This window comes from Xiphophorus maculatus, chromosome 18, assembly GCF_002775205.1.
Source record: "Xiphophorus maculatus strain JP 163 A chromosome 18, X_maculatus-5.0-male, whole genome shotgun sequence".
In the NCBI taxonomy this organism is placed as follows: Eukaryota; Metazoa; Chordata; class Actinopteri; order Cyprinodontiformes; family Poeciliidae; genus Xiphophorus; species Xiphophorus maculatus.
Window position 1 is genome coordinate 20121810 of NC_036460.1, and position 121896 is coordinate 20243705.

General features: G+C 37.9%; 8 protein-coding genes across 8 annotated transcripts; 5 read left to right on the forward strand and 3 right to left on the reverse strand.

The window, feature by feature from the left end:
• Nucleotides 1-3104: 3104 nt before the first annotated feature.
• On the forward strand, nt 3105-9327 carry aipl1 (aryl hydrocarbon receptor interacting protein like 1). The gene is made up of 6 exons (XM_005801060.3): nt 3105-3307; nt 4379-4558; nt 6551-6739; nt 6981-7157; nt 7262-7403; nt 8848-9327. Exons 1-6 carry the CDS (start codon nt 3203-3205, stop codon nt 9045-9047), a joined length of 993 nt encoding a protein of 330 aa, XP_005801117.2. The 5' UTR covers nt 3105-3202; the 3' UTR covers nt 9048-9327.
• Nucleotides 9328-11309: 1982 nt separating this feature from the next.
• tusc5 (tumor suppressor candidate 5) lies at nt 11310-27740 on the forward strand. Its single transcript, XM_005801037.2, has 3 exons — nt 11310-12320; nt 25040-25172; nt 25922-27740. The coding sequence occupies exons 1-3, from the start codon at nt 11910-11912 to the stop codon at nt 25930-25932; spliced, it is 555 nt and encodes a 184-aa protein (XP_005801094.1). The 5' UTR covers nt 11310-11909; the 3' UTR covers nt 25933-27740.
• A 2672-nt stretch (nt 27741-30412) lies between these two features.
• On the reverse strand, nt 30413-44687 carry gosr1 (golgi SNAP receptor complex member 1). The gene is made up of 9 exons (XM_005801038.2): nt 44642-44687; nt 43993-44104; nt 42968-43055; nt 42726-42833; nt 41887-41978; nt 37623-37697; nt 33625-33654; nt 31133-31215; nt 30413-30940 (listed from the first exon to the last, which is right to left on the reverse strand). Exons 1-9 carry the CDS (start codon nt 44673-44675, stop codon nt 30816-30818), a joined length of 747 nt encoding a protein of 248 aa, XP_005801095.1. The 5' UTR covers nt 44676-44687; the 3' UTR covers nt 30413-30815.
• Nucleotides 44688-46061: 1374 nt separating this feature from the next.
• On the reverse strand, nt 46062-79657 carry cpd (carboxypeptidase D). Its single transcript, XM_023351521.1, has 21 exons — nt 78824-79657; nt 77005-77252; nt 72049-72191; nt 71769-71938; nt 70006-70406; nt 69699-69890; nt 67988-68155; nt 67725-67834; nt 67131-67233; nt 66083-66225; nt 65828-65994; nt 65442-65744; nt 54965-55160; nt 54498-54633; nt 54207-54353; nt 53933-54031; nt 53773-53837; nt 53097-53228; nt 52085-52270; nt 49672-49783; nt 46062-48592 (listed from the first exon to the last, which is right to left on the reverse strand). Exons 1-21 carry the CDS (start codon nt 79462-79464, stop codon nt 48366-48368), a joined length of 4089 nt encoding a protein of 1362 aa, XP_023207289.1. The 5' UTR covers nt 79465-79657; the 3' UTR covers nt 46062-48365.
• c18h22orf31 (chromosome 18 C22orf31 homolog) lies at nt 49792-51072 on the forward strand. The gene is made up of 2 exons (XM_023351523.1): nt 49792-50199; nt 50490-51072. The coding sequence occupies exons 1-2, from the start codon at nt 50164-50166 to the stop codon at nt 51000-51002; spliced, it is 549 nt and encodes a 182-aa protein (XP_023207291.1). The 5' UTR covers nt 49792-50163; the 3' UTR covers nt 51003-51072.
• Nucleotides 79658-91483: 11826 nt separating the features above from the next.
• On the reverse strand, nt 91484-94293 carry LOC102220652 (beta-crystallin A1-1). Its single transcript, XM_005815415.2, has 6 exons — nt 94126-94293; nt 93707-93773; nt 93473-93591; nt 93225-93366; nt 92865-93007; nt 91484-92025 (listed from the first exon to the last, which is right to left on the reverse strand). Exons 2-6 carry the CDS (start codon nt 93743-93745, stop codon nt 91878-91880), a joined length of 591 nt encoding a protein of 196 aa, XP_005815472.1. The 5' UTR covers nt 93746-93773; nt 94126-94293; the 3' UTR covers nt 91484-91877.
• Nucleotides 94294-95828: 1535 nt separating this feature from the next.
• Nucleotides 95829-100812, forward strand: LOC102220912 (beta-crystallin B1-like). Its single transcript, XM_005815416.3, has 6 exons — nt 95829-96189; nt 97388-97461; nt 97534-97652; nt 98527-98659; nt 98929-99071; nt 99963-100812. The coding sequence occupies exons 1-6, from the start codon at nt 96063-96065 to the stop codon at nt 100129-100131; spliced, it is 765 nt and encodes a 254-aa protein (XP_005815473.2). The 5' UTR covers nt 95829-96062; the 3' UTR covers nt 100132-100812.
• A 3113-nt stretch (nt 100813-103925) lies between these two features.
• On the forward strand, nt 103926-121645 carry unc119 (unc-119 lipid binding chaperone). Its single transcript, XM_023350947.1, has 5 exons — nt 103926-104382; nt 118767-118880; nt 118968-119058; nt 120196-120368; nt 120506-121645. The coding sequence occupies exons 1-5, from the start codon at nt 104259-104261 to the stop codon at nt 120616-120618; spliced, it is 615 nt and encodes a 204-aa protein (XP_023206715.1). The 5' UTR covers nt 103926-104258; the 3' UTR covers nt 120619-121645.
• Nucleotides 121646-121896: the final 251 nt, after the last annotated feature.

Here is a 121896-nt window from a genome sequence, read left to right on the forward strand (position 1 = left end):
TAATAAACATGAACTATTCGGAATGAGAGAGCAGCTAAGATGACATGCATAGACTTAGTGTTTTACAAAACTTTCTTCCTTTTCCAGGCAAATATAAAACACTAAATTAAAGGTTTTTGAGTTAAGATTGTTAGATGCCATGGATTTCAAACCCTCAAGTTCATAATTAAGCATCTATAATAAAAAGATCATAAATTTCATTCAGTTTTTGTTGTTTCTTTTTTTGCAGGGTGTTATACATCAGTGTATAATTTTATATGATGTCCAAAATCCCTGCCTTGAATTAAAGAATTAAATCAAAAGTTCTAAAAAGATCGCATAAGACTCTATATAGGAAAAGTATTTTTTATATTTCCCATTCTGATTATTGTTCATCTCAGAGGGCACTATTTTTTTGTTTTTAGAAATTGTATTGCATTTTCATTTACACAATACAAGTTAAATTGAAAACCCTAACAGTGCTAGATATTATAAATATGTATCTTTTCAGCTCAGTGTACTGATTCAACAAACTCGTCTGCTATTTAGGTTTATATACTTGATCAGCTCTAAAGACAGAAACATTTTCTCTACCTCAATGCTTGCTTTGTTTGCTCACAGAAATAAAAAAGGTTTACACATCTATAAACATTATTCTATGTGCGTATAAGCCGTGCGTCATGGAAGAAGTTCTCTGCAGTGTGCTATGTATATGAATGAATTGCTTTGCTTTAACATGGTGACTGGCTCCTCCCCAGGAAACCCATGACTGTGCCTTCCACAAATAGAATATTACTCACTTAAAGTGGAACCAGTACGTCAACCATTCCTTTATGAAAAATAGAAGACATGCATATATATATATATATATATATATATATATATATATCGATGGTCACCAGATTGCACATTCAGGTAAGCAAAATTAGTTTAAGCTGAACCTATTCTCAGAAATTATTGTGTCTTTTTGTGTGTGTGGATGAGGCTTGGCCAACTGGACCATTTAATTTCCCACGGTACATTGTAAATGCACACAGAAATGAGCTATGCACACACTCACGCACACACACCCCTACAGTCACACACACACAAAGCACCTAGACTTGCATAGGCAGTAAAGCAATAAGGAAGCATGTAGGCGGTGTGACGCAAGAAATGTGAGTCATCAGGCACAAACCAGTTACAACATACATCAGCGTCACAAGTGTGACCTTTCCAACAGGTCGGACAGATTGCCGCTCCACTCAGGTATTGGTTGGGGTCACTTAGTTTCTGGGACAATCATCCTTTTCAAATCACTCTCTCAGGTTTATAAATAAAGGTAGAGGTCCAGACGTGCAGGCTGATAAGCTACTTTTCATTGTTCTTTGGAGATATGATGATGATGCAAAAGGCTGTAACTATAGCAACTCAAACATGTCATCTGAGAAAAGGACCCTGCTGCATGCTGCTGTTGCAATTATTTTACAGTCTCAACATCCAAAGATTTAGATGTCAAAATACTCAAAATGAAAGATTACATGTTTCAAATTATAACGCTACAGATCTCATTAGGGATTTTTAATGTGACAGGTGAAATGTTCAGCTTTATCAACTCATCTATATTTGAAGAAGAGAAACCTCAACCTAAGACATCTCAAAGGACCATTTGCAAGTGTTTTAAATCAATAGGATTACAAAGGGCCTGTTATATTACCAGTCACGGCCACGAGAGGGTGCTAAATCTGCTTCTGCTGTGGAGAGGTTCAAAGAAACGCATGGCAAACTGCTGTCTGGCCCTGTTTATTAGATGAGTGGAATATAAAGGAAGGCAAAACTTTGTTATGCTGCAGCATATTTTAGGGATTAAGAGGTCCTATTTGATAGACTGTAAAACTTCATAATTCATGATGAAATGTTGATTCTTCCATGTTCTTGCACAGACGGAACGTACAACTGTGAAAGATACACAATTCGGAGTGCAGATATGGTGCTATTGTAGGTTTCTCTTTTGGTGCAAATAGTAAAGAATAAGTTACTAACAATGAGTAATTTTTGTGAATACTTCCAAAAGAAAAAAAACTGTTTGTAAATTTGTCAACAAACTGTTGTGTAGTACTGCCGTGTGCACAAACACACACAAACACATACATTAACCAGATGGAAGACAGATGTTTGATAGAAAAGGTCACAGAGTCCATGCAGTAATTGTCTCCTCCGCCATCTTTCAGTATTCCCTGCATTGTTTTACCACATCCACTTAAATCCAGGAAATTTCCTCTGGAATGAAAACCATGTCCGACTCTCACAGACCTATTTGTGTTTCTTGCCCTGCTTTCTCTCTTGAACTCACACACATGCTGCCATGCTGGTACACTGGAACAGATTTTAACTCCTAACACATGCACCCCAACACACCCCCACACCTCCCCACACACACAATTTGTTGTTTTGCAATGGTGTATTTATTTCTCTTCTCTCTTTTCCATATTCTTTAAAATATCTAGAATATTCTCGTTTTGGGTTTTTTGTTGTGTGATTACATGGAAATATATGAGTTTAATGGAACCAAATTAAATCAGCAGTTTAATTGAACAGTTGCTTTTTTAGTATATACTTCTGTACATCTTCTTGAATTGTTTTTTTTTAGAAATTGTTTGAAAAGTACAAAGTAACAATACAAACATCTCAGTGTAGTGAGAAGTGGGGCAGACTTTCCTCAGTGCGGTGTCAGAGATGGGCAAATGGCTATGAATGAAACGGCTATGTGTTGTTGCTTAAAGCGTAAATAAATCATTTGCTTTATCAGAGATAAAATCAAAGGCATTTATATGTCTATTTAAAGTAAAATAATCCTATTTAGTAGTGTGTTCTTTTTTAGCTCTGACTGTGAAGTGGAAGAAATTAGGACAAACTGTAAATATTTAAATAATTTTAAAGTAATGCATCTCAGTTGGATTAAGATATGGACTTTGAGGATCCCGATCCATCTCAGTGTCGTTTGGCTTTCTAGATTTTTCCTTAACATTCAGAGAAGCCAATCTGAAGCAGTAAGTAAGCAGAGGCCTGTAGGAACAATTGATGATGAGAAGTTTCTAATCCTATTATCTTTGTCTAAACTAATCCATTAGAGGCAATACCTCCAAGACATAGAAGTGCATTTGCAGGTTTTAAATAATACATACAATATATGTCCTCAGTAATTTAACGTGCTTAAATCAGGGGGATAAAAAAAACAAAAAACATGTCAGATATGCGAGATACAATGCTGACTGGATCAGAGGGAATTAAGAAGACTATTTTGCACGGAGGAACGGGAGATCTCCCCAAATTCATTACTGGAACGAAGGTAGTGTTTGTCTTGAGAACTTTATTGACACTTTCTGAACAATCTGATGCAATTGTATTGTATTTAGTTTTTCTTATCGCTATGAGGATTTTCAATTTTGGTCACAGACAGTGAAAATGTATCATATTGTTACCTTACATAATTTTTTTAGAAGACAAAAAAGAAAAGATACCACTACTCTTTTTCACAAAAGATGATTTAGGAAAAAAAAAAAGCTTTTGGCAGAAAATGACTTAGGCCATTATTTTAAGAAGGTGACCACATTATTAGAAAATTTATGTTGACAACCAAGTGAAATGTAACATCACATTTTTGATCCGCTAGGAGGTAAGATAGCAGATTTATCTTAACCTGATTGCAAACATGGTGAAACCAAATTAAGCTAATTGTAACCTTAAAAATATACTTAGGGAACCAAATGTAACAAGATAACTCTAAACTTTTTAGTAAGTTAATTTTATCAGGGGTGATAATATCTCAATTACCTGAGCAGTTTTTAAATTAAATGATATGGAGGACAATTCAGTCTAATACAATTCAGGACAGAATAATGTTTCTAAATCAAAATTAATTCTAGTTTTCTACATTAACAACTGATAAAACAACAGAAAATCTTAAGTTGTAAAAATAAACCTGTTTGCTGGATTATTTTTTTTTACAACAAAAAGCTTGTTTTAGACTAATGTAACACATCTTTCTTTTTTTTCTCCTTTTATGTTACATAAGTGTGTTGTTTTACATTTTTCTTAATATTTTCATTTGCTGACTCTTTATGTCTAATATATAATATAAAAATACCTCAAAGACGTATAAAGCTGGTGACTGTTGCTGCAGCAAATAAAAAAGCAACAAATCCATCACTAAGTTGAGCGTAAAAATAGCTTTTGACCTTTTTTCTTTACTCGGCATCCGAGACGTGTGAGTGACCTAATGTCAGGCATTGAGCAGTCACTGCTCACATTTTAAAGTCACGCAGTTTTTTTTAAGGTTTTTGCATTTTCCTTCATCTTCCCTGCAGGTTCGACTAATGAGCATTTCCCCTGAATTTGTTGCTGCTTCCTGTGGTTCTAGGTGACGTTCCACTTCCGCACACAGCTGTGTGATGATGAACGTACGGTGTTAGACGACAGCAAGAAGGTGGGGACGCCTATGGAGATAGTGATTGGCAACATGTTTAAGCTCGACATTTGGGAGACCCTGCTGTCTTCCATGAGGATCGGTGAAGTGTCAGAGTTTTGGTGTGACACCATTGTAAGTGAAGAAAAAAAGTCAAGGATGTTTGTTTTTTTATTTTTAATATTCAAGTTTGACAAATTGATTCTAAAATGCTTGATGTCATAATTTAGATATTAAAGTTTTATCTACCATTTTCAATTACAGGCAAAACAAAAATAATAATAATCAGACGATTATGATGTATGTCTCTCTTACAACATGGCCTAAAGAGACAGAATATAATGCGTCATCCGGAAAACACAAGCTGACTGACTTCACTGCATTATACTATAAATTAGGTCTAACTCTAATGAAGAACTGAACTTTTCTCTTTATGTGACTGTACTTAAATTGTATCTTTTTTGTCCTCATTCAATCGAGTTTCAAATTATTCTTGTAATTAATTGGCACAATATAAATAATCTATGCAGAACTGGAACAAATTGTGCTTCAAACTCAAAACATAAAACTGGTATTTACGTGAGAGGACAAGATTCAGAGAGTTTTTCTGTATTTACTGATTACATTTTTTTTAATTTATCCCTAAATCATGTTTTATCCTTAATAGTGAGCCACTACTGAATGCTGCCCCTTCCCTTTACCACAACTTTAAAAATGATCTGAAGTTCTGTTAGAAATTTGCGCTTCGGTGAACCACTCCAAAATGATCAGCTCCCTCCCTCCTCCCAGTTCTTCTTCTGGTGTGTTTTTTGTATGTGTGCTGCGCTCTGTTCGAGACAGATGGGTTCTGGCATCCTGTCATTAATCCACAACGATCTCACTCTCTAATCGGCTCCGACTCCTGCTGAATCAGCACTACTGACCCTCCTTCACTCTGATTAGATTTGATGGAGCTTAAAGCATCTTTTTAACTTTAAATAACATGGCTGCTCCATGCATACTGCTGGATATGCTGTGCACTGTCATACCCATCTAACCAAGGGCTGTGTTAACACTGTGAAGTACAGAAGCAAACTTTAAACAAGATTGGATTTAATTCTTGTTTAATATTATTACACATTATATTATTATTTCTTCTTCCTCTTTAATTCCTGTTTTGGAATGAAATATGGCATTGGTTTCACAGCCTCTCTTTCTGCTTGAGTTCTTATTTACTCTTGGTTTCATTTCATTTAAAAAAAATTGTCAAATAGAATGACCACTGCTTGCAGCTTGGTAGTACATACTAGTATTTGTCTGCGAGTCTTGAATGGATTGCTGCCTGTTGCTGGTGCGCCTTTTCCTATCACACTTCTACCTTCCACTACATTTTCCATTAATATGCTCGGGTGCAGAACTCTGTGAACATCCACCTTCTTCAGCAATGACATTTTGTGGCTTACCCTCCTAGTGAAATGTGTTGATGTCTGTCCTCTGGACATTTGTCCAGTTAGCAGTCTTCCCCATGATTGTGTAGCCTGCTGACCCAGAGTAAGAGACTGTTCAAAGGCTCAGGAAACCTTTGCAGGTGTTTTGATTAACTGGTTGTGACATCACGGGTTTTCATTAATGATCTTCTTTACAGTATTCTAATTATCTGAGACACTTGGGGGTTTTATTTTCTGTAAGCCAGGATCATCAAAATTACAGGAAACAATTACATCATTATACTGTATATCTGAGGATTATATATAATGTAAGGATTTCACTTTCTGAGATGGATGGCAAGAAATATTTAACTTTTTTTACAATATTCAATTTTTTTACTCCCACTTCGTTCACTAAACAGTATCGGCCATGTCACCTTCATTTAATCCCTCCAAATCATATAATAACTAGGAAATATAGTGAATTTTGTGATCTTTCCCTCTTGAATTTACAAAAGCTTTTTTTGTTTGTTTTGATCGTGATGCACGGCCAAAAACATAAGCAAAACTTTAATCCCAAAATGTTTTTGCAGACATATTTTCAGAAGCAAACTGTTAGCCAGTAAAATAGAAAGCTATTATGCGGTCGATGTTGTTGAGCTAATGCTGATAATCTGGAAACCCTCACAGGGTCCATCTTGTAATCGTCTCTCCTCTCTAGCACACAGGTGTTTATCCACTGGTATCCAAAAGTATGCGACGCATTGCAGAGGGCAAAGACCCAGTAGAGTGGCAGGTCCACACGTGTGGTATGGCCAACATGTTTGCATACCACAGCCTGGGCTACGACGACCTGGATGAGCTGATGAAGGAACCAAAGCCACTCTACTTTGTCCTGGAGCTGCTGAGGGTAAGAAAAGAATGATTGCTATGCTGTATCCATTACCTAACAAAATAAAAAAAGATGCATTTTATTGCATGAAATCAGAAATGAAACTTCCTGTGTGTGTACAGTACAGACCAAATGTTTGGACACAACTGTGTGTCCAAACATTTGGTCTGTGGAAACCAAAGGTTTGGACACACTTTCTCATTGAATTCAATGAGAAAGTGTGTCTAAACTTTTGGTCTGAACTGTATGTGACGGGCAGGTGCAGCAGCCCAGTGAGTACAACAGGGAGTCATGGGCTCTGAGCAATGAGGAGAGGCTGAAGGTTGTTCCTGTGCTGCACGGCCAAGGAAACAAGCTGTACAAACAGGGACGCTACCAAGAGGCCACGCAGAAATACAAAGAAGCTATCATCTGCATCAAGAATGTGCAGACCAAGGTATCCACCCCTAATAAATATCAAGTCTGTTTCATTACTTTCATAAACCAGCAATGAGTTGTGTTTTGCCCATCTTTCCACTGCGATCATATTTTTCTCTTCAGGAAAAAGCATGGGATGTTCCATGGCTGAAGCTTGAGAAGATGGCAAACACTTTAACGCTCAACTACTGCCAGTGTCTGCTCCGATTGGAGGAGTACTACGAGGTCATCGAGCACACCACGGATATCATCAACCAGCATCCAGGTTTGAAATGACAAAAGTTTCCCATGAAGCAGTGAGAGGTGTAACGTTTTTACGACTAGACTTGCAAAATCAAGCCCGTTTATGAAAGTTTACTCCCACTGCTGCATTGTGGGAAAGCTTTTATAGAAGTTTGTACATGGACACGGCTCTGTGCAGAAATACGTGAACCTCTGTAACATTTTGTCACAACAGGTTCACAAACTTTAGTGTATTTTATTGGTATTTTATGTGAAAAATTGAAATCAACAGTTAAATTATGTGATTTAGGGAGAATAATGAATGATTTTCAAAAGATTTTTTTACAACAAGAAAAAAAATCTTAAAAACATGATCTGCATTTGTACTTTGTATCATTTAATACAAGAAAATAAAATCTAGCTCAACCAATTTCCTTCATAGAACCACAACATTGTAAACAGAGTCCACCTGTGTGTAATGTAATCTCTGTATGAAGCCATTTGTTCTGCAAAGTTGTCAGAAATTTGAAAGAGAACATTACTGAGCAAACAGCATCATTATAACCAAGGAAGTTGTGCAGATGTTCAAAGCAACTTTAGGTTATAGGCACCAAACTCCAAAGTTGAAACATAGTCATGGGGTCACAGCTTTGAGGAAACTGTAAATACAGAAAACTATCATTCATTATATGTCTAACTTTACCTTATTAAGAACAAAAAAGGGAAAACCTGTTTTCCACTGTCACACTTCACCATTCCAAACTTTAAAAAAAAAATCAAATAAAAACACAGAGCTTTGTACAATCGACCATCTGAAAAGATTATGCCAGAGCTACAAACGTATCAAGACCTGGTGGCCCATCTACACTGAAGAATCAGGCAAGCTGGTCATTAATCAAAGAAACATCCAAAAGGTATTGACTCAGAGAGACCACACTTTCAGATCTTTATTTACCAAAGGTGCTGAAAACACCAAACATTCCTTCCACTTCCCAATAATGCGTTACTTCCCATGTCACTCCAATGCTATTGTCAGGATCTGTGTTTTTCTGTGTTTATTTAGAGTTTTCTGTGTCCTTGCGTCTCTTCGTTGTCCTGTCCTCCCCTTGATTGTTCCCAGGTGTGTCTCGTTCTGTGATTACCCTCCCGTGTATTTAACTCCACCTGTGTTCCTTGTTCCTCGTCGGGTCCACGTCAATGTTACGTCAATTTGTCGTTGTCGTTGTTCAGTCTAGTCGTGGTCAGTGTTTCCTTGTGCCTGCTGCTTGTTACTGGACTTATTTACCATTAAAATCATCATTTTCATCTTACCTGGGTCCGCTGCCTCTGCCTCACCACTCCACCACACCGCTTCATGACAGCTATCACAAATATTCCCAATAGAATATATTGAACTCAAGAGGTATGAAAACGTTGTCAAAGGAAAAGGTTTTATTCCAGCTTTTTACTTATGTACCAAATTCTACCTGTGCCTGATTGCCCTGCAGGCGTTGCAAAGGCATTCTACCTGCGAGGGAAAGCTCACAAGGAAGTATGGAACGAGGCAGAGGCCCGGCAGGACTTCAGCAGGGTGCTGGACCTCGACCCTGGCATGAAAAAGGCAGTGAAGAAAGAGCTGGCAGTGCTCAACATGCGCATGGAGGAGAAGAACCAGGAGGACAGGAACAAGTACAAAGGCATGTTTTGACCCAGAAACTAAAAATGTAACTGTTTTCATAAAAAAGTAAACACTGACCTCAACACCACAGGAGCTCTGTAGGTCTGCAAGTAGCAACTATGTAAGAAAAATAAAAGCTGGTTTTATGTTTGTGTCCAGGAAGATTTAGACATATATACCAAATGCTACAGTTAAAATGTCTCAAGCCCTTTATGTAAGATGAGTAACACAATTTGTCTTAGAAAGTGCATATTTCTGAAATTGTTGTGCAATACCATAAAAACTCAATAAATTATACCATACTTTGAAATCTGAGATGTTTTATTGCTTTGTAAAAATAAAAAAAAGTGTTTATAAACAAATTCAAATTTAAGAGAAGCTTTAAAAATTTAGATGTAACAGCTGAGGTTTCACAAAAAATATAAAATCCTACACAAAGATCAAACTGGCCACAAACAAGATCTGGAAATGAACTCCTGGCTTCTGTGGGTCAGATGCATTTTAAATGACAACATAAATTATGTCTTAAAACATAGATTTGGATTATTTAGATTCATCTTTCAACTTAAACTGAGAGTGATCTTCTCAATTTATATTTGAGTGAATAATGTTTTACTTAGGGTTGTGAAAACATAAAAATATCACATTAGTGATATGAGGTAAATTAAATAACCAAATAGGTTCCTTTACAAAGAGAGTAATGTAACAGCCTGCAAAAGAGGTCTCTCAACCATGGACAGCGACTTCTACAAGCCTTAAATCTACCAGTAAATAAAGAAATCTAAACAAATATTTGTCTTGGAGTTGCACATACGTTGCCTCACCACAGGAGGGCGCTATGGCTGCAAATAAATCCATGTCCACCTGAACTTGGGATGAGAGATTTCCCCGATAGTCAGCAGCTTTTACGTCGTATAAAGGAACGGTGGCTGGTTGAGCTTTAACAACGAGCTGTTTGATCCTATTTTCATATCTACATCACAGTTTCTCCAGAGAAACGATGCTATCGCACGGATGGCAAGAACAATGGAAAATAGTTGTATAATTCCTGTGGTAAAACGTGTTCGTTTAACATTCGACAATAAACTGAAAGCCGAGTTTCATTTAGGGAATCCCCTTTCATCTAAAGGGAGGAGTGCGGCATTCACCCTGAGAAATAAAGCTGGTGATAATGCAGCATCGTGCATCAAAACGAGGGAAATCTGTTGGTGCAGACATTAAAAAAGAGTGAATCACCACCACGCACCACGTCAATACAAACACACGGGGGTGTTCCTTGACGGATATGAACAAAAGGAAGAATAAAAACAATGCTTCAACATAACATACGGGTTAAGGTTCAATTAATCTAAACTAAATATTCTTTTCATCTTCAGCAGCATATGTTGTAGAAATATTGCCCCGAGAAATTACGCACATTTCTCGGGGCTGTTTATAAAGTCCGCTTAGAAGAAGCTGATTGATGATACGGGAGTGTAGCCTATCTATTGGAGAGCTGGCTGGAACACTGAGCTGCAGGAGAAAACTGCATAGCAGCACAATCCTGCTGCTGGCCTCCCTCCATAAACCAGTGGTGCTGATGCTGGGAGGGAGAGAAGAAAGGGAGGAGGAAGAAGTGGAGGAGAGGAGGGGATGGACAGCCCCCCCTGCGTCTCCCTTCTTTCTACAGAAGACAAGTTGGCAAGAAAGTACGAGGTCCACACCGGAAAACAGACAATAATAGGTCCAAAATTAAAGCAACAGCATGAGCCTGAAATGCTTCATTCCTTTTCTTCATTTTTAAGAGTGAACTAAGAGGATCTTAAAGGAATATTAAAATTTCTATCTATCTATCTATCTATCTATCTATCTATCTATCTATCTATCTATCTATCTATCTATCTATGTAAAAATCGATCTAAGTAAACGTATTAATAACTTAGTCACTACACTATAGTCGTCTAAACTAAAATTTCATTTGAAAAAAATGCATTTATTTATGTATGCTTGTGTACATGTATTATCTAGTTAGTTGGTTAGCTATACTTCTTTTATCATATATGCTTTTAAAAACACTTTATCTGCTTTATACTTTACAGTAAGCTCAAATTCAGATTCAATGGCAAACTAAAAATATGCAAGTGTCAATTATGTGCATTTTATTTTTAGTCAAAATATTTTTGAGATGTCCTTTTTCGTGCATAAATAAACAAACAAACAAATAAATAAATAAATAAATACATCTTTTATTTTGAACTCATGTTCCGGAAGTCTTCAGAATAAATGTGGAGAGCTGACAAGGTCCCAAGTAGAGTATAGTGCCTCTGCAGCGTTGAGAGACGGCGGGGAGAGAGCAGGGATAGGGACTCTCTGGATCTGGTTTGAGATAAACATCTGTTTTTCTTTGGTGGGGTAAAAAGAAAAAGAAAAAGACGAGAAAAGACAGAAAGAAAAAGACTTAGACGCGCTTTTAAAAAATAAACAAATACTCCTAAGGCATCGTAGTGGGACTGGATCAAAGTGGGATAGGTGGATGTATCAGAGAGAAGAAGCGAGAAAGGAGGGGCTTTAAGATCCGAAGCTCTTTGGAAATAACTTCAACAGCGAATGGTAATGAAGGAGAAGGACGCTGGTTTAGGAGGATGAATCATTTGCGTTCATCTGATTGATTTTATTTGTTGTGGGTGTCTCTGTCACACCTGAGCTCATAAAGCCCACCTCGTTTCAGATATACTAACTGATAAATCCATTCATCGCAGGAGGAGTTCCTTGTTTAAAGTTAAATCTAGCCTCCAGGAATAGGTATAACGCCTGATTTCTGTTAAGAAACGTGGAAGCGCTCTGTCTCACAACAAGCTTCCAGTCTGCTTATCACATTTTCTGACATTCCTTGACAAAAACCGAGAGTGAATCATGGCCATCAACACCGACACCGACTTCCTGAAGTCCACCTTGGGCAGTGAGGGCGGAGGAGGCGCCCCGCCCGCGGACTTACAGGAGACGGAGAAACTCCTGACGGTGACCACCGAGCCCGGGGGTACCGGGATGAAAATGTCCACCTCCTTCACAGCCAACGTGGCCGGGGACAAGGCCCTGGAGGCCGATCAGAACGGCCACAGCGTCGCCATAAGGTCGGGCTCCATCGGGCAGCTGTCCGCCGCCGGGCCCCTCTCCCCGTCCAGGGCCAGCCTGAGCCGCTCCTCCACCGGGAACGCCACCGTGCCGGAGACCCCCAAGCCCAAGGATTACCTCATCCTGGTCATCCTGTCCTGCTTCTGCCCCGTTTGGCCCGTCAGCATCGTCGCCTTGGTGTACTCTGTTATGGTGAGTTGGACTTTTTTTACGGCCAAAGACTGCCACAGAAAGTAAGCTGAACCTTACTGATCATGGAGTGGCTGACAAATGCTTGGCATTGTTAAGTTTTCATTCAGAAAGTCTTGGAGTTACTTTTCAGATTTAAGCTTTTTTATGTGAAAAAAAAATTATTTTAAAAAAAGTTAGAAAAGCTGAGAAAAGTGAGACTGTAATGTTTTCTTTAACACTTTCACATGCATTACGAACAGCATGTTCAAAATCAGAACATGAAGAAACATTTATTTAGTGCTTTTAATAAACTTGCAGAAATTAAGAAAGAAAAACTGTTCAGTAGTCTTAGCAAACTGAAACACTTAGTGTATCTGATAAAATGCCATCAGTTTCCACTGAATGATTAACTAACATCTGGTTGTTTGATCACCATTTCTAAAAAAGCTGCTTCGCTTCTGGGTTGCATGAACGGCTGGCTCAAGATAATTGAACAACATTTTAAAAATGTATCTGTTTTATCTCAGAAACAACATCTTTGATGTCAGCCCACAAGTTTATTTAAGGGTTATGGTTTAAAGGTCAGTCTGCCCACCCCATAACATTGGTCTAAGACGTAGTCTGTAAACGAGGTGCTTGTGGTTTATTGGTGGAAACACCTGTCTCAATGAAAGTTTCCATTCAGCATAATCACATTTAAACACCAAATGTGTTGAAATTGGTGTTTTAAACACATTAAAACACCAATTTCAACACATTTGGTGTTTAAGTTGGTGCTGAAGATGCAGATGTTCTAGGTGTTCCTGGGACTCGTGAGTCGATGAGACAGGACTCCCAAACTCTGAAACAATCTTCATTTTTTTCTAAATATAACACTTTGAACGTTTAAGTCCCTTCTTATTATTAAGACTTCTTCTTCTTATGTTTCCTTTACTCTTTTTAGCTATTCATTACATTTTGTCAACTTTCTGTATTGTAGGTGTGTGTGTCTTATTGGTCATGTTTTGATTAGTTGATTGATTGATTGATTGATTGATTGATTGATTGATTGATTGATTGATTGATTGATTGAATGAATGAATGAATCTGGCTGAAATAAATAGGTCAGACACTGATGTGCCACCATCTTTCTCATTTCTGTGGCTTCAGTGCAGTGTTTGACGTTCCAACTCTGTGTCCATAAAAGAACAATTGCAACCTCTTCAGCAAACGTACTTTTAGCAATGGGGCTTTGCCATCCTGACTTTTTATTTAATCATCTGACATGCATTTTTATGTTTTATTTATTTATTTATTTAGATTCATCTTTTGTGTTGTGTTCTTTTATATTTAGCAGTGTAGTTGAGTATCCAGTTGTTTTTTGCACATTTTAATTATGTTTTCCAATCTACCAATGAACTTTCTAAACAAAATACTCAGGTTTTCTTTTTCTGAACAGCAGTGACGTGCGGTGAGGTTCAAAGCCGGTGAGGCACTGACTGAATCATAATCATATTTACAAATGTAGACCACCTGCATGCTATTGTTTACATGAGGAAATTCCATGCATGTGGACAAAGCTGGAGGGCTAAAATACTGTTTTTTTTACATGTCATGCACAGCCGCGCTGCCGCCGTAGAATAATTCCATTAACTCAATCAAACTTGGACATTTAGACATTATTAATTTCATGCTGTGCTCCACAACAAAGGGAAAAGCCATGGACCTTACCGAGCTCCACCCACAGCCAACCTAGAAAATCCCACGTGGCCGCAAGTCTCACAAACAAAGCCTCGCGCCGCGTTGTTTCTATGTAAACATGGCGTCTTCCACTTCGACTGATTCTCTGCAGTGTATTTCTGACTCTATTAGTGCATCATTTCTACCGGATTTTCACAATATATCAGCTACTACAATGGAGAGAGGTACTAACAAGTTCATGTCATCTTTTTTGGATGAGATCAAGGTGTTAGAGCCACGCGACGCCTCCAACATTGTGCACGTCACAGCAAAATGTTTTTGCTCGATGAGGAAAACGGCAGATCCACACACCCTCTACATCAATATAGCTGTGGACAAGATCACTGACGCCTATTGTTCTTGCAAGGCTGGGTAATTCGGGCATTCATCGTTGTGTAGGTTACTTTTGAAATCAGTGGGTGATTCCTGTGGTTTGTTGGCAAATGTTCGAGTGTGCCTAGGCCTGATCCACTGTACTTGGTGCTAGAGTGGCTAACACGAGTAACAGTTTAGTCCAAAACCTTTTCTGCTAAAATAAAATCTTGTCAGATACAGACACATTGCATATTGATATGTTTAGCTAATATAAGACTGTGTAGCAGACAGGCTTCACGGTGTAGAAGTTGTATCAGTTCTGCCATTATGCTGTTCTTAGCTAACGGGAAGCGTGTGTTTGTGAGACGACCACGCACGTGACCACGTAGAATGGGCAACAACCAATGAAAAGCGGCCCCTGTGGTAAGGTCCATTAAAGTACAACTCAAAACCACCTCTTTCTCGCTCTCTGTATCAGCGCAGCTACGCACAGACTCGTTGCCATAGCAACTGACAACGCAAAAAAAACAACTTTTTTTGTGGGAACAGATATTTCCCACACAAAGAGCAGAACATTCAGTCTGTTGCAGTAGTATGGTTTTAATCTTTATGTTTATTTTGCGATTATTAATAAGTGATTGTTGTGGTAAAAGGAGAAAACTATAAATATATCGCTGCACTGTATGGCTAGCTCGCTGTTACTGTCTCTTACTCTGCAGTTGTGGAGTCACAATGTCTGGGATCATGAGCGCCCCCTGCCATGAGGCAGGAGAACTGCCTGCCTCACCTCGAATCTGTTCTCTGCCGTTTCTGATCGCTCCTCAGCACACGAAACACGTTACACACACAGCTGGTGACAAAAAACACTGTACGTTATATACATAAGCTAAAATCTGGAATTATATTAAATGTTTTTTAACCATTTTATTGGCGACATACAGACAGGAGGAACATGCTCTCATTGAATGGCAGCCAGTGCAGTTAGCGAGAGGTTGATTAATCCCAGGTGAGGCTCAGATCGCTGCTGCCTCACCGGCTTCGCTTCCGAGTATTTGAATGGGAAATTGGGAAAATTCTGCGATTTTGAATAAAAAATAATCAGAACTGGTTAAGCTAAATGAAAATAGGTACTTTGCAGTACAAACCACAAGGTGAAAATGGCAATATAAATTATCTTATCATTATATATTATTTTTCCATGATGGCAGGTGAGGCTCTGCCATCATGGCAGGTGTTCATAAAACAAGTAGTGGAAGTAGTGAAGGAGTGTTAATACCTCAGTGCTTGTTCCAATTATTACAGTAAAGATCATACAAATCTCAACAGCATGAGTTCAGCATCACCTTAAGTTACCAGTTTAGTTTATTATAATCAGTATATTCCCCTTTTCTCTAGATGTTTTCACTTGAAATCTCTGCATAATGCAGTCAGTCTTATTTTTTAGAATTACTTTTTATTTAGTAATTGCAGAAGTACCTTTCATGAGGGTCATTTAGGTACACTTCCTTAGCCATCTCCATTTCGTAAGCTATTGATGGAAAACTGACAAGCTCAATTAGATGTAAATTTCAGGTTTGCAGGTAAAAAATACATCTTGGAACTGATATCAGTTCATATGACCTACTGATGGATGGATGGATGGATGGATGGATGGATGGATGGATGGATGGATGGATGGATGGATGGATGGGTGGGTGGATGGATGGATGGATGGATGGATGGATGGATGGATGGATGGATGGATGGATGGATGCCTTTAGATAGGTACATTTTTCTGTCCTTTTATATTTAACACAGCAATTACAGATGCTAATGAATTTAGTAAATCTAGACATATAATCAACTCTTAGATTTTTTCATGGTTTACTTGAAATCATGGAATAAATTGTTATGTATCAGAGGATTTAGCTATCCAAGCCATTAGCTTTTGCTTCCATGGGAGTCAATAGTCACTCAACATGAAAAGGGAAAACTGAACCAAACACCAATTCCAGTTTTCCTTTTCATTCAAGCTTTCTGGATTCCCACAAACATACATTTCACACAGCCCTCCGTAGTAATTCTGTCATGTCGATATTTGAAGCCGCCGAATAATATCTTTCTTTTTACTTCTCTTACTGTGGTAAAGCCAAATTCAGATGCATGGAAGAACAGAGCAAAATCAATGGAGGAAACCCATTAGTTCCTTAATGTCACTCATGTGGCCACTACACACTAAAGTAATATTAGGCAGTATACATTGTATTTCCCCAAGCCGCCATCACAGACCTACTGACATTCACAAGTCGGCTTCATGGGGAAAGTACTGAGAAGGAGAAGCTTTGACAGAGGGCAAGAAGAAGGAAAAGTGAAGGAGGTAGAAACTGGAGATGGTCGCTAACTCAATAGATGGTGAGAGAAGGCAATTTAGTTTCTCTGCAGAGGGCAGATTGCTGCAGTTAGCCAGCTCTGTGGCTGCCATCAGCATCCTCTCTCTTTTCTGGGGGAATGAGAAAGGAGATACAGGCTTCCCAAGGAAGATCAAAACATCAAGGGCAGATGGGTGTGAGAGAGACAGCAAATGGCCATAAAGTAGTTCCTATCACTTGATTAGAAAAAAAAACTGACTGAGAAATTGCACTGATGTCAGATATAAGTGCAAGTGAGTCAGAGCAGGATAACAGAGCATCCATTGTGATCAAATGAACAGTAATGTGGCCGATACCACAAGATAAAGCCTTATAATGTAAGTTCACCGCTTTGTTTTAAAATTCCCATGGCTGAAGGGTAACAGATACCTCTGACAGAGAAACATTCTAATAGTAGCAATGATCGGAAGTCAAAGGAACGTGTCTGGACTCTGAAAAAGTCAAAAACAGAATAACAAATGAAGAACCAGGTGCATTTAAAGAGCTGACTTGATTTGAAATGCTCTGCTAGTGCAATGAGCAGCTTTGGATCCTGCTTAAAGTCATGCTAAGAGGTTTTCTGTTGCATTAAAGGTAGATAATTACAGATGAAATTAGATTCTTATGTACGCTTTTTAAAAGGACACAAATCCCTTTGTTTATTCCACAAATTGACGTTAACACACACTAAACTTTTCCTTTTTAGGTCAGCTAGGTATATCAAAATCAATTCTAATTATTTAGCATTATTGTTTGCTGAATCCCATAATAGTGAGAGACTTAAAAAATGTTTTCCAACTTTCTTAAACGTTTACACCCACACATTAGAGTCCTGTCATTTCCTTCAAATAAAAACCAATAGAGCCAAAAGAATTCCTGAAATAAAAATTATAATGAGGATAAAAAAAACACTATTGTTTAGAATAATTGGAACATTAATTAATTAATTAATTAATTAATTAATTAATTAACATTTGACAAAACATAGTGTTTGTTACTTGTTTCATTATTGGTTATTGCTTGTTTTTATCAAGTAAAGCATTTTGATCTGCTTTACTTGTTGCTGATTCATGTGCTCTACAAATACATTTGGCCTGGCAGAGGAAAATATTACATTTGTTTAAAACTTAAGTAAGTTTTTTTTAATGAATTTTAATTCATCGTGTTATTTTTTTTATAATATCCACCCAGTTGTATCAAACTAGTCTTCTGCAAAGCTCATCAATCTTGCAGGTTTTCACCAGTATAATGGTCTTATCAGCATTAACGTGAGCTGGTAAGGGAGGGACTTTTCTTTCATTGCCAGGTTTATTGTATTGACTCACAGACTCATTAACAGCTTATTAATTTTAATGGCGGAATATGAGTAAGCATAATCAAAGTACTTACTAAATAGGGAGTAAGTTTAAACATTTAGTTTCAAGGAAACCAACAAAAACAAACATGGTTGAATTTCAGTGTTTTTCAGAAATTAATCTGAAAGAAATTGAAAGGAAAGAAATGTAAATGCTGGTTTCTTTTAAAGCAGGGGTGTCAAACTCCAGTCCTCGAGGGCCGCTGTCCTGCAGTTTTTAAATGTGCCACAGGTACAAAACACTGGAATGAAATGGCTTAATAACCTCCTTCTTGTGTAGATCAGTTCTCCAGAGCCTTAATGACTTAATTATTCTATTCAGCTGTGGTGCAGCAGATTCTCATCTAAAAGTTGCAGGACACCGGCCCTTGAGGACTGGAGTTTGACATTTGTGTTTTAAAGTGACATTCTAGATTCCTGAAAGATGCTCTGGTGCAGAAAGCTAAGCCTGGGAGACGTGCAGCCAATTACAGGGATATGAGAGGCAGAGGTGATAGGTTTTCTTTTTTCTTTTACAGCCAAGACTAAGCCATCCCGATAATGTAAATGTCTAAACTACAGCAGGATTACTGCATGCTCTGCAGATCTGCCTGTGAAATATGGACTTGCATATGTTGCGCCAGAGGAATGAGTGTGTTTGTGCACAATGCATGTGTGGGTAGGTAAATGACTTCTTATTAGCAGTCGCAAAATGGCAGCTTTGCAAAGCAGCATGTGGTGCAGTTTTTGAGCTCCACAAAGTGAAAAGCCAAATGTAGAAACAAGTTTCATTATTTTTGTTTTAAGCTTTTATGTATGACGATGTACTCATTCTGTCACAAATAAAAAACAAGATATTTGCATCTACTGTAAATAAAACGTGTAACATTTTTTACTGGTTCAGGTCAGGTTGCGTGATTGTGCACACTCTTAACCTCAAACTATCAGTGGGCTCAAAGTAAAGCCACATCTGCTAGATTTAAATGTCTGTACTTTGTGGTGGAACATTTCGTTACAACGTATTAATAAAATAATCTAAATGCTTATGAACTCTCATCAAATGAACCTTTCTGAGCTACACACATAAGGCTAGTTGGTGTTTCCTTCCTTCTTTTCTTCCTTCCTTTTAAACTAAACGTAAAGGGACAATAAATTCCTCTAAAATCCTCTGGAATATTTATGCACTAAACGGAAAACTAGAATAATGTAACATGTAAACACTTCTGGAGAATAAGTGACATAAATGTGAAGTGATGTGAAAAGTTCAAAGATTACAGAAGTTTAAATAAACCCTACTTTATATAAGCTTTTTGTTTACACTGCCTTAGTTTATATTGGTTCATCTGATCTGAAGGTTTTAATGTGTTTTTCAGTACATGTTTCACACAGGAAGCATATCAGCGGCGCTAGCCTCCAATCTCCATGTCCCATGTACATAAGAATTTGTTTCTACATAAATCACCACCCATTTCAAAAGTGATAACAGTTTAAAGATTAATAAAATTGTTTGAATAAACGTAAGTTACATTTCTGGGGTTGGGGTAGTTTAAATACAGCAGGAGTCTGCTGGTCTTGGCTTCAGCCTTAGAAGTAAGTCCATCTGGATATATATTAAATAAGGATGCCAACAGAGAAATCTCCTGCCTCTCAAAATCCCAAACTTTTTTTCTAAAAAAGTTGCATGTTAACCTCAGAAGCTAAACCACAGGAGCAAAGTAAATGTACAAGCTTTTTTCAGCAGCTACAAGGCGTCTTACAGCTGCAGCACTAAGAGCAGTGCCTTTACGGATCTGACACATTTGATCATCCGACCGTGTTAAGAAGTTTAAAACTTTAATGGTGAGTCTGGTGTAAAAAGGCAGAAGTGAAAAGAAAAAAAACCTCATGTTAGCAGCTCAGAGATCCTCAAGGCCCAAATAACCAGATAAAAATGTTTTAAACAAAAAAGATTGAAACATTTCTGCTCTACAGGCTCAATTTCTCTATAAGAACTATCCTTACATTGCAATTCACCATAAACAAAAAAAAACATTATATACCCAATGCAAAATTTATGTCCTATTGTAAAAATATGCAAATAAATCATGTTTTATACTAAATAATGATTCCACATGGAGATTTATTGTGTGACATTGTCATATAATCAAAAATGGTTTCTTTTGTACGGTGCTCCTTCTCACCAGGCTGCTGGTAGTTCTTCATTATTCATGATGAGAAACAGAAAAAACCGAGCACTTACTGCCTCACCAGCCTCCACCTTCCTCCGCTTGAACACATGAGAGACTATAGAGTGTGCTGAGTGTGAACACACAGGGAGAAATCAAGGCATTGTAAGGGCAGGATTTCACATTGTGAAAACCAATATCACCAGTTGTACCTTTATTCTAATCAATAAAGATATTAATCACGTAGGAAAACATAGATCCTAAATAAGAATGCTTAGACAAAAGCCTTTCCTTGTTTTTTTCTTTCTGCATTTTGTCATGGCTGAGAGGAAGTGTTACTGTCTCCATAAATCTTCCTTATTTCATTGACGTGTTTTCTCTAAGCAGGATAAATAAGCAGTTTTTTCTGAAAGAGTCTTGCATTGATTCAGGGTGCTGATGCTGCTCTCCTTTGTGATGCGAGTCCAGATCAATACCGGTTCTGCCGGGAGTTTGTACCGTAGCTTCACATCACAGTCATAGAGGTGAGACACGAGTGTGTCTCTGCATTCAAAGGATGAAAAAAAAAGGAAAACACACACACTGATCTATAAAGTATATACAGTCCTGTTCAAATTCCATACTGTAAGAAATGGGTGTAATACATCATTTTCAGGGGTTTTTTTTCACGTTTCATGCGGTATTATTTACATTTCAAATGAAAAACAAAAACACATTTTGGGGAAAATTTATCAAATAAAACAGTAGCTATTTTTATTTTTGGCCTGTTAACATCTTGACACTTTTTTATCCTGTCAGGTGGACAAAATAGGACACAATGTGACAGCTTGTCCATCACAGGGTGCCAAAATGTGAACATATCACATGAAAGTGAACATCATGGTAACATCGTAGGAGCTCAAGTGGAGGACATGCTAAACAACTACCAACATACAGAGGTCAAATAGAATAGAATAGAATAGAATAGAATAGAATAGAATAGAATAGAATAGAATAGAATAGAATAGAATAGAATAGAAAGTCCTCTATTGTCACAAGTCACAGGCAACCAAATAATGTAGATTCACACAATGGTATAATATAAAATATATAAAAACTGAATAAAGAATAAAAATACTGTAGTTAGTGCAAATTTTCAACATGAATACTGTGCAGTTATTCAAAATAGCTGCTCCGATCCAAAGGAATGTGACAGTGGACAGGTTGATTTAAAAGTGTTCAAATTGTGTGTGTATTTGATTATTAAAAGATAGGCTATTAAAAGACAATCCATTCTGAGAGCCGACTGCAAGATGCTAAAAGAAGTTACCAAAAAGCCTAAAATATCATCACAGGACCTACAGCAGGTTCTTGGATGTGTGTTGCATCTACAATCAGAAAGAGGAACCCTTTGGTCTCTAAGAAAACTTGAAGGTCAATTTGTCAATGTTAATGCAGAAAAAGACTAGGAATTTTGACCTAATGTTCTTTACATAGATGACTAAAACTGAATAATTTGGACACCAGAACAGAGAATGTGTTTGGCATAAACCAAATATATCACTGCAGGGTGACGCAGGGAAGGTTTCCATGATTTTGAAACCTCAGAGCCTGCATCAGAGGCTGTATGTTGGAAATGTTGACCCAGCTTTAAAAAAATAAATAAAACTGAAGCAGAACTGAAATCTGCGACATGACAATGACCTAAAACATTCTATTAAATCCACTAAGAACTGTATGAGAATTAAGAAGTAGAAAGCTTTGGGAGTGTTTCCTCCAATTGCTAGTTGCACTTTAATGTGACCATTGCATTTTTTTTGTACCCTTCTCCTGACTGCTTCTTCTGAGCAACGAGGTCATTTTAATTATTTGTTACAACTCAGCAAACTGTGGCTTTAGATAAAAGATGCGAACATTTGACGAAAATCTCACTGGGACAACTGATATTTATTTCAGCATCATCGGACTCACTATTGTTGATAGCAAGAAGAAAACTGAAGGCTTTAATAGAATTGAAAGGTGTTCAAATAAAGCATGTGCAAAACAATGGCAAATTTACAAATTTTAATTGAAAATAGCTGAAGGCATAAACACCGGTCAGCATTTCCAGTGCAGTGATTTATGGTGGCTTGCCAGCATCGTCAGACTGGTGGAAACCCCCACCTCCAGAGACCTGCAGGAGCTGCTTCATCAAGCCCTTTTATCTCTCTGTCCTTCTGCAGTGTAATCCTATCTAACACTGAGCCAATCCCAGCTCTGTAGACTCAAGTGTCAATTAACTGGAGAGAGACAACACTCACACTGCTGAGTGTCATTAAGAAAGGAAAGCAAAAAAAAAGTTTCTTCTTCAAATGAAAGAGGCAAAGACGAAACATGCATTACTGTTCAACCAGTGTTTTAATAGCACTTTATCTTTGAAATTGACTTACAAAAAAAAAAAAAATGCATAATTTAATAAAGATGAGGGGGAGGAACAGCTCTGTTTCCTGATGTGTTGCAAAGACAAGCCTGCATGAACAGCTCCTAAGATTTGATCAGAGAAGTCTTCTCGTGAAAGCTCTGAAATGTGACATTTCATGTTTAATTTAACCTCATGACTTTGCTCTGGTGTCTGGTGCTTCAAGTGTCTAAATGTTAAAATGACACTTTTCTGTTGTTATTAACCCCAAAAGTTGTTGCCCACTAGAGTCCATTTTAATGCGCATTACCTAAATTGGCTTTTAGTTGTTGTTGAAGGAAAGAGACGTAAAAGGACTGGATTGTGCAAAGTGAAATGGTTCATGATGCGGGATGAACCATTCCACGTCATGATTGCTACCTTGTGAAATGTTATAAAAGTGTATGATCTGTCCTGACTGTAGAAAGTATTAACAGCAGTGATGCTAATTAATGAAACATACATGATTTTGTGCAAAAATGACACCAGATTCAAGATTCAGATTGCAAAAAAAAGAATTGATTTACTCCACAGCGACGGTGGTAAGAGTTCGCCCTGCAATCAGTGAGTTGCCGGTTTGATTCCCTCTCTCTCTCGTTGTGTCTTTCTGTCTGACTGCCCCAGGGCAGCTGTGGCTACAATCCTGTAGCTTGCCACCATCAGCATGTGAATGGAAATGACTGATTTCATTGTAAATTGATACATAAGTTTTATTTCATAAGGCTTTTTATACATCTTCACTGGGGCTGCCAGTAAATCTGCAGTGACAGTATTTTTTATGATTTTCTTTCATTTCTTCTATCATTATGATTTTCTTTTTATTTTCAATGGTTTTTTTTTTTTTTTTTTACTATTTTCATAATTTCAGAATATTTCAAACAGAAAAAGTCAATTTTATGTGAATTTAATGTTGATTTAATAGTAAGTTACAGGGTTTCCTATCAATAGATGAAAAACATTACCAAAAACACTTGTGACTGAATATGTGCATACATTTACGAGTGACATGAGCATAAATGAGATTACTAGTAATGCATTTCTGGTATTTGAAATGAACATGGTATTCCTGAGTCTCAAGCACAAGAAACTAGCAGACGATACAATAAGAAGAAAAGAAAGGCAGAGAAATTACGCATGCAAGCTTTTCTGTTTTAAGACTCCCAAATGAAACTGCAGAGCGAGGACTTGAGGTTTCCCATTCATCATGTCTCACAAGCACACACATAAATCACCCTGTCTCTATGTCTGTGGTGAAAATAAAGCGATATACATACAGCATAAAAATGAATTACAGCACCTTCGCAGTGTTGTGCTCTCTTCTGTTCCGATTGGCTCTGCGAGGCACAATCCTCCATCAATCCCGAAATGCCAATCTGAAAAAGACCATTTCACCAGTGACAGCTGGGAATAATTTTTTATTGGCATTGTGCCCTAAAGGGCTGTAGAGGAATTAAGCAGCTCAACAGTGTTGCACTGTAGGACCGCCATTTTCTCTTGTTCTCTAAAGATGGAAATCAACTTGATTAATACTTTAATGTGAAACTATTGAAGAGAAGGTGTAGTTAAGCTGGAACATTCCCTGGATTTTACATAGTTTCTTGTAAACTCTATGTGATTTAGCTTATCGAAAGATTCCAACATGTAAACAAAATGTGTGCAGCATCTAGGAAATGCATGAATAATCCTTCCATGTAGGGGTGCACTGATTGCAGTTTTCTGGCCGATCAGAGATCATCGATCTTTAAAAAGCCTGACCTGTTGATTCCAGTTTTGGCCGATACCGATTTTTTTCACCTGAAATGTTGCTAAATATAGCGAGTAATTCATCAATTGGTAATAGTGGGGTGACTGTTTACTGTGAAGGTGTAGACATGACCTTGTGGGTGGGTCTGTCAGTCAAACTTTGCTCTTAGCAAAGCAACAGAGAACAGTGGCTGATTTTTATTCCTTTGGTAGATAAAAAAGATCAGTCTCACATGTAAGTATTGGCCGATCACCGATCACCTTGGCCGATTTATTGATGCACTCCCACTACCAAGACAGATGGTAATGACATCATCATGCAGTGCAGACGTGTTTTTAAATAGAGTCAGACTTGATATGCAGATGGTTGGAACTGAACACAAGGAGATCCTAGAAGAAAACTTGTGCCAGAACAACAGTGGTACAGATTAGATTTGGATATTCGTGTGTTAAAATGACTCAAAGTTAAGCCTCAAATATACACACAGAAACTCTTTATCCAATCCATTCAGTCTTTTTTTAGTTCTTTATGTTTTGTTTTGTTTTCATATTTCATTTGTTCTTAAACTTTCGTGTCAACAACCAGATTAATAAATCAAGGATATTGTTGGATTGTTTAAAACTCAGTTCTGCTCTTAAGTTTTTTCTTTTGTGTGTTCCAGTCCAGAAACAGTCTTCAGAACGGGGATGTGGACGGGGCCAGGAGGCTGGGTCGACTGGCTCGCCTGCTGAGCATCGTCTCCATTTTCCTGGGACTGCTCATCATCGTCGTCTACACCACAGTTCACTTTTCAGGTACACAAACATCGCTGACCAGATATTTCAGAGTTTAACAACACTCCAACACAGTCTAATCATTGCATGAGATTCACTTAATACAATTTAAAGACACCAATAAGTAACACTTTTTCTATGTAGACGAGCCCATTAAATTAATCTCTAGTTCCCACGATGAGAAAGTATACAATATTTTGTCCATGGGACCGATGTGTGTTTTTAGCGATAACTCTAGAAAAACTAGATCTGAAACATTATATTATTTCCACAAATGAAAGATAGTATTTGCTGTCTTTTTTTTAACTTGGATGCCTCACACTGAGTCCATTACACATTTAAAATGTTGTTGTTCTTTTGTAGAAAGTGACAAGGACAATAAAGATTTGATGTATATGTTTTAACATGTTTCTACACAAGATAATTCCCACAAATTATCACATGTGAAATAATATGGGACAGCATTTCAGATGTGGAAGAATGACTCTTCATATGTTAAAATTGTTTTTTTCTGTAATATTAAGGCAAAAAAAAAAAAAAGTTAACAAAAAGGCAACTAAAAAGTCAAAGAAAAAGAACATAAGAGAGCCTTTTAGTAGCCCGCTTTAAAAGATCACAAGACTGTGTGGCTCAAATGTTGCATCAAATAAAAAAAATAAAGGTAGAGCCTCAGCAGAATACTGTATCTCCTGCTACCCTGTAGCACATTTGCCAAGTATGAACTGACTTAACACTCCTTTCTCTTTTTCCCCTCTTCCTTTCTTTTCCAGCTCTTAACTAACAACCATGAGGAGTTCGGAGAAAATAAAAATACAACGTCAAAGCCAAACCACAGATATGGAGTATGATTCCCTACTCTATGCCATGAAGTTACAGCATCAAGATTAACTTCAGTTAGCAAAAAATGTAGACAAGTCAAGAATGACTGTCGTGCAACAAGTAAACCAATAAAAGTATATATATCACTGAAAGATGCATGCACTAGATCCCAGTATCATTTGCCTGACAGAATATTCTGCTTTTGAATTGTTCGAGTTTGAAAAGGAGAGGAAGGGGTGAATGCAGATTTGTGTGATTATTAAAGGAGGATGATTTCTCCTGTTTGAACAATGGACTTCTGAACATGAAGAGGATGATTTGTAAATGTAAAGCGGATGAATGATGGACTTGTCTCTGTCTGCGAGGGGGCTCCTTTAAAATACAGTCTCTGAACTTCGGACGGCTCATTTAATCTTCATATATCCTAAATGAACGTCTTGCACTCAAAGTATACACAGGAAAAAATATATATTTGAGGTAAGGGAATCTATAAATGATTAGATAGTTTTGATTTTATAAAATGTTTGTTTCCCAAGTGTTGCTGTGTTTGTTGACGCCGTCTGGATGGCTGCTTCGTCAGCAATTGGGGGAAAAAAAAAAAAAATCGATGTAAATTTAAGGGTTTGTGAAAGAAAAACTCTTTCTTTTGTCTTGAATCATTTTGTTTTGCAACTTAAGAAAAACGAGACCAACTGCATGCCTGAATGTAGACATCCCAGTACTCTGCCTTCTTTTAGACTGTTATTGTTTGTTTCCCATCCTTAAGGAACGGACAGGTTTGCACACTGAACCGGTATTTGTGCATTTTGTTCTTATGGACAGTTAAAAGCACGTCCTGCACCATATATGAAGCCTTTATTACAAACACTGTTCTCCCTCAGTTTCATCTGACCTTTCATCTTTGGAGAGTCTTTTTTACATTTACAGACTTTTAACACATTTTACATTGCTATACTTTGACTGTTAAGATCCATTCTTTTACTGGATGCTTTGCCATTCTTCTTGTATGGCTATGTAATGTATTTATATGGAAAACTATATATGCAATACCTTTGCATGTAAAAGGCCAAGCACCCACTTATTTTTGTAAAAGAGCAAGTCTACGAGTTTGCCTAAAAATAAATAGCATTTAAAAAGACTTATTTAAAATCATGGCACGACACGTTGTCTGGATTTGTCACTTTAAGAGAAAACTCATTACTGTGTTTAGAGTCATGTTGTAGATGTTGTATTGACATATGAAAAGGCTTATGCTCCAAAGCTCAGATAAAAATCAGTGAATCATGATGCGCTATATAATAGAGTTGTTTTTCTGTAGCTGTTAAAGTGTCTTTTTTTACCCCATTAAAACTAAAATGCATTTAACTGGATGCCATTTGCTGAATTCTAATGGTCATTTAAGGGCTTTTTACAATTGAAACAACACAGCTAATACAATCCAAAGTCCTCGAGTGAACATCAGCAATGTAAGTTGCAGACTTGAGTCATAGCTGTGCAGAAAAAAAAATTATTAACAATAATAATAATAATAATACTCCATCTGAACATCCAGAAGCAGCAAAAATCCAAAGACTCCCCATGTTTATTGACCGCAGCTCCAGATTAACTTGAATTTTCTTCTTCTGTGGTGCTGGTGTTTAGGAGCCAGCTGTCCACCTTTCACCTCTATTATTACTGTTTGTTTGTTTTTTATATTATACTGTATGTGATGGCTCTCATCTCTCTGGTGTACCTTTTGCATGTGAGGAATAAATGCTACCATGCATGGTCTGAGTTTTGTGTTTTGATGATAACTTCCAGATGTAAAGGATGCCTGGACTGCCTGTAAGTTTAAATGTTAAATGTTATATGCATACAGCTCCCTTGTGCAGTTACTGGAACCCCTGGTGGAGATTACAAAAAAAGCTGTAAAATAAATATATTTCTTGTTGCAGTACCATAACATCACACTTGTTAGTTCAGAAAATCCCAACTTTAATTTGCAAACATTTAATTATTGAGAAAATAATGTTTTTTACGACCTCACCACCAGTGGCTCACTTGCTGACTCCTGGACGTTTCCTTAATAATAAAGGATTGAGACAACACAACCAGAGCATTCTTTTACGTTTAATCGGATCACTAGAATGTGTAGGAACTCATATTTTAATAGGATTTTATGTAACAGACCAACACAAAGTAGTGCATAATTGTGAAGTGGAATAAAAAAATAGCGCATATTTTTAAACCTTTCCTGAAAATGGACCACAACTTTGTGTGAACATTTTTCTGCAGTTCCAGCTTTAATCCTTTTAGGGGTTTGTTTCTACCAGCTGTGAATATTCTTGCCAATTTTTACCTTCTGTGGACTTAGACTTTGGTATGGACTTTGACTGGACCATTTTAGCACCTCAACGTGCCTTGATCTAAATCATTTCATTGTATGTTTAATTTCCTTGTCCTGTTGAAAGGTGGACCTCTGTTCCACTCTCAGATTATCTTCAGCCTCTCTCAGATTTTTCTGTCCCTGTCCCACAACATTATTCTCCTACCACTATGTGCTGCAGGAGTGTCAGAAAATTGAAAAATATAGATGTGAATGTTTTAAATTTATGGAAAATTGAAATTCAACTTTATCATTTAATAGGATCAAAGCATTATGAATATCCAACAAAACCTTGAAGCCATAAAAGCATTTTTTCACCTGGCTGCCCGATCCATTGTTACAAAACACATCCCTACTTTTAATATTTTCATGGTTACTTTTCAGAGACTCAGAAAGATGCAAGAGGGTTTTTTTAAATGTTAAATCCAATATATTTCCATTGCAGAATATTTTTGGCTGCAGTCCCATTCCTATGGATTGGAGTACAGCGCAAAGCTGCTGCATTTATTGCATATAACAATGAACATGAAGCAGTTTCTGAAAAACAATATTTATCATGGCTACAAAAGATTCAGATGGCAGAAGAAAGTGAAGTAGAGAAAAATATAATTCATGGCTGTCCCATGATGGACAAAAGTGGCCTGATTGTCCACCTGTCTATAAAAAGTCTGCCTTGCTCCACAGATACTGACCAATGAATAACATCGTGGATAAGTGATGAAAGCCATAAAATCAGAAATGGTTCAGGCAAATATCTTCTCTGGAGCTGGTGGGGCAGAACACATGCAGGAGCCTGGATCATGCGCATGGGTCTGGGACATTCAAATATTTAAGAGCTGCACCTCCACCGTCATCTTACATCCATGTATAAATGTCAAAGCCGGCTTTAGTACACGGTTTGCCTCTTAAGAGCCCTGTCCCGAATAACTGGCCGTCACAGCGTGAATGACATCTAAAGAGTGAAAACCTTTCATAACACCTCACCTAGTCTATGTTCAAAGAATCTGATGGAGATGAATAGAAACTGTAATTTGTCAACTGAAGTGACTCGTTTTATGCCACAAAAATAACTAGCTGGGTTTATATATATATCTGCTTAACTTTCCTGGATCATGTTACATCCCCAAACTTTATGGTATCTTATTAGTGTTTTATCTAATATACCAACACAAATTCAAGCTATTTGTGAAGTAACAACTTAAAAATAAACGTGTTTAACAGATAAGAATCTGAAAAGTGCAGCGTATGCTTACATTCAGCACTCTTTAATCTACATGTCTACATATAGAGCCCTCTTCTGCTTAAAATTACAGCTGCAACTCTTCGGACATGCAATAGAGAATGTCAGTGAGAGAAGCTTGCTTTTAATAAGGAGGGGAAAAAACCAACATAACCAGAAATAAGACCAGGTAGTATGCCATGGTTTCTGAATTGTAACCATGTTCCAGAATAAACTGTGCAGAAAGTTACGCAGTGATTCAAATCAAATTTCCTTTTCAGCAACATTATCATTAATAAAATCAGCTACATTCTAGAAAAGCATTGAGTATTTGCTATATTATTATAAAGCTAAATTTGGCCTAATATTGCCAATCAGCATCATACCTAGATTTATATATGAATTACCAATTTAATTAACTTAGCATCTGCTTGACAGAAAAAAATATATATTTCGTAAAGAACTGCCAATAAATTTAGGCAGGAAAAGAGTAAGAATCTGTGCTAACTTCATAGGATTACATGTTTTTAAAGCTCAAATAGAAAGTTTTGTAAATTTTTCTACACAGTTGCACAGTCCTTTGGTTCAAAGAATGATACTTTTTAATGACTAAAAATCTTTTTTTGTTGTATAGTCTATAGTATGACATTCTTAATTGTTTTTATACTTTTATCTTTGTGTGAACAAAGAGTCCTGCCTTGTATTGAATATGTTTGTACGTCCTGGTACTAAACCTTTATCAGAAACGGCTCATCTTAAAAAACAAAATAAAGATTTACTCACTCCACATTTTTTAAAACACATACTGATATGAATAATTTATTAATTCACATTTTACAGCTTACAATGAATTATGACTCCCCCAAAATCATTAAAAATAACCGAAAAAGAAATATCCTTCAACCTCCTTATTAAAACAAGATAGCTTTAGTCTCTGATCTTATTAGAAAAAAAGCACAAAGCTTGTCCACAAACAAAAATTAACTGGTCTCACTTGTACTTTTGGTCTCCATTTCCTTGTGGGTATAAGAAAAAGAAGCGACCACCAGCCCTAAATCTGTCTCGTTAAATGCTGGCTCAGTGGGAACTTGTTGGCCAAATTTGGTCCTGTCCTAGAACAGGACCAGCTAAATGTCTCTCTGCTCTGGAACCTCCGTGGTCCTTCGATCACCGGGCGTTGTCTCTGGGGAGGAGCTGAGGATTCATATGCTACAAAGAGCAGAGGAGTCCTGCCTTGTTAGAAATTGTCTGACCGGGGAGGTTAATGGAAAGCATAGAGCAGGAGGAGAATGGTGCAGACGCCGATCACAGTGCCGAGGATGAGGGAGTCCCTTCTCTTTCGCAGATTGATTCGCTGGATGAGACTGTTGATAGTTGGGAAACGATCTGAGAGTCAAAACGTCAAAGAAAATATCAAATAAAAACCCACTGCACTACCAGTGCGTAATGTCTCTTAATACATTTAATCAATTCTACTTTTCTGTTAAAACAACAAACAAAAAAACAGGTTGTTAAATAGTAGCAGAAACGCTGTGTTCCTGCCCCCACAGGGAGACCCGTGTGGAGTGTAAAGGATACTGGCCAGAGTGTTCACCCTGCTGTGTATGGATTTCAGCATGCCCCTCTGTGAGGTCATGTTCTCCTTGGTCGCCATTGCAATGCTGAAGAAAGAGACAAGATAAATGAGCAAGAGGCAATACTGCAACATTTTAATAAAGTGCTATTTTACTGCAAACAACCCAAAATTGAATTCCAGTGTGAATTTCTTCCTTTAGAGATGTAAAAAAAAAAATTCTTATCCTTGATATAAGGAAATCTCTGACCTACCAACAGAGATTTTAGATTATTCTGATGTTCTTTTAAGAAATATAGAATCTAATATCTGCATAATACCAAAACCCTTCATGCACTTCTCCTTTAGCTTTTCTGTTCTGTTCTGTAAATGCTGCTCCCTCTTGCAGCTTAATGAACATAAATGACAATTCGAAAAGGATCAGAAGTCTTATTTATAAAACATTTTGTAAAAGAGACAGTGAAAGTGTACATTGGCGTACACCAAAAAATCCAGATTTCTAAAACAATTAACACCAAAAAGCAATTTTCCCATTCAACCATAATTGCTCAAAATAAAGTACTTCATGAATATTGAGGTATATTTAAATGATTCAGCCGATCAACGATATTTAATGGTCATCAACAAAATGAGTGTAGGTATAGGTCAGAGACTGCGTGAGGGAAAGAACATTCTCCCATCAAGTTTTTTTTTTTTTTAAACACAACCTTTACATGGAAAGTGACATATACAAGTTTCAGACTGTGTCTTGTCCACACACCATGCATAGAAAGGAGACAACAGATCTTTTAGTTTCCACCACACCGGTAAATGGTGAAGGCCAATCAAGCAGTAATTCTCCTCTCTTGCTCTCAAATCTGGACTTCAGCAAGTTTCAAAGGACGAAAGTGCGACTGAGCAAAAGTTTCAGCCAGAGTCTTTGACATCTGATAGACACACACCAATCAATAGAAGACACTGAGCCAGTCTTTGAATCCTTAACTAACGCATTAGAGTTTGGTGGACCAGCCTTGACAAATCTTACTTACAGATATATTTATCAGCTATTATTAATTACTTTGGACATGACGAATGTTTAACATGAATATTTCAGTATTTTCAGGATAAAAATCTACCTCTCCCAACGCAGGAAGACGGATTCATAGAAGATGAGCCCAATGACATCACTGCAGTTGTTTACCTGAAATATTTGTTGTAACCGAGTGATATAAAAAACACAGTCAGCATAAATTTTCAGCGTGTAGAAGGAGATATGAGTAGGAGTACGGGTGGGCGAGGTCCCGGCCCCTCCTGTGACTGCAGACTGCTGAAGGTATGGTCCGCAGCGTTGGCCTAGAGGTGTGTTTTAGGGATCATGTTCCCCTAAGTCAGGAGGAAACGCTTTGCTGACTCCAGCAACCTCGACCAGCCCTGATCACTGTGTAAACAACCTCATGAGAATAGAGACTGAGGATAAAGAGACACTGTATGCAAAGAGTGGAGATCTCTGCCTCAGGTTTACTTTAGGCTAAATCCAAAGAAGACTGATTGTTGCCCTGCTAAAAACAAAATAAAACTTGGTGCTTTTTTCTTTTAACTATACTGTTCTCTAATGTATGCCAGAGTTATTCCAGCCACTAAAAAGTTGTTTATACCCAAAGATGAATCATCAAAATACCAGAGGAAACATGGGTTTAATTTCTGCAGAGCTAATAAGAATTTTGCTCCACTGATTATCAAGAAGGTTTTGAATAAATCTGGACAAGCCATTTCTTAATTTAAAATACAAACACATTCTCTTTCAAAATTGATACTCCTTCCTTTGTTGTATTATGTTTTGATAGCTGCCAACCTCAATTCTTATCAGAATCAAATGAAAATCATTAAGTTAAATCTGTTAGGGATATGAGAAAAAATTGGGCTCAACTATAAATCAGCAAACACAATTTGTCAATTCTACTGAATAAAACAAACATTACTTACCAAATGTATCACTGGTAAGTATAGTGTGAGCTGTTTTAGCAATGCTAGCCACCCTGATCACTAACACAAGATGCTTACGCCAGTTTAAAATGTCTACTCAAATCATTTTGTCTTTATTTTTAAAGTAGTAAATCTGTTTTACACTATGACATTGCCTCAGCTTGAAATACAAAGCTGAGTCTTTGTATTTTGCCATTCCTTCAACAGTATGAATCACAAAAACTAGATTTTGAATGTTGTTTTCTCATAGTTCAAAAACAGAAATTCATCATTAGTATTAAATATATTTTTATACTACAGATCATTCTGGTTGGGCAATTACTCACTTCCACCAACCAAAAATATCCTTAGACTGCCATTTTTCTTTCTCTGGACTGTAATTTCTGTCATATAGCCAAGACTTTTTGCAAACAATCAGGCTAACCCTAGCAGCAAAATATTTTAACCATGCAACATTAGTCAAAGCTTATGGAAGATGGGAGAAGTTTTTATTGCAAAATACGAGTTCACACACAAGACAGATACTAAGGTTTACCTTATTGTGTCATCCATCAGCCGGTCTGAGCTGTAGTTTGGAGGCAGAGCAGAGAGAACGACAATGATTAGATATCATTTTTCTGAAGTAAAAATTATAAATTGGCTATACACTTCATAGCATTTCGTTGTAAGTTGAAGTAACTTTGTGTTTGTGGTCAGAAACTTTGAAGACAAACTCATTATTACTGGATTTTTACCATGTTGTGATATAAACACAGCCGTTATTGGGCATGATTTCAGTGTCTCACTGCTTCCTATGTAATACAGATCTGAGTGAAGATGAAGAGAAAACGAAAGCAGTCGGCAAATGCGATGACCCAAGATTGATTATGTTTTCCTTATGGATATGAAATAGATGAAAATACTTATGTTTTGTCCCCTTAACCATCTCTTTTGCCATTGTGCTCATTAAAATGGGATTTTCTGCGGTTTTAGCTTTAAGTGGGCTCCATCCGTTTTTACTTCACTAGTTGTATTTTGCTGCAGTCATTAAACTGCTCATTAGTTTCAAGCTAATTGCCTTTCCCAGCATGATGAATGAACCCATCACAACCACATGCTTTCCTGACTTTTTCTGCACACAAGGACCGAACTCATTGAAAGATTTTTTTTTTTTTTTTTTTTAAAGAAGCATTATGGTCAGAGATTTTTTTTGTTTTAAGTTCTGAAACCAACACAGTTCACTGATTGTGAGACAGAAAAATGTCACTGCTTGGGACAAGAACAAGAAATGCTTATGTGGCACATTTGTCATCAACGCTATGTTGAGCGGTTGGGCTTAAGCCCGCCTGTGATTGTGTGCACACAGGCCCAAAACCCTCCAACAGGATGGAAGAAACAATGGAAACAGGATTTTACAGATTGGCGACCAGAACATCTCAAACTCACTTGTACCAATTAGAAAATAACTTTCAGCTAATAACAAACCAATTATTATGAACATTTTTCCAACATCTTCCTGGGAAATGCAACTCAGCTGATCATAATGGACTGTTTGCTTTCAGTGCATTAACAAAGGATGCCTTTTAGAGTGTTTACATCCTTTTTCAAAACTGAAATGTGTTGGTTTTATGCCAATACACGTGGAGCACTGACTCCACCAAACGCTGTGCAAAGTCTGTTTGGAAGTGAAGTCAGAGTGTTGGGATTGTGATGCGACACACTTCACTGATGGGCTTTTTTCCATAATTTCAGGATTATCATCACCAGCCACTGTTTACATCCATATTTACAGCGTCTGGCTTCTTTAGGGGTAGAATCATAATAAATGTCTCAAGTCCATGACATAAAGGTCGAATATAATGAGACAAGACTGGTCAGACTGGAGACAAGGGCAGAAGAAGCAACAGGGTCAAGAAAAACCCTGATAGAGAAGATTTTTACACCTTCACTGTTTGGTCCCCGACAGTCATGGAAAAAAAAAATATATATATATAGATTGAACTTATATTGTGTATATATATATATAAGATTTTGATGTGTTTTTAATTTTTAACAAATTTTGGTAACCTTTGCAGTACGGAATAATGACATGTTAAGAATCTGTGGTGTTTTAAACACCTCTAGTGTATAAAATTTACATCTAATCTGCTGTCCTAAAGAGCAGATTGGATATGAATTCCTAAAGGTAACAAAGGGTTTCTGATCCAATTGCATCCACAATACATAACGTTAGACCAAAACAGTTGAACTCATCAATCTCTTGTTTAGCAACCATCTGTGCTGTGCCGTCAGAAAGTCTTCAGACATCAGCTCAGATTGTTTCCCTTCAGTCCCTGTTGAATGTTTACAGCCCTAAACCAATCATGTGTAATTTCACCCTCTTCTTCAATCTCCCTTTCATCCTTCCCATACAATATGGGTGGTGGCTTAAATGTATAATTTCATGATCAATATCTTGATGTGTCTGATGGGTTAACAAGAAAGGCTAAGTGCCTTCCTTGTGAAAAGGGAGAGTGTTTAGCACAAAATAGGCTTAATGTTATAATATCTTTCATGTTTTTTCAGACTGCTAATTAAACCACAATGTTCACTTTTAGGTTTTAGATGTCAATTTAAATTATACTAAAAATTTTGCCAATTATTTTATCCATAATATGAAACAACCCAAACAGATCAAGTCCAAAATAAGCAAACCCAGCATGGTAGTCTTAATGCATGCAAGTAGCATGCATGCTAACCCTAACCCTTAAATCAAAATTTTATGATATTATATTTAGCTGAGATGTACTGCTACTTTCAATTATCTTCTTTTAAGTCTACATATTACTATCTTCTTCTTGGGCTTAATAGTCTAAAAAACAGAAACTAGTAACTAAGATTAATAATTGTGTTTAATACAGATTTACTACCATCCTGTGGCTGTTAAAACAAAGTTGAGCAAATCTTTTACTCAATATTCCTCATCACTCCCACACATCAAGCTAAGTAATCTTCTCAAGTGCAGATAATATAGTATTTGTGCTTCCCAATATTTCAGATGTACTTATGGGTTTTTAAGGGTGTAGAAATTTGGAGGAGTGTGTTTATTTAAATCAAGTAAACTCTTTTTCAAATCATATTTGCACCAAAAGCAAGTCTGTCTAACAAAATTAAGACCTTGATGGGATGTTTCTTCAGTTTTAGTTTTTAAGACCTGGAAACAAAAACTTTGAAAAAGAACAGCCTTTAATTTCATCGTTTTGTATAAGCTCCAATTGACTAGAAGTCTGATCAGAAACCATTGGTGGTTTATTTGCTTTCTGTTTGAACTTGTGTGCACGGCGATGTGTTCCCTACTGATATTTCATTTTCCTTTCCACACAGGGCGCATCTAACACCTCTCAGATGCAGAGAGAGAGATTTCACAAAGCACACGCTGTTGACAGTTCTCCATGCTCTGCCAAATAACAGCAAGAAAACACTTGATGACGATTATGATTTGACCTTCTGCGTCATAAGAAACGAAGCTTCGCAGTTTCAGGATGCAATGTGAATGAAAAACTGATATCAACGATAGGTTTTATCATAAAAGTGATGTGTTGCTTCTGTATAATTACATTGCAAGTGTTATAATACTGAACTTGAAACAATTTGAAGCATTTATTTAAATGAATGTGGATATATTTTTAGGCAACACTTCAAACTGAGAGATATAAGGGAAAAACAGAAAGAAATGATCCAAGACATCAAGAGAACCATGGTCTTTCGTAAGTCTGGTTCATTTTTGGAAACAATTTTCAGATGCCCAAAGTTTCCACGCCATCTGGTCATTCAAATTACATGCGAATTTAAACAAAATGGGAATGTCCAACCAGTACTGTTCAGGAAGGAGACAGGTTCTGTGTCCCAGTTATGAATGAGCTTTATATATATATATATATATATATATATATATATATATATATATAATGTGTGTGAATCAAAGGAAGACAAAAGGAGTGAAGAGGCTGACTGCAGCAGTAAAAGTGTTATTTTCAACAGATGTCTTTATTTTCAGACACAGCACTGCAAAGTGGTGTGTGTGTGTGTGTGTGTGTGTGTGTGTGTGTGTGTGTGTGTGTGTGTGTGTGTGTGTGTGTGTGTGTGTGTGTGTGTGTGTGTGTGTGTGTGTGTGTGTGTGTGTGTGTGTGTGTGTGTGCGTGTGTGTAAGCAAAATGGACTCAGTAACAGTAGTTCTGTCAAGACGACCGGGCCAAAACTCCTGCTTGATATTGCAAGATGTTTGTGGATGGACACACAGAAAGTTTGACCAAAGTCATGTAGTTGAAAAGGTGATTCTATAAAATACTCAGAAAATGCACTTAACTTAAGTTTCAGGAAAGTATAAAACAAAGAAAATCTCTGAAGAAATTATTGCTCATTATTTTGGCATTATCAAATAGAAACAAATCCAACAGGAAGGGGAAAAGGGCTGTGTGTTTGTATAGTTAATTTTATCTACTGGTAAAGCGCCACAAAAACATTTAAATTCGAGCTGCATTGAGTAATCAGCCAGGTAAACTGCTGTGGACTTACTTTCTAAGATGCTCATGCTCCTTTAGAAACAGCTCTGTTCTTCTGTTGTTGACTCCTGAACCACTCTTATATGTTCTGAAATGACAAAAGGCAAAAATTAATACATCATCTAATTAAACCATGTTTTTGAATGTGGTGTGTCACAATATTTATCTATTCAACACTTGTGCAAGTATTGTTTACGATATTGAAAACCCAGGATTTAACAAATATCAACAAACCACTGTTATTTTAAAAGGAAAATCGCCCAGAGAGGGAAAGATCACCCAAATTTACTAGTGAAGCTTTTTCTTATTGTTCCGATATTTTGAGGTGAACTGACTGAATACATCAGAAATGAATCTGAACCACGGACATGAGGTGCTGACATAACTAGAGAACAGAAGGGTTACAGTCTAGAGCAACTGAAAGTTTTGATACAAGGAAAAATTAAACAGGCAAATAAAATTAGGCCAAATGGAATAAAAACTTGAAAGCAGGGTAAGTTGTCAAATTAACAAAAAAGCCGAAACAAGAAGCTGCTCCTGACTCTTTTACTACGAGACCAAACTCTATTCATAAACTCATCACTCTCATTCACTTCTGCTTGATGCAGCTCCAGTCAACAGCATGTGAACGGCTGAAAAACACACACTGTCCTGGGTTTCTGTCCATTTAACACAGCCCCACCTTCCTGTTGGGCGAGAACCGATAAAGAGCACAGAGGGATGGAGGGAGAACTGTGCGCACATATATAACATTAACATCCTACCCCACCCATCTTACAGGAAGCAAACCAAGAATAAATGAGTTTTCTCCATCTCAAGCACAGTGTTGAAAGCCAGTGGCAAAGAACAGATATGTAGTGTATGGAGTGTTGCCTTGGGCTCCAGCTGGCTCCCCCGTCAGCAGGGCTGATGTATTCGTAGGGTTGGAACTGCCAGTACTGACAGCCCGCTGCATCACTCCAGCAAGGCTTTTTAAAAGGGCACCAATGTAAATCACAGACGAGCTGTCATTTTCGCTGCTGACATTTAGAATGAAAGGAGCAGCAGAGGAAACGTTGCTGCTGCACACACAGTAGCTACAGCTATTATGAATGGCACAATGTGAGTATAGGTTTGTATGTCTACATCCGAGGAAATACTTTGCATTGAACACAAAAGGAATATGTTCATAGTTGCTTGGGAGAACTGCACTATGCCTAATTTATCTTTTAATCAGTATTCATGCTGGTATTTCTGCAGCATAAACAACCCTCATTGTGGGCAAACCTAAATCACCACCAAGATCTTTACTGCCCCCTACATGATGCAAAGTTCAGGTGCAGCAGGTTTTCCTTTTTTTGTTTTTTACAGAAAGATTTAACCACAGTATAGCTTACAAACGTAGCCTGGGCATGAAAAATAATTAATATAATGCATAAAATAGTATTTATCAAACTTTTCATGCTGAGACCTCCTTTAAAGGAATAAAATCGTTGACTCCGTAAAGACTTAAAACATTTGTCAAATTAAATTTAAATTTGAGGAAAAACTAAATGTACATTATTTGTTTACATTTCCTCTGATAGTCAGTAAAATAGCAAGACAGTTTTCTTATAACTGTGTTTTCTCCTAACAAGCAAATAGTCCATTTTCACATAAATATCTGATTAGCAACACAATCCCTCAGAAACAAATACAGTAATTTATCCTCTTTCAGACTTAAAAGGCTTAGAGGCAAGTTTGATTGGAAGAACAGCATTTGATTCTTTCCCACACCACTACAAAATCTTAATACACAACACTGCTGGAGAAAATGTCTCTGAGAAACACACAGCCTTTTTGGGCTTCAATTTTCAACATCCATTTTCTACATCTCAAAACACATTTTTAATATTAATATTCAGGAAGAACATCCTTTGGGACTAGAGTAGGATGCACTTAAAAAGACGGATTTGTATTATTTAAAAATGTTATGACATTAAGGCAATGCAAAGAAATTCCTTTTTCAGCATATTTTCAGAAAAAGAGCTCTACGTGATTAAAAAGAAAATATAAACATGATGAAAATGATGACAGGTTGAAAAACACTACAGTTCATGATGTTCCAGTAGCTTTTATTCAAAGGCAGCCATAAAGAAATGGGTTTTTGTAGCATTTATAGGTTTATTTCAGGTCTTCTCAGGTTTCTGTTTGCTGCTTGAGTCGGGCTTAAACAATCCAATAAATCAGACATCCCAGAGAAGAAAATTAAAGTCCAAACCAAGCCCTCATCTTCTTCTGAACAATTTGTGTGTCGGTAAGAATGAGTTCCGGATTCATTCATCTCCACTGCATAAGAATGTTTGGTATTTGTAGGTGTTTAAAGGAACTCAGTGTTTCAGCAGTTTTGCAGTTTTCTGGAGGTTTGTTCAAGATTAGTGGTGAATAGAAGCTGAATGCTGCTTCTCCACATTATATTCTGGTTCTGGAGATGCAGAACAGATCCAGGAGACCTGAGAGGTCAGGAAGGTTGATACAACAACAGGTTGCTAATGTATTGTGGTGTTAAGCCATTCAGTGATTTATAAACTTACAGAAATGTTTTAAAGTTTATCTCTGAGCTACAGGGAGTCGTTTAAGACTTTAGAACCAGGGAGATGTGCTCTCTCTTCCTAGTTTTAGCGAGAACATGAGCAGCAGCAGCGTTCTGTTTCAGCTCCAGTTGTCTGACTTTTTAGGCAGACCAGTGAAATTATTATTTATTATTGTAGTAATTAATGAAACGAAAGATAAACACTATAAACCAGCGGTTGGGAAATTGGTTGCTTGATAAAAACAGAATACAACATATTTATCTGAATAACTAAAGCCCCAAATATTTTTGAAAAGAATATGTTTTAACTGCTATGTATGTTTTAGTATATATAAGCATTTTGAGAGCTAACTGCCTCAGCATTTAATTTAGGAACTCTATAACAGTCTTTAGTCCTGCTGAAAATCTATTATTTGCTATTAATATCATGCAGAAAAGTTAATCTGGCTACAAGGGCATAGTCACCAGAAACAAAAAGTATGACACTTTAGATGGTAAAAAGAGAAGTGAGACAAGCTCTTCTGAGGAGTTTAATATGTTAAAACGACTTTAAATATGGAATAAAGTGACCTAATGGCTTATGGTGGATGTGTGCCTGAATGAGGCTTCCGCAGATGTCTTCATCTTAGATAGAGTGGGATAATTAGGAATTCTGCAGTGCTCACTATAAGCTTACTGCAGCATCTCACAAATCAATACACTATTACAAATAAAGGCTGTAAGATTCATGGTCTGAAGGGGGTTCCAGCTCGTTTTAATACACTCACTCAGAAATGAGTCAATCTGAAGAAAAGGTGCACCTTCTCAACGTAAAGCCAAGGAGGCTATGAATCTTCAAAGGCTTCAATACCAAACATTTTCCAAGAGCAAGTCAGGTCGGAGTCTTGGCTCATCTTCCTGTCCAGTAAACAAACTCAACAACATCTGAGCTCTGTGAAAAAGAGTTTACTTGCTCACACTCAGGACAAGAGAGACAGATGGATCTGAATATTAATAATAAAATAGCTATTTGTAATTTATCTACAATCAAATGTAACTTGCTCTCATAAAACTGTAAAATTACTTGCAAGGACCTATGACTGTGATTCATCTTTCATTGAACCTTGCGTTCGCAATCCATAAATTTATTACTGTTTCCATCCTAATCCCATCTTTATATTGTTGAGTGTTGGAACATATCTCAAGCAGTCACACAATGGACAGATCACCAGTCCATCACTGGGTAACATAGTCACACAGGACTAACAACTTGGCACATAGTTACTCATACCAGACGGCAATTTAGTGTCACCAATTAACCTGACAGTTATCGTTTTGGTCCGTGAGAGGAAACTGGAGTACCCAGAGAGAATCCATCCATGCGCAGGGAGAACATGCAAATTTCACACAGTTGCTGCAAGGCAGCAGTGGGTATAATGTTCAGGTCTAAATGTTAAGTGTGATATCTGAATGCTAGTGCTCACAATAAGGGCTTATGATAATTGGAATAACAAACCAGTATACAAATGAAAATGATTTGTAAATGACAAACTGAAATAAACATATGTGCATCTTGTTATAGTCTGACCTATGAGATGTAAACGGTGAGTGAAACTGCTCATTCATCCATTCCTTCTGTTTGTACAAAACTGAGTGTACTCAGCATCCAAGTTGAATCTAGTTGCCATTATAATTTTGCACCTCCCAAGTCAAATGTAGGTGAATGAACAGAGGATTGAGTACTCACTCAATGTCTTTCCTGACAGATCCTAAAAGATCTTCCCTTTCCCGGATGGCCAGAAAGTTGCCTTTGGTTTTGTGAAATTCGTGAGTGTAGTCCTGAACAGAAACAAGTAAAAGTAAAATATTTGTGTCAAAAATAAATAAATAAAAATATAACAGAATATTTCAATTAAAACTAAAATTATTCAGCCCTCATTTCAAATTAGGTTTCCTAATAGGATAGAGAAGCTGGTGAAATTACAGATTATAAAGAGTCTAAAGAGTCTTTCATTGTTAAGTACATACCTTATATTAGAAATTAAAACCTGCATTCTCATTAATCTGGTGGCCATCTTTGACACCTCCATTTTACATTCATATTCAGATATGGCTTTAACTTTAAACTTGTGAAGAATGTTTTCAACTCTAGTGACATTCCGGGACTTTGCAGTCTTTATGTATCCTTTCGCTTGTTTGTTTGAGGCAATGATTTTTTTCTCATAACTTTTTTTTTTTTACAACTGTCTTCACCTTACCTCATTTCTAATATGCACATGTATAAGGACTTCTATCTCAGTCAGAGCCTATATATGATAAACAAATGTGAACTCTTACAAAGACTTTCATTCATGGCTCTGAATATTATTGAGATTGTAGCATCCTGTCTGAATTTGGATAAAATCATATTATTAGTTTTATAAGTAGTTCGTATGTAACATGCTTGTAGCAAACACCTAAACAATATTCCTACTTGCAGTGAAGGTTTAATGTATGTGCAGCTGAACTGCTTTGGAAGAAGAAAAACAAATCCAATGGAAACCTTGAACATAAAGATAACAAGGAGCAAATAAGAATTTGGTTAACCTGTAGAATATCCCTATGTCTCTGGAGAGTGTGCATGAGTGCAGCATTGAGAGACGCTGTTCCCGGGGTGTTGGTGTACTCTGCCATCTTGTCGTTCACTCCTGTTAGCTGAAAAAGACAAGAAAGGGGATAATCTAGTGAAAAACAAAGAAATTCTGACATAAAGCAGACTGTATCCAAGACTGAGCTTCTTCTTCTCTAATGTCCCACTGCTAAAGTGGGACATTAGCAGTGGGACTTACTTTTGCCAGCAGCTGTTCAATCTCAACAGACATGGTGTCAAACATCCTGTCCTGGGTCGAGTTATTTAGCAGGGGCGTGGTGTCCGAACTTTAGGCAAACAAGGCATTGAGAGCAGTTAGAAAGTCTACTTATAACAATCTTATTTGGAATATACATTTCTGAGGCATAATTACACAATGACAAACCAAAAATATTCCATACTGATGATATCAAAGAATTGAGTTATGAGTGATTGAGTGATCATTAGTCCCACCATGTCAATAGGAGTCAATAGGTAAATTAAAATTAAAATTTACCATTTACTTAAAGAATATCACATTTAAACTGTGTTAAATTATACTTATACTCAGTACATCTCGGTGAATTGTTTACATAATTGTGTCAAAAGGCATCCAAGAATTTCTATATGCATATATCTAGAAAACAAGCCTAAATCATCGCACATCCACCACAGTGCTTAAGAGTTGGTGTATACAATACTTTGTTTATGCAGGAACAAATATATCTTGAGACTCATTGTCTCATTTAAAGGATAGACCTGTTACATACATTGCAAAAAACAATTACACAACTTGCTTAACATTTCTATAAATCAATACTATACACTGTCAACATTTTTTTTGCTGGTTAACACAAGAGCTTACAGACAAATTTTCAAAACACTTTGATAATTTCTTTAATTGATAGAAGCAAATGAGGGGCATCACATTTTTTGTTTGTTTGCTTTTACTGTGACATTATATGACAACTAGGGGCAGCTACTACATTAAAATGCTGAAAATAATTAAAAGACATCAGTTTGAAGTTAAAGTAACTTAAAGTTGAGTTTGAGCATTCATATACCAGTAAGTTTGTTTTTAAATCAGTAAACAAAAGACCTGAAATGAAGAGGTAAACAGTAGTTTGCCCTGGAAAGGTTTTATTTTCTATCAGTTAGTTAACTGTGAAACTTGGATCATAAATTGTAACTACACAAAACAAATAACGACACTGGACTTGTGATTGTGCGTCTGTGAAAGCTTACGTCTCCCCTCGACGTCCATCCCTAGAGCTGCTGTAGCTGGTGCACAGTTTACTAAAGGAGACCAATTTCAGGTCAAGTTCATTCTCCAGCTGCCTGGCCTGCTTTCTCAGATCTGTAACACAAGAACCAGCGAAAAATTTAAAAACAGCAAAGCAGAACAGCTTGATACGAACTTGATACGTTTGCTATGGTTAAAGAATAATTCAGTCATTAACTGCAGGTGTCGACATAATGTGATTATACTGAAGTAACTGTTATATCATTCGTATTTGAATCCCTGCTAAGAGATGACAGCCCGTTTTTGTTTCATACTAAAGAGCCTGACTAACGTTCTTCCAGTAATTTTGTCGTCCTGTTGTTTTCAAATAAAACACACCAAACAACACGTGCCTTTGTGTCAAGTTGATAAGCCGTTTAAAGTACCGTCTCCTATTTAACAGCTTAGCGAGCAACACTGACTTCAGTTACACGGCTATATGCGTTAGCTTGCTGGGAGCTAACTAATTGTTGCGTGACGTGTACATGTTTTAATGACACGGGTTTTGACGCAGCGAAACGCACACCCCATCTCCTGACATCACCTGGATGAAATTAGATTCTGTTGTGCGAAACATTTATTTTACAGTAGTTAAAACCGCGAGCTCCTTACCCTCCCAGTAGTTGCTGCTTCCTATCCCTGCCATCTTTGTTTTCCTGTGACGTCACCAACTTCAAGTCACCTGAGAGGAGGACGTAAGGCGTGGGATTTTGTCGCCCTCAGTTCAGACCGTCAGGCATGTCGACTATGATAAATTATTGGCAACCTCATATTACTTTTTATAAATTGTATAGTTTATATAAAATATATTATATTTATATTGTGGTTTAACGTTTTAACTGTGTTTTTTATAGTAGGTTAGTGTTTGTGCCAACAGGGCTTTACCAACAATTGGTTAATTGCTTTAGAGAGTTTCATCTTCATTTGAAATCAATATCTTCATATTTTGTTAATATTATGTCTTCTGTCACTTCTCAAATACCCTATTTAAAAAGCAAAGCCAGGATTGAAAACAATTTTCAATATTTCTGGCAAAGTATGCTATATATTCTACTTGTTAAAAATGATCAAGCTAAACCAATGTTCAATGTGTGGCTGTTCAGCTGTTTTTGCTAAATTAATTTATCCCTCTGGTGAAGCAATACTGCCAACCCACCCTTTTTTGTAAAATCTGTTTTAAAAAACACAAACAGACACTTCCTGCACTGCACAATGAAAAGGGGAAATGGCTTAAAGGATTTTAAAAAGTCCCTGTGGGTACATTAGCTATAGCTCCTTGAGCAGTGCCTTAGAAAAATATTCTTAACTCTTGAACTTTTCAAGATTGTTCACATTACAACAATAAAATGGATTAAATTACCATAATTTGTGATAGAGAAACAAAGTGGAGCAATGATGTTTTGAAAGTAAAATCTGAAAACTGTGATGTACATTTGCTTTATCACCATTCTTTAAAGCTGATAAACAATTTTGTGTTTTGTGTGCGTGCGTGTTTTTTTTAATGTCTCTATATAAATACAAATCTCAAGTACATCTCTGCCTGTGGCGTGCAGTTGTCTGTTTTTGACCCACTGTTCATGGCAGCAGGAGACTGTGTTCCTCATGTATAAACAGGACTTTACATTTGTGTTCATTTTGAACACATGGAATTAGGTTTTCAGTCAACTACCAACGACCAGTAGTTATATAGATTTACCGGATATAAACCAATTACTAACACCTGCAATTGTGTAGGATGCCTTGTTTACAATGTATTTGCAAGAATCTCAGTTAAAGATGAGCTCTTTAAATAAAAAGCCAAAACAATTTTACTCGTTTTCAGTGAACTTTGAGAAACACCTCAATGTGACACAACCTGTTATTAGATTTAAAGGCCAATAAACAGCACACCACGTAGCTGTTAGGCTTTTAATAAAATAATCGCCACTGCCTTTTTAATTACATATTTCTAATTAAGTTAGGTTTTCCTCTCCTTCATAGCCTGTTAGTTTACATTGCAATATCTGAAAAGAAATAACTGAAGCAAGACATGTGGCTGTCAGGTGTTTTATTGTGTAGTTTTGCATGTTTGTTGCAGATGTTAGCATATTATGATCACATCAAGGTTCTGGTGAAATGTTCTGCTGTGTGTTGATTTACAGTAAGCATCAAGTACAATTGGCAAACAATATTTACAGTTCCAGTTTCTTTATATAAAATCTTCACACCCAGACTGTGTGACACTTTCAAAAGCTCATAGAGAATTCAAAGGGGCTTCACAGACATAGCATAAGAAAAGTAATTTACAAAACTGTCTCCCAACGCAAATTTTAAGAAATAATCTCTTGTGAAAATAGCTAGAGGTCTTGGGAGTGAACAAGAGTATATGGCTGCTAAACCATGCATTTGTCTATCCCAATGCACTTTCAGTGATTTCATAGCAACCAAAGTAGTTGAGCATTTCAGGTTTGAGCAAATCTATCCCGTTTTTGATTTTGGTGATTTATCTGGTTTGTTTCGAAATGCTTTTGATTACATTTATGAAGCTAGAAAACCTAAAAGAGACACAAAATAACCATATTTTCTACCATTTTAAAGCTTTCCATGTGACTCCCATGTCTTTGGAGAAACTTGCCTCTCACAGAAATGAGTCAACGAGAAACAACTTTTAAACACATAGAAAAAGTTACAACCTGAAGATAACTGAGGAGGATAAACCTGGATAATTTCAGAGGTTTGAGAGCTACAATTTTATGTTGTGGGGCACAAAAACAATTGATGTATTTTATTAATTAATTGGCAATCAAACCAGGTTTGATTTTAAATGAAAGTATTTTGGCATCAAAAATATCAGAAAACAAAGTAAAGCTAAAAATAAATGATTATGATAAAAATAACGGGACAATTAAAAGCAAGCAGTAACTCTCCATATACAGAATAAAATTATACTGAAACATAAATCTATTAAAGAAGGGAATAATAAATACAATCATCACTACATATTTCTAGCTTCTTCTTTTTTCATTCTTTCAGCAGTGATAGACGGTGCTTGCTTTCCAGTTCTGGGATTTTTCCACCAAAGTGGTTCCAGTGGTGCTGGAGGCAGTTCTTAACTGGTTTCATAAAAGAACTGGTCACTTTTCCAGAGCCATGGAACCATCTTGATGCCACATCATTGCATCACCATGAACATCTTAACCAGTAAATATTTGATATTCTGGGAGAGAATTGACCTATGCAAATCCTGTTATCTATGAATGAACGCTCCAATTTCAACAGCTTATCAGTTAAATCAAATTTTAAACAAAAAAAAAAAACACTGGCAGACAAAAAGCTAGTCTTATTCAACTGATAATCAAACTTAATAATTTATCCAGAGTTTCTACCATTTTTTAATTTTTTTACTTAAATTAGCTCAAAAACTAAACAAAACTTTTAAACATGGCACTCACAACAGTGTTGTTGTTGTTATTGTTCTATCAGAACCAGACTCCAGCAAATACTCGGACCATTTTAGAACTGGAACCGCTCTGGTGGAGTAAAAGCCCTTAGTGCAGGTGAACTTTCCTTATGCACTTACCAGTCCAGGGCAGATTTTATTTAAGCCTGACAAAAAATACAAAACTGATAAACTCCTAGGCAAGTCACCTTAAAATTGTGCCAAAATATTAACAAGAAAGATTTTTCATCTTTTCTCCTCAGCAGACCACTGGATGGATCAATTCCCAGCATAAACTCAGTTTTATTGAAAGCAAATGCAGCTTTGTCTCATCCATTTCAGTCTGACTGGACAGATAAACCTACAGAAGCCAAGGCACAGAGTTGGAGTCGTTCTCCCAAAGGCTTGCACACTTTCAGTGCAGCTATTCTACTTTGGATCAAGAAATGAAAAAAAAAGAAAAAATTGGATTTCCAATTTTGAAGGATTATTAAATTGTTGCTTATTTCAAAGATCCATTTTGGGCGTTACAGCACTTCTTGCTATATTTGTTTTCTGTTCATTTGGACTTGGCAGCTTGGCCTTTAAACTGGGCAGAACAAGCAGAGGCCTTTTTGAATGCCTCGGAAAACAAAGAAGCCACTGCAAAGGATCAATGAGGCCGGAGAGGAACTTCTTAATTCACTCTATGTTCATCATCATCATCATCATCATCATCATCATCATCATCATCATCGTCCCCAGGAGTCCACCAGCAGGAAAATTGATGGTCTAACAAATAAAATGCTTACATCACTCATTCAGAAAGAGAGACGGTGAAGCTGATATGAAGAGTTCATTGAGATCCTTAAGGATTTAACTCTAGAGCAAAATACAAAAAAAAAGGCAAAAATACTGAATCAAACTAGTGCAAATCTTTCAGATTTTGTTCGCATACAGTGTCTCTTCATCGCTTTCGCTTTCATCCTGAAACTCGTGGGCGAGCAGGGACTTTTTGGAGCCCATGGAGTTGAGATGAATTTCATCATCGTATTCGTCGCGGTGCTGCCGCAACCGGTGGAAGCCGTCCTTCTGATGGTCGGACTTCGCTGAGCACATGCACCAAATGATGCACGCCGTCAACACCAGTGCTGTCATGGAGGCAGCTGCAAATACAAAATGAGAGATGCACTGTTACACAAAAACATAAATATTACTGACAAAAACATTATGCACTTGGAACAAAATAGCTTTTAATTTAAGTGTAAATAAAATTACGACTTCAGAAGAGGTCAGAAGTTTACATACATTCATAATTGCTGAAATTCTGGTATTGTGGGATTTTAAAGCTTTCAACTCTTCTTCCCCAGCATGCAGTGATGATAAAAACAAACAGCTATAATGACTTCTAAACATTATAATCCACTTTAAATTAAAAAATCCTTTTAAGGCTTTTAACCATAGTCTGTAAATTTTCAGTACAACCAGGGTAATTTCAGAGGCTTAAAGCCTGTGTTATCTTTCCCAGAAAGTTGGATGTTTGTTTGGTCACAATGTTGTAAATGACTTACATGTCAAAACAAACTAATCCAATAGTATTAAAATACCTTTTTAACAATACCAATATAATAAATGTAGCTTCAAACTGAAGACATCTGCAGAGTTTTAAAAGCTCAACTTCTGAGTGAATTTATGTCCCTCCCAGTGTGAGTTTGTTATCTTCTTACACACCAAAACTCATTGTTTTTCAATTAGTTTTGAGTCAAAAATGGTCCTGAGACATTCGGCTCCGTTTAGTGAATGCATTTTAAAAGTGCCAGATAATAGCATCAGATTTTTTATTAAAGTTTTACTAAAGTAGACAAAACCTGACATATTAGTTCCTAAGAAAAATAACATAGTGCCTTATTGAAAACCTTTGACGAGCCAATACTTTTATTTTACATTTACAACATAAACAAATGAATCCCTTTATGGGAAGGCTTAATTTTCAAGAATTAGCCATTAAGTTTGAACTTTTCTCTTTGTCCACCAGATGGCGCTACTAGTCTTATTGGGCAAACTTGACTTAAATCATCTTTACTGCAATTGTATATTTTGTCAGAAACAAATGTTTTGAATTTTAAAGGGGCTGTTAAAGTACAAGTAATGACACCCAAGCACATGATGGGTGTATGTAAACTTCTGAACTGAGATATTGCATAGAAAAACTACTCCATCTGCACAAGGCTCTTCTGATAACTACCTGCACAGGCCACAACAAACTCCCTTTGAAATCCAAATATGCTGTTGTCTACATCAAACTCTATCAGGACAAAAGCAGCAGCTTCATGGGAAGTGACCACAACCTGGAAAACCTGAAAAAGAAAAAAAAGTTAACATTACCAAACTGTCCTTTATCATATATGATTCATTTTGGAGCAATGAACAAAATGTATTACTGTTTATGTTTGTGGAGTGGCCTTTTTTCCAACCTAGAGTGAAAACTAATGCAAAGTTATTGAAACTTCACTGTTGAAAGTTTTAATGGTAACTGTGTTGGTCTATTCACATCTGATTGAGGGCTGAGGAATTCAAATTAAAGCAAATATTAAATGTACTGGTTTCACGCTCTCATACATTACGGTTCAACAGAGAAAAATTAAAAGGTCACATCTTTGTATCCAATCAGGATGTTGTTTTTTAAATGAGGTAAATAGGAACATCTCCGTCTCTCAAAGCTTCTTTGACAACAGAGATGGCTAATCATCTAATCAGCCGATCCCTTCTGCAGGTGTGTCTGTTTAGTATAACCTGCTGCAGGTTTGTAACTCTAAAAAAAAAACTGTTGGAGAGAAAAAAATCCTAATATATTCAGCTGAAAGGTAACTTACAAAAATCACATTAAGAATGAAGTTGCTGGATTACAACAAGGCAAATGCATTTTAGTAGAATGATTTGAACCCAAACAGAGATTGGTTGCAGAGTAGAAGCTCTCTGCGTCTTCTTCTACTGTTAGGACATTTTTGTACTGTTTTCCGATAACAGAAGAATCTTTGAAACTAACGTCATTTCTCTTTTCAGGTAAATGAGATGCTCCCCTATGAGTTGAGACAGAGCATTCGATGCCCTAAAAAGTATGGGCAGACTGTTAAGGAGAGGAACTTCTTGTTGGCTCCACCATTTAGTTCGCAGCTATTGTTTGAGGAGCACGACCCTGAGAAACCGCTGGATGAGAGGTATATCAGGAATGCTGCAATTATTCCAGATCTCTCTGATCAGTTGTGCAGCTCTGAAGCTGTCAAGACAGAGGAGACCTCAGGTGCTGCTCTGATGATCCATGGTTATTCAGTGGAAGACTTCCAGAAGACCCATCACTCTGTGGTGGATCCCCTGCTCTACAGGCCCTGTGGGAAGCAGAGGCCTTACAGCCTGGAGCTGGGGTTTATCATCAAGGAACGCCTGCTGGACAAGATGGCGTATCCGACACTGGAGATTTCAGAGCGCCCAGATGGAAAGGTGGAAGTGACGGAGAGGTTCTGTGTGCTTCGTTCAACACCTTCTATAGATATAGACTGTAAAGGGGAACTGTGGTAAAATTCATCCAAAGACTTTCTATAATAAGCATGGGTTTTCGCTTTGTTAAACTTATTACTATATACTTCTATTGACTGTTTCGTTTTTCAGCCACATCTGTACAATTTGAAATGTATTATAATCCTTACTGTGAATTTTTATGAGACATATTGGTCTGCAGGTAAAAAGTTTTTATATTCATCTAATTCTAAAGTGATGTTGTACACTAATGGATGAATACATGAACAGATTAAATAATGTTAAATTAATAAAGACAAGTAATTTCTAAACTAAAAATCCTAAATTTAAAAGAAAACATTTTGAGGTTTGTATTTTTCCAAACGTTCCAGTGAGTCAGTCATTAGAACCTAGAGATGCGTTAAGAAAATAAAACCTTCATTTCAGTTATTAAACACAAACAGAAAAAGTAATATTACACAGATTTATGGCAGAGGGTTTCAGGCAAATATCTTAGTGCGTTCTAAACAAACGTGTTTTGAGCATTTAAGCGCATTTTGAGCAATGTAAACCAGGTGCGTCTGGTTTACATCCAAAGTCTATGTGGAGGCGCGTCGAGAGCCGTTGCGGCATTTGTGCAGCGTCTAGCAAGGGGCGATTTGAACCGTCTGACGCGTCGAGTGCGTCCAACGCTCCACATAGACTTTGAATGTAAACCAGACGCACCTCACGTTCAAAACGCGTTTGGTGTGAACGCACCAAGTGAGCACGGGTCAAACTTGAAACGTTAGATGCATTTTTGACACGCTTAACACGTTTACTGTGAATGCACCATTAATCCCAATTGTGTTGTACTAAAAATAATGTTTTATTAGCCTTATGCTATCTATATTCATTAGTTTTCATACATTAAGCCATAATGTAGTTACTAAAAATTAACATAAAAACTTTAAATACATCATTCAGTATCACTTCATAAGTATTCAATAATATTCTTTGTATTAATATGCACCTTGAGATAATATTTATATTAAGAGCGTATTTGCTACTTGATGGGTTCATCTATGTTATTCTAAGCTGTATGTTATTCTAAGTTCTGACTTCTATGCTATATATAAAGTATTTGCATGTAAAACACAGCGTACCTGTTTAAGGTGACTTCCATAGCCTTCAGCTATGGCGTCAATAGTATAGGTGCCTGGGTGGACGAGGACGTGGAAGTAGCCGCCCTCAGAAGTAGAGACTTTCAGGGTTGTGTTCAGAAAAATGGTCGCTCCCACAATGGGTTTCCCGCTTCTGTCCCTCACTACACCACGCACCCCTTTATGGACCTGAGCAAAAACATTCGTGGTTTGTGACACACCTCTAATAGTATGCCATTAGACTATGGAAATATTTAATACTTTAATACAATTTCATAAAATTTACTCAGATGATAAGATTATACTACAGGAAAAAGGACATTTTCAAACGACAATTTTAAGGACTAGAATTTTTTCCTTTTCTTGAGAATTGTAGAATTCTTAATCTCAGAATTTATCAATAGACCCAAATTTATTTATTTTTTCTTTTTGAAGAAAACTTGATGGCTTTATGGTTTTTAGGCAAACACTTGCTCATAACGTTTTTATAATAGAAATACAAAAATATTTGTATTTGTAGATACAAATATTTTTTTTTATTATCTCTTAACTATTTGCCTACATATCCAGATCTGAAAATGCGTTTTCAGAATTCTGCGTTGGTCATAAATCCAAACTTTTAGAAAGTTGTCCTTTAGAATGTGCTTTTCTTAATAAGACTCCTCTCTTAAATACTTTTTTTTCTTCAGGGCAGTGTCTGTAGACATTACCCATATGAGGAACAAAGACCTGGGAGTTAAAAATTTACATAATTCAGATTGTTGGAGGATTTAAAGGCAAATCTGATAGAAAGGGAGCAGATCAAAAAAGCTTCAATAAAAAAGAAATCTGGTAAGACTCAAGTAAATAGCAATCTGAAAGTGAAAGAGAATCTTAAACTGAATTTAAAAATAAAAAAAAATAGGAATACTAAAATATTTTCTTAGAAATTAAAAAAAAATCTAAATGCTAAACTAAACATTTCAATATAAAAGTACATTACTAAAAATCATAGGTATTCAGAATAAAATCTTACCTCCACCAGCATGCTGAGGAGAGCCTTTTTGTTCTCAGCCCAGAGCGTGCCCAGCTGATTAGCAGCAGGAAACAAACAGCAGCCAGTATATACTGTGATTTCTGGGCAGTGTCCAAAATCCATACTGAAATCCTGGAATGACATGAGAATGAAATGTAACATGAGATAACAGATAAAAGAAAGTAAAAGATGAAATAGCACTTTGTGAGTGAGTACAGTTTAGGGATGTTCCTGTTCCCCTTCCTAACTGCCCCACAGCATTGTCCAGAAAGACACGAATGAGCGAGTTTGGTTTAAAAGAACTGGACTGGCCACCATATGTTCCTAACCAAAACCCAATAGAACATTTTTTGGATGAATTTGAGATTTTGAGCCAGACCTTCTCATCCAACATCAGTGTTTGACCTGACAAATGCTCTTCTGGGAGAATGGGAGAACATTTCCAAAATCCCACTTTAAAACCTAGCAAAAATCATTCCCAGAATAACTTGATATTAAGTCATAAGGATGAACAATGGGGTATCAATCAAGTTCATATGTGTGTCTATAGACACGAGTGACCCAATAGTTTTGGCAACATATTGTGTATATTTTCTAAATAACCCAGTCACAATAAAAATGTACTTTGTTGTTAAATCTTCCATTAAAAACTTTCATTCCAGTTGAAAAGTCTTACCTTCATGCTCCCCATGTGACTTTGCAGTTGTGCTGCTTTCATCACTCCATCTGGGACATTTCCCACTGAGAACAGTGAAAGCAGACAGTTAAACATGATTATCTTAACTCACAGATATAAATGACAGACATGACATCCATTAATAAAAATTAAGTCATACTTTGCCCATTGTTGGAACATGCAGTATCACCGGGGTGCATCTTGGGATGGTTCCTGGCATACATGTTTGCCAAGTACTTCAAAGTGGCTTCATTATTAACTACAAAAACAAATTATTCACATTTAATTTCATCCGGTTTGGTGATAATGAAGAGAAGATTATCATCAAGGCTTGAACATCATAAATCATCACCGTAGGAAAGTGTTTTTTTTAAATAATAATATGTAAAGGTATAATAGGTTACATAGCACAAGACTATACAAAGTGGTGTTACCAGTCTGAACAGGTTTGTCATAAGGGTAGGTGACAACCAGAGCGCCTCCATCCAGGGCGACAGACAGACTGAAGTCATTGCTTTGAATAAAATTCATCATTGCTCTGGTCTCTGGTTCTGGCTCCACCAAATGCTGCATTGAGTTGCCTGTTAAAGTAGGAAAGGAAAGGAAAACAGCTTATGGAAAATGGAGCAAGCCTCTCTTAATCAAGTCTACTGTAATTCAGCTGCATTTTAGTCCAAACAACTTTGACAGAAATGTAGCAATAAATATGTATCCAAATAACGGACCGAAAAACGTCTTGTCAAGATCTTTGTCATTGGAGTTGGTCAGGCCGCGGCTGGATGAGCATTTCTTCTCCGCCGCCTGTTCCCGTCCGTCAGGGTTGATGGAGGGCACAATGAAAATGCGTGTCTCGTTGATTAGCTGGAGAATAGAAAACGTAGAGAAGTCAAATTAAAGCACATAAAAATGCCTGCAAAGTATTCAAACCCCTTGAACTTGTTCACATTCTGTTTGGTTGTATTTTAATAGAATCTTATGTGACAGACCCTCACAAAGTAGAGAACAAGTATAACATGGTAAAAATACATGAAGTTGAGCATTCTTTACAAATACAAGCCTGAACTGTGTCATGCATTTGTATTTTACTATTTTGAAAACACATGTTTTAGGGTGATCTGTTACAGTCTGTCTGTGCCGGCTAGCATGAAATGTTTGCAGGGCTCAGCGTATTTAGGGCGATACCGACACTAACCTTGGAAATGGCGCGGTTCTTGCCGTAGTTGATGCACAGATAAGCGGCAAACTCCAGCAGCAGCTCCGTGCCCACAGGAGCATTGCCGTGGATCCCCGCCACGAAGCGGATCTTTGGTTCAGACGGCTCTGGTTCTGCTGGATTGTTGGAGATTTCTAGAGCCGAAATGTTTTTAAACTCTACACTTTCGCCCAGTCTAAACACAAGAAACACAAAATCACATGAAGGGTTAGAAATATACTGATGCATTGACACCCAACTCAATCAACAGCATATGAAGCTAAACCTTGCAGCAACCTTGCTTAACAGCTTTGAGATAAATTCCAAGATGCATGCTTACTCTAAAAACTACAAGTTAACACAGTGTTGGGCAGTAAGGCTTAAAATTAAAATCTCCATCTTAAAAAAGTTGCTTTAATTATGAAATACTTTGATAAAGTTATCAGCTTAGCAGATGTCTAGCTCGGTTTGTGTGTTTCTTTGTTGGGGCCGAACCTATTACTCTACACCCAACAAGGGTCTCTTTAATCTTTATTTTTCTTCCGTAACCGTTAATGCGGCTCATACCGCTGCGTGCACACCTACAAATGAGGTATCAAAACGTGCCGAAAATTCACGCCATTGGAGCTATTACTTTTGGTGGGATTTGGGGTTAACATGGCGACATAATTCGCAAAAAACTACGAAAAATCCCCATTATAAGTCAATGGGAAAATCCTAAAAATACCCTATTTTTGAGGATTTTCTGTGTCGTCACGAATTCACGTAGAAATGCCATTCAAATTTCATTTTGTAGATATGTCCGTGATTTCTTCGAAAGTGAAGATACCAATTACGGTTTGTCCACAATTTGTCTCTAAGCGACCCAACGTTTTTCATTTGTCCTAAAATTAGAGTGTGCCTCAGACTGATTGCCCCTCTGCTAGAGTGAGAAATGAAGAGAATTTTTGACCCCAAAATAATTTTGAAATCGCCATCACGCCCACAAATATCGCACGATTGGTATCAAAATCGGTCCTGACATTGATATGCATGCCTGCTCCGGTAAAATGTTTTCGAAATTTATCTAGACCGTACGGTTTTCTGTCACGGTGCTTCAGAGCATAGTCATGCGACAGGATTTTCTGAGGCTCTCTGAGGCTGTCTCCCATGTATTTGACTAAAATTTCAGATCTGGGCTTACAGTACGCCATGGTTGTTGCTTTTCTTCCTGCTTACACGTATCAGGACGCAGAATAGTGACGTCTGTCGAGTATCAATGACATTCAGGTTGGATGAATCCCACCAGGACGTTAGATCACCTTTGAATCGGATACGCATCCGATCGGTCTGTGTCTTTCTAAGCAGTCATTCCTCCTGTTGCTTCTTATCATTAATGGGTGTTTATGTGTTCAGTTTTAAATTTTTCTTATAGAGAGACTGGTCCCTCTATTGTGAATTTCTTTCAATAATCAATTGACATTACAACGACTTAATAGCCTTATAATTATAATGGATGAATAAATGTTTGTTTTTAGTTTCACCAAGGGATTGTGCCTCTTCCTGAAAACCAACAAAGGCAGCAGAAAGTTTTCTGTGCATGGAGATTCAAATTAAAGTGGGCTTCATGCATAACACTCAGGGTGGCCATGGTGACAGGACGTCAGGCTCTTCAGGAGTTGAACCCCTCTGAGATCAAAAATCACAGGAAGGCTGAAGCGAACCGCTTTGGCTGTTTTTGTTTGAGCCACGATGTGACTGTTTGGAAGTTTACGCTTTCTTTAAAACTCTTTGACACTTGATGATAGACTTGATGTACTTTGATATTTAAATATTGATGTGAAAGCAGGTGAATGCTCGTGTTCTTGTTGGAGCTCTTTAACAAATTTTATTAAATCTAGCCATGAATGCTTATATGATTGCTTTTTCTCTAATAGATTGATTACAATAGCCTGTCATCAGCAATAGTTGATTCTGACTATCTGTAGTTTTATTGTCTTATTTGCCCAGTTTTCTCTGTCTTACTTTTCAGATACAAGATTGTTTTATTTCGGAGCTTACTCATTTTCTTTTCTTTCCTTTGCCATCCTCTTACGGTGTCTCTCAGTTTCAACCTCCACACTTGACTTATTCTTGTTTTTCTAACAGACTCTTAATCGGCAATTACTACAGCAACAAAAAAGGTTATGCACAGGAGTTGACAGAATTGTGTTGTCATGGGATGTGCTAAAGGCAAAACGCAGCATCCACTGAGTTTAATGATCCTGAGTGCCTCTGTTTAAAATCTGTCTCTAAATCACGCATGTACATGACACAGTTGGTTAAAGAGCTGCGAGTGTGATTTTGCCTACATGGATGCACCCAAGCAGGCCGTCGATGATGGATGACCTCAAGTTTTGGATAAACCATATTTGCATCAGTCTGCTTTCCTAAAACGGCAACGTTTCGTAGTCAAATTACTGAGTTTATTTATACAGAGCTGGTTTACAACAAGACATATCAAAACAAACATTTCTATTTCATATAGAAACAATTTTTTCAAATCAATCTAGCTGTAAAGACAGGTTATATACATTCCAATTCAATCCCAGTTGTATTACAATTAAGTTAGTTTGTAATGCCAGCTGGCTCAAATTTAATTGGTCAAGCAACGATTAAGTATGTCATAAGAAAAAAAAAAGATGGCATCACACTGTCAATTGTACATCATTCATTCTAAGGCACGTGCAAAGTATGTAACAGGATGTATTGCAAATGAGAAATAGCCTACATATAGATTTGACGGAAGTTGATGTTTCAGAAAACTTTTAACTTCACATTTGAATCTACCTTTAATGGGGCGTCAGATAAACCAACATGAGTAAAAGACAGGAAAAAGCAGGCAGCTCTTGGCTCATATGGCTCACAAAAAACATTGTACGTTAACATTATTGCTCTCTTAGTGAATGATGCAAATTTTATTAATTTACTTATTCATGTATTTATCTACTTATTATGTAGAAGACAGGAAGCAGAGTCACGATAAAACTTAAAGCAACAACTGTGAAACACTATGGGAAAAAAACTGTCAAACAGAAGAAGTTTTTGCCTGAATAGTCTGCATCTGTGTGTTTTTTTAGAAAACGTTTCAGCATAGGTAATACAACTTGGTATAAGTTGGTATGGGTATAGAACTTGCTGCTGGTCCTCTCTGAAGTCTCAGCCCTCTTTGTTTGCTGGGATCAGAAGCTTTTTTCTGCTGTAGCTTCCTAATTCCTCAAAAAGCATGTGGTGATACATATATATGTTTTGCCTTCTTTGATTTTTGTTTCCATTCAATTTAAATAAAATGTCTCAAGATAATTGGGGCCTGCCCATAGCAATGCATAAGGAGAGCAGTGACTGACTTGCGAAGGGACAAGGGAGCACTGGGACCACCAGGGGGCGATGAGGGAGGACTGGGAGACACAACATAAAAACGAATGACAGGAGTTTGAACCTCCCGTAGTTCTAAGAGAGCAGTTGTTTGGATCCTGGCAGAGCTTTTTACCGTGTGCGGTTCTGGTGGGTCGTCGGTTTATGAGCTTCTTTGATGTTTGCCGAACTGGTCCATAAATTTATGCAAAACTGTAAGCTTGAATACAATAACTTAAACTTACTACCTGTCTCTTGGTGTTTTATTCACACTCGGCTCCTCAGCCGAACCTTTCTGACTGCCTATTACCATATTTGTAGTCAGGCGCCTAGCCTTAGTTAGCAATACATGTGACTTTATCCACAACAACATAGAAGCACAATTTATGCTGTTATGGGAAGATTCTTACTTGGCCTCACTAGAAGCTCAACAATTCAGAGTTTCTGATAAATCCTTTATTGTCACTAGCTAAATATCATATTCACTGTTCCAGGTAGGGGAAGCCATGCCTTGCTGCATTTTACCATGAAGTTAAGTTTTATATCCCGACCATCAAAGACAAAAAATAGATATTAAAACAATTGAAATCTGTATTGCTTTGAATGTACAGTTGGGAACCGAAGCCCCTTAGCTTTTTCTTTTTCTTGAACATGTTTATCTGTATTTGTTTTTTCTTGAGGCAGAACAAATGTTTCTCTCTGTCGTTATACAGTGTTAATAAAGTTTTTTTTTTTAAAAAAACATCCCCTCTTCCCCCCCACACCCAACAGACTTCTTGTGGCTATGATGTTGAACTGTGATGTCACACATCCTGTTTGTGACATCACTGGTGACTGTCTTTGTATTCCCAGATTCCACAGAGAAATTCATTTGCAGTTTAAGGTTCGAACGAGAAAGAAACAATGGCGGAGAAAGATTTCACGTTACAAAAGTTAGAGATTCTCCAGAAGAACCAGATGAAGCTGAACAGTGAAAATGAGCAGCTTCAGAAAACAGTGGAGAGTCTGAAGAGGAAACTAGAGAGACTGAACAGGACCGATGACTCAACAAATTGGCATGTAGAGAATTGCAAACTCATAAGTTCGAATGGGTATTATAAAAAACAAATGATTAAAGTTAATTTGGAATTGGAGGAAGCGAGAACAACAATTGAAAGAATGCAAAATGATTATTGCAACATGCAACAATTAACAATTAAACTAGAACGGAAGCGGGCCATGGCAAAAAATGACGCGGAAAAATCTTTAAAAGAAAAGTCAGAAAAACTGCTGTGCCTTACTAGGGAGAACGAGGAATTAAATAAGGAGATTGTGGCTTTAAAAATCAAGATAGACAGAATGGAATCCAGGGTGGAAAAAACCAAGATTGAGCCACAAATTGATCAAACACAGGAGGAAGAAACACCAAAACCGAATATATTCCGGAGAGTTGGGCGTATTTTTGTTGACATGTATAATTCGGGAACGCTGAGGTACTGGGTGCCACCCTGGATTTTTTAATAACTGAAAAAAATTTCAGGTAACTGGACGTAAGTATTGGGGGGTCACTGTGTTGTGAAAACTGGTATGAGGAGGTGGGATCATTCCAGACTAATGCAGACAACAGATCATGAAGGCCTGAGCAAGTGAATCTTGCATTTTGATTTTTTGATGATTATGGGACAAGATATTTTGAATTTACTTATGATGATCATACACCATATATAAAACTGTAATTGAAGTAATAATCAAACAATGTGTTAGATACAGAGGCAAGGGAAAAAGGCAAGTCCGAACATGTCTGGACTTGCCCCAGAGCTGTGTCCCAATTAAGGATCTGAAACTAAGATGGTCACGAGGAAAGTAAGGGAGGGAAGCAGGGTATATGTGGGAATGGCTGGGACTTTCCGATGAGGTAGTTGCATGCTCGAGAGGTCACGTACGCCTTATAGAGGCATGGGTTGAAAGGGTATATAAGGCCAAGGGGACCAAGAAGAGAGGTCTGGCACCCTGGAGCCATGGGGAAGTTGAGACTTCGCACCGCCAGAAGGGACAAGACCCCTTGACCCTCAGCCCTGGTTCCTGATTTGGCTGCCTTACTCTGCCTCAACCCTAGGATCTCAAAGTTGCAGCAACAGACTTGGAGAAAAGACAAAGGTGACTGAGTGATGAAGATCTGAAGTGTTCGAAGGACAACAGCCAGGTCTGCTTTGCTTCTATTTCAAAGAGGATTTTGACTAGTCTGTAACAAGCGCACGTTGTACTTAGAGGGGGCGCTACCGTTAATAGGAGTGGTTATTGAGGTTGTGCAGGTGTGAGGGCTACTCAGCTGATTGCTTCTTAACTGGAAAAGGCCATAACTCTTGGACTGTAGGTAGTTAAAGGCTAGTTGAGTCTCCTTCGACACCAGCTTAGATAGATCATCTCTACTAGACTTGCTTCAGGGTAATACTCGAAGGCTTAGAGATTTTTTGGACCCGTTGGACGGAGAGCTGGTCAGTAGTCACTCCTTGGATGTTGTGAGGTTGAGGGCGGGGCTGACTATTGCGTAACGACAGCTGGTACCATAACGCTGTGGGGTTAGCGACAGCAGAGAGGAGAACTTGGGGGGTTGCTGGTACCAGGATGTTTGAGGATAGCGACAGCAGAGAGGGGAGCTTGGGGGGTTGCTGGTACCAGGATGTTTGGGGATAGCGACAGCAGAGAGGGGAGCTTGGGGGGTTGCTGGTACCAGGATGTTTGGGGATAGCGACAGCAGAGAGGGGAGCTTGGGGGGTTGCTGGTACCAGGATGTTTGGGGATAGCGACAGCAAAGAGGGGAGCTTGGGGGGTTGCTGGTACCAGGATGTTTGGGGATAGCGCCAGCAGAGAGGGGAGCTTGGGGGGTTGCTGGTACCAGGATGTTTGGGGATAGCGACAGCAGAGAGGGGAGCTTGGGGGGTTGCTGGTACCAGGATGTTTGGGGATAGCGACAGCAGAGAGGGTAACTATCATTGTTTCCTCAAGAAATGCTTTACAAATGTCACAGTTAAGACTTTTAAGACATGCATATTAAATGTGCAGCTATTCACATGAAGTATTTAAAATAAGTTATGCTTTATGATATTTTCTTTGCAGAAAAGACAATAGAACAATAGTTAATTGAGAACTTTCTAAGCTCTTCTGGATGCAGATCAGAGCATGTTTACTTAGGGAATATTAGAGCAGTTTACCATATATTTATTTCTCTGTTTTCTTAATTAACTAAGTGGGAGGAGACATTAGAGAAGGAAAAGTGGAAAAGACAGAATTATTAAAGTAGAAGTTTAAAGTATACCGTTGTCTTTCTCATTCACCCAGATTCCTTAGATCAGGGGTCACCAACCTTTTAGAGACTGGGAGCTACTTCACGGGTCCAGAGTAACACGAAGGGCTACTTGTCTGATACAGACATAAATTGTCTTGGCTATATATATATATATATATATATATATATATATATATATATATATATATATATATATATATATATGATTACATGCTCCCTGATCATGTTAATGTTAGGGACTACTGACAGTAGTTATCAGTAATAATTTACCATGGCAGCTATGGTTAATTGCTATTATGTGATCAGAAGTTCTTAGTTCAGAGTTTTGAGTTTGATTCCCTTTTGGAGCTTTTCTGTGTGATTCTAAATTGCCCACAAGTGACTGAGAGTTTGGATTGTTGCAGCAGCAGCTGTACAGCTGGACGCACTGAGAGATTTTCCTTTAAATTAAAAAAAGAAAAGTTATTGTATTTCTATTATCCAACCCTGTTTACTAATAACAAAATTATGGAGAAGAAAAAGTTCTTTTGTGCCAAAACATCTTGTATGTAGCGCGCATCAGTGTGAGTCTGTGGGGGTCAAAGGGCACCCAAAGCCTAAATCTTATTGGTCAGTTTGCTTTTTCTGTGAGCTAAAAATGATGAGTGGAGTTTGAACCTCCCGTAGTTATAAGATTTCGCCAATCCTCCTCTTTCCGTGGATCTCACTGCTTCGCTTCAATGTCTTTATTATTTAGCATCGTTTGTGTAAAAAAAAAAAGAAAAAAGAAATAAAAGGGTGCGCTGCTTTAGTGGTTTAGTTTTGTGCCGATGTTTGCGCGTTGGAGAGGTGGTTGTGCTCCTGCAGGTCGGGTGCAGTGATAGTTTTGTACCTTCCAATCTGTCAGACATTTTTTTTCGACATCTGCTTGTGTCAGCCCACAGGTGACCCGTCAGCTGTTCAGTTCACAAAATCACAAAAAAGCTAATAAACCGACAACCCGCCAGAACCGCGCACTGTAAAAAGCTCAGGCAGAACCTGAGGTTCAAATGATGAGTGGTTCAAACTCCAGTCATCATTTTTAACTCACAGAAAAAGAAAACTGACCTATAAGATTTAGGCTTCGGCGTTCCTCACCTCACCAACTTAAAACTCTGAACTAAGAACGTCTGACCACAATATAGCAATTAACCATAGCTGTCCTTACTGATAACTATTGTGCATAGTCCCTAACATTAATATGATCAGGCAGCATGTAATCATATTTACTTAAATGAATTTTTGTTGTAAAGAAAATTTATGTCTGTATCAAACAAGTAGCCCTTCGTGTTACTCTGAACCTGTGAAGTAGCTCCTGGTCTCAAAAAGGTTGGTGACCCATGGTCTAAAAATAGCCAGACTTACCATGATTTTATGTAAAAAGAAATCAACTGTTAAGTACTATTTTTTTCAAAAAAAAAATGGTTTCCACTAGTATTTTAACCATTTTCTTTCTTTCCAACAAGAATCCAAACAAGTGTTTGTAGTTGGAAGTTCTCTTTTCCATGACATCATCTTCATTCCAAATTTCTAAAATCTTCAACTTTTCAAGGTTAGAAAATTTGTATCCCTAACCTTCTTGAAAACAAGAAGGTTAAACAAGAATGTCTTGCATGGCAGGCACCTATTGTTCCACACCTAATAAAACGTCTCTTTATTGGGGCCTAATATTAGCCTGCATTATCTTGTTATTTCAGGTTAAGGCACTGGCTTGCGCAGATAGTGCCTATCTATTAGCTTTAGCCTTTAACCTAATGCTAATAGATAGGACTACAAATACGCCATATCTGTAGTTCTAACTAACACTGAATTAAAACAGAGGGCTGAGCTGCCATTTAGAACTACTGGCTGTTTTGCCAGTAAATAACTCATTTAACCTAAACAACAATTCTATATGAAGCTTACTGAAAATTTCAAGATAAAAGCCTCAATATCCCTCTGAGGATAGTCACAGATTGACTTCAATGCATTTCTGAAAAATTTCTGAGCTCAGCACACACCATCTTTCTCTCATCGCTGTTATTACTGTGAGTGAGGTAGAGAATATGAATCGTGGTACTATTGGAGACGACAAATAGCCCTCTCAGATGCTCCAAACGGTTTTCAAGTACGTATCACGGTTCCCGAACGGGAAGGAGTTGTTAGGACTGCTTTTTTCTGTCAAACTGGCTGGCTCAAAGAAATGGAATTCTGTCAGCCCTGAGTGTCTGACAGACAAGCTTCATTACCATAGCAACAGAACAAAGAACAGGACAGAGCAGTGCAGCTGATTAGGACTACAAAAACGCATCACTGTAGTTCTAACTATGGCAGAACATGCAGGTTAGAACTACGACATGGCAGAACTGTCAGTTACTACAGAGGAGGACTGAGTCTGCCTTTAGAACTACTTGTGTTTTGGGCATTTTATAGCTGATTTTACCCAACCATTGTTACACATGGGATTAGTGTGGCCATTTTAAATTAATCTTAATAAAAATGTCAAAATAAAAGCCTTGACAGTTTTTACATCAGGTAATTGCTCTTTCGGGCATTATATAACTGATTTCACCCAATCGCTGTTACTCATGGGATTAGTTTGGACATTTAAAATGAAGCTTACTGAACATTTCAAAATAAAAGCCTGAATATTCCTCTCAGATCTTTCAGAAAAACAAACTACTTCAAACTACTGGAATTCTGTCTCTTCCTGTCTGCTTCATCACGCGACAGCTGAGCTGCTCTTTAGAACTACAATGACTCAAGGTTAGGACTACAACATGGCGGAACTGTCAGTTACTACAGAGGAGGACTGAGCTGGCCTTTAGAACTACTTGTGTTTTGGGCATTTTATAATTGATTTTACCCAACCATTGTTACACATGGGATTAGTGTGGCCATTTAAAATGAAGCTTATTAAACATTTCAAAATAAAAGCATTGACAATTTTTACATCAGGTAATTGCTCTTTTGGGCATTATAGAAACGATTTAACCCAATCACTGTTACTCATGGGATTAGTTTGGACATTTAAAATGAAGTATACTTAAAATTTCAAAATAAAAGCCTTAATACTCCCCTCTGGTTAGTGCACGGCCGTAGGCGGTGCAATAATTTTAGCCTGTATTATCTTTCTCTCTTAGGTTAGTGCGCTGCCTTTCATAGCAAGGCAGTACATTAACATTAGCACAAACATTAGCACTTCACTGCCCTCCACTAGTGCACCGCCATAGGTGATGCAATAATATTACCTTGCATTATCTTTTTCTCTCAGGTCAGGTCACTGTCTTGCGCAGTAGCTAATCTTAGCATTGATGCTAATTTTTAGCATCCGAACACTGGGTCCAAACCGACAGGCACACTTTGGCAGGCCCCGGTTAAATTTCTTCAGGAATTTTCTAGTTCAAATATACTCAGCAATTTGCACAATCACTTCAAAGTCCTGTTACAGATAATAATATGATGCTGCTGCATTAAAAAATTAAGAATTTCTATTAACATTATCTCAAAAATTTTAAATATAACTTCACCAGAGAGCTTTCCTCATTTTAAGTTTCTTCTTTTTTGTTATTCTTTTTGTTGGGAGTTATAAAATTATGACTTTATTCTCCTAAGATTGTGACTGTATTCTCGATGGGAGTCCTGGGCTTGCCGTCACCACTCTGAACTATGAAAACTAAAGGTGCCTATTGATGAAAACATAAAAATACAGATTTTCCAAAAATTAAATCTTCAAAAACCAAATATATGACAAATCAGTAAAATCGATTTATCACCCAGACCCTGCAAGTCAGTGGTTTCGGATATTAACAGCATACTCACTTGTGTAAAGATGTAATTTGGGGGAAGTTCAGTGTGAGGCCTCTCAAAAAAGCTTCCAGGTCTTTTGGGCGTCGGTAGCGGAAGCTGTTATCGGTGGCTGTGCTCTTGACCAGCTGCTCCAAACCTTGGTCTAGAGACAGCTCCTTTATCAAGCTGGAGAGCTTCCTGTCAGATGGGCTCCGGGTCAGCTGGGGAACAGTGGACACATGGCCGGTATTTTCCGAGTTTAAGCGGGTCAGCCTGAAGTCCACTACCTCTGCTTGGTCCTTTGAGACTGTAGCGTAGGTCGTCAAGGGCTTATACCTTTACAGATAAAAATAAATTGATTTTTTTAGGTAGTGGAAGGGAAGCCTTTTCTCTGGAACTTTCTGAAATATAAACGTTACCCATCAGCAGAGGCAGTGACTGCATAAGTCCCAGGAACCAGCAGTCTCCAGTAGTCTCCAGTATGACCTGTAGTGATGTTGTGGTCTATTACCCCCACGCTGATGGTGGCATTGGGAATTCCCACTTTATCCTGGTCAGAAACGGTGCCTTTTATTCCCGTGTGAACCTACAGTGACAAACAACAAAACAAACAGGAGTAAGTAGAAAACAGTGAAAGTGAAGTACATGCTAACATTAACTCCTGATTTTTGTACCTGGTGCATAAACTGCAGCAAAGCTCTCCAGTTTTGTTCCCAGTATTTTGGTAGCTCCTTAGCCAGGGGGTACTTGACGCAGCCCAGCTCGATGGTCACCTCAAAGCAGTTTGTGTTGACGTAATTCCAGTCCTGCATCCCACCTGGAAAAAACATAAAGTCTTAATTATTTTTGGCATTGGCACAGAGTTCGCTTCTCTGACTGAAGCCAAAAAATAAAACCAGGGCAGGCAAGCATTGACTTGCATTTTACCAACTGTCCAGCAGCGGACTCTTCTAGTTTGAAAACAAGTAACAAGAGGAGTCTGCAATACTGGAAAAAAGTATTTGCCTCTTTACTCCTCATTTCTGTTTTTACTTTCTTTTTTTTTTTTGTCAGACTAAAATGTGTCAGCCTATTAAACAAAAGTTATTTTAGACTAAAGATAAAATGAGTAAATACAAAATACAGTTTTCAAATTTAGATTTAGTTTGCCGAGGGGGTTACCTAATAAATGGTATGGATGCCCATCAATGGTGGCAATGAGCGTTTGACATTTCTTGAGAAATTTTGTCAATTCTTCTTAGCAAAACTGATTTAATTCAGCCATAATGTCGGGGGTTTTTTCTGGTTCATCAAGATATTATTTTGGTAAATGTGAACAATGTCAATGTGGGCAGCGGTTTTCACCTCCAAATGCTCCCACTATATGTTAAATTTTTTTAAATGAACAGCGATCTTAAATCACTGATTGTCAAATCTTTTTATAAACATATTCATGGATCCAAAATAATAAAGACTCGATAAAGATTTTCTGCACACCGTTTATGCATTTGGTATCAATGATGGTTACAATGTCAAAGCTGTAAAGAAATCACATTATCTATATAAAAGTTTTCCAATCCTTTGTTTTTTTTTTACATAATTTTGTGAGGTTATTTGATTTCACTTAGGTAAAGTTAAGACATTCAAAGCAGGAGTGAGAAAGGCACATTTCAAATCTTGAAAAGAAAATATTATTCATGTAAATAGTTGGTTTTATATGAGCTCTGAGCAATGAAGGCCTACCGGGAACAGTGTACCAGTTGGCTCCATTAGTGATGCCATCCTCAAAATAGTCCTCTGGGTCCAGGTCATTACAAGGGTGACCTTTGTACATAAGAGGATTCTCCTGCACACAAATTCAACACAAAGACAACTAAACAACAAATTCAATTGTTTTGATGTTTAAAGCCAAATCTCTTCACAGATTGAACAGGCAAGAGTGAGCCTGTCTTTTTTAACTTTTGCTGCATTGCAAAAAAAAAACAAAAAAACAACAAAAGAAAATATCCATGTATTTTGGGGGATTTTCTATGCCAGACAAACAAAAATGATTATAGAACTCTTCAGCAGAAGAAGATTTTTTGTTTTTGAAAATGGAAAACTGCATTAAATTAAATCCACTGCAATCAATTCTTAAGCCGAAACTTATCAGATATAAATGTATTATTTTCTTTCCATTTTGTGGTTGTATGTAATTTATCAGGTCTTTAAAAAGGCAAAACAAGAAAAGGTTGAAGAGGTATTAATAATTCTGTCAGGCACGGTACATGATGATAGTTTATAAGCACATGAATAAAACTATGAGCATACATTTTAGCCTGGAAGAGATTAATTTACCTGTGAGTATGCTTTGGCCACCTGCTTAAATGCTTCATCATCAGGCGACCTGCTGTAATGACTAAGCCCCTCTTTGTCATCATCGAAGGGGTAGTTGACCACTAAGGAGCCTGTATTTCACAAAAACATTGCATTTCATTGCTTTGTTAGTGTAATTAACAAGCAACTGTGGTGCTAAATAATAAGGTGTTTAGTGGATGAAATAGAAAATGAATATATAAATGTAGTTAAATGACAACTTTTACACTGAATGACGTATTTACCTCCGTGAAGGTTTGCAGACAAAACAAACGGGGTGCTCTTTAACCAGCTCATGACAGCTATTGTCTCTGGCTGCCTGGGTTCGGTGATGGTGACAAACTGGTCTGGAAAGTTGCGATTCAGATCATAATCATTGCTGTTGTTCCGTCCTCTGGTGCCCTTCACGTCACCTACAGGGAAGCAAACTCAGGTGATGAGACACTGCTATGCAACAGTCACTGAAGCATGTTCTTGTTTGAAGGTTGGTGCTTTAAACTTCACTTCCTTTTGTACTTCTGCAGTTATTATTGACTAAAGGATGTCACACAGGAAAGCAGCTCAATAGATGAACAGAGAAGTTGAAGGAGGGCACATGGATTTCACAATAAGAATGGAGATAGTGACATAAAAACAGCTACATTTGTCCAATATATTTTTGCTAAAATATTGATATATTTTCTACACTATAAAAAGTTAGTCGCTCTTTTAAATAATAACTACAATGCTCGCGGAACATGGAACTGGCATTTTCATGGTTTGGACCACTTTTTAATGCATTTGCTTTGAGAGTGCCTTTGACCAACCGTGAAGAGAAAAAACTAGATGTGTCTGTAAAGTAAACAGGTCCTAAATTTAAACACAAAGAGCGAGCAAGAAGACAAACATCCCAAGCATACAGACTGACAGGAACGCACACAAATTACAAAGAATTAAGTGACTTGACTTGACTGTTGAACGGTTGACTACAGGTTCAACAGGAATGTCAAACGGACCAAAAGTGAAAATCATCAGGTCCTTGGTAAGTTTCTGCACTACTATTATTACTACTTATCTTAATATGCATGAACAGTCATCATGCATGGGCAAAAGGAACCATAATTATTTTAAAAGATGTTTTTTGTTGTTTTGTAGGACAGGTTTAAAAAATGGTTGACAGCAATCCTGAAAAAGCTTAAAAGACCTGACACAAATACACATATGTTTAATAGTTCATAATGACTGGTGAAATATTGCTTTAATGGGTCTGAATAAGCGCATTTCAGAAAAAAAACAAGTTCTGTTAGGAGGGGTGTGTGTGTGTGTGTGTGTTGTTTATGGTTAAATTAATGTTACTGTGCATGAAGAACAGAGTATATCTCTTTGTTCCATGGTGTTGACCTTTTGTCCTCTTTTCTTAACCTCTTGACCATCTTGCACTAAACGTATTACATACCATACAAAGAATATAGGTGCCTTCAAGACTTCAAATAACTAGTTGCTGTGTTACTAAAAATACTTTTCCAACTCCCCTGCAATATCAAAAGGTGAATGAATTTTCATCAGTGAAGACAGAGTGCATGCATAATGTAGCATGAGATTATTATCTGGACATTCCAATAGCATTTGTGTAGCAATTATTTAATTGTTTCATAGCAGGGCACTTATTTGTGTAATATGCAGCATCTCTAAATTGCAGCCCTACGTCACAGATTTTTTATTCCCATGTCTTAGTCGGAAATCTGATGTCTGGAAGCTGCAGTATCAAAAACACTGGATCCATTACTATAGTTATACTACGCTTTACAAAGCACTGAAATTGCTGGCTGTTTTGCAGTGCAAGCATAACTCACCCTCAACTATCTGAAAGCCATATACTTACCAAAATCTACATTTAAAAAATTCTTAAATTAAAGAAAATATATGATGTCAGTCTCCAGGAGTTTGAGATTGTATGCCCGTAAATATTTCTCTTACCTTCCATAGCCACCTCGTAGCCATCGGGGTTCATGGAGGGCATGATGTGGATCCTAGTGCTGTTGACCAGCTGAGTGACCTCAGGGTCGGTACCATAGTTGCGACACAGATATTCAATGAGGTTGAGCAGCAGTTCTCTTCCCACCACCTCATTTCCATGCATGTTGCCCACATACTTGAACTCCGGCTCCCCTGAAAGACATAAAGAGAAACACGTCAATGCATTAACAATATACATACACATCCTGTATAAATGACCTTAAAAAAGGGCAGCTGCCCTCATTGTGTTGTGCAGTTTGCCGCCCACCATGCTCGTGAACATTAGGGTTGTCCGAGATTATCATCACATAGAGCTCCCGGTCTTGTACAGAGCGGCCGATGGAGTAAAGATGGGTGATGGAGGAAAACTCGCTGCTGTACTTTCGTAAGAAGAGCTCCATGTCTGCATAGTTGTGGTGACGAAACTCTTTTGGATGGATGGGCTCATGACCAGGTGGGACGAATGGAGGGGTGGTGGGAACTGTGTGAGCCTGGCTGCTGTTGGAAGCCTTCGTAGAGGGAGCAACGAAGTGACTGGTGGGCAGAGCTGAGGTTGTAGTTTGGGGGGTTTTGCCTGCAGCCTCACTGACAACAGGCTGCAGGGTAAAGTTAATCTCTCTGGGTTTGCCATCAATAACCTGAACATTGTTGAATGTTTTTGATAGGTACCTGCATACACAGAGAAAGACACATTGAGAACGATTAGGCATTAATATCAAAATTACAAAAAGTGATGCCCCAACCGTGTCACTATTCTGGTTTTTGCTTTACCAGAACGTTCCCCACTAGATTAGATGAGAAATTGTCTTCTTTGCTTTTTAAACTAATTGTTTTGTAACTTTTGGAGGAAGTAAGACAGGATGTGTGGTTACTTGCTAAACAATTCACAGCCCTTGAACTTTTTTACATCTTGTCATGCTACAAACACAAATTGACAATGCGTTTTCTTTTAAACATTGGGTGAAAAATCACCAAATTAACACAGATTCTGTATGCAGAACTGTGAAGTAAAAGAAAAAATATGCATAATTTTCAAGAGTTTTTAATAAAATACTAAGAAGTGTGGAAGGAATTTGTATTTAGCCCCTTTATTCTGAGAACTCTAAAATCCTGTAAAACTGATTACATAGAGATGTGACAAAATTACTAAAAAAAGTTCACTTGTGTGTAATTTGATGTCAGGATAAATCCTGCTTCTCTTTAAGAGTCTCTGAGGTGTGTTAGAAAACAAATTGCACAGCACAGAGATCAGGGAGAGAGTCATGGAGAAGTTTAAAGTAAAGTTAGTTTTCAAATCAATATCTCCTACCGTAGTTCCTTGCCCAGCCTGTAGACAACTGACAGGCTGAGCAAGGAGAGAGCATTAATCTGAGAAGAAGCCAAGAGGTAACTCTGGAGGAACAACAGAGATCCACAATTGAGGTCGTAGGAAAATATAACAGAGCTAAATAGAGGGCAACAAAGAAAAAAAAAAACTCTGTCTTGCAGGCAGCAAACAACTTAAGACTGGGCCAGAGATTCATGTCCCGTATGATAAACGCTAAGCATATTAAATGGTTTAAATCAAAGTATTTAATGTATTAAATGTTACAATTTAAATGCAAGACTTGAAACTTGCTGCTCAAATAAACTCTCCATCCAGTCTGACTGGGCTTCAGCTATTTTGCACAGAAGCAAAAATATTGACCCTCTAGTTGTGTAAAGCTGATTGAGACATACAAATCATTTGGTCCAGTAATTTTATTGGTTATAAAAACTATATTTTGACTCAGGAGGTGTTAAATACAAATGCCTATGACATTTTTCAGATTTTCATTTCTCAAGAATCTGAATTCCTTTGACTGAAATTATGAGAGAAAAACAATATAGAAAGATTTCATCACTAACTTGGAAACAGTTTTAATAAATAACGACTTTTAACCAGACTTTTTGTGTGTGTTTCCGACTTACAACACTGTTACTATGCTTTAAAGGTTGTTGCTTAATAAATAGCTTCACTTCGCACCAAATGTGGTGTGTGGAGAAACTCACCCTGGAGCCACAGCTGTGATGTTGTAGGTTCCCGGGAGCAGAAGGCGGTAGTAGTCTCCAAATTTTGCTGTGGTCAGGTCGTGGCGGATTCCAGCAACCACAATGCTGACATTGCTGAGGGCGGCACCGCTAACTGCATCTTTCACAAAGCCACGAACTCCCATGTGTACCTGCAAGAAAATAGTACTGTGAGTTTAAAAAGGATTCGTACTGAAAGATTCATGATGACTGAGGGATGTTTTAGTTTCTAAGGGATAAACTTATTTTTTGTGAGCTTTACCTTTTCCATGTAGGCCAGAAGGGACTCCCTGTTCAGATCCCATTCCTTACGCAGCTCAGAAGCCATAGGGTGTTTGCAGCAGCTCAGCTCCATGGTGATTTCCAGGCAGTTCCCGTACAGGTAGTTGTAGTCCTGCATTCCTCCTGAATAACACAGCATCAACATAAACATCAGCACACTACAACAGCCTAATTATACATTTAAAATTTGTCAGACTCTACAATATAACTGGATACTCTCTTAAGCTGCCAGACATTATTTCCTCTGGTAAGGTCAGGGTTTGCCTTTTCCACTTGAATACTTCTGGTGAGAGATTATTTACTGTGACTAAAAGTCACAATGAAGCATCCGCAGTTCACAAGTCACCCAACCTTCTGGTAAAGTCAACAGCAACACACATAGGAGAGCAGGCCGACCATCTCTGTGGAGCAGTTCTAGGCATCACCGACGGGCAGCTCTTCCCATCGGTGAAGAGCTGCCATGACTGCACGCTTGGTGGCCAAAGAAACAAAGTCAAACAGTTACAACCTTATTAAGCAGTCGGAGTAAATGGGATCAGGAACTGTGCACTGAAAAATAACTTGTTCAATGGCACCACCTCACTCCAGTCTCAATTACAGAGGAAAAACTTTTTTAAAAAACTCCAGGATTCCTTCTAATTTTAAGGCTCTTGACTTAAGACTTTGAGACTCTTTGAAGATTCTTCCAAATAAAATTTTAGACCAACAAGAATAGCAAAACACGACTTCATAATTGTACTGTTTAAAGTAATCCAGTTAGTTAAGTATAAATGTATCAGAATAGCATAGCATTTGTTACAACTCAGTGCTTTTACATGTAGGTTATCTAACTTTCCGCTGTCAGTGTGTTTTGATTTTAAAAGTTATGGACAAGTTTTAATCAATTACTATTTTCTATTTCTGCAAATTTATGCCAGGGTCTCTCTTGCAAATGAGATCTGGATCTCAATGGGGGTTTTTACCTGGTTAAACAAAGAAAATAAGGGATACTAATACATTTCCAACATCCAACATCAATAATCTATTAAATGCAAAACCTGTTTTTATTTTCTTACAGATTCAAATTCAAATCATCCCGAAAACCATGACTATGTGTCAACCATATTTGATGTCCCACACCTCAACATCAGTCAAAGTGAAATAGATATTTGTGGATGGCCAAAAGAAGAAAAGTCTTGGATGAGATGAAAACGACAAACAGCACAGACTACAGCAGAAACCTGTCTGGTCAATGAATCGGTGGGTAGATGTAAAACGTGTGATTAAAAAAACATGAAAAAACTCACAAGACGGTCAACAACAGACCTTGAAAGAAAAATTAATGTTGAATACATTTTTAAATAAAAATATGCTTTTCAGAAGCATCTTTTCTGTTATGTAATAAATCTTCAGCATATAGGCACAATAACAAAATCACCAACATAAAACAAGCATGTGTAAAATCTAATAATATAAATATTAACGTAGAAACGTGTATTTGAAAAGACAGTGTTGCAAATATATTGTCAACCTAAATTGAATATATTCAAGGCAACACCTAGAAAACTGTTCTCCTATTACTACATTCCAAGGTAAAACATTCATCATTTTATATTGTTTTTTTTTTTTTTGCTGAACCACTTAACTCTAATTTTTTTTCATAAATGCTGACACAAGCTTAATGGAACCACTTCGCAGCATGACAGCTGGGTTCCTGCCATGATGCTGGAGGTCCCACGCCCAACTCGCTGCTGCTGCCATAAAGAAGACTTGGCCCAATCAGAAGTGCTTCTAGCTAAGTCGTGCGCCTGCTGAGAGGTTGGCTGCAGGTCTACCTAACTGAAGTGTTCATGTGCTCTGTCAGCTGTTGAAAAAGGAGCCTCATCCTTTTTGCTGTGGAACAAAAATGACAAACATAAACTGCATGCAAACCCATCCGTTATAAAAACCAGCCCACAACATAAAGAAACATGGCCTCAGCATTTATTTGAAGGAGGGGCGTACTAAAATTTACCTTCAGGGCACCTTTGGGACTTTAAGCTCTGAGGGAAGAGACAGAACTGGGTAACACGGCAACCAAACTATATATAAAATATTTTAAAATATCTCACCTATGAGGGATGAGTAATATAAGTGTCTACATTCAGTAATGACAGAAAATTATTAGCTACAGAGCACAAGACACAAGCCTTTGTCTCTGGCTACATCTGCTTCATAGTTTAACTGTCACTGAAGCAAACCACTAAAGTAAACACCCTGCACCCACAAAGTTTAACAAACGCACAGACCTGCAGACCTGGACTTAAATATCCTGTTGAAGGAGGAGATTGTCACACCCTGAATGCAGCAGGAAACCACCGAATAGACAATCAAGTCAAAACCTGAGCTAGACCAGGATGCGCTTTACTGCAGGATGTCTGCAGTGGTTGAGCTATAAAAATCAAACACCAAGAAGAAGCACCTGCTTTTCTAAGTAGACCTGTCGGTTGTTCACAGAAACAAAGACAAGCAGCACAGATTCAGTGACTGCAGTGACCTCAGGCTCCTCAAGGGTTTCAGTTCTGTAACAATCATCATATAAACTACTTGCAAAGAGTCTCAAATCTACTTTTTTTAATTAGTCGTTAGTTGGAAAAAAAACCTTAAATTGAAAAGTCAAAACTTAAATCCAGTTTCAGGTTAAAGAAGAAGCAGAGTTCTTCCTGATTAGATTACAGTGAATCATTGTGAAACATGACGGTGGATTATTATTTCAGGCTCTGTCTGCCAAACAGAACCGTCCTCTGTTCCTCACTCTCCCTCCTGGCAGTTTGCCTCGGCTTCTCGTGATCTCACTCCATGTCCTCCAGACAATGTTTCCATCCAGTGCCGGTAAGTCCAAATTTAGGTGACATTTTGGACAGTGGCATCCCTCAGTTGAATAGGTGATATCTATTGAACTATTTCACACTAAGTGGTGCTTATCTTGAATCATATGGAGAGCAGAATCTATCTCTACTTGATGGTGGGTTCATTTTTTTAGACAGCCAAGAGCCAAGATAAACCTGGTCAAAAAGTAACAATTTAATGAACAAGTAAGTCATTAAATTATTTAAATGTGTGAACATAAAAATAAATAAAAAACTGGACTACAAATCTGACTAAAAATATTAATACAATCAGGAAATAAAAATGATAATTTGGGGGTAAAAGAATACACCATGGCTTATACAATAAACTTGGTAAGAATAATAGGGAGAAAAACAGACAAACTGGGTCCAGGGACCCATGTTTTTATGAAGGCAATTAAATCAGGCTGAGCTGACGCATAAGGAGTCGCCTCCCGATGGGCTCTCGTTATAAAACTTGTTACAACACAAGAGCATCACCAGAGGAAACCTGAGCCGAAACCTGAAGCTACAGACTCGCACAGCACCATCCTAACAAAGCTAACCAAACAAAGAAGCAACATATGATGGTTGATCCAATTTCAGGTTTCAGGCACACAATTGTTACTGTACCTGATAGTATTCCAAAAATTAGAAACAAAAAGAAAACAGAATGGTGTTTGTTGCAGGTTTTCTTTGCATTGGTACAAATAATAAGGGCCACACGCTAAGACTCTAAAATGTAGTCATTGAATATCTGTGACTGCGACGTATTATTAACACAAATGCTAAATTTGTTGGCTGTTCTTTTCCAAGTGACAGGAATTCTCCTTTTGCATTGACAGTAACACATTGAGCCTACTGGTGTTCAAGAGGTTAAAGGTCACAGGGACTGTTTGAAACATCATGTCACATGCAAACAAAGTATGGATTTATTCCAGCCTCTATTGTCTTTACATTACTCATTCATGTAAAGACAATAAATCAGTTATAATATCAGTCATACCACAATTATGACTGATTTACTAAAAACTACTTAAGTAAACAAGTGGAGGATGGAGGGGATTGAATTTAATGTTGAATTCCTGGCAACAATTAATACCTCAGAGAAGAATACTGTATATTATCATGTTCAGGAAGCAGAAAACAGTATAAATATTAAAAGAATGACTGATGAAAAAGACCAGATTGTAAATTATTGTCTTTCAAAGCAAAATAGTATTTTTTCTTGGCACAAAAATGCCTTTTGAGTGAGGAGCAATAAAACAAGAAGTGCTTCCAGATATGCATGATGACAAATATTTGCCCCTTAAGACTGTTTGACTACAAACAATGGAAATACTTTTGCAACAAAGATCATCTATGTTCTGGAAATGATTAATTTGTCTTTATTTGCCAACAGCAGTCTATTTCTTAGTAGAAACACTTTTATGTGAGAATTAGGGAACCAGTACAATCTTTAATTTAAAGATGGAGTATGTAACTTTTATAAAAATATATATCTTTTACATATTGGTTAAAACTGTCGTAGGATATGTCAAAAAAAACTTTTCTAGAATGTAGATTATATTAAAGAGAAAAGCAGACATAAAATCCTGCCGTGTTCCTGATAAAAGAAACAGAGTCCTGCCTTCAATTAAATAAACTGAAACAACTTGAATCTAATTCATCCTGAACATGCTGCAGCTTGTGCACCAACACATTCCTGAATATGCTGCAAACAATCCGACAATCAGAAACATTCTTAGGTTTTAGACAGACGGTCCCTGCACAATCACTTTAAGGGAGAGTTGTATGTCCACAAATGACAGACTTACGCTAACATCAAAAACAATAGCAGGCCAGCTGTAATTGAAAAGCTTCTAGGACAGCACAAAGAATGTGACCCATAAAACTGGACTCAGTCTAAGCCAGCTGACTGTGGCTGTAAAAACATGACTAAGATTAAAATTGTTTGAAGCAATCTCATAACAAAAACTGGCCTACTTTTTAATTTCCCGACATCACACTGATCATACTGCAGTGGACTTTCACCGTCAGATTTATTTTAAACATTTTAACATGAACAGCTGAACGGCTAAACCACTCACCTGGCACATCGTACCAGTAGGCTCCGTTGGTGATCCCGTCTTTAAAGGTTTCTCCGGGAGAGCCGGGACAGTTAGGCTGACCCGTCTTCATCGCAGGGTGATTTTGGGAATACACCAGGGCCAGGTAGCGAAACAGACTGTCATCCTCCGACTGGCTGTAGAAGTCCTGTTGCGGGTGGGAGGCAGAGTCGTCGAAAGGGTAACTGGCCACCACAGTGCCGCCGTGCAGGTTCCCAGAGAGAACAAATCTGTGGAGACGGGAGCAGCAATTTATGTAAGTTAGAGCAATAATTAAACAATTCAAAACAACTACAACTCAGAAAGAGTAGTAGTTTATTTTGTCACCACACAACCTACAGCTAACTTCCAATCTGAGATTAACACACATTTATTTTAAAGTTTTTACACATTTTCACTGGCATTTCCCAAATTATTGTGTTTTGTTGTTTTTGCCAGTAGCAAGAATATCTGTTCAGCCTAAACAGATGCCTGCACTCCAGCTGCTGCTGCTGTGAAGCACTTTTTGTTGTTCTTTGTCAATTTTTAAAACAGAAATATAACTGCTCAATAAATGTTATTCCACTTTCACGATGCCATTTTGTTTGTCTTGAGTCTGCTTTGTTACTTACATCATTAGTCAATGTATGTTATCACATGTTAACTACACATCTATTAAATGATGATGTAAGTTAATAGCAGCTCTCCTCTCTAAATAACTGGCTCCAGGCCTTTGAAAATGCTTTGTCTGCTGGTCACAAAATGACTAAATGTGAATTCATCTGGCAAAATTTTGCTCTAAAATAGCCAGGAAATCTGGAAAAATCTCATTTAAACATCTCTGATTGCTGGTATTCTCCTTGGTGAACTGCAACGGGATGCGCCCATGAAGGTTGCAGATGGATCGACATTTACTTGAGCACAACATTTAGAAAGAAAAGCATGAGGAAAACATTCCACTGAACAGGTATCAGAGGACAGTTATGTAAGGCAAGGCAACTTTATTTATATAGCACCTTTCAGCCAAAGACAATTCAAAGTGCTGTAATGTCAAGGTGCTACCAAGATTGTTTTTCTGAGTCACTGGCAACAAAACATTTACACAACTAAACTTTGAATGTGAATGCCAGCTGACATCTTTTCAACTAAACATGAGAAAAGTATCCACTGCTTTAGGCCAGCCGTAGAAGATACTTCCTCTGATAAACCATCTGAGAATGATCCAGAAATAGCCCAGGCCTCAAGAACTGGAAGCTTACATGTGCAACCTTTGAAAGTATAATGAGTTTGCAAAGAACATAACCACAAAAAGATTAATATTCTGAGCAATAACCTCATGAATATAACTACATTTAGAAGGTCTTATTCCATATGTTTGCCTTAGAAATATACATTTTGCTTACAGATAAGATAATCGGCCAGTTTGATGAAGTCTGGCTTCAGGATGTCACACCTGGTACAAAGATGGCTGAAAGCAAACATGAGGAAGATGGACACAAGGAAAATTGGGATTTGTCTACTCGACATCCTCACTGCCATCTCTACCAATAATATTCCCGTGGCCTTACTTTATAATACTGTGCAGTCCTAAATATGGTATGATATAAATTTCACATGGATCCCAAAAAGATAACAGAAAATGTAAAACATCAAAATGTTAAACAATGTCTTCACTTTTATTTTTTGTTTCCGAGGAAGGCTCCAAATATTGATAGATTATTTCTAAATAGACACAGCTTATTGTTGTGGTGAGAATTCCTCTAAAAGGGCGAACAGGACCACTTTTTTATGATATCTGTCTGCAGAGAACAGCAGTACTCACTTTTTCTCCTTGATCCATTTTATCACAGCCGTCACCTCTGGAACGATATCTGGACTCACTGTTGTCCCGTCAAACTGATCGGGAAAACTTCTGTTTAGGTCCTTATTTCTGGCATTATTTCGCCCCCCGTTTTCACCGTCGCAGTCCCCTTCCTTCGACTTCTCAAAGCCGTCAGGGTTCATGCTGGGCATGATGTAAATATCCGTGCTGTTCACCAGCTGCGTGACTCGGTCTTCCTCCCCGTACTTAGCGAGCAGGTACTCCACCAGGTAGACCAACACCTGTCTGGACACGGTCTCGTCTCCGTGCATGTTCCCCACGTACTTAAATTTAGGTTTCCCCGGCGTGTCTTTGTTGGGATCCACAGTGATCCGCATCACCCACAACTCCCTGCCCTCCACAGACCGACCAATGCTCGACAGGTTCGCAATGTGGGGGTAGCTCTGCGCTAAAGCCTGTAAGCGTCTCGTTAGGTCAACATAATTGTAGAACTGGTTGTAAGTCTCTATCGTTTCTGAAGCGCCGGTGCTTCGTCGCAACTGCTTCTCGTCTTCACCCTGAGACACAACAAGACGAAACAAGGCGGAAAGTAACACCAGCTGTTTCAACGTCTTCGGAAGAGGCTCCCAGATGAGTACCATGTTGACCTAATAACTACTTCCACACCATCCGGTCTTCTCAACTAAAGAACTGAAACGAATGATTTTCTTTCTTTTTTTAAAAAAAATTTAAAAAAAAAAGGTCTTTCTTCGCGTCACAGCTGTTTTTCTGCCGTCAGGGCCACACCAGCCTGCCTCTTTCTTTTCACTTCCGTTCACCTCCGTGGGCGGGGCTACAATGTGACGTAACTTTTTAAGGTGGACCAGGAGAGTTAGCCTGGCGCGGGTCTAATCCCTACATGAAAGAAATTTAAGTTTCGTACACGAGAGTTTTCGGGTATCAAATATAGCCGTCAGTCAATAACTTTTTTAATAATCTGTTTTTGTGGGGTTTAGTTCAATACTACTGGTATAGCTACAGTAAGGAAACTTTCTGACTTAAAAGACATAGTTCAAAACCGGAAGTTCATTTAAATTTATAGTCATTGGTCCGGGTAACCTTCGCCCTTGAGATTTCAATCCCGAGTATATTTTTTAATTTAAAATTAAAATCAACCGTATTTGGGGGAAAAACGACGGGGGAATGGGACAGTCCGAAACTGAAAAAAATAACAAAAATTGACACTTAGCAAATAGAAATAATCTAGGAAATCCTTGAAAAATAAGTTTAGTTTGATTTGATATCAAATAGTGAAGAAAACAACTACGTATGTTTGCTTTATGCGGTGCATTTGCCACAGCGCAAGTTCATAAAATGCACCAAAATACAAATATTTCTTCCCCTGGTATATTAGAGTATTTTCCGATTTTTGATTTTTCAGCAAACACATTCTTTGTGTTTAATGATGGTAGCATATTTTCAATTCTGCGAAAACAACAAAACGTAAAAAGAAATGTAACAACAATTTCTGGTCGTGTATAGCCTAATTTAGAAGATCAAAAGAAAAGCTGAGACATTGCTTAATTTTGTTCAAGTTGAAGCGCTATTTTTCAATGGATTCAGCAATAATGTGATGGAAGTTGTGCAAACAAATAACCAGCATCTCACTGTCTGCCCAAAGCTGTTCTACTCACAAATGTATCTAAAAAGTACATCTGAATTATGCTAAGCAAACCTTTGGTTAAGTCAGGGACAAACGTACTAATGTGAAGACATAATTAAAGATTTAGGGAAATGGAGCCAAGCTTAGTTTACTGGCTGTGAAGCTTTCAGGAGCCATTATCAGAACATTTAATCATTACAAGACACATTTACTTAAATATTAAACTGGTTAAACTAATGCTCTATATGGCAACTCAAGTTATACATTAACTGTTATGTGACATTTTAGTAATTTTGTTAGTTCCTAATCAATCCTGCTTCTAACATGAAACATTTTGTATTCAGAGATTCATTTTCTAAAGACGGCCTTTTTACAAGCTGACACAAGTTTCTCTAATCTTAATGATTGGTATAACAACAGCTATTTTATCACGTTTTGTTTGTCAATTATTACTTCAGCCTGTTTAGGGTGAAAGACTTCACTCTACCCTGATTTTTATTGGATCATGGCTCTTTTCCCAATAAATTGCCAGTGCAAAAATTAGTTTAACTAATATTATATCCACAGACTCTTGAAAAATGTCCCGAATATGACAATTTCTGCATATTATTGTTAGCAAAAAATATTTATTTTTTTATCTGCAGCTAAATCAAAAACACTTTGTGTCCATCCTTCTATTAGACACAAACTAATAGTGAGTTTTGTAATAAACTGATCTTGTTTTGGAAAAAAATACTGTGTCATAACGAGATAAATAAACTCTTCCACTTGCTTATTTTCCTTTCTCATACATTACAGCTGAACAATTATCTTAGTACTATAGATGACAAATCTATTTAAAGCATTCAAAAATAACAGAAAAAATATACATTTCCTGCTTCCCACTGAGGAAACATCAAAACATGGACATATATAAGAAAACATTTGAATTTAGAAACACAGTGTTGAGAATTTAGTAAAGTTCTAGTGTCAGATTCTTTTTTTCAGTTCCTGCTTATCAACAAAAGTGGAGGTTGCATTGGGTGGAGATACAGTAATACTGGCTAGGTTATTATATTCTGAACCAGATGGCTGCCGTATTTTGAGACCCATTGTGCTATATCAAAGATTTTAAATTAGAAGTGCTGTGCACCTCAGGTAAAACCATTTAGTTCTTGATTTACAAGTGCATGTCTCAATCACTCGCAGTGTGACTAATACGTTCCAGGTCCTACCAGTAACATTGGCTGCATTTTTAGTCATATCTATTTTAACCCAACATTTGTTTCTTGGTGGCTTTAAAAGAAAATAAAAGATTAACCCTCTTCATTCAAGCTCACAATCAACTGAAGGCTTCAAGAAAAAAAGGCAGAGCAGCTCAAACATTTATGGAAGCAACAGTTAAAGACTAGAAAATTCCTGAAGAAATTTAACCGGGGCCTGCCAAAGTGTGCCTGTCGGTTTGGACCCAGTGTTCGGATGCTAAAAATTAGCATCAATGCTAAGATTAGCTACTGCGCAAGACAGTGACCTGACCTGAGAGAAAAAGATAATGCAAGGTAATATTATTGCATCACCTATGGCGGTGCACTAGTGGAGGGCAGTGAAGTGCTAATGTTTGTGCTAATGTTAATGTACTGCCTTGCTATGAAAGGCAGCGCACTAACCTAAGAGAGAAAGATAATACAGGCTAAAATTATTGCACCGCCTACGGCCGTGCACTAACCAGAGGGGAGTATTAAGGCTTTTATTTTGAAATTTTAAGTATACTTCATTTTAAATGTCCAAACTAATCCCATGAGTAACAGTGATTGGGTTAAATCGTTTCTATAATGCCCAAAAGAGCAATTACCTGATGTAAAAATTGTCAATGCTTTTATTTTGAAATGTTTAATAAGCTTCATTTTAAATGGCCACACTAATCCCATGTGTAACAATGGTTGGGTAAAATCAATTATAAAATGCCCAAAACACAAGTAGTCCTAAAGGCCAGCTCAGTCCTCCTCTGTAGTAACTGACAGTTCCGCCATGTTGTAGTCCTAACCTTGAGTCATTGTAGTTCTAAAGAGCAGCTCAGCTGTCGCGTGATGAAGCAGACAGGAAGAGACAGAATTCCAGTAGTTTGAAGTAGTTTGTTTTTCTGAAAGATCTGAGAGGAATATTCAGGCTTTTATTTTGAAATGTTCAGTAAGCTTCATTTTAAATGTCCAAACTAATCCCATGAGTAACAGCGATTGGGTGAAATCAGTTATATAATGCCCGAAAGAGCAATTACCTGATGTAAAAACTGTCAAGGCTTTTATTTTGACATTTTTATTAAGATTAATTTAAAATGGCCACACTAATCCCATGTGTAACAATGGTTGGGTAAAATCAGCTATAAAATGCCCAAAACACAAGTAGTTCTAAAGGCAGACTCAGTCCTCCTCTGTAGTAACTGACAGTTCTGCCATGTCGTAGTTCTAACCTGCATGTTCTGCCATAGTTAGAACTACAGTGATGCGTTTTTGTAGTCCTAATCAGCTGCTCTGCCCTGTCCTGTTCTTTGTTCTGTTGCTATGGTAATGAAGCTTGTCTGTCAGACACTCAGGGCTGACAGAATTCCATTTCTTTGAGCCAGCCAGTTTGACAGAAAAAAGCAGTCCTAACAACTCCTTCCCGTTCGGGAACCGTGACACGTACTTGAAAACCGTTTGGAGCATCTGAGAGGGCTATTTGTCGTCTCCAATAGTACCACGATTCATATTCTCTACCTCACTCACAGTAATAACAGCGATGAGAGAAAGATGGTGTGTGCTGAGCTCAGAAATTTTTCAGAAATGCATTGAAGTCAATCTGTGACTATCCTCAGAGGGATATTGAGGCTTTTATCTTGAAATTTTCAGTAAGCTTCATATAGAATTGTTGTTTAGGTTAAATGAGTTATTTACTGGCAAAACAGCCAGTAGTTCTAAATGGCAGCTCAGCCCTCTGTTTTAATTCAGTGTTAGTTAGAACTACAGATATGGCGTATTTGTAGTCCTATCTATTAGCATTAGGTTAAAGGCTAAAGCTAATAGATAGGCACTATCTGCGCAAGCCAGTGCCTTAACCTGAAATAACAAGATAATGCAGGCTAATATTAGGCCCCAATAAAGAGACGTTTTATTAGGTGTGGAACAATAGGTGCCTGCCATGCAAGACATTCTTGTTTAACCTTCTTGTTTTCAAGAAGGTTAGGGATACAAATTTTCTAACCTTGAAAAGTTGAAGATTTTAGAAATTTGGAATGAAGATGATGTCATGGAAAAGAGAACTTCCAACTACAAACACTTGTTTGGATTCTTGTTGGAAAGAAAGAAAATGGTTAAAATACTAGTGGAAACCATTTTTTTTTTTTGAAAAAAATAGTACTTAACAGTTGATTTCTTTTTACATAAAATCATGGTAAGTCTGGCTATTTTAGACCATGGGTCACCAACCTTTTTGAGACCAGGAGCTACTTCACAGGTTCAGAGTAACACGAAGGGCTACTTGTTTGATACAGACATAAATTTTCTTTACAACAAAAATTCATTTAAGTAAATATGATTACATGCTGCCTGATCATATTAATGTTAGGGACTATGCACAATAGTTATCAGTAAGGACAGCTATGGTTAATTGCTATATTGTGGTCAGACGTTCTTAGTTCAGAGTTTTAAGTTGGTGAGGTGGGGAACGCCGAAGCCTAAATCTTATAGGTCAGTTTTCTTTTTCTGTGAGTTAAAAATGATGACTGGAGTTTGAACCACTCATCATTTGAACCTCAGGTTCTGCCTGAGCTTTTTACAGTGCGCGGTTCTGGCGGGTTGTCGGTTTATTAGCTTTTTTGTGATTTTGTGAACTGAACAGCTGACAGGTCACCTGTGGGCTGACACAAGCAGATGTCGAAAAAAAATGTCTGACAGATTGGAAGGTACAAAACTATCACTGCACCCGACCTGCAGGAGCACAACCACCTCTCCAACGCGCAAACATCGGCACAAAACTAAACCACTAAAGCAGCGCACCCTTTTATTTCTTTTTTCTTTTTTTTTACACAAACGATGCTAAATAATAAAGACATTGAAGCGAAGCAGTGAGATCCACGGAAAGAGGAGGATTGGCGAAATCTTATAACTACGGGAGGTTCAAACTCCACTCATCATTTTTAGCTCACAGAAAAAGCAAACTGACCAATAAGATTTAGGCTTTGGGTGCCCTTTGACCCCCACAGACTCACACTGATGCGCGCTACATACAAGATGTTTTGGCACAAAAGAACTTTTTCTTCTCCATAATTTTGTTATTAGTAAACAGGGTTGGATAATAGAAATACAATAACTTTTCTTTTTTTAATTTAAAGGAAAATCTCTCAGTGCGTCCAGCTGTACAGCTGCTGCTGCAACAATCCAAACTCTCAGTCACTTGTGGGCAATTTAGAATCACACAGAAAAGCTCCAAAAGGGAATCAAACTCAAAACTCTGAACTAAGAACTTCTGATCACATAATAGCAATTAACCATAGCTGCCATGGTAAATTATTACTGATAACTACTGTCAGTAGTCCCTAACATTAACATGATCAGGCAGCATGTAATCATATATATATATATATATATATATATATATATATATATATATATATATATATATATACATAGCCAAGACAATTTATGTCTGTATCAGACAAGTAGCCCTTCGTGTTACTCTGGACCCGTGAAGTAGCTCCCAGTCTCTAAAAGGTTGGTGACCCCTGATCTAAGGAATCTGGGTGAATGAGAAAGACAACGGTATACTTTAAACTTCTACTTTAATAATTCTGTCTTTTCCACTTTTCCTTCTCTAATGTCTCCTCCCACTTAGTTAATTAAGAAAACAGAGAAATAAATATATGGTAAACTGCTCTAATATTCCCTAAGTAAACATGCTCTGATCTGCATCCAGAAGAGCTTAGAAAGTTCTCAATTAACTATTGTTCTATTGTCTTTTCTGCAAAGAAAATATCATAAAGCATAACTTATTTTAAATACTTCATGTGAATAGCTGCACATTTAATATGCATGTCTTAAAAGTCTTAACTGTGACATTTGTAAAGCATTTCTTGAGGAAACAATGATAGTTCCCCTCTCTGCTGTCGCTATCCCCAAACATCCTGGTACCAGCAACCCCCCAAGCTCCCCTCTCTGCTGTCGCTATCCCCAAACATCCTGGTACCAGCAATCCCCCAAGCTCCCCTCTCTGCTGTCGCTATCCCCAAACATCCTGGTACCAGCAACCCCCCAAGCTCCCCTCTCTGCTGTCGCTATCCCCAAACATCCTGGTACCAGCAATCCCCCAAGCTCCCCTCTCTGCTGTCGCTATCCCCAAACATCCTGGTACCAGCAACCCCCCAAGCTCCCCTCTCTGCTGTCGCTATCCCCAAACATCCTGGTACCAGCAACCCCCCAAGCTCCCCTCTCTGCTGGCGCTATCCTCAAACATCCTGGTACCAGCAACCCCCCAAGTTCTCCTCTCTGCTGTCGCTAACCCCACAGCGTTATGGTACCAGCTGTCGTTACGCAATAGTCAGCCCTGCCCTCAACCTCACAACACCCAAGGAGTGACTATTGACCAGCTCTCCGTCCAACGGGTCCAAAAAATCTCTAAGCCTTCGAGTATTACCCTGAAGCAAGTCTAGTAGAGATGATCTATCTAAGCTGGTGTTGAAGGAGACTCAACTAGCCTTTAACTACCTACAGTCCAAGAGTTATGGCCTTTTCCAGTTAAGAAGCAATCAGCTGAGTAGCCCTCACACCTGCACAACCTCAATAACCACTCCTATTAACGGTAGCGCCCCCTCTAAGTACAACGTGCGCTTGTTACAGACTAGTCAAAATCCTCTTTGAAATAGAAGCAAAGCAGACCTGGCTGTTGTCCTTCGAACACTTCAGATCTTCATCACTCAGTCACCTTTGTCTTTTCTCCAAGTCTGTTGCTGCAACTTTGAGATCCTAGGGTTGAGGCAGAGTAAGGCAGCCAAATCAGGAACCAGGGCTGAGGGTCAAGGGGTCTTGTCCCTTCTGGCGGTGCGAAGTCTCAACTTCCCCATGGCTCCAGGGTGCCAGACCTCTCTTCTTGGTGCCCTTGGCCTTATATACCCTTTCAACCCATGCCTCTATAAGGCGTACGTGACCTCTCGAGCATGCAACTACCTCATCAGAAAGTCCCAGCCATTCCCACATATACCCTGCTTCCCTCCCTTACTTTCCTCGTGACCATCTTAGTTTCAGATCCTTAATTGGGACACAGCTCTGGGGCAAGTCCAGACATGTTCGGACTTGCCTTTTTCCCTTGCCTCTGTATCTAACACATTGTTTGATTATTACTTCAATTACAGTTTTATATATGGTGTATGATCATCATAAGTAAATTCAAAATATCTTGTCCCATAATCATCAAAAAATCAAAATGCAAGATTCACTTGCTCAGGCCTTTATGATCTGTTGTCTGCATTAGTCTGGAATGATCCCACCTCCTCATACCAGTTTTCACAACACAGTGACCCCCCAATACTTACGTCCAGTTACCTGAAATTTTTTTCAGTTATTAAAAAATCCAGGGTGGCACCCAGTACCTCAGCGTTCCCGAATTATACATGTCAACAAAAATACGCCCAACTCTCCGGAATATATTCGGTTTTGGTGTTTCTTCCTCCTGCGTTTGATCAATTTGTGGCTCAATCTTGGTTTTTTCCACCCTGGATTCCATTCTGTCTATCTTGATTTTTAAAGCCACGATCTCCTTATTTAATTCCTCGTTCTCCCTAGTAAGGCACAGCAGTTTTTCTGACTTTTCTTTTAAAGATTTTTCCGCGTCATTTTTTGCCATGGCCCGCTTCCGTTCTAGTTTAATTGTTAATTGTTGCATGTTGCAATAATCATTTTGCATTCTTTCAATTGTTGTTCTCGCTTCCTCCAATTCCAAATTAACTTTAATCATTTGTTTTTTATAATACCCATTCGAACTTATGAGTTTGCAATTCTCTACATGCCAATTTGTTGAGTCATCGGTCCTGTTCAGTCTCTCTAGTTTCCTCTTCAGACTCTCCACTGTTTTCTGAAGCTGCTCATTTTCACTGTTCAGCTTCATCTGGTTCTTCTGGAGAATCTCTAACTTTTGTAACGTGAAATCTTTCTCCGCCATTGTTTCTTTCTCGTTCGAACCTTAAACTGCAAATGAATTTCTCTGTGGAATCTGGGAATACAAAGACAGTCACCAGTGATGTCACAAACAGGATGTGTGACATCACAGTTCAACATCATAGCCACAAGTAGTCTGTTGGGTGTGGGGGGGAAGGGGGATGTTTTTTTTTTAAAAAAACTTTATTAACACTGTATAACGACAGAGAGAAACATTTGTTCTGCCTCAAGAAAAAACAAATACAGATAAACATGTTCAAGAAAAAGAAAAAGCTAAGGGGCTTCGGTTCCCAACTGTACATTCAAAGCAATACAGATTTCAATTGTTTTAATATCTATTTTTTGTCTTTGATGGTCGGGATATAAAACTTAACTTCATGGTAAAATGCAGCAAGGCATGGCTTCCCCTACCTGGAACAGTGAATATGATATTTAGCTAGTGACAATAAAGGATTTATCAGAAACTCTGAATTGTTGAGCTTCTAGTGAGGCCAAGTAAGAATCTTCCCATAACAGCATAAATTGTGCTTCTATGTTGTTGTGGATAAAGTCACATGTATTGCTAACTAAGGCTAGGCGCCTGACTACAAATATGGTAATAGGCAGTCAGAAAGGTTCGGCTGAGGAGCCGAGTGTGAATAAAACACCAAGAGACAGGTAGTAAGTTTAAGTTATTGTATTCAAGCTTACAGTTTTGCATAAATTTATGGACCAGTTCGGCAAACATCAAAGAAGCTCATAAACCGACGACCCACCAGAACCGCACACGGTAAAAAGCTCTGCCAGGATCCAAACAACTGCTCTCTTAGAACTACGGGAGGTTCAAACTCCTGTCATTCGTTTTTATGTTGTGTCTCCCAGTCCTCCCTCATCGCCCCCTGGTGGTCCCAGTGCTCCCTTGTCCCTTCGCAAGTCAGTCACTGCTCTCCTTATGCATTGCTATGGGCAGGCCCCAATTATCTTGAGACATTTTATTTAAATTGAATGGAAACAAAAATCAAAGAAGGCAAAACATATATATGTATCACCACATGCTTTTTGAGGAATTAGGAAGCTACAGCAGAAAAAAGCTTCTCTGATCCCAGCAAACAAAGAGGGCTGAGACTTCAGAGAGGACCAGCAGCAAGTTCTATACCCATACCAACTTATACCAAGTTGTATTACCTATGCTGAAACGTTTTCTAAAAAAAACACACAGATGCAGACTATTCAGGCAAAAACTTCTTCTGTTTGACAGTTTTTTTCCCATAGTGTTTCACAGTTGTTGCTTTAAGTTTTATCGTGACTCTGCTTCCTGTCTTCTACATAATAAGTAGATAAATACATGAATAAGTAAATTAATAAAATTTGCATCATTCACTAAGAGAGCAATAATGTTAACGTACAATGTTTTTTGTGAGCCATATGAGCCAAGAGCTGCCTGCTTTTTCCTATCTTTTACTCATGTTGGTTTATCTGACGCCCCATTAAAGGTAGATTCAAATGTGAAGTTAAAAGTTTTCTGAAACATCAACTTCCGTCAAATCTATATGTAGGTTATTTCTCATTTGCAATACATCCTGTTACATACTTTGCACGTGCCTTAGAATGAATGATGTACAATTGACAGTGTGATGCCATCTTTTTTTTTTCTTATGACATACTTAATCGTTGCTTGACCAATTAAATTTGAGCCAGCTGGCATTACAAACTAACTTAATTGTAATACAACTGGGATTGAATTGGAATGTATATAACCTGTCTTTACAGCTAGATTGATTTGAAAAAATTGTTTCTATATGAAATAGAAATGTTTGTTTTGATATGTCTTGTTGTAAACCAGCTCTGTATAAATAAACTCAGTAATTTGACTACGAAACGTTGCCGTTTTAGGAAAGCAGACTGATGCAAATATGGTTTATCCAAAACTTGAGGTCATCCATCATCGACGCCCTGCTTGTGTGCATCCATGTAGGCAAAATCACACTCGCAGCTCTTTAACCAACTGTGTCATGTACATGCGTGATTTAGAGACAGATTTTAAACAGAGGCACTCAGGATCATTAAACTCAGTGGATGCTGCGTTTTGCCTTTAGCACATCCCATGACAACACAATTCTGTCAACTCCTGTGCATAACCTTTTTTGTTGCTGTAGTAATTGCCGATTAAGAGTCTGTTAGAAAAACAAGAATAAGTCAAGTGTGGAGGTTGAAACTGAGAGACACCGTAAGAGGATGGCAAAGGAAAGAAAAGAAAATGAGTAAGCTCCGAAATAAAACAATCTTGTATCTGAAAAGTAAGACAGAGAAAACTGGGCAAATAAGACAATAAAACTACAGATAGTCAGAATCAACTATTGCTGATGACAGGCTATTGTAATCAATCTATTAGAGAAAAAGCAATCATATAAGCATTCATGGCTAGATTTAATAAAATTTGTTAAAGAGCTCCAACAAGAACACGAGCATTCACCTGCTTTCACATCAATATTTAAATATCAAAGTACATCAAGTCTATCATCAAGTGTCAAAGAGTTTTAAAGAAAGCGTAAACTTCCAAACAGTCACATCGTGGCTCAAACAAAAACAGCCAAAGCGGTTCGCTTCAGCCTTCCTGTGATTTTTGATCTCAGAGGGGTTCAACTCCTGAAGAGCCTGACGTCCTGTCACCATGGCCACCCTGAGTGTTATGCATGAAGCCCACTTTAATTTGAATCTCCATGCACAGAAAACTTTCTGCTGCCTTTGTTGGTTTTCAGGAAGAGGCACAATCCCTTGGTGAAACTAAAAACAAACATTTATTCATCCATTATAATTATAAGGCTATTAAGTCGTTGTAATGTCAATTGATTATTGAAAGAAATTCACAATAGAGGGACCAGTCTCTCTATAAGAAAAATTTAAAACTGAACACATAAACACCCATTAATGATAAGAAGCAACAGGAGGAATGACTGCTTAGAAAGACACAGACCGATCGGATGCGTATCCGATTCAAAGGTGATCTAACGTCCTGGTGGGATTCATCCAACCTGAATGTCATTGATACTCGACAAACGTCACTATTCTGCGTCCTGATACGTGTAAGCAGGAAGAAAAGCAACAACCATGGCGTACTGTAAGCCCAGATCTGAAATTTTAGTCAAATACATGGGAGACAGCCTCAGAGAGCCTCAGAAAATCCTGTCGCATGACTTTGCTCTGAAGCACCGTGACAGAAAACCGTACGGTCTAGATAAATTTCGAAAACATTTTACCGGAGCAGGCATGCATATCAATGTCAGGACCGATTTTGATACCAATCGTGCGATATTTGTGGGCGTGATGGCGTGATTTCAAAATTATTTTGGGGTCAAAAATTCTCTTCATTTCTCACTCTAGCAGAGGGGCAATCAGTCTGAGGCACACTCTAATTTTAGGAAAAATGAAAAACGTTGGGTCGCTTAGAGACAAATTGTGGACAAACCGTAATTGGTATGGACGAGCCGTCTTCACTTTCGAAGAAATCACGGACATATCTACAAAATGAAATTTGAATGGCATTTCTACGTGAATTCGTGACGACACAGAAAATCCTCAAAAATAGGGTATTTTTAGGATTTTTCCCATTGACTTATAATGGGGTTTTTTCGTAGTTTTTTGCGAATTATGTCGCCATGTTAACCCCAAATCCCACCAAAAGTAATAGCTCCAATGGCGTGAATTTTCGGCACGTTTTGATACCTCATTTGTAGGTGTGCACGCAGCGGTATGAGCCGCATTAACGGTTACGGAAGAAAAATAAAGATTAAAGAGACCCTTGTTGGGTGTAGAGTAATAGGTTCCTGCCATTGCTTTGCATGGCAGGCCCCAAAGAAATCCGAACACCCTGCAGGTTAGAAGCAGACTGTTTGAGTTTGTGTTTATTTTAAGTTGCCCATTCTTTCTTTTTTCGTCACCGGCATCAGCATAGTGACCCACAAACATGTGAAGTTACACAGCAATGCCCGAGTGACTCCGCTGCTCTGTTGCCACTGCGAGGCTTTTTACTCCCCTTTTCTTCTTTCCTCATGGGGCATCAGTCCAGAGCTTCTCTTCATTGTCAGTTTTTTTTTCTCCTCTCAATCCCTTGTAAGTGCTTTTTATTTGGCAACAAAACAAACATTGTGTTAGCTTCTCAATTGGGAAACCCCAAGAGGTGCAGGAATGACAGGGTGAATGGAGGAAGATGAATAAGGGGAGAAGAAAGAAGAGGAGGTGAAGAGTGAGTGGTAGGGAGAGGTGGCTGCAGGCCTCATTGCTGGATCCGACGCAGCGACTGCACCTGGAAGGACTGAGCATGGGAGCCCCACTCTCTGTAGTGTTTGTATTCGCCACCATGCCGGTCGCACTCCATGATGTATTGGTAACCACGGTAACCTGGGAATTGGTAGCAAACCCAACTGCAGGAAGAAAGAAAAACCAAAACCAAAAATATCAAGCAATATTTTTGCATAAGATATGACAGAAATTAAAAGAAACTCCACTACCAACACCGCTCTTACAGATCAGAACAGCCGAACCCTATTTTGTTTTTTTAAATGGGCTAAACCTGGGTAGCATTAGAAATGCAGGTGAACAAGCACCAAACACAAAATTATAACTTACCTGTCAGCTCTGCTACTATCTGATTATATTTGGAGTTGGGATGCTGTGTGTTAAGTTGGTGTCTCCTGCCTGCAGGATCGGAAGACTGGATTATGTGCTTTGTACAGGTTTGTGCCGCATCTTATTGTACCCCAGAATCTCAGCTTATTTCCTCAGTTTAAGTGTGTGCCTGTAAGGGTGTGCAGAAACTGTCCCCGAACACATATGTGGGGCCTCACTGGAGGCTTTAAGTCAGAATGGTGTTTTTATCACAGCAAGGCCAGCAAGTTGAAAAAGAGAGATCATGCAGCTCTTTAATTCATTTGTTTGTTAATTACCAAATGCACCAAGTAACGTTAAGAATGTTTCATTTAGCAAAATGGTTTTATGCAGTCTTTACAAATGTACTATTTAAAATATTTTAACTTTACTTAATACATTTTAAGAAAATTAACTTTTATTTATATTCCAGACTCCTTCATTTACCACACCCTTTCAATCCCTCATGACTAAGCAGAGAAGAGATTCTTGAGATTGCCTCACCTTAATTTCAATGTTTGTGTCCTGTAGCACAATGCTGCTACATAACATGGGCTGTTAGTCATGTCTTCAGTTGCCATGATTACATTGTGTGCATTTAGAAATGAAGACTTACGCTCCGCTCTGAACTTGCATAGATCCGATCTCATTGTTGCTCCAGCCCATAGCCTGCAGGGAGGGGTAGTCATCGTTTATCTCCCACTGGCGACCTATGAAGTTCTCCCTCTCAAACAGCACCATCTTGGACTCCTTGTGGTTCTGCTTGCACACAAAACAGTCAGCTTAGCTAAGTTTAAGGTAAAACCCTGCTACATTTTACAAACTGGTGATTGCATTTGACTTTTGTTCACATTTGTCTTAGTTTTTAGTAACTTGAGTTAAATTTTGTTTGGGAGTATTGTGATTTTTTCATCAAATAATCATTGCTGAAGATCCGAGAGCAAGCTAAAGCTGTCGATTTGGGAGAGAAACTCACAGCGGAGCAGATGGGTCGGAAGGACATCATCCGCTCAATGTGGTAGGCGTTGCTGCCACTCCACGACTCCCAGTGAGGATACTCTCCTCTCTCCAGCACAAACTGTTGTCCACAGAAGCTGGAGTGCTCATATCCTGCCCAGCTGTTCGCCGACAAGCGCATAGTCACACAAACATTTCAAATAAATCATTTTTTAAAAAGGCTAAAGGAGACTATTAATCAACATTTCTTGTTTTTGTCTCACTTACGCCCCGCACTCCACCTTGAGGGAGCGGATGTTGTCGATGCTGCACTCCATGATGTTCTGGCAGGCTGAGGTGAACTCAAGACGTTTGCCCTGGAAGTTTTCCTGGTCGTAAGCTGTGATCTAGAGAGAATATGCATGTGCATACACCATGGTGGCTTTTATTAAATTAGGCATGAAATTAGAAAAAAATGAAATCCACTTTTGGCAATCTCCAGTGACGAATGATCTCACTCACCTTCCATGGTCCCAGCGGGGTGGGATTATTTAGAGCCATGCTGCTGTGGATTTCAGTGAAGATTTGCCTTTAGAACAGAAAATATGTGAGGAAAGCTTATAGTTAGGTCATACTTTAATATTTATTTATGCCACCTACATTTTATGTTTCATGTTTATTTAAAAGATTTCGCATCAATGCAGTTTCAACTAAACTTATGTCATCTGACATAAATCTAAAACCACATGTTGTGATTTAAACTTCATCCTCATGCTTGCAGGTTGGATGTAAACTCTATGTGTGGCCGGTGCACAGTTCGTATGTGTGCGTCTTCCTGACTGCCTTCAGTCTACATGACTCAGCAGAGTGATTGTGCAGAAAAAGTGCAAAAAACAAAATGGCACGTGTCTGCACATTAAGAACTAAGATAGAAGGCTTACCTGACTGCCCAACAAAGATTGGCGCTCAGTTCTCACAGGGACTTCACAAAAAACGACGTCCTGACCCCAAACTGAACGGACCTATTTATACATGCTGGTGCTGAGATGTAACTGGACCGGTATGGGTCGGGAGTCAGCACATTGCTGGTCCCGTTCATTGTTCGGTACTGAGCTGTTGGGCTTTAGTGAGCTGCGGCTGGACTGAACGGAGGGCACTGTGCCCAGTGCAAATAAGCAGAAGTTCCAAGTGTTTCGTGTCCAATGGGCCGGGCCGAGTTCTGGCACAGCAGAGTTCAGGAAAAAGATCATCACAGTTTGGTCATGACAAGAAAAGTCCATTTTGCGCTGTGGTTGTCGCCGATCAGAGCATCACACCCCACATGACAGAGCATGCGTGCATTTAGAGGTGAAAGGACCGTCTTTGGTCCTTTCACCTCTAAATGCATACATGCTCTGTCATGCACTCACTACCACATGGGAGGATACACACACAGTCACACACATTTAATCCCTGTTCAGACATTTACATACAAACCACACAGAAACCTTCACTGTCAAGCAAGCATCAATACAAGCATGGCAACATGTCAACCAGCTGTGTCCAAACTCTGATGTAATTTTTCTTGTCTAGCAGTGAAATAATATGATTCAGGACAAAATAGAATAATAACAAACCTTAACCATGAGAGAACTATGTTTTATTTCATGATCTGGAGGATTTTGAGTTTTGAGTTTAGTTTTTTTTTTGAGTTCTGCTTTAAGTTAATCCTGTGGTTTACGTTATTTATTTGTTACTTTTGATTTTTTTGTTTGTTTGTTTTTTTTCCTCAGTCATAAAAATGCTCTCAAAATGTCATCCCTTTCTGCTAATTAGACTCTAATTTCTCATCCTGCCTGTTGTACCTCTGAAATGATTGGCAACCAGATTACATTTTGACATCAATTTATGTGAACCAAATGAATTGTGATGAAGATGAGTAGTTTAATTCCATTGATCTTACTAATGTTACTAATGTGTACTAAAAAGGTTGAAAAGTATTTATGGTGTTTTAATATTTAATTCATTGCTTTCTGAGATCTTTTAGCCCACTTCATGTTGTAAGAAAAGCTGCTATTTATGAATTTCATGATTCTACAGATGTGTCAGTACATCTGGGTGTGAGTGATGAAACTAAAAAAAATTAAAATTTGTTAATGACAACAAAAGTTTTATTTAGCAGACCAACTGTTAGTTGCAAATCAGGTGTGGAAATTCTAGGTCTGTCAGGCCACTAGAGGCCTGTTCATTAAGTGCTCTCTGAAGAATAGGTAGCATTTATTTTGTGCTTTTGTGCTCTGGAACCAATCTGCCTAAAACCTGGATGTTTTATTTTGTCAATTTAACTTGACCATGTCTCAGCTACTCATTTGTTTTCACTTTACATTTTAAAATATCTTTCTTTTTCAAGTATGCTTACATTTTTCCATTACTCTCTTAATATTTTTTGTATGTGAATTTAATATAGGCCTAACTATAACAGGGGCACTTCAGCACCGTGACCAGCAGTCCCCTGTCTGAACAAAAACACCGATGCCAATCCTATAGTCAGCACATTTACCGTCCCAGGGCTCAAAGGCTTAGCAGCAAACACGAAAGAAAAACTAAAAAAAATAATGTGGCATAAAAATAGCCATAAAAATTATATACATAATAGCTGTTGGAAGTGGCAGGAGGTTAAGTTCAACAATGGAAAAATGTGGTTCAAAACCTAAAAGTAGAAGGTTCAGTGTGGGTTTGTGTGTCACCAACTTTCTGCTGATGGCAGTGACTGTCCTCAGCCCCCAACAATGGGGCTGCACAATAAAAACCCTGCTGCTGACTGAGCATAGATCACCAATGGATTAACAAAGTGACCTTTGACCCATCACCGTCCTCCCAGCAGCTCTGAGCCAATGAGATGTCAGAATCTGGCCTTTATAGATTCGCTCTGGAGGTGAATGTCTATATATATATATCTCCACTCAAAAGGCCTCCGTCCATCACTGTCTTCAAAGATCGGTCCATTTCAGCCTTCAGCTGTGACTGTAAGTGTCCACACCGAGGTCTTCTGTCTCTGGTAGAAATGCAAGGATGCTAGGGAGGATACTCTGGTTTGCTCACTTAGTGGACTGAAACAACCAAGCCAGACTATTTCTCATGCTATAACTTTGGACTGAGTAGGTGGATAACTTAGATAAAATACATTAGTGTATTATTTAATACTAATCTGCTACCATAAGATAAAATCAACAGGGACGAGTGAGAAGAAATTGGATCCAGACATGACAAATTTGTTTCTATTGCTCTTGCTAAGAAAAAACGTCAAGGAATGTTCAGAATATTTTCAAGAAATAATGTCACTTTTTGGAGCAGAAAACGGAAGTTTTCTAATAATGGAGTTATTGTAATGATTCTGACCAGGTAAAATATGTGGAAGAGGTCAATAATACCCTCTTTCCAAGGAGTGCACAGGCAGTTTTCGCAGGCCGTCTTGGGTTTGGGTTTCAGGCTTTTTAAGCAAATGCAAGAACAGAAAAGGCTTTTTAAGGGTTATTTATTGTATTGATTTAAGGTCACTTAATTTTAATTATCAGATTCTTTCAATTACTCACCACAAATGTTTCAGTTGCAAAAATTTTACTACAGTAGACATTTAAAGAAGTGTCCAGTGTAACATAATTCAGGATGGAAAGAGCAACTTTCTCAGCTTTATTTGAATTCACTTTCTTAAACACAGGAGGAGAGGTACAAAACCTGTGTGAGTATTTAATAATATGTTTTATTTCTGCAGGTGCAGCAGAGCAACATGCACAGCCAAAGTTACAAGAAAACAGCAGTTCTGTGTAGACATTTGTAGTAATTTCGGTATAACTTAAAAAACTAAATTATAAATATTATATATGACTTTAAATGCATGCATGTGTGTACAAACAAAATATATTTCAGTTTTTGAGCATTTTGTTGGTTGCATAAAGAATTTTTACCATCGTTATATTAAAAAAGCATCTTGATGTCATCAGTGTCACCTGAGTTAGGTTATTCTCAGGGAACCCCAGGCTGTGGGCCTACCGTTTGTTTGTACCTAAACAGCCTGATCATATTTACGAGGTTTATCCGCTTTGCAGCCTCTCAGATTCAACACAGATTGATCTTAACAAGAAAACAGCTTCAGTAGACTGTGACACACTTCCTTACTCTCCTGGTTGCATGTAATGGTGATTTATATCATCGCTTTCTCTTCAGATTTCATCATGTCTCACTCAGGTGTTCAGGGCAACATTGGCAGCCACCCTGCCATTGGCCTGCGCAATCACAAGGTACTTCAAAAACCAGAAAGCAGTCCAAGAAAGCAAATAAAAAATCTAAATTGACATTTTTTTTCTTACCAGATATATCTCTATGAATATGAAAACTTCCAAGGCCGCAGGATGGACCTGTTTGGAGAGTGCCTTAATCTGTGTGAGAAGGGTTTCGACAGAATTGGCTCCATCAGGGTGGAGTGTGGACCGTAAGTCACCAAACTGTCTCACAGACTATGCCTCACTGTAATATACAGTCACCAAATGCTTCGTTCAGTACACTTTTTGAGAACTGCGCTGGAGCCCCATTTGCCTGCAGAACTTCCCTTATTCTTTTAGCATAGATTGTCCAGTTTTGGTGAATGTGGCAGTGAGTCCGTGTTAGTGAGAACAACTGGGAGAGCGACCGAGTGGTCTGCGAGGCGAGCAGTGGGGTACAGTCAGATGAATGGAGGAAGAGGATCATGTGTGTAAAAATCTGAAGAAAATCAGAGAGATATAGAGGGGTGAGGTTGTGGACAGCTATGAAAGTTAGGAGTAGTTGATGTTAATGGGACACCAATGGAGCTTTTGTAGAATAGGTGTGATTAATGGCTCCATGTGATGATACAGCCTGCTGAATTTTGGACCAGTTGTAATTTTCAAAGGGTTTTATGTGGAAGGCCATACAAATTTTTAGTTCTTGGCTGACATTGGAGATGCAGGTTTGTTCTTTAGCCCATCTGCTTAAGGGTTCAATGTGTAGTTATATATTCAAGATACAGTTATTGCAACAGCTGGTTATTTCATCTAATGTTGGTTTCCTGTCACCTTGAGAAAGTCTGCTTGTTCTCCTCTGCCCTCTGGCATCAACAAGGCATTTCTATCCTCAAAACTGCTGCTTACAGGAAAAATCTCTGTTTTTCAGACAATCCTGTGTGAATCTAATTGATGGTTGCGCATAAGAATCATAACAGTTTTGGAAACACTCAGACCATGACATTACATACCAACCACCATGCCGGTCCTTTGCTGAGATGCTTCCTAATAAAGTGTACATTTTCCCCAACACATGCTAACATACCTGTCTTTCTGACCATCCAGCTGGGTTGGCTATGAGCAGCAGAACATGACTGGTGAGATGTTCATGCTCGAGAAGGGCGAGTACCCCCGCTGGGATACCTGGTCCAACAGCTACCGGTGTGACCGCATGATGTCAGTCAGGCCCGTTCGAATGGTGTGTTGTCACCGTCCTATTTTTATCCATCTCTGTTCCCATCATCAAAACCATCACTTTTTCTTATTCTTCAATCCAACTTTCATTTGATGCATTATGCTTTAGAGGAGATGCTTTCAAGAGTGTATTTATAGGCTTGAGATTATTTTTACTTAGATGTTTTTTTATTAGGTGATATTTTAAAATGTACTATCTTGCTGTCTATTTAAAGGATCAGACATATCTATTGCAAAGAGGTAACTCACTGAAAGGTGAATGTATTTTTTCAGGATCCACAAGACCACAAGATTTGTCTGTATGAATGTGCAAACTTTGAAGGCCGTAAGATGGAAGTGTGTGATGAGGATATTCCAAGCTTGTGGTCCTACGGTTTCCAGGATCGTGTCGCCAGCATTCAGGTCACCGGTGGAACGTAAGCCGTTACCAATCTTCTCCTTAGTGTTACTTTTGTCTATTTACGGTCACTAGTTATTTGTGCCCTAATGTTAGCACTTGCTCTTGCACTGATACAAGGTCAAAGGATTTGGAGCCAAAGAAATTAGTGTATATTTGTAAAATGAACAGAAAATTACTTGTAGGTTTCTATTCTTTACAATTTTAAAGTTTTACAAAGACTCTAGCCAACCGTCTGTTTTGGTGCACCGCCTTGTCTTGGTAGGTTTATCTGCAATACTTTTCCAATTTGAGATTTTATTTTATCACCTAAACCCACTTTAAACGTTTCCACAGCTTTATCTGTCTATTGATATTAGCAATTCTGTTTCCTCACTAAAGTTTTCTAATTAAACTTTGAGGCTTAAAAAAACTGATGGATTAAAACAGAGATTAAATTACACACAGGTGAGTTCTGTTTAATAATTACATGAATCTGAACAAAGATGATTGAACTTGTATTTAGGACTATCAGAGTCAATGTTATACTGGTGTCAGATTACACACAGATGGACTCTATTTTATTAATCAGATGATTGCAAAGGAAAAGCTTTCAACTTGAATTAGGATTTTCAGAGTGAAGAGCTCTAAATGTAAATGCACATCACACTTTTAATTATAAAACATTTTGAAACCCATATATCATTTTTGTTCAAATTCACATTTATTCAAACCCTCGTGTTGGTCAGTCATATAAAATCCCAATGAAATGCTATGATGAATGAAATTTGTTGTTTTAATAATATAAAACTGGAAAAAGTGCAAGGTGCAAAATTGCTTTTGCAATGCACCATATTACATCCATCCAAATTAATCATAAACTTAAGCATGAATGTAAGTAACATCTGTTTCTCTTTACTTCTTCACAAAGGTGGGTGGGTTACCAGTATCCTGGCTACCGTGGCTACCAGTACGTGTTAGAACTGGGACCTTTCAAGCACTGGAACGATTGGGGAGCCCACCACCCCCAGATCCAGTCCATCCGCAGGGTGAGAGACATGCAGACGCACCGCCGGGGCTGCTTTGAGGTGACCGCATAGAAGAGTGAGACGGACTGGAAGAAATGCAGCGAAAGCTGAGATCTGTCTGTGGAGGTTCTTCTAAAGGACAATTAGACATGTTTTGTTTCTTTTATTATGCTCAATGAAACAATTGAAAGTATGACGGTCAGTGAATCACTCTGTGAGAAAACCCCCAGAAGGAACACTCACCCATAAGACAGCAAAAATTAAAACAAATATTTTGTCCTGGGTCTGAATTGGGGTTGATAGGGTATTAATAGCTTGTGTTTAAAGGTCTTTTTTTTTGCATTAAAATTACTTGATTATAATTTTTACCTGCTTGCTTATGCTATCCAAGCTGAAATGATGCCAATGATGCCTGTTCAGCAGGGTACTACCCCCTCTCCAAGGATCCATCAAATAAAAGGTTAATCACAGAGCACTACCATGGACATCTCTCAGATCCGCACTGCAGTAAGTTTGCAAGGCAGGGGGAAGCACTATCTCCTCATCTCCAAGAATTAACCAGAGTGTCTCACAGTCAGAGGACGATAAGAAGAAAGCTGTGCAGGGTTGTGATTGCTTGGAACTAAAACTTTTTTCCAGCTTGTTTCTGCCCACATGGATGGGGCTGTTCCAAAGTTTTGCATTTTACATTTTCTCAGGGATGCTGGCATCTGAAAACTTTCCAATGGAAACCAAATAAATATCTTGAAACTAGTGGGGTTTATTTTTTTTCATTTTTCTTAACTGTTTTCATGTTCGTATTTAAAGGCCAGAGGCCAAGATGTTATTTTGTAAGCTGTGTTGATACAATTCATCAGTATGTGGGTTACATCTATACCTGTGTTTATATTTTTGAATATAAATACAGCAACAGAATATATATACCTTACATAAGCAAAACATTGCATAATTACTTTCATATTTTTATTTTATACTACCAAAGATAAACTGTGGACAAAGGCAGTTTTTAAAATTTCAGTGTGAAGCCTCAAAATGATAAATTCTGAGAAATTTAATTTCTCATTGAACTAACTAACTAACTAACTAACTAACTAACTAACTAACTAACTAACTAACTAACTAACTAACTAACTAACTAACTAACTAACTAACTAACTAACTAAATAAATAAATAAATAAATAAATTCCTGTGAGATCTCTTTAAGTATTGTGGTATCATCTCAAAAGCACTGGCTTTACTGCAGCTCACTTGCTAAAACTGCATTGCATTTAAATTAAAAACTGTCATAAATTGGAGGAAAACAGTAAAACGTCTCCTGTAAATAAGATGTCACCTATAAGGCTATACGTGTGCAGTATCTAAATGTAAAGATGATTTACTGTCATTTTCATCCAGAACAAACGAAATACTAAAAGTACTTATTGAAGGGTGGGGCTTAAAAGTTAGGTATTTTTCAGGCTCATGGTGCCATTAATCAATCACAATCAAGTCACTATGTTAACTTCAGGTGTTGTAAAAATAATGTACATATATAAATATGACTTAAAATAAATTTGACTTTGCAATTAATACTTTGAAAGAGAGGTATATAGGCACCCTTATGACAAAATTTAATCGGTGGACTGATTTATGATCCTAATCAATCAATCAATCAATCAAATTTTATTTGTATAGCACATTTCAGCAGCAAGGCATTTCAAAGTGCTTTACATCATAACAAACACAGAATCACAATGCAATATAGAATCAATCATTAAGTCAAGTTACATCAATAAATTTGTAATTGATTACATTTCAAATACAATTCTAAACATCTAAACATTCTAATCATTATTTACTTTTAATTTCCGGTGACCGGATGTGCCCTCCCCAAAATAACTAGGAAATTTCTTTTCTAGTCTAAGAAAGAAAGAAACAAAGAAAGAAGGCAGCAAATGTACATGTTGGTTCCACAGGCTTCCCCTGAAAATATGGATAAAATCAGTCATTACAGGGTAAAAGTAATTTGAAGAGGGGCAAGGATATAAACAAGTCAAGTCAATGACAAGATGCTTTCTGCATTTTTAACTTGGATAACTTACGTTTTTTTTTCTTTTTTTACTGACTTAAATAATACATTTAAATCGCTGCACTGTTTGATAAGTAGAATGTAAATGACTTTTTTGTAAATGGTCTTGAAATTACTTGCTTTTCAATTTAAATGCAGAAAGCTAAAAGTTAAATTTGAGTAACCTCACGTAGGCCTGTTTACTGTCGGTCACATATTCTTAAGAAGTACATGTACAAATGAGGAACATTTACTGAGACACATATTCTTAAGAAGTACATGTACAAATGAGGAACGTTTACTGAAATGTTTCACACTAGCAAGTGTTACAGAAAAAAAATCTATAAGAGTTTAAAATTTAAGTTACAGTTTTCGGAACGGATGAAGGAAATCACAAACTCAGTCAGCACTGACTAATCGTGCTACCATAAATAATGCAGTAAAACAGTGAAACTGCAGGTTTTCTTTAGAGGCATGTGTTTACTCTTACGCAGCAACGCGCACGGACGCACAAACGGCTTGGTGAGCAAAACCTTAGGTAATTAGAAGATTCTAAATCTAAACTTCTCTAGGAAAGGTGACAAACTATATATTATTCTTGATACTGATTATCACTTATTGTTTTTCGTACTTTAGTTGTGTTGTCCTTTAATTCCCTCACATGTGGTCATATGTGCGCACTCCCTCCCCAACACTCACACACACGCCCACGCCTGCACACTGCGCACCACTGCCATCAACCCTCCCCTTTGTGGCCTTTATCTGTTTGTCACTGTCTCCTCATCCTATGCCAAGTGTTAGACTGTACCTAGCAGTAAATGTTTATTGTTGATCCCTTTTAATTGCATTCTTCCTAAACTTCATAGAGGTTGGAAGGAGTTTACGAAAGCAAGGTGTCACAAAGATGGTGAGCAAATGTCCTGACCATCCTGAGGGGCTTTTACCCCTTCACACATGGCATGTTGAGCAGGGCTGGGGTCAGTCCTCTCCTCCCGCCCTCTTCACGCTGTGTATAAGGAAGACATTCTGTTTAAAACCAGAGGTAATTACAACATCTGAATCTATTTAAACTTCTCTAGGTATAGTATATATTATATATTATTCTTGATTAACAGATGTCTAAGGAATGTTTATTTTGGGGAGGGCACATCCGGTCACCAGAAATTAAAAGTAATTAATGATTAGGGTCATAAATAAGTCCACCGATTACATTTTGTCATAAGGGTGGCTATATATCTCTCTCTTGAAATTGGGCCCCTGTGTCTTTGCAAGGCTCTCCACAACAATAGTCCTCAAGTATGCTGTTTATAGCTGTTTTGAGGCTCAAAGGACTGAGAAGTAGTTCCTATAATGAGCTCAGCAGATACACCATTCCACCAGGTATTTGCTAATTGCTGCTGTGGTGGAAGCTTGGCTGGAGACTATACAGCTCCGAGGAGGAGCCATGTGGAAGTAGGCGGCGCTTTGGGAGTGCAATTTGTTTAGACAGCCTTGAATGGCTGCAACAGGAGATTCAAGGATTCCTCAAACATGCAGTAAGGAGTCAAAGCAACATCCCAGGTGTGTTTTTTGATCAGGGAATAACTATGTAGCATGACATAAAGCTCAAAAAGTTCCTATTTTACTCTATTTTGACATATTTAAAACTTTACATAAGGGAAAAGGTGGAGGAAGGGATTGAACTTGGGTGAGCATTTGATAAATTAGAAGAATTTATCAAATGTTCTTCAATGTTCATCACAGAGAAGAACATTGTGGTGTTTTATTTCACCCGTCTGTTCAGTGCAGCCATGACGCAAAGTCAACAAGAGAAAAGACTCCCGGCGGCCGTCAGGCAGGCAGTGTTAGTGGTGAAGTGGAGCAGAGCCGCGGAGCAGCGCGCCGTGCTCGCTTTAAAACGGGATTTGGATTAAATAGCTTGTGAAAGAGCCGATGAGCCCAGCGTGCGGGAGGGAGCAGAGAGCTGATTTTTATTTCCTACTGGATCGAGAAGGGGAGGAGGAGGCATGGAGAACGAGTTATTCTGGTAACAGCGCAGAGCCTGTTTGACATCGCGCCTCTCAAGGCTTCCGGCGCAAAGTAAATCTGTTTTGTGCGTCGAGAGGAAGAGAGCCTCGGTCAGTTCCCGGCCGCAATCCTCTTCGGCTGGACATGAAAGTGCAGCAGGGCTGCAACTCATCAGACATGGGCATCCCGGTTAGAACAGAAGAAGAGCTGCGCAAGAACACAGTTATAACACCAGAGGATGTGCTGGGACTGCAGAAGATCACAGAGAGTGAGTAACCGGCTGTAGGAATGCTTTCAGGAAAACCAAGGGTTTAACTGCTGCTCCACTAGGAGCCTGATTATTGCTTATTGCCTCTCTTGAGGAAGGTTAATACCATGGACAGCGACAGCTTTCAATAAGACTGAAGCATTTGAACCAGTCTGCACAGTGAGCAGGTGGATCTTCACCGTCAATTTCTGTGCACTGCAAGTTTTCCTGCTGGTAATGATAAGTGTGTTTGTTTGTTTGTTTAAATTATTGCTGCTTTTTGAGATCTGAGTGAGTTTCCCTCCAAGACTAAACTCTAGCTCACCTTGCCACACCTGCAGCTCTGAGGTAACAGGTGGCCTGGGATGTGATCTACTAATTATAGCAGATAGTGCAGACAGCTCCCAGATGGAGCAGAAAAACAAGAGCTGTGTGTGTGCGTGCCTCTACTCTGCTGTTTCTTATATCATGGAAACATGTCAACATTTCGTAATAGAGCTGGACCTTTACAATTCCAAATCAAGAGGATCTTTCCTCATTTGGGTGGTTAGAAACTTAAGTTGTTTTGTAGTTCTCAAGTACCTTGACATTCATTTACAGATTTTATAAAATCCTAATAGAGCTAGGAAATATATTCAAATCATTCCAGATATGCTACAGATTCAAATTCAGCTACACACAGTTCAGTTTGATCCATGTTATAATGCAATGAAGTCCCATTCAGTTTGAAATACTAACATTATCTAAGAAAATCCAGCCACCTGCATGGAGTCACAATCTTTTATCCGGAGCAGGCCTGTGGTGACAGTGGAAAGGAATAACTCTCTTTTACTAAGAAGAAACCGGCAGAGTGCAGGACGCGTTTGGACCTCCATCTGCTGCAGCTGGCGTAGTGTGTGAGAATTTGAGCAGACAGAAAGAAAAGACAGATTCACTGGTTTGGGGTTCCAGTCAGTTGCAAATCAGGATTGAGAGATGGCAGATGAATGCTTGGAAAGAAAGGTAAATGTTGGAGTCCACTTTCTCTAGCTCATGAAAAAATTTAAGATGTAACACTGCAGAAAAATCATAAAGTTAAATTTTAATCCCATCTTCTGAGGCCCATCATTGAAGCTATATATGTATATATAGGCTTGTATATTAAGCTCATATATTGAGCTCAATATTATCAGAGCTTAATATTGAAGCTCTGATATTAAATTGTATAATTTCAGGAGAATGTTTTATTTTCCTAAAGAATATGATCGTATCACATTAGGATCTCAAGAAACAAACAAAAGACACATTTTTGCATCAGAGTTGTGACCCAAACTTGATTTAAATATTTCATGTGTTTGAATGCTTGAAATGTTTGAAACAAAACCATTCTTTACTTTTGTTTTTATTTTCAAAAGCACAGAAAATTGGAAGCGTGTATAATTTTTTGTGTATTAATTTCACCCTAATTCATATAAATTCATCCTTGTGAGCAGGAGGAAGTGATGTTTGGATTTAGAGCCAAACTCACTTCAGTGTAAAGGTTTAACCCTCAGATAGTCACCTCTCTCTGCATTTTACCACCTCTGAGTGGGGAAGAAACACCAGCGTCTCATCAGTGTGATAAATCCTAAATCACTCAGGATGGTGTGGTAATCTCTGCTCTCCGCTGACATGTAATCTGGATTATGTCAGGATGGCTGTAACACAGCATTGTGCAATGAAGTGATGCAAACAGGTAATTATTAAGTACGGTTAAAGATAAGGTATGAAAATACAGCATTCATTCAGCATTTTTCAAGAATTTAATCAAAAGGTAAAACTGGAATTTAGTTTGATCTTAATTGTCAAAGGATGCTGCTCTGCTTCCTACATTATTTTTTATTTGTATTGTGAACGTCCAAGAACACTTATTACCGCCATTTTTAATGACCACACGAAAAACACACACTTTATCCCAGAACAGGTTTGTTTATTGTTGTTTGGTGCGAGAGATCATCAAGATTCCTGACGTAAATGGCATCATTTTGGAGCAGCACTGTCATAATGTCTGTTTGATGGTGGATCCAAATGCAGAGCAGCAGAGCCGTTGAAGATTAATAGTTTAATGAAAAAATTATGAAAAACAAAAATTATAGGTAGACAAGGTAGAAACACAAACTAAAGATCCATAGAAAAAAAAATCCAGCAGGGAGACATGAGAAGGATATAGAGAAAAGAAGGGAGTAAATGACAGGAACCGGCAAGGAGCGACTGACAATGGAGTATTTAAATACTCCAGGTAGAATGCTGAGCAAAAGACCTAGGCTGATGAGCTAATGGGTTACAGGTGTGAGTGAAGGGAGCAGGAGGCAGACTGAGGAGAGGGAGAGAGAAAGTGACATGGGGGGCGAGGGAGAGGACACAGAGGAACATTAAATCAATTTAACACTGCAGAATAACTGAAGAAACACAATTAAACTTGAGTGGCAAAAAATGACTAGAACAATAAATTAACACGGCTAGATTCACTAAGGAAGAACTGAAGTGGAAATGGAAACAAAGCAGAACTAATAAAAAAAAACTGTGGAACACAAAAACTGATAAAAAAAAAATAAAAGAAAAGAAACTCAGGCAACCCCAGATCCTAACAAGCTCAGCTTCATTGTGACACACACACTTCAAACCTCATCAACCCACAGCCTGCCTAAAAAAACAAATATACATCAGAGCAGCAAATTCATGGTATGTCCATATCAAAGATAGCTACTACAATGGCAATAAATGTAAAATAATCATCCAAGAGCCATGCATTTAGAATCTTTATGTCAGAACTTATTTTGGTGGGATTTGTTGTTCAAAAGAACAACAAATCTAATACTGTGCAGTCCCATCCTGTAACCTCTCATGTTTATATGATGCATAATTAACGATGTCCTTGCAGTCAACAAAGAGTTGTACTGCTAATTCTTTTTAGCTGATTCAATTAATGATTGTTTTTATTATCTTATTGTATCACATTGTCTTTCTGGCTTCATTCCGTTTGGCATCGGAAGATTTTTGTGTTGCACCCGTTATCTTGTCTTCTGCCAGCTGTAAATAGCTTTTTATGTGTGAATGCACATGAACACAGTCTGAGTATTTCGTCTGTCAGTTTCCACCTGGATTTAAACAGCATGTGGTGTTGAAAGGAGGCAGACAGAATACTAACAGGTGTTTATAGACAGCAGAAAGGTGTTGGCTATGTGGATGAATACAGGGCAGCATGACCTGTTGTTGGTTGTTGGTGCTACAGCTTTATGGAGCTACCTCTTGAAGGATTTGAGCAACTACGCAAAGAAGGTTTAGTGGTTTACTTTGCTAACTCCAGGATTTTCAGTACAATGAATCATTTTGTACCACAATCTGCAACCAAAGTTCTGTTTCTGCTTTACACTTCTTGCATTTCTCTTAAGCATCCACTGACACATTGTAGAACTTGCGGCTGTTTCAATTATGGTTAGATGACCAAGACCTGCTGCAGCTAAACATGTCCAAACCATGACACTTCCACCTCTGTGCTTCACAGCTGATATTAGATTTAATTTTTATGGAACACTGTATTTGGTTTATGTTAAACATGCTCCCTTTTGTGGTCTCTAAATAATTTATTTTTAGATTAATCTATCCAAGGAACATTGCTCCAGAAGCTTGGTCTGTGTCTTTTTCCTGTGACGATATTTTAGAGTTTTGGAGGCTCCTATGGTCTGCTTTGTGTGTGAATCTGTTTGGATGCTCTAACCTTGGCATGTTGGTCATTGTTTTTCTTCTAAGGCTGTCTTTCTGATGACCTCAGACAGCTGTTTTAATCTTACCAGGGTGTTCATAGAGAGCAGTATGAAAAGGAGAAAATATCCAATTGGGTGAGATGATTTAAAGAAAAGCGGAGATTAAATAACCACTCTTTAATAGAAAGGTATTGACATAATTGGAAAGTTTTGTGTTTAAGCACCCAAGAGCAGAGATCTGCTAGGGTAAATTAATTCAGAAATTTTTAATGAAAACAAAGGAGACATACAAAACTTTGGAGGGAGCCAGAGTATAAATCTATGGGGTTTGCAGATTTGCACAGAGGCATCGGGACGACAACGGTAGAATCCATCAGTGAGTGAAGAGAATGAGGAGCTTAAATACTGAGGGAGAGGTTGCAGAGGCAAGGAAACACGAAGAGCTAATCAGAGGCGAGAAGTTGGGAGAGAGGATCAGCACAGGAAATGAGAAGATGAGAAACAACTGGGAAGAGACGCTTACTGGCAAACTGAGGAAGGGAGAAAGCCCTGAAACTTAAATAAACACTAACAGAAAGAAACATCTAAAGAACATTATGCTAAATACACAATAAATAATAATTAATGAGCAAAATCTAAGTGAATGAACAGCAAAGGATTAACAAAAATATAAACATAAATGAAAACCAAACTGTGAGGAAACACACAATGAGGCACAGAAATAAACTAAGAACTAAGCTAAGGGATGAACTGAGACGTGTGACATCATAACAGCGCATAAATAAAAGAAATACAGATGGATTATTAATATTAGGATGACAGAGGGTCAATCATATTAAGAGTGCTGGTCTGTTGTCTATCTCATGCAGAGTTTTGCAAGTTTTTTTTGTAACTTTTTTCATATTTAGAAGTGTGCGTTTTAGGGAAAACTCAAAAAGGATAACATAGTGTAAGCTTCAGATAGTTTAATTCACAATATTTGACTTTGCTAAAGTCGCACATGTGGATATATTTTATGTTCTAATTGCTTAGATCAATACAACTAAATCAGGGGAGATATGAGTGAAACCTCTACAAATCTGGTTTGATGGTTCTAGTATTATGGCCCATCTCCAGAAAAGTATCACAGCCAAACAAAACCCCAGACCAGGGGTAGCTTCTGACATAAAGTTAACAGTTTTAAAAGAAAATAATCCAATTTGGGGAGTAGTAGAAGAAGAAGAAGAAAGTGAGGAAAAGTGGTCAGTTTGTCCTACAGCAGCTTAAGCCTGTAGCAGTATAACTACATACTGTAGATAGCCTAGGATAATCTGACCCCTTAGAATGAGACATGAGAGAGACACAGCAAAGTTGTCAGAGTTTTTTGGTTTTTTCAAATTAAAAACTTAAAAGTTTACCAGTAGAGTTACAGATACAAGTCCTTATCCAGACCTATAAGATTTAGGTCTGGACATTTCCAACAAATGAAGGAATTGTCCTGTATTTATCTCCATTCTTGCAGCTTTATAGCCTAACTCTGCTTTGAACTGCTCCATAGCTTTATCTCTGACCTGGCTCATGTGTTTCTTGGTTTTCATGATGCTGTTTGTTTATCAATGTTCTCCAACAAACATCTGATACCTTCTCATACTAGCTGGATTTACATTGAGATTGCTATTTATTACACACCAATGGACTGCATTTGGTAATCATATGACTCTGAAAAAAAGATGGTTGAATACACCTGCCACATTTTTAAGGGATTTAAAATAAGACCCATGTGTCCTTAACCTTCTACTTCACAATAATTCTCTACTTTGTGTCATTATGCAAGGAAATCACATTTTTCTCTCTCCTTTGTAATGTTATTTGGAGAAAGATGAGAGGAAAGAATCTCATCTGCATTCAGGTGCACATATTGTAACCCCTCCATGAACCTCACTGTTTGCCAATTTGCCCACAGGTGCTTTTAGCTGAGAGACATGAAACAGCTTGTCAGTCACAGGTGCACCGTACATCATCATCATACAGACAGTGACATCTCACCGGATGCTCTCTCAGCTTCAGGTTATTTTAAAAAGATATATCAGCACACGTTTGCATTGTCCTTCCTTGTGTTCCGATGTGACTTCAACACAAGGTCTCGGCATCAATCAGAGGCCTCAGAGTCAGATGGAAAGAATAAGGCATGTGAAGTCAATCCCTGAGGCTAAAAGTCTGTTACTCCAGGCTAATCTGAGGGATTAAGGAGCTATAAATGGCAGCTGGCCAGCTCTGTGAGACTGCCACTTTGGTTTCAGACAGACTCTGTTTCTGAGCACAGAATGGCTCAAGAAGTGCAGCTGAGTTTACTTTAATAAGAGCAATTTCAGGGAAGAAAGACTGCACTGATTTATGCTGATAGACAATATGTTTAACAAAAGCCTTGCTTTGGTACTTTGTCGGAGTCTTTATAGTTATTGAACTACAAAACAGTATCAAAGAAATTTGGGGAAAAAATAGTCATGCAAAAGTATCAGTACCTCTTTAGATTACAGAAACTTCATTGTGTTAATTTGGGATTTTATGTACCAGACTAATATAAGGTAGAGCATAAATGTGAAGTACAATGAAAAGTTATGTATGTTTACTAATCCCTCTCATAAAAGAAAATCTGAAATGTGCGCTGGACATTTGTATTCATCTGCTTTTAATCCAGTACACTGCAAAAACACAAAATCTTACCAAGTATTTTTGATCTTTTTTCTAGTGCAAATATCTTAGGAAACTTGAAATAAGACAAAACTAACTTGCAGCTAACTTTTCAGCAAGATAGGACATTGTCTTAAAATAATAGTTCCTTAACATTGATGAAAAAGTACTAGTTACATGTGAAATGATCTGTCAGTGGAACAAGACATTTTTCCCATATTATAACTAAAAATGTTTATCATTCTGATAAGTTAATTTTATCTTATTTCAAGTGTACTAAGATATTTGAACTATAAACTAGGCCAAAGCTAGTTATTGAGATGTTGTGTTTTTAAGTTTAATTGAGTTTATATATCACTTAATTATTGAAAGTGTTCTGAAACAATATGCCAGCTTTTGAAATAGAAAAAGCATGTCATAAAACGTCATGGTCCACCAAACTGACAGCCATTGAGAAGAGCATCGATCGGATAAAAGCTGTCAGGAGCTGCATGATAACTCTGGAGGAGTTGCAGAGATCCACTGCTCAGTTTGAACAAATCTTTTGGAATAGTAGCAAGAATAAACTTGTTTTCGAAAGAGAGCTAGAAATCAACAAAAGTGAAAGAAGGTGCTCTGGTCTGATGAGTCCAAGAGGAGACTTTTTGGTCTACATTGAAAAGGCTGTTTGCAAACTAAGATCATGAACACAACTTCTCCGGTATGAAATGTTGGGGTGACAGCATGAGGCTCAACATGATAAGAGTTAAAGTGCAGATGGATTGAGCCAATCACAAAAGTATGCACTTTGTCAACTTGTTGCACATTTTTTCATTTCATGAGATTGTCGCAGTAGAGCAACCCTGAACTTCCAACCAGAGCTACAACTGAATGGTTTCAGGTCAAAGCCTATTCATGGCCAGATGTAAATCAAACTGAGAACCTGGATGAATAGGAATGAGCACAACTGATGACAATATGATGTATGTTTTTGGGATTTTTTTGTTTTTCACAATGCAAAGCACTTTGAACTACTTTGTTACTGAGATGTGCTATACAAATAGACTTGAGTGATTTATTGAGTGAGCAAAGACCTTCTGGTAGAGACACGCCTCACGCTGGAGGTTTGCGGTTGTGACGTGACAACATGTGAAAAGGTGCAGATACTCCTACCAGGAACTATCAGGAAACCTCATGCCAGAACTTTGGTGTAGCTGCAGCAGTGCTGGAAACAAATCCCCCGTTGACAAGTGTTCTCTTCCCCTCGGGCTTCAGTGTTGCAAAATAAAAACACTGAATTTGATTTGCATGCAGAGATTGTCTCATATCAGATAATCTGCTATGATTTAGTGCTGTACCTGCTTGTTGACCTGGGAGGTGAATGATGGGAAAGAGAGACAGAAACTGCTGCAATTAAGGTTGTCATTATCTACTGTAGAGAAATTCACAACAGAGATGATTCTGTCAGACATTTTTATCATTTTTCAGGTGTTGCAGAAAAATACATTATATTTGTCTATTTGGAGGACAGTGACTTAAGAAAAAGTATATATATATATATATATATATTCCTCCTGGTTTCTCTAGTGGACTTTCTTGGTAGATCTCTAATGTAATCTTGGTGAACAATTTTTTAGACATTCTTAAAGTCACTCATATACACAGTGTTACAAATTATTATGCAAATTATATTTTCCCAGATTTTCTTAAATGGTCAATGCAAATGATGGTCAGTATAATTTTCAAGTCATGAACTATTACAGTATAAATCAAATTTTACTGAACAAAGCTCCCCATGAGAACAGTATTTCTTTCAAAAATAAAAACCCAAAATGCACTTTTCCAATTTATTATGCACAGCAGATTTTCTAAACATTTTATGGATTATAAAGAACTGCAGATGGTCATTCTTTGAATGTGCAGCATTAAATGGTCACATGTACTAAAATCAAAGCTATTTCAATCAAAAACATCTTAAAAGACAGAGTTACATGTTAACATAGGACCTTCTTTGATATCACAGCACAATTCTTGCATCCATTGAATTTGTGAGTTTGTGGAAAGTTTCTGCTTGAATTTCTTTGCAGGACGTCAGAAAACCTTCCCAGAGCTGCTGTTTTAATATGAACTGCATTCCACCCTCAGATCTTCTGCTTGAGGAAACTCCAAAGGTTCTCAATAGGTCAGAGGTCAGAGGAGGATGGTGACCACCATGAGTTTCTCCCCTTTCATGCCCATAGCAGCCAAAGACACAGTGGTATTCCTTGCAGCATGAGATGGTGCATTGTCATGCATGAAGATGATTTTGCTGCTGAAGGTACAGCTCTTCTTTTGAACCATGAAAGAAAGTGATCAGTCAGAAAGTCCATAAACTTTGCTGAGGTCATTTTCACACCTTCAGGGACTCTGAAGGGGCCGACCAATGATTCTCTCCCCATGATTTCGGCCCAAAGCATGACTCCACCACCTCCTTGCTGATGTCACAGCCGTGTTGGGATGTGGTGACCATCCACCACCAATCCACTACTGCGTCCATCTGGACCATCCAGGGTTACGGCTGGGCCCACTGCGACCGTTTCTGCTTGTGAGCTCTGGTTAGGGGCCCAATAGCCGGTTGATGCACCACAAGCCTCTGGAGGATCCTCCACCTTGAGGTTCCAGAGGTTCCAGCAGCTTCAAATAACTGTTTGCTGCTTTTAAGGGCATTTTAACAGCTGCTCTCTTAATCCAATGAATTTGTCTAACAGAAACCTTCCTCATTATGCCTTTATCTGTACAAACCCATCTTTGTTCTGAATCAGCCACAAATCTCTTCTCAGAACAATGATAACGCTTCAGTTTTCATTAAATATCTAATGTTTTCTTACCTTGTCATACGGCACTACATTATCTGATGATTTTCGTCAGCAGAGATCCTTTCTCTTTCCCATATGTCTTGAAACCTGTGGCCTGCTTAATAATGTGGAACATCCTTCTTAAGTAGATTTCCTTTAATTGAGCTCACCAGACAAACTAATCAACCAGCTCTCTGAAATTAGTTATAGTGATTCAAAGAGCCCTGACACACAATACCATCTATAAATTTAATAGCACAGCAAAAAATGTAATCTTTATGACACTTAAATCCAATTTGCATAATAATTTGGAACACGGTGTAGTTCTTTGGATTTTGGTTATTTTCCAATCTTTTTCTGTAGAGAAAGAAATTTTTCTGCACTAAGAAATTGGCTGCTAACTTGAATACAATGATTTTTAGTTTGATCAGTCCTGACTGATGGACTGGACTGACTGGCTGAAGGGAAGCTGAAAAATCAGATGGTTTTCTGGATCAGTTAATGCACCATTAATAAATGGTTGCAGTGAATGAGTAAAGAACAGTGTTAATTTTGACAGCACTCTTCTCTTTAGTTTTAGTTATAATCTTTTGACAAATAACTACAAATGTGAGCTTCATTTGTAGTTATTTTATTTTACAGTGACAAAATTCAATAAACTTAGTCGACTAAAACATGAAGCAATTCTTTTTGGTGTCACGCGTCATTCCCATTCTTTACCCTGAGGTGCGATATGGAGCCTTTTAATAAAAATAAAGTTATATTTCACAATACACTAAGGTGGCAGTAACAGGTTCTTTCATGAATATAAGAATAACAAACTGATAATGGATGGGTAACTAGTCAGACTATAAATCCTGCAGTTGGCTGCTCAACAACCGCAGCACTACCTCAGTGTGAGTCACTGATTGCTCTTCATAGCTCACATCATCATCCAATCATCATCCAAAAATGGAAAATTTTCAAATGGCCTAGATTGTCTTAGTTGTAAGGAAGGGGGAAATGCAAGTTTTATTTCATGCAGCTAGTGGAGAGTGTGTAGCAGTGGGTAGGTGTGGGGAGGAGCCAACACTTTCAATGGCATCTTGTTGAGTTTAAAATGCAAAAATATGATGGACGATTTTTGAAATGTTGAAAATCAGAAAACATCAGAGTCAACATCATTATAGCTTTACTTTAGTTTTATGAGTTGATCAAACTTTTTTTTTAAATGGTTTCCATTGCAACCAGCATAATATAATCCTGTTTTTTGTTCACCCACGGTGTAAAAAACAGACATGCTCCAGGCTGGATGTTGCCGTCTATGTCACAATGTGAGCGGTTATTATTTATAGGTGACTCACGTTGTTATTTTTATCTCTGTTTCTGAAAAAATCCTGAGCAGTTTGAGTCAGCCACTGTTCTGTTATTAATCCAATAATCATCTCTTTTCATCCCACACAGATGTTACCCTTACATGAATGATTTTCAGAGGAAAAAAGAAATTTAGTACCGGATAAAATCCATAAGATTCTGTTGAGTCTATGTAGGCCAGCCTCTGATTTCTCTGTGGAAGAATTAGATGAAATACAGCCTATAAACTGTGTCATGTTCATACGTTCATTCAGTTAATTGTTTATGGCAGCGTCTTTTTTTTTTCTTCTCCCCTCCAGGGGATCTTTTGTGGGCTCTAGTGTCTCTTATATGAAAGTAGGCTGGCAGGAAAGGGGGAGACATGCGGCAAATGTCGCCGGGTCCGGGAATCGAACCCGCGACGGCCGCGTTGAGGACTCGAGGCCTCCAAATGTGGGTTGCACTATCCCCTACACCACCACAGCACGCCCCGGCGGTGTCTTTTTAAAGACTTGCTGAGTGATACTTTTCATCATCAGGCAGTATTTTTAAATCTCATCTCAGGAAGTTTATTTAGGTCTGTTTAACACTCTGTGCTCACATACATTGAAAAAAAGCCCAAAGTCAGAATTAATTTCAGTTCAAGGAAATTATAACTTATCATATTTGCTTAGTATGCCAAGAAAAGAGTGAACTACACATTCATAAAATAATAAAATAAAAATCATTACCTTTTCCTTTACATAAAAACAAGAATTAAAACAAAATGTATTATTATTTAGTGCAATAAGATCTATAAATAGAAAAATAATCATTCTCCTAATATAGTGGCAGAGATCTTTGAGATAGGTTGGGTCATGTTAAATTTTAGGTATGTGTTCAATTAGAAAATTTACATTTGTAAGTGAGTAATTTCGTCCTTTGAATATTTGTTTGCAAACTCAGTAAATGATCAATTAACAAACTCCTAAAAAATAGATAGTGAATTGTTCAGCCTTTACTTGTAAAAAAACAAAAAAAAAGGACCGTCTTTTCCTAATATTTTAAGAGTCATAAAGTTCATTTGTGTAAGCAAACACTTAATAATAAAAACGTAAACTTTTTCGGTCTCATTTGCTACATAGAAAAAACTGTACAGTATTTTTTAACAAAATCAGAAAAACGTCAGGGAAAGATGCAACAATGTGGCTAATTTTAGTAAGTATTGTGATTTTACTATATTAGTAGTTTGATGCTCTTGTTACTTCAATCCAGTCACTTTACATTCCTTTTGATCTCTTTCTTTCCTGTCTTTTACTAGGTTAACATAAGAAATATCAAACATAGTGATGTAATAATTTGTTAACTCAGGCAGGCCTCTTCCCCTCATTTAAAGCAACATTTTCCATGTCTATTCCCTCCCTGGGAAAGGTTACTCAGGGATGCTGGAAATATGGCTCTGATCGATTGTCAAACCTCGGATTCAGGAGAATCACTGTGGCTTTTATCCCATCAACCACTTCTTTAGTCTCACAAAACTGCTGAGAGGGTCGTTTGCTGATTTGGAAAAAGGTGAACTGTTTCCACCGAGTCCACCTGAACCTTAAGCAGGAAAATCCAAGCATCTTCATGCCTTATTCAAGACTCATGGTAGGATGAAGTGGGAGATGGGCAGATGAACCTGGAGCCTCGTCTGCCATAATCTGGTCATTTTTCTGGTCTGTCAAATAACTGGTCTACCTATGTTCTGACCCTTAATACAATCATGAATTATGCAGTTTAATTATTATTAGTAGTAGTGAGATTTGTAAATAATTTTCAGTACTAGCAAGACTGAAGACATTACTTTAATGTTGTTGATTTATAGTCAGAATGATGAAAGTTTGTTTGTTGAAACTAACAACACTATTCTGTGTAAAATAAAAAACAACAATTAGCCAGTGGAATAGTGACAGCAAACAACTACAGAAACCAATGTCAAGTTTTAATTATTTTTGGTAACAATTATGATAAAAATATGTTTTATTTCTGACACAATAGTGTTTCATGACCTACAAAAGACGTCCCATATTTTATTAAGCTTTTTTAAATAATTTAATTCAATATTTAAATTTATTTTAGATTAAATTTCTAGGTAGTACAGGGATGCCTTTAGAGGTTTAGAAGGCAAAACACGACTTGCATTTTCATGTTTATACGGAGGCCCAACAGGGTCAAACTAGTGGAACTCAATAGATCAATGTCAGACCTTTGACTTTGATGGGGAAGTTATTGGAAACTTATTTCATGGTAAAGCTGCAGGAACAAGAACCATAAAATAATTAAATGTTTAATTAACTGTCCTAAGTTTATGACTATTAAACAAATTATTTATACATTTAAATAATTATTGATTTATTTAATAGTGCATTTAATTAATGACTATGTGATGTATGTATTTATTTAATTTGGCCCTTTTGGCCTTCCATAGGTTCTTGTAATGTATGTTATGAAGAAATACAAAAAAAAAAAAACTAAATAAAAACGGAGGTCTAAAAAACTAACAATTCCCTCAGACTCATGCTCAGCACATCCTGTCAGCTCTTAACTATTTTTCGGTGTCCAATGCTCTGCCATGCTGGCCATTACATCAAACGGCAGGCTCTAAATAGTCATGTTTTGCGAGGAGGATATTTTCAGACAAGGTGTTAGCTGTTGTGTACTGTACTTTATGAAAAGGTTTATAAATATCTCTGAGCAGGTGGCTAAAGCCTGAGCTGCCCATCTGCTCCTTAACCCTCAGAAATACAAGAGGATGCAACTCTGTCTGATTGTACAGTGCAGATGTTTTCATATTTTTACAGTGAACTTTAACAGAAACCTGCCAGACAAAACCTACAAAAATTTCTGCAGCACAGATTTCTAAAGTTGGCATTCTGTATTTTAAGAGAAATGGTGTGTCTTTGTGTGTGCGTGTGCGTGGGGGTGTACGTATGCAAGTACTTTAAAAGCAGTCGGTCCATGTGATGATAAAACACAATAAGCCTCTTAGGTCTAATCCAGGCCCATTGGGTAGGGAGTGTCTCACACATGGCCACGCGCGCACACACACACACACACACACATGCATACTACCATGCAGAGTTAACATAATCATTAGATGCAGTTGGAGAAAATCAGCAAGAAAGCCTGAAAGTGTGAAGATGGGTTGTTGAGAAGTAACCTTTCACCTGATGGGGGGCATGTGTGTGTTTTTTCAAAGGATTCATGATTTGCACAAATAGTCGACCATTTTGTCCCTTCACAGCCAAAAACCCTATTGTACTTCATTTGGTTTTGGATTTTCTGTGATGAAACAAGTAGTTCAAAATGGAGGAAGTAAAATCATGCATGGATTTAAAAGTTTTACCAACATGTTTGTTTAGTGTGTTTTTTTCTGATTTGAAGCAATATCAGTTTTTGGTGGTGGAGATTCATGTCGGTACTCTGGGTGTACCGACATGAATCAATACAGAGTCTAATAAAGATTTGGGTAATAGAATGCTATCTTGAAAACCTGGAACGCATCACTGAATCTAAATCATCAACATACCCACTAAAACATGTAAAAATCTACTATTTTAAGGATGCAAAAAGATTTCTTTTGATTAATTATTGAAAATTTTACAAATCGTTTTTAATGTGTCTCAAAGGTTTGTAGGAGAACAGTAGCAAGCAACATGATCATGAAATGCTGCTCAAAACATCATCAAAAAATGGAAAGAGTGTAGCCCAACTTCAGACCAACTAATATGTCCATCCGCCTGTTTTGGCAGACAGACGTTAGAAACATCTATGTTTGCTTTCATTTCACATATTTTAAATTTGGTTGTTTTGGCTGTGTGTGTGTGTGTGTAATCTTTTTTTTCAGATTACCTCTGTGCTCCAGAGGAAAATGTCCACATGATTGACTTCACCCGGTTTAAAATCCGTGACATGGAAACAGGGACAGTCCTGTTTGAGATCACTAAACCTCCAACACCAGGTCAGAGCCAAGCCCCAGAGACTAAAACTGCCGTCTTTAAAGTGAAGAAGCATAATTTTATGTTTTTTTTCACCTGTTTGTGTGCAGGTGGTTTAAAGCAATGTGACCCCAACGCCGGCCGATTTGTTCGATACCAGTTCACCCCAGCCTTCCTCCAACTACGACAAGTTGGAGCCACGTAAGTCAGAATGTGGAGGGTGTGTATGATAAGGCTTTATAGAAAACAAAAGAGTGCGTTGCTGTTGCTGCCGCTGCTGCTGAGGAGCAGAGGTCGGAGGCATGACGGGTTCAGTTTGGGACAACAGACTGACGGTGATCCGTGTCAACAGCTCCGCTGACTGTAGCAGACAGACCACATTAAAGGTGTTCGTCATTTCAGTCCCGCTCTGTGACTTATTGAGGTTTTGAATTCAATGAAGCAGCTTTATTACACAGATATAAATTCATATTACACTGTGCATATAATGATAGTTTCTATTTCATTTTTATCAGAAAAAAACATTTGTGATGACCATTAGTTCCAGCCACAATTATAATACATGGTCTGTTATTACACTGTTATTATCTCTTTTTACCACTATTCCTATTGTTATTACATGATTTAATAGCAGTGAGCATTTTAATATACTTACATTTAAAACTGTACTCCTTTCCCACTCTTTCTCCCAGTTCACCAGTCATTGTTAGAAGAACAAAAATCTTCCATTCACTCCACACATTGAATCTTGGATTAGGTTAGGATGTAAAGGACACATCAGACCCGACCTTCAAATCCGGTAAAAGGAAGAGGCAGCTGTATGTCACACGTAGAGGACCATTTGAATTTGAACAGCCTTCGCTGCATCGCTGTGACATAATCTGCCTTCAAAATCAGCCTTCGAAGTGTCAGACCCCCGAACTTGACCACAGTATCTCTGCAGCACAAATTGATTGCTTAAAAAAATAGAAATTAATATAACAATCATCACTGGAACGATTGTAGTAAAAACTTTATTTTGGTGTTGCTGCAGATGCAAAACTATTTTCTTTTGCCTGTCACGTGCTTCACCACAGAATGTTTGAAGCTTTAAACTCAAACTGCAAGTTTGTGAAACCTTTTCTGTAATCTGTCAATTTTGTGTTCAAAAAAAGATTTGAATTGTTCAAAATATTAACGTATTTTGATCTGAAAGCTGCGTGAACAATAACTGTAAGGGAAATCGAAGGGTGACCCTTTCATCCACTTTCCAGCTGTTAAAAAAGGCCCAGACATTTTTAGAGCATCAACAAGCAGCAGCACATTCGGTGAGTCCATTTTCTCCTTGTGTCGCCACAGAGTGGAGTTCACAGTAGGAGACACCCCCATCAACAACTTCCGTATGATCGAGAGACACTACTTCCGAGACAAGCTCCTAAAGAGCTTCGACTTCGAGTTCGGCTTCTGCATGCCCAGCAGCAAGAACACCTGCGAACACATTTACGAGTTCCCCACGTTGTCTGAGGAAACAAGTGAGTGTTTCGCATACAGGGACGCATGAATGTGCGACATCACCAAAAGAGGCAACGACACTCACACAGATAGAACGGGCTTAATGTAACAAAATCCTGATTATGGTGTGGCTTTCCTCTCTGTGTCTCTCTTTCAGTGCATGAGATGATCCAGCACCCTTATGAGACTCAATCCGACAGTTTCTACTTTGTGGACAACAAGCTGGTGATGCACAACAAAGCAGATTATTCCTACAGTGGAGGGCCGTAGGAAGCCCATCTCCGCTGCTCTGATTCAAGACATTTTCAGAACCAGAAACACATGAACTGATGGACAAATCACTGGCTTTAGACGGCCATTTATCATCCCTGTTAGCTCCACGCATTCCCACTCAGGCACTAAGCTGCCTGGACAATCAGATTCCCCTTCCGGAGGAGCAGCAAAGTCTGCCAGTTCGCATCAGAGTGCATGGATGGAAGCGTGTGGGCAGCACAAACAGGCCACTGATTTCAGTCTGCATATGTGGGCTCAGCTTCATCTGGAAAAGAGAGGACCTTTTTTTTTATGTTCTTGTTTTATTTTTTGTGTTAGTTGGTGGCTGGAAAATAAGCAAAATCCCACTATGCAAGCCCAAGAGATAACATGGTTAATTTTTTATGGGATTTTACAAATTTACTGCGTTTCTTTAAGATTCAGCAACGGCAATAGTAATATGAAATGGACTGAAGAAAGAGAGAGAGAGAGAGAGAGAGAGAGAGAGAGAGAGAGAGAGAGAGAGAGAGAGAGAGAGAGAGAGAGAGAGAGAGAAAAACAAGCACTACAGTGATTACCAAGAAACCTAGATGCAGGTTTTGAAATATCTTTAAGTTGTTCTGCTGGTTATTTAGTTATAAAAGTTAAGATGTCTAATGCAACACAAGATGTTCTCATATTTTGTGAAAGAACTTCCTCCTCCCTCCAGGCCAGGACTAATCCTTCCCATTAACCAGTTTTTGAATTTACTTAAAACCTACAGCTGTAAAAATACAATCTCTGTTTCAGTTTAAGAACATTTTCCCAGTATTTTTGCAATATATGGAAAACCCATTCACAGTGGAATAATGCAAACAATTCAGTCTGACCAGGAAACGTTTTTATCAGCCTCTTGAGCAGGAATAAGCTCCTTCTTGTAACGTTTCTAGATGTTTAGGCTTTAAGACAAACTTTTTCTCAATCACCTTCATCTAGAGTACAAAAGTATTTACATCCATTTAATGCTTTATGCTGTCACATTAAAACCACAGTTTTTGGTGTATTTTATAAGGAATTTAAGTGGCAGAAAAACACAAAGTAGTGCAAAATTTCATGGGTTTAAACATTTTCTAACGGATACATTTTTTCCACATGTGCATGCATTTATATTTATGTTTTGTCCCAGATTGATCTGCCTCCATTTTCCCATCATCTCTGCCTGGCTTCTCTGTCCCTGCTAAAGAAAAACACCCCACAGTGGGATGTGTCACTGCGAGGTCCAATTTTCATTTATAAAAATTAAAAAATGAAAAGCAT

Bases quoted from the DNA above. Each gene is read 5' to 3' on its own strand.
- LOC102220652 (XM_005815415.2), bottom strand. From the start codon at position 93,745: ATGGCTCTAAATAATCCCACCCCGCTGGGACCATGGAAG. The intron at 93,592-93,706 runs GTGAGTGAGATC...TATTCTCTCTAG, and splicing joins CCCCGCTGGGACCATGGAAG to ATCACAGCTTACGACCAGGA. The intron at 93,008-93,224 runs GTGAGTTTCTCT...GTGTGCAAGCAG, and splicing joins TCCGACCCATCTGCTCCGCT to AACCACAAGGAGTCCAAGAT.
- tusc5 (XM_005801037.2), top strand. From the start codon at position 11,910: ATGGCCATCAACACCGACACCGACTTCCTGAAGTCCACCTTGGGCAGT. The intron at 12,321-25,039 runs GTGAGTTGGACT...TGTGTGTTCCAG, and splicing joins CCTTGGTGTACTCTGTTATG to TCCAGAAACAGTCTTCAGAA.
- aipl1 (XM_005801060.3), top strand. From the start codon at position 3,203: ATGTCAGATATGCGAGATACAATGCTGACTGGATCAGAGGGAATTAAG. The intron at 3,308-4,378 runs GTAGTGTTTGTC...CTGTGGTTCTAG, and splicing joins AATTCATTACTGGAACGAAG to GTGACGTTCCACTTCCGCAC. The intron at 7,404-8,847 runs GTTTGAAATGAC...ATTGCCCTGCAG, and splicing joins TATCATCAACCAGCATCCAG to GCGTTGCAAAGGCATTCTAC.
- cpd (XM_023351521.1), bottom strand. From the start codon at position 79,464: ATGGTACTCATCTGGGAGCCTCTTCCGAAGACGTTGAAACAGCTGGTG. The intron at 70,407-71,768 runs GTGAGTTTCTCC...CTGTGTATGCAG, and splicing joins ATCACAGCTGTGGCTCCAGG to GTACCTATCAAAAACATTCA. The intron at 49,784-52,084 runs GTACGCTGTGTT...TTTCTTTTTCAG, and splicing joins ATGGAAGTCACCTTAAACAG to GTTTTCCAGGTTGTGGTCAC.
- LOC102220912 (XM_005815416.3), top strand. From the start codon at position 96,063: ATGTCAGAATCTGGCCTTTATAGATTCGCTCTGGAGGTGAATGTCTAT. The intron at 97,462-97,533 runs GTACTTCAAAAA...TTTTCTTACCAG, and splicing joins TTGGCCTGCGCAATCACAAG to ATATATCTCTATGAATATGA. The intron at 97,653-98,526 runs GTAAGTCACCAA...CTGACCATCCAG, and splicing joins ATCAGGGTGGAGTGTGGACC to CTGGGTTGGCTATGAGCAGC.
- c18h22orf31 (XM_023351523.1), top strand. From the start codon at position 50,164: ATGGCTAATCATCTAATCAGCCGATCCCTTCTGCAG. The intron at 50,200-50,489 runs GTGTGTCTGTTT...TTCTCTTTTCAG, and splicing joins TCAGCCGATCCCTTCTGCAG to GTAAATGAGATGCTCCCCTA.
- unc119 (XM_023350947.1), top strand. From the start codon at position 104,259: ATGAAAGTGCAGCAGGGCTGCAACTCATCAGACATGGGCATCCCGGTT. The intron at 104,383-118,766 runs GTGAGTAACCGG...CTTTTTTTTCAG, and splicing joins ACTGCAGAAGATCACAGAGA to ATTACCTCTGTGCTCCAGAG. The intron at 119,059-120,195 runs GTAAGTCAGAAT...GTGTCGCCACAG, and splicing joins CTACGACAAGTTGGAGCCAC to AGTGGAGTTCACAGTAGGAG.
- gosr1 (XM_005801038.2), bottom strand. From the start codon at position 44,675: ATGGCAGGGATAGGAAGCAGCAACTACTGGGAGG. The intron at 43,056-43,992 runs GTAAGCTTTCAC...GTTTGCCTAAAG, and splicing joins GATGGACGTCGAGGGGAGAC to TTCGGACACCACGCCCCTGC. The intron at 41,979-42,725 runs GTTAACCAAATT...GTTTCTGTTCAG, and splicing joins GACATAGGGATATTCTACAG to GACTACACTCACGAATTTCA.